Source organism: Coloeus monedula (genome assembly GCF_965178545.1).
Source record: "Coloeus monedula genome assembly, chromosome: 4".
Lineage (NCBI taxonomy): Eukaryota > Metazoa > Chordata > Aves > Passeriformes > Corvidae > Coloeus > Coloeus monedula.
In genome coordinates this window covers 31,334,318-31,478,496 of record NC_138784.1, presented here as the reverse complement: position 1 = coordinate 31,478,496, position 144,179 = coordinate 31,334,318, and the positions used below count along the sequence as shown (strand labels likewise).

General features: G+C 41.6%; 4 protein-coding genes across 6 annotated transcripts in view; 3 read left to right on the top strand and 1 right to left on the bottom strand.

Moving 5' to 3' along the window:
- Positions 1-7,966, bottom strand: part of UBE2N (ubiquitin conjugating enzyme E2 N) — a 20,336-nt gene extending 12,370 nt beyond the window's left edge. The window contains exon 1 of the mRNA XM_082279879.1: positions 7,890-7,966. Within this exon, the coding sequence (XP_082136005.1) occupies positions 7,890-7,919 (30 nt within the window). The 5' untranslated portion in view covers positions 7,920-7,966. The remainder of the gene's footprint in view (positions 1-7,889) is intronic.
- An 11,503-nt stretch (positions 7,967-19,469) lies between these two features.
- MRPL42 (mitochondrial ribosomal protein L42) lies at positions 19,470-26,464 on the top strand. 2 transcript variants are annotated; one of them, XM_082280421.1, is made up of 6 exons: positions 19,470-19,603; positions 20,688-20,849; positions 22,610-22,673; positions 23,548-23,632; positions 24,933-25,096; positions 26,349-26,464. In XM_082280421.1, the coding sequence occupies exons 2-6, from the start codon at positions 20,768-20,770 to the stop codon at positions 26,392-26,394; spliced, it is 441 nt and encodes a 146-aa protein (XP_082136547.1). In that variant the 5' UTR covers positions 19,470-19,603; positions 20,688-20,767; the 3' UTR covers positions 26,395-26,464. The 2 variants fall into 2 exon arrangements, with proteins under 2 accessions (XP_082136547.1, XP_082136548.1); XM_082280422.1 differs by having other exon boundaries at positions 19,506-19,603; positions 20,743-20,849.
- Positions 26,465-42,830: 16,366 nt separating this feature from the next.
- Positions 42,831-46,866, top strand: SOCS2 (suppressor of cytokine signaling 2). Its single transcript, XM_082280896.1, has 3 exons — positions 42,831-42,955; positions 44,456-44,738; positions 45,668-46,866. The coding sequence occupies exons 2-3, from the start codon at positions 44,594-44,596 to the stop codon at positions 46,114-46,116; spliced, it is 594 nt and encodes a 197-aa protein (XP_082137022.1). The 5' UTR covers positions 42,831-42,955; positions 44,456-44,593; the 3' UTR covers positions 46,117-46,866.
- A 10,718-nt stretch (positions 46,867-57,584) lies between these two features.
- Positions 57,585-134,873, top strand: CRADD (CARD and death domain containing adaptor protein). 2 transcript variants are annotated; one of them, XM_082280822.1, is made up of 3 exons: positions 57,585-57,784; positions 61,087-61,392; positions 134,259-134,873. In XM_082280822.1, the coding sequence occupies exons 2-3, from the start codon at positions 61,095-61,097 to the stop codon at positions 134,552-134,554; spliced, it is 594 nt and encodes a 197-aa protein (XP_082136948.1). In that variant the 5' UTR covers positions 57,585-57,784; positions 61,087-61,094; the 3' UTR covers positions 134,555-134,873. The 2 variants fall into 2 exon arrangements, 1 of the variants encoding a protein (XP_082136948.1); XR_014226376.1 differs by lacking the exons at positions 57,585-57,784; positions 61,087-61,392 and adding an exon at positions 117,856-117,972 and having other exon boundaries at positions 134,259-134,396.
- Positions 134,874-144,179: the final 9,306 nt, after the last annotated feature.

Genomic DNA, 144,179 nt, shown 5'->3' with positions numbered 1-144,179 from the left:
CCAACCTAGCCTTGAACATTTCCAGGGACAGGGCATCCACAACTTCACTGGGCAACTTGTTCGAGTGCCTCACCACCCTCACAGTAAAGAATTTCTTCCTTACATCTAATCTAAACCTGCCCTCTCCCACTTTGAAGCCATTCCCCCCTGTCCTATCCCTATATGCCCTTGTAAGAAGACCCTTTCCAGCTCTTTTGTAGGACTGCTTTAGGTACTGGGAGGCTGCTACAAGAATGAGCCAGATTAATCACTTCACAAACTTCTGGTAATCTAACTTCACTGGGTAGCAACTTCTTCACCTTGTGCAGCTCTGCAAAAAAAAAGTAGTACAACAACCAGCTTTGGCATTTCAATTCAGACGATACAGAGGATACATTTCTTTCATACTTTCATTCTGATCACAGGTAACCCTTGCCAGTTACCAGTGCCATTACCTTCCAACTTCATCCAATAGTCCAGATTAATTTGGGGGTATGAAATAGAAACTAAAGGTTTTAGCTGCACAGGGCAAAACTTAAGGCAGTATACTGGCACACTGACGAGTTATAATTACTTGCCAAATGACACTTCTTTCCTGCCTGAGTGTGATAAGGGGGAAGATTGCACTGATCTCCTCCACCAAGAAGTGATAAATTGCACACAAGAAGGTAAAAAACCATTCATGTTTTTACTTTGATTTTTGAGAGGGAGACAGTAGGAAAAAGTGAAACTTATCAGTCAAAACTGTCTTCTACATATAGGATAAAGCTGCCTCACAAAACTACAAAGGCTTAATTCAAAACTTAGTATAACATTACATCACATTTTGGCACAAATTCTTCCAGGGTCTATCAATTCATTATCTACAATTATGTAAAGAACTGGCTGTAACCAGCATTACTGAAAACAAATTGGTTACCTAAGCAGATGTCATATAGTCAGAGAGATTTCAGAATGTTTACATTAAAATTATATCATTGTAAAATAACTTCATTGAAGAAAATCTTCTGAAAATAACATTACCTTTTAGGACAAAGAAAAAAAGAATTAGCAGCAAAGCCCATCAAACTGTAAAGCAAGGGTCAAACATCATAAACAGAAGGCTACACTTTGGTTCACAAAAGCTGGCCTCCACATGAATTCTCTTCCTTGCCATATAATCCCCAAGTGTCAGCATTCCACATACTCCCACGTCCTGGACTCATTACTGGGCTAATGTCTCCCGTACACTACTGCTTCTACCACCCTGCAGGTTACCAGACCCCATCACCAACCCCAACTGTATCTAACACCACCTCCCAAAACAAAGGCAAGAAAATACGTTCCAAGTGTCAACATGTCAAAGGCACCAACTGTAAAAAATAAAGAATAAAACAGTGGTACCAGCAGATTTAGAAAACATTAACTAGTACTCAATATATGGACAGTTGTCCAGCAAATTGAAACTACAGCTCTGCTACACAAGCACTGTGAATGAACTCTGGATTGCTCACAATCCTCTCACACACTTCTGGCTCTTCCAGCTCCCATCACCACACAATTTTAACCACTGCAAAACCACCTGCAACAAGATGAAGACAAATGTACTCCAAGTTAACAGACCCTTCCAAGAAGAAAAAAAAAAACCAAAAAAAAAACCCCTCCAGAATCTACCCACTCTTAGAAGAAGACTTTGTAGCCAAACAGTAACACGAAGAGGGGCATTTTAAGGTCAGCAGCACTCTCCTCCAAGAATGACCTCATCCTCAAATTTTCCACAGCAGATCACAGATTTTGGAACTGTGAATCTGAGATCCTATGCAAATTCCTAGAGGATTATCTATGTACTAGCACAGATAGAGCTTTTCACGGTGCATCTCCAGCTATAGTAAAGTGAGGCCTAACTGAATTCACTAAGCTAAGAGTGTAAACCATTCCTGCAGTTACACTGACAGACACATTTGCATTGGAGGCTTGCATTAATATACAGTGTAGAGTGAACTATCAAAGTATGGTTAAAGCAAACAGTAATTCATGCTGAGCTTCTGTCCAAATGCCATTTGTACTGCACTTGCATGGCAAGGTTCTGGGTACTGGGGGGAGCCCAACAGAGGCGCTTCTGCGAGAAGCTACCAGAAGCTTCCCCCGTGCCCAACAGAGCCAGAGCCAGCCAGCTCCAAGATGGACCTGCCGCTGGCCAAGGCTGAGCCCATCAGCAATGGTGGTAGCACCTCTGAGGTAACATATTTAAGAAAGAAAAAAAACCCAACAACCTAGGCATGAGCAGCCAAAGAAATGAGATTATGTGAGAATAACTCTACAGACACCAAGGTCAGTGCAGAAGTAGAGGGAGGAGGTACTCCAGGTACCAGGGCAGAGACTCCCCTGCAACCCACATGATGCAGGCTGTCCCCCTGCAGCCCACAGATGACCCCATACTGAAGCAGGTGGATATGTCCAAAGGAGACTGTGACCCCATGGGAAGCCTACAGTGGAGCAAGTTCCTGACAGGTCCTGTGGAGAGAGAAGCCCACGCTGGAGCAGCGGTACTGGCAGGACGTGTGACCTATGTGGTGTGAACTTGTGACCCACACTGAAGCAGCATGTTCCTGAAGGATTGCACCCTGTGGTAAGGACCCAGACGTTGGAGAAGTTCATGGAGGAACCCCATGCTGGAGCAGGGGAAGAGTGCAGAGTCCTGTCCCTGGGGAGGAAGGAGCAGCAGTGAAAATGCGTGATGCACTGAACAGAACCCCCATTTCACTGCACCACTGAGGGGTAGGAGAGAGAAAAATCAGGAATTAAGTTGAGCCCAGGAAGAAGGGGATGGGGTCGGGGGAGGTGTTTTAAGATTTAGGTTTAATTTCTCATTACCCTACTCGGATTTGATAGGTAATAAATGATATTAATTTCCCCAAGTCAAGTCTGTTTTGCTCAGGACTATACTGGGCGGGTGATCCCTCCCTGTGATTCTCTTGACCCTGGAGCCTTTGATTGTATTTTGCCTGCCATGCCCAGCTGAGGAGGGGAGGGATAGAGCGACGTCCAGCCATGGTCAACCCACCATACCATCTATGGCAAAATTTGCAACTTCCACAGTTCCAAATTTGCAATCTCACTATTAATCCACCAGTCCCATGTAACTACAAAAATGTGGGTTTGTTTTTAACTATTCCACAAAACAAATGTTGCTAATACTCAGAAAGCCATCTAAACATAACAGATAAGTACAGTATAAAACAACTGCATGCAAAGCAATAATAATCCATTGGTTCACTACAGGTTTTTGCCTCAAAGTTGCTCAAGTATTATACAAGACGGTCCAAACAAGATTACTGCCTCTATCTGGTTTATTTGCTTGGGTTTTCCTCAGTTTTTATTCTACAGGGTCTACTGAAAGCTGCTTTAAGGAAAGGGTTGTGAAAAGTTACCAGTGTCCTCTTAAAGACCTGTTATTAACACTCCACATTTTCTTTTTAAAACTTAACCTAATTAGACCTAAGTGAAAAATTTTCTTATTCTTTGCGTCTAAGCATTCTTCTCAGCTTCCCTCCCACACCTGCACAAAACATCTGTCCTGCCTTCAGGCTTCCAATACCTGCCTATATACCCCTCCCACTATCCCAGCCAGTCCATGCTATATTGGTCACCTGGCCAGAAGACACAATGAGGGTTGCAAAACAGCATATGTATTATCTTTATACCTTTCTATATGGTGAGGAGCAGGCAAAGGTGGTTTTAAGAACAGTACAAAAACACTTCTGAAAATTCCCAAAATTTTCACCCCTTCTGTCAAATTGGAAGTTATCCACAAGATTCAAACTGCATACAAGGTGCAAAAAGACATGACATTCTCTGACAAATGCCAAGGAACAGCATTCTCCAGAAATAATGTTTTCTGTGCCTAACCACCATCCAAAGGAATACAAAACACCACAAAAAGATATTAGGTTTATCTCAAGTCTTTTTTATTTAATTTTTTCTCTATTCAGGAAATAAAAATGTCGTCAGAAATGTGAAAGAAATCAAAAAGTCGCAGTGACTTAAATTTTCATGCAGAGACAGAAGTCCATGCATCAAAAATCCACAGATTTCAAGAAAAAGTAAGAAACTTCAAGCTGGCTGCCAGTAATATTTTTAAAGAACTTCTAGAAAGTTCCAGTTGCAGGCTAAATACCTGATTTATACTTTAAAAAAATAAACCCAAACATATAAAGCTGATTATATTGACTTCTAATATAGAATGCTGTAAGTGCCTAGCATCACACACACCAAGAGAATCTCCATAAAACCTCCCAGAAATTTTACATGTTGAAGCAGCATTTTGTAGCTAGCAGTCCAAGTGTTCCCAGAGTCTCAAAAAATACAGCAAGCAGGAGTTCACTGCAGATAATGGAAATAGCTTCACATAGTAAATAGCAAGGAATGCGTATCTCAGACACCACACTATTGTGCAGGGGAGGAAATCAAGGCCTCTGTAATTTAACTCTGATAAATTCATTAGAAAAAAAAAATCTGAAGGAGCCTCAGATACTGCTTCAGACGGTTACTTCATGATAGGAGCAGCTGCAGTGAGTGTAACAGAAGCGCTACTAATAACTGGCTACAGTCAACTTATAGACCTGTGCATCAAATCATGAATGATGAGATCACTGCAGCAATGAAAACAGCAGAAGGAAAAAACATTTTAAAAGATGATATAGGGCAGTATTGTCCATCCCACTGAGATACACTGACTGCACTTGACACAGCAATGAGGTAGATTGAATGTCAGCCAAGAAAAAAAATCAGATACAATTCAATTTCTTTCTCGACTGGAGGTACGTGACTTTGCAACACAGGAAAGAATTGATGTAATAAGTACTCGAAAGTAAAAGTCACTGGGCTTATTTATTGTCTGTTGCAAAGGCTCACCTTCTAATATTGGAAATAGTCACTTTTTGGAAAAAAGTTTACAGCATCAAAACCACACATCTATGTAAATGTGCCAAAACCACATTTTAATTTAACTGATTTTTTTTGCCAAGATGATTCTCATAGGACCCCTGGTGTTGAACTACAGAGCAAAAAAATAATACCTCTTCTCTATTCACAAGATACAAGGTTTTCCAATTCTGATTATGCCTTTAAAGATTCAAAACTATATCAATGTTTTCTACTCACCATTTGGGATTGCTAACAGTCATAATTCTAAAGCAAGTCATCTTTCGGGCTTACAGACCATTCCCACATGCACTTTATTAAAGTCTGTTTCTAAGTAATCTGAGGACAGCAAATTGGGAATAATTCTGCATATTTGCAACAACTGCTTTGCAACACCCATATTGTCACCTTTTCACTGAATTTGAAGAAAGTACTGGAAATATATACAGAGCTCTTGCAGTGACAAGGAAAGCTCCTACTGTCCTCCTGGGCTGGATGACAGCCTGCGCATAGCAAAGACGCAGGCTGAGGAGTACAGGGCTGCAAGTCAACCTGAGAGCCCGGCCATCTGCCAGCAGTCGCTCAAGACAGGGAATGCCAACTGCATTTGGAGCAGCCAGGCTCAGGACTTCATTATAGTCCAAATGCACTCTCCTAGCCCCAAGCAGCCATCGATGGTCTCCCTCAGATGACAACACAAAGTGTGCATGTAGAGAAAAGGGAGAAGGTATTTTCCTAAAAGCAACCGAAGCAATTTATCATAAAATTTATTATTGTGCATAACGTGAAGATTTAGTTTTCTTTACTGGAGTTATTTTACCATTACTCAGCTCTCCTCTCTCTTCCATTTCCTTTCCTGATCTTTCAAATTCTCACTAGCAAGTGAGTTCACTCCCTTCCCCCCCCCCCCCCCCCCCCGCTAAGGCACCCAGAATAGTAAATTTAACACTAAAATCGACATTGGCATGATAGCAAAGATCAAAACAATCCTCACTCAAGACTCCTGAAGACTTAAGCAGGTGTATTTCTGGGTCTGCACCTCCTCTGCAGCTGTGGTATTTCAAAATATGACTTTGCACGTTTTTGAGGCTGCAGTAACTAGTCAGACTCAAGTCCTGGATCATACGCACATCTGGCAACCTAAGGTACACACTGCACAGGAGCTGAACAACTGATCATCTAACACAACCAAACCAAGACTTAAAAGCTCTAGACTAGCTGCAGACAACCTACAATGCACACATGGAAATACCTAACCCACCATACGTACCACCCTGTAACTGATAATCCCGAAAATGTCTAAGGGGGATCCTTCATAAAAAATCTGGAGTTTCTAGGACACTCTTTTGCCCTCCACCTTTCTTCTCCAGGAGATCACCACACATCTTTGAAGTGAGTTGTGTAAATTATGCCAGCGTTTTTTTCTACAAAAGCATGAGGAAAACAAAAGCACCAAGAAGAAAATTTATGCACCAGCATAAGTGGGTGCACTTCTCGGTTGTATTCTGGGGAATTGTCAAGAGCAATGAAAAATTTAACACAGACACCAGCCTCATGACTGAGTTCTTACTGCAACTCTGTGATAAATACCAGTTCCACTGTATTATGAATCACTGTTCCCTCTCACACCTGAAATACATTCAGCTTAGCATGCTGTGCACTCAGGCAGCTGGATAAGCATCAAAATCTGAAAGACTGGTCTTCTTTATTTTTATTGCTTACAATTCTGAGCACTAATCGTAGTCTAGTTCTGTTTCATGGAAGATAAACACTACTCCTACCTTATTTTACCTCATTATCTCTATCACCTACTTGATAACTTGACATGTTAGACAAAATAGTTGTATTTTTTCATCCATTATTTAACATTTTCTACATCCATTTATTTACAATGGTTGCCAACCGAGAAAGCTTCACAGTATTATAAATGAAGACCCATTCACTGCAACGAGCGATGAAGATGCTCTCATTTCCTACGAGGGCTAATGAACCCTACTGGAATCAATAACTTTTGTAAAAGGAATGATCACTCATTCGAGGGCTTCAATTCACACCATTACAAATCGAGCAGGAGACAGCAGCCCAGCAGGAACAACCGCATGAGCTACAGGACCGAGCTATGTTTTGATAGCTTGCAATACAGCTATCTATACCTCCAGTAAGTGACTCCAAATTATTCAAGTCTGAAGCTGGAACTGAATTCGGAGGATCTACTGAGAGTACCTCAAAATTAAGAGCCCTTGCAAAGCTTGGCAAATCAAAGCTGGAACACGACACTGAACCGCCAGCATGACACGTTAATACGGTACGGGCCGACAGCTCCGAGCAAATGTAGCAGCAAGCAGGCTGACCCAGCGTGTACCACCAGTGCGAATGTCCCGACGCATACACACAGCTGAAGCCCAGGTTTAACTGCCCGCTGTGGCTTGTCCCTCACCGCACAGGAGGAACCCGAGCACGGCGCCACCGCCGCCGTCCCCCGGCCCTAGCACGCCGAAAGCTGCGCCGGCTAGCCGGGGCCTGGCGGAAGCCCCCGGTGAGGAGCCGCATGGCCGGCAGAAGACGGTGCGGGGGTGTGCCCGGCGCCTTTCGAGCTCCAGGCCCCGGAGGGCGCGCAGATACCAGCGCTCGGCAGCACCGGGGGCCGAGGGGCGCCGCCGCCGCCCGGGCAATCCCCGCGATGGGCGCGGGCCCGCGCCCGCCAGGAAGGCCCGGCCGCCCCCGCCGCCCGCGCACGCCGACACAGCGCGCGGGGGCCCCCGCGGCGGCGGCGGCGGCGGGAAGCGGCGGGGGCGCGGCGGCAGCGAGGCGCCCCTCGCTCGGCAAGGCGGGAGGAGGCCGGGGAGGCGGCCCTGCCCCGGCGCGGCCCTGCTCCAGGGCACCGGAAGCAGCGCCCGGCGCGGCGCAGCGCTACCCTCCCTGCGGGACCCTGGCCCGGCGCGCCCGGCCCCCCCGGCGGGGCATGGCGGGGCGCAGCGGAGCGCGGCGCGGAGGGCGCGCGGCGGTACCTTGATGATCCTACGGGGCAGCCCGGCCATCTTGTCTCGTCGGTGCAGGCTCGGGGCGCGCCTCCGCTCGGGGCGCGCGCACGGCCGGAAAGACCCGCGCCGCGCTTCCTGTGGCGCCGCCCCGCGCGCGTGACGCCGGGAAATGTAGGACAAAGCGTCGGTGGGTAGGGTCAGCACCCAGCGCGGAGCGAGTGAAACTATCGTCAGCGGGGCCCGGCACCGTCAGCGCGAAACGTCTGCCCTTCGCTGACTTTTAGGTTCTGTGAGCGGCCCTAAACCTGTCACAAACGTATCTTAGAGCATCAGTATATGAAAGACAAGGAGCTACTGATAGGGCCACAAAAGTGATGGAGATCTGGCACATCTCTCTTATGAGGAAAGACCGAGCCTGTTTAATCTAGAGAAGACTGAGAAGGGATCTCATCAATACATAAAAATATCTCAAAGGCAGGGGTCAAGAGAATAGTGCCAGACTCTTTTAAGTGGTGCCCAGCAACAAGACAGAGTAATGGTCATGAACTAGAACACGGGAAGTTCCACCTCAACGTGAGGAAGAACTTGACGTTGACAGTGGCAGAGCACTGGAACAGACTGCCCAGGGGAGGTCGTGGAGTCTCCCGCTCTGGAGATATTCCAAACCCACCTAGATGGGTTCCTGTGTCACCTGCTCCTGGTGACCCTGCATTGGCTGGGAGCTTGGAAATATGATCTTCCAGCCCTAAAAATCCTGTGATCTCTGTCTTAGTAACACCTGGTTAGTGAACTTCCTTCCTTCTCAGCAGAAAGAGGAATATTGTAAACGTTGGAGTGTAACTACTGCACAAGCTTACTAGGACATTACTACAGCTGCACAGTAACTTTTAAGAATGTCTGTTGTTATTTATGAGAAATGTGAGAAATGAGACAACTCTAAGAAAAATTAAAATAATTTATTAAAAACAGAAAAATTGAAAAATTACAAAAATTAGAAAAATATAAAAATTTGGGATCCTAGTGGCTCAAGAGGTATGCCCCAGGAGCACTGGGATTAGAGATCTTCAGGCTTAGACAGCACTGGACCTCTGGTGGAGAAACTTGCAGTGCTGGGCTGACTTTTTGCTAATCCAAAAGTCAAGAATAATTATTATTAAAGGCTCCTTAATAGGAGCAAGGCTGTAATACCCAGCACCACCAACCACCACAGCCGATCTCTATTGATCTCTGCGCTGCTCTCAACCTTGTCTCGTTGTTTTAGAGTGCCTTTGCTCCGCCCCAGTCCGCCCACAGCCCGCCCACAGCCCGCCCACAGCCCGCCCATGGCACACCCCTTTGGTCCAAAGTGATTGGTGCTTCCCTTTTGACAGATCATTTCTGTCTACCAATAGCTCGTCGTTGTCAGGGGGTAGAATCAGCTGAAGTAAGGGTGGTAACATGCCCTCATTAAGATTCAGGTTGCCAAGGAGCTTGCCTGCAGAATAACGGCCATGGGGCTAAAAATAGCTGTTGGCTGTTAGAAATTGGGGTTTTGGAGTTGGTCCTGGGTCTAAGGTGCAAAGTAGAAACCCTTAAAAAATATTAAAATACATCCGATACATCTTAAAACATTTGTAAAAGTACACAATGAACATGGGAAAAATACCTCTTATAGTGTACAAGTGGCTTGAAGTTTGAAAAGGGACTTTTAACTGGGAAACTTTTAACTGGGGAATTTTAACTGGAACTAGTGCAAATAAACTGCTTTGAACCATTTAGAACACTAATAACAGAACTTGATTTCTGTACCTGGGCTGATGGGTTAATTTTAACATTCAATTAAAACATATTTAACTCAAAATTAACTAATTAAAGTACTTAACATGCAAACACCAAGCTAATTAGGGATTTCATGTATGACAGGAAATAAGAGCACAGAAAGATGAACATATTTCCCACAGGTTACTCAGCAGGCTAGCAGCACAGCCAGGAATAGAACCCTATGTACCTATGATTCCCTGTCAACTGTTTTCTTCTGGTTTTAAACAGGACATAATTTTTGTGTATTCTGGTAGAAAGTTCTCTGGCAGTGGCAAATCTAGGAGAAAGACTCCATGACTCCAACACTTGTTTAGACATCAAAGCAGCTTCACTCAAGACAAAAGGAATTGAAAAATGTTATAAACATATATTATAGTATTGGCTTCTCGCAAAGTATTAAAGTAGATATTATATAATGTTAGAAATGCTTTTTGCTGTGTGGATGTAGTTTTCTCTCGTTTTAGCAAGAATGTTAGCAAGTGTGAGCAAGTAAGATAACCTCCAAGGGAGAAGAGGATGAGGCCCAAAGAGCTGCTAATCAACACTTTGTCCAGAGAACAAAAGGGCCCAAAGGCTACTCCACCCGGGGAATGGGCAGCCAGGAGGGTCCGAGAGCTGCTATCACCGCTCTGCCCGGGGGACAAAGAGGCCCAAAGCTGCAATCAGCCCTGACTGTCTGGAGAATTAAGAGATCCACCCTACCATCGACTCTTACCTAGCGGGCCCAACCCCAAGAATCAAAAGAAATCAAAAGAAATCAAAAGAAATAAAACCACAAGGCAGAAGACTACGCATGCTCTAAGGAGCCACCCAAGGAGTGGCCATGCAGATCAATTCCTGGAAAAGTTTTAATATGAATAAAGAACAGACAGTAAAAATAGTATAAAAAGGACTCACCTCGAGCATCAGGTGTGCTCTTGGCAGAGCGCCAAGGCACCCGGCCGTTATCCCTTTGCTTTATTTTATGTGTCTCTTATTGTCTTTATAGTAAACTCTTTAAATTCTAACAGGAGAGTGAACCTCGTTTTTCACAAAAAAACATGTATTTTGTTATAGTGCATGCTGAATTATTTATCTTTTTTCGTTTCTGCATTCACACTTTTTTTCTTTTTTTCCTTTCTTTTACACTTTTTCTTTTTTACACTGAATACTGTCCATTAAAGGACTAGCATACGCAGAAGAAAACATGGGTGTAGGCTCTATGGGAGTAAGATGCCACTCAGTTTCTTGAAAGTCTGTGAGGAGCAGCAACAGAATGAAGCACAGTTGGCTCAAATAAATGCTCATCAGTGTTGCGTTTAGTGGTCCCTTTCAAGTGTCGTAGACCAGGAATCTTGCTTCAGTCTGAAGTTGCAGCAAGTCAATCTGGCTTGTTATGTTTTGGTATCTTTTGTTGCACAAGTGGTCTGTCACATCCTGGGAGTTTGCATTGCAGCTCTCCTTCTGTCTCCTTTTATGAAAAGGCTTTTGAAGTCCACTTGACCAGGAAATGGCAGTGAACAAAACCATTGATTTCTGTTGTCATATCTACAAAGATTTAGATTGTTCCCCTAAGTCATTTTAGCTTCTAGAAGGACTGCTGCAGAGATCCCTGAGTATCCATATCAGGTTGGAAAAGCCATCTAAACTGGCTACTCCAGAATATCGACTGTAGACTTTGCTTCTTTGCACTTCCTCTCTACCAAGGGATGGCTTCCAGGAAAAGCTGTAGTAAAAATTGTCCTTCTTTTATAGCATTCTCAAATTCCCAAAGACAGCAACTTAATCCTCTGAATCAGAGCTGGAACAAGGCATGTAAGTGCCAGGGGAGATTATTCTCCCCAAGCTAGCCACACCCCATAGAAATTCTTGCATCCTTCAGGTGCCTTCCCAACCTAATGACCTTCTAGCATCCACCCCTGTCCTTCAGGATTTTCCACACTGCTGCCATAACTACGTTCTGGACCATAACCGGCATTGCTCTGTGTGCATATCCTCCATCTGGCATGTGACTTGGAAGACATCCTTGGAGAAGCATGATGGGCAATCCAGCCTAGCATGCTTCTGCTTCCCTGGGTAGAACAGTACTTCAGCACTCCTGCTCTGCAGTGCAAGGTTGTTCTTAAAATGTGTTTATTCTTCTCTGCCAGATTATTTATTTTGAGCAGTATAATGATTCTTTATCCATACAGTTTTTCAAAGTCACATATACCATTAAACATAACACAATTCCCTTAAAAACACCTAAAACTTTTTAAAGTTTCTTGAAGGGCATGGGAGGGAGGACAGAGAAGAGAAAAGGAAAGAAGAAAAAGCAGATACAAAAAACTAGCTTCCCATAATGCTACAACTGTAGTTTGTCAAACCTTCCAGAGTATTTCATCAATCCTTTTTTTATTATTATTTGTCTTGCAAAATAAAGGTTTGATGGTAAAAAAAAAATCCTTCTTTCCTCCCAAGTATTGTAAGTAGTGAAGTCATGCATCCTCGTTTAGACAGCTGCCCTCTCTGACTCAGCCTGGTGTTGTTTTTGCTAGGCTGAAATATTTAGATGCTATGTCTTTGTTTAAATTAAATTGAAATCTTTCCTTAAGACTCACTGCCTCAAATTCTGTCCTCTTTTAGCACCAGGAGTTGCTAACTGTTTGCTCCCTTACTATTCTAAAATATACCCTGTGCCTCAGTCAGACTGTGAGGAAATCTGGGAATATTTTATGCATGTATTTTGTCAGATATATGCTGACAAACAGTTCCAGGATATCCGACAGGACTGTGGATGATTGGTAAAGGCTTTGTTAGATGCTGTTTTGAATACACAGCTTTGTGTCAGGGCAATGAGTGCACAAATAGACCTTAATTGCTGTGACAGCCTCAACACGGGCATCCACCCTTGCCCTTCAACGAGTCTGGGAGTTGAGTCCTTCCTGAGCTGCACCTCAGCTGTGCCTGCCTGACTGTCAGGAGCTCCTGAACCAGCCTCAGACCTAGCCTGTTACTGTGTCCTGCCTGATGACCCCTGCACAGGCCTCACTGCAGTGACCAACTGTGCTGCTCAGTTGTCTCTGGCACAGTGGGGCTGTGCCTCCTTCATGGAGTCACTGCTCTCCTCGCCTTGGGCTGCCCTCGGCTCTTGGCTCCCCTGTCGTAAGGGAGCTACCCCACTGCTCCCTGATCCTTGGCTTCAGAGTGCCTGAAGATGCAAATTGCCTTTAGAAAAGTGGTATTGTCACACTGCAGTGGCTGCTGGTTCATTACATAAAGCATTACATTTGTATTTGCATTTCAGAGGAAATTTAGGACGGTGTTCAGTCAGACTGGTGTCACCTGTAGTCCCCATTCAAACGGGCATTCGTTCCTACGGCCCAGCTGTACCAAGGCCTGCCTCCACAGTGAGTGTGTAGTTTCATGTCAAGGCCATGCCACTTTGTATTTGCTAAAGGTCTACTGCCCTCCTCCTCTGCCACACACTGCTGCTCCCTCAGCTCACACCATGGTCTCACCTCAAAGGAGCTGATCAAAAGCACAAATGGTTCCTGGGTGAGCAGTGAGCTGCTGTGAACCACAGGCAGCCACACAGCTGCACAGGTGAGGCATGAAGAAAGGGACCGGAACCCATGCCTGAGGGTGTGAGAAAAGGACTGTCTATAGTTTCCTGCATTAGGGATAGTGCGAAACCACATACATTACACCAAACAGCTGAGTCAATCTATTAAAAAAAGGGCTTATTTCTTCCCTTTCCCATCTCATTCCTTCTACTTTCCTTCCTTACACATGGCATTTTCCCTGCTGTTCATTCAGCTGAGCTGATGCAATAACACTAACTTGGCAGGAAAACAGCCATTCAGTCTGGTCCTCTGCTGGACTGGTGAATTGGTTTGGCTTACAGTGGGGTCTGGCAAGCCCCAGACAACAAAACGTAACACAAGTGGGAGTTAAATTGCACCTCGTAGTATCCATGAGTTATTAACACAGCTTTGGATGCCCCTCAGCCTTTTGGAGAAGCTGCAGGCAACACTGAGCTCCTGCTCCCTTTCCCTGCCCTATATTCCTGAGCCACTCTTGCCACTGGTATGTATCTATTGGGGTATAGGGGGTTGTTGTTGGGGTTTTTTTTGGCTGAGTTACCTTTCTGACCAGCTCACTGAGGCATCAGAGCTGGCACAAGAGAAGCAGCAGGGAACAGAGCAAGATGGTGCAGATGTAGGACTACCCCCTCCCGCAGCAGTGACCTGTTCTGTTGGCTGAGCTGATCTTGTCCCACTGCACCACTGCAAAGGCCAGGATGGAGAGCACAATCCTCCTCCCACAAACCTGTGATTATCACATCATTGCTGGGATTACGGCAGTTCCAAGAACAAAGTTAGGCAACCACCTAATTTACCAGCAAAGTGTTCTATAATGCTACTATAGGCAGGAAAGGTAAAGAAGTAATTACAATTAGGCAATTAATACTCCCAGAACAATTCAATACAGCTGCTGACCATCTTCCTGTGACAGCTTCTGCTGTCATTGAGTTACTCACTGAGTGAGTGCATCTAGGCCAGCTGAGCCTGTGTCTGACTAATCTTACTTCCTCCTTCTATCCCTCTTTGCAATCTTATAGAAGTCTTACTGCAATTACAACTCTATTTCAAACCCCAGATTCTTTATTTTTGCATAAAAGCATTTCTATATTTTTGTCAAGCAATGTAGAAAATCTGTTCTACAGCAAAAACCGGATGTATGTATGTACACATACAGAATGAATACTCACAATAACAGCCAGATTTTATATTAAAAATGTGCAGTAAATCTCAGAGTATTTTCACAAGAGTCATTATGATGCATATGTACAAAGGGGGAAACTAAGGCACAGAAGTGGAGTGGTTTTCATTTAGCAGTAATTAAAGTGTCACTGGACAATTTCAGAATTATCTGAACTGGCAGGACTGGGTGAAACTGTACTGAGAGAAGAAAAAACCCCCACCAGTTATATTTTTTACCAACTTAGAACATCAAAATGGGATGCTATGAGTAGGAGCCTTCACTGCAGCAAGTAACTTTTGATTTTTTTTCATTAAGTGGCTGCTTGAATAGAGGCATAATATGGTTTCCTTGAACTATGGTAATCAACAGGAACACAAATTATTTAGGCTGCATATAACTGCTGAGGCACTTTCGTTTTGTCATCTGTTGTTTACAGTTGCAGCTTCCTCCTTACCAGTAACAGGATGGACCAGTGATGAGATGGTGTGAGATATGCTAAAGAATGAAGAGGACCTACTGACATAAGTCTTGGTGTTTTCTTTGGGTGTTTACAGATTGACTTAAAACATAGAAATCTGTCTGTCTACAACATAACTTTAGAAAACTTGAGAATTAACACCATAACTAAAGTACCAGTGTCTCGTTAGAAATTTGATTTCTACATTTATAGGATAACCTCATAGAAATTAAGATACAGTATCTCAGGAGCGGAGGCCCATCCATCCCCACTGTTAAGACACAACCTTTACAACAAAACAAATCCACCCATTCACAAATTCAGGTCCACTTCTAGGTATGATTGTATAGTACCTTGCCAGTTTAAAAGGAAATAAATGAAGCCAAATGCTTATTCCTAGGAATATTTTGAAACGTTGGTTTCTATGAAAAAAAAAAGTGTATTATATTCAGTTTGCCAATGATCCAGCCTGAATGATTTTACTAAGTAACAATTTCCTAAATATGCCACTGCAGCAAAAGAGCTGGAACAGCCAGGTCCTATTTTCCGTTCCTCAGAAGGGTGGTGTATGTGTGCCTGTGCAACTGCTCATGCAAAACCCACGCCCGTGCAGATGATATCTCTGATTTAAAAATTTGCTCTTCTAAACCAGAGCCAACCAACACAGTCCTGCCCTGATCACTACATAGCGTCTGTGGCCTAACTATAGCTCAACCATCTGATCAGTCAGAGCATTTCCTGGAGACGTTTGTAATTTACTGTTGGAGTAAGAGCAGGTTGATGGTTTATCTTCAGTGAGAGACCAACCTAGAAACAAAACTTTCGAGGTTTCCAAAGACATGAAGTCCCAGAGGTCTGGAACTCAGCATTAGTGCCTCCATTGATCTCCACAGCTCAACCTTTCTGTTGAGCCAATGCAGACTGAGCGACTTTCCCCTTTGCTGTCTACAAGCTGCTGAGGCAAGCAAGGGCCTTGGCAGTTATTACTAACCCCATCTCCAGACATGCTGGAGAAGTGTGTAGTCACACTTCTGAGCCGTCCTCAAGCAATTCCCATCTCATTACCAGAAAGCTGTAATCTGTCAGAACATGCTGCTAAGAATAGACTTGCAGAACATTATGCGTCAGGGAGGGGGTAGACCTCATCTACCGTCTACTAAAAATCTTTTTATAGAAACCACCTAAAAATAGCCTGGAAGCCTAGCAGGGTACGTGGTTCCATTTTTAAAACATAAAAATAAAGTTCTGTGGTACCTTCAATTGCAACTTTTTAGAACTAGGAGTTAAGTTACAAGATTTGCCATTACGGTGAAGTTCTAAAAGCACGCATTTCTAGAATAACATTCTTACAGAAAAAAATACATCATTGAAAACAAGCAGATCAGACTGTAGCTTCAAAACAAAGCTTTTGTTGATCTTTACAATCTTGTTAATGAATTAGCTTCTTAGCTGTTAACAACTCAATGCCACCAGCCTATAAAATCCCACCATTGTTGGTCACATTCATCAGTAACATTAGAAACTCTACTTTTTCAAACTTGTGTCTGAGGAGAGCATGCAAATCTGCAAGTGTGTGTCTGTATGCAGTCCTCAGGAAGTACATATGGCACTGAAGAGTAAAAAATTATCTTTATTAAAGCAAATAAATTGATGTAGGAAACAATTATGTAGGAGCACCACAGAAGTCTTATATTGTAATCATGACTAATATATTCAAGCATGTCAAGATTTAGTATTTTTTATTGGGAGACAATTTCTAGGGGGCTAGGGAGGTTTTAATTTTTTTTTTTTTTAAGAGTTGCTGCTCCATATAGAGAAGATGAAAAAAAGTGTCTTGCACCGGAGAAAGAAACAGGTGAAATTTACAGTGGTCTCCAGCTGTGAAGGGAGTAAATTCAAGTTTTCCACTGGACAGCAAAGAATTTTTGTCTCCTGCATGGGTGAACAATACCCTTTCAAGAAAGCATCTAAGAATCAGAGGTGTCAACCACAGTCATCATCATCCCTGAGTTTAGGCAATCTTGTAAAGAAGTTATAACAATTAATTCATAAGCACCTTCAAGAAAAGTCAGAGAAGCTTTAATTTTACTTAGTACTTCCTAGGAAGGAAATCAAGGCCTAATGTGCTTGTCAGAGGTTCACACACAAAAACACACAGCAAACATTGCATTTACATACAGGTGTGTCACACTGCAGTTGACCAGGAGAAACTCAAGAATCCTGAGCAGTTCCACATTGTCACGAACTGCTCCTGGCAAGAGTGACTTTGAAATAACTCTGTTTATCCCCACTATGCCTGTGGACAAGATATTCCTGAAGCTCACTCTTTAAATGAAGATTCATTCCTTTCTTTTAATTTCCTGAGTGCATTTATTTCAGACAGTTTATTACCATTTTATTTTTTTCAGCATTGTCCTTGAGTTTAAAATCCTCAAAGTGTTTTATTTGTCCATCAGTAGAACCACCATCTTGCTTGTAGTGGATGATTGCTTGATTGTATGGGATGCTGCCCTCACCCTAGGATTTCCTTGTGGGAATCATGAGCTGGTACACAGCAGAAAATACAAAGAACTGTGTTGCTTCAGTTTGGTGCATGAGCCCAGATCAGATGCCTCTGTATCTGCACACATAAACTTGCTGGAATGACCAAGTGAGTTTATCTCTGCAAATCTGGAGGAGCCTCGTAGTGGAGCTGTGATTTCTCACCTTGGTTGCATCTCTCTAAGTAGTATGTAAAATATTTTGGTCCATCTCTGCCCCCTTTTTCTATGATGTAATTAATCTAATATTGCAAGAAGCCTCGAAATGGATGTCTTTTACCTCCCACCGTACAGAAAAATACTCAAAAAAAAATCTTTGTCGCTGCTACTGGGAGTGATCAGCTCTTGACTAGAAATTTCTGGCTATACTTCTGCTATGCTTCTGGAAATTACCAGCGTTTACAACTCTGCAACTACAGAACAAAGTTAAACATCACTGAAATTGTGAGGCTTTCACTGATGACAGCATGAAATTGCAGTACTACAAACTAATGACCAGAAAAGATGAAATAATTGAAAGATATCTGGAAGAGGTTGCAGCCTTTCAGGAGACACTATCTAAGAGTCTCCAAAAGTGTAATGCTGTGACAGGAATCGAGACACAGTCTGCTGATGTGACTTAGAGACTTCATGGATGTATAAAATCTTCAAGTGCTGGAGCCATTTCAGATACTACAGCAGCAGGTCAGACAATTGATTTTTGTTTTTTCTTCTTGTCTTTTATTAATGTTGTGTAAATATAACCTTGTCTTTCAAATGCTTTGTGACTCAGTCTCCAAAAGAAGTACAGCAAGTGGTCCCAGAGCAGCAGTGTGCCTGGGACATTCAGGTGAGTTTTCTGTATGCCTTGAATATTGGAAACATGCTATTTCATCTGCATAAAATCCAGGCCTTCCCTGTGGAAGAGTATTTACAGGTATTGTGAAGATCTGGAAGGTTGAAGAGAGGAAGCTGCTGCAGCCACTGTCTAATTTAACCTGGAAAGCAAGCAGGCTATGCTTGTAAGCTTGTGAAATAACCAATAATGTTAGAGATGTGCCTTTGAATTATGGGATTAGAGGAGGTTATTTTGCAGCTAATATAAGACTATGGTATATTGGCACGTTCCCAGGACCAGCAGGTGCACTGCTGCCTGTTGCTGGGGCATTGTGCCCTCTCCCTCAGCTGAACAGCTGTTGCTAATGCTGGGGCTGCCTCAGTGCCTCCACTGTGGGTTTGAGCTCCCAAAACCCTCCCAGCACAGGAACCACCAGAGCACCAAGAGTGAGTGGAAAGTGTTTGGCCAGGGATCTACAGGGGAAGTCCTATGAGGAGCGGCTGAGGGAGCTGGGGGTGTTTAGCCTGGAGGAGGCTCAGGGGGACCTCATCACTCTCTACAACTACCTGAAAAAAGGTAATAAGGTGGCGGTTGGACAACCAGCGACAGTGTTGTCCACAGTGGCTAATTATTGGCTGGTTGCATACCAGGTAATGAATCTGGGTTTTTTTTGGACAAGAGCACAAGAGGAAGTGGCTTCAAGCCAGGGGAGGTTCAGGTTGGACATCATGAGGAATTCCTCCAGTGGAACGATTGTTAAACATTGGAATGGGCTCTCCAGGTTGACGATGGGGTCACCGTTGCTGGAGGTGTTCGAGAAATGACCAGAAATGGCACTTACTGCCATGGTCTAGCTGTCAAGGTGTAGCTGGATCAAAGATTGGACTGGATGATCTCAGAGGTCTTTTCCAACCTAATTGATTCCATGAATCTGCGTTTCTGTGTCCGCTTGCTCCCCTGGCCCAGCCCGGCCTAGCTCTTCCTGCCACCATATTATTACGAAGCTGCTCACGGCTTGTCGCCGGTGCCGGCGCAGCGCTGAGGACGGAAGGCGGGGAGGGGAGGCGGTGTCGGTGCTGGGACAGCGCTGAGAACAGAAAGGGAGGGAGGCGGTGCCGGTACCGGGGCAGCGCTCAGGGCGGAGCGGGGGGAGGCAGGCGGAGGCGGTGCGGGTCCCCCCCCGCTGCCCGCACTACGTGTCCCGGCGTGCCGCGGGACGAGCCGCCGCGGGAGCCGGAACGGGCGCGCCGCGCCGCTTCCGCCGGCGGGGCCGGGCCGGGCCGGGGCCGGGGCGGGGCGGGCGGTGTCTGCCCAGGGGAGCGCGGAGCAAGGCCGGAGAGAGGCTCTGTGTGCTTTCGGAGGGGCTGAACCCTGTGCGGCACGCTCAGGATTTTTATAACGGGTATTCTTTTGCTTGCTTTGACGGATTAATGCCTTTTTTTTTTTTTTTTTTTTTTTGAATGCTAAATATCTTCTTTAATTCTAAGCCTCAGGTTTCGTGTTCCCGCGTGTTGCTGCACACGTGTTGTTGTTTCCTGTGTGCTGTCTCAGGGATGGGACTGGCCACATTTAAACTGGAGTGGTCCTCGCAGTGGGGCCGGGAACGGGCTGGTGCCTGACCCCTGTCCTTGGACCAGGCGGCCGAGATCCGCCGCGTTCTTCGCCTCCTTTTTGTTAATGAGCTTCCGAGGGCAAGTTATGAGCAGCTGTAGTTGTCAGTGTTCCCCTAACTTCAGCAGCATTGGCATAGATAAAGAGAATGCTGAATAACTGTGTCGAAATTGGAAAATGCACATTTCTGGTGATGTTCTGAAGCACAAAATATGAAGTACTTTTAAAGGGCTCTTGTTTCTTTATGTCTTTAAACTGTCTCCAGTTACCTTTTTTTAAGCTTCATTTTAAGTTTCTCTTTAAAGCAAATTTTTTTTTTCGGTAGACAATGAAAACATAAGATGTCTTTCTGCTTCTGTGAGATTTTGGGTAACATTTAAGGTATTCTAAATGGTGTTTCTCAGGTTTTAGGTGTATTGCTTTTGAGATGGATGGATGAAACCAATTAACTGCATGTAGAGAATGTTTTAACTATAGCAAGTGTAGTTTATAAGTACTTCTATTTTTTGGACTGGGTGGTGATATTTACATTGTGAACAAGAAAAGCATATTCCACTAATAATTTTATGGAGTGTGCAGAAGGAAGGATGCAAATTTCAGGTGGGTGAGTACCAGTAGAAAAGCCTGTGACAAGACACAGCCGTGGAAGCTTTTTTTTTAAAGTTGAACCTTCAAAGACTATCTCATGGTTAATAAAGTCTCGTACTACTTTTGACTGTTAAGGAGACAGGTACCATTATCTTAAGTGATAAGGACTTCTAAACAATTGACAATGAAGAATACGTTGCACAAATTTAATTTTTTGTTAAGATATTAAAGAAATTTAATTGTTAGTCTTTTGTATCCTGAATAGTTACGAAACTGGTTTCTTTCAGAGGGTGTTCTGCAGAGAAAAAGGATACATGCCTCTTTGAGTTCCATCTTTTCCAGGACTGGTTTTCTCTCTGCTGTCAGCATGGCAATGTCACTTAGAACTGCATGGTCCAGCCTCTTTTGGATGCGTTCAGTAGCAACCTGTAAGCAGGTCCCACTGCAGAGTAAGTAGTGATGAAATTGTAGAAATCCTGTATTAAAATTTGTTCCTTGAGAGCCTCTTTCCTGTACTATTTAAAGTAATGGAAGCATGGAAGTGATTTTTCTATTTGAACAGAATCAAGTCTGATAGACTATGCTCTATTCTAATAATAATCTAAAGGATATATTTTTTTTTTCTTCTTTTTTTTTCCTTATTAAACCTTCATGGTCCACATAGGATGCCCCCCTAATTTCTTAGTTAGCTTGTCAATACTACCCCTCTTCCTACTGGTTATCATTGAATTTATTTTTTCGGACTTAGAATCAGTGGTGAGAAAAGGCTACAGTAAAATCTTGTTACTTAACATAAACAGAGAACACGTAGAAACAGGCAGTACTATTTTTTAGATTTCTGTCCGTGTTTTAGATGTCGATAGAAAGACATAGGGAAGATAGTAAAGGTGGTAGAAAAGACAGTAATGGAGAAAATATAATGGACATACTACATTTTAGGGGTGAGTGGGCAAGGAAGGGAAAGAAGTTTTAGGAAGAAATACAAACTAGTTGCAGTTTACCAGAACTCAAGTAATAACTAAGAATAGTTTAATTAGAAGATCTGAAGAGTGGAAGTGCTAACAGTAATTCTGAATTTAAGAATTTGCATCTAAAATATTTCTGAAAGGAAAATAGCTACACCAAAGTTTCTTCTTTGTTTTTTTGCCCTTCGCGGTCTTGACACAATGATTGCTCTCTCGCTCTGCTATGAGCAGCCATGAAGAATCCTATTTGAATTAAAAAATGGTCTAAATAAAATAACGTCAGATAAAGTTGAAACCTTTTTATGACTTAACAGAAAGCTCAGAACATGTGAAGATTGTTTCATGTGATCATAATTCTGTTCTAAAAAGTGTAATTGTTGAAAAAGCTTCACTGGACACAGAAACTTCTATGTGGATTTGTGTCAGGTTCCGGCAATAAAGGAAAGGGGTTCCCAGTGGAAGTCAACTCCAGACATGTCCCAGGCCCACCTTAGGTGTGCATACCTGTTGTGGAAGGCAATGTCTACAGGATGATTCCTGTGTGAGGGGCTATTGAACACCTTACATTAGGTTTGTGTTTGGACTCTATGATCTTAAAAGTCTATTCCAACCTAAATAATTCTATGATTCTATAAAAAAATGGGAATCAAACTGTGGGGAAGGGACTTTGAGTGGTCTGTGGTCCAAGCTCCTGCTCAAAGCAGGGTCAGTTCTGCATTCACATCAGGTTGCTCAGGGCTTGCTGGGTCTTTGAAATTTCCAAGGACAGAGAACTCACAAACCTGCCTGGGTCTCAGTCCCCCTGGTTGGCTGTCCTCATGAGGAAAACATTTCTCTACATATCCTGTCAGAGCCCCTGATTTTGATTTTTATAATAAATTTTGCTATGAATGAAATTATGATCTTCCCTGTAAGTCATAAGGTATTGTTCTTTACATATATAAAGAATATTTCCTAATGGTGAACTCTATAGGTATTTAGTTCATATAGTGATTTTTCCTAGGAAAACAATACAACTAGGAAGGTTAGTATAGGTCATAGCTGCCTGCATACTGTGGTTTTTTTGATTGCACTAGAAATGAACTTCTATTTAGACAGTTTTGGGTTTTGTTACTCTAAAACTGAATATGATTATAATCCCTGATTAAGACTTGAAACAGAATTAAAATTGAAAATGTAGACATTCTTAAATTGGCCACAGCTCTGCTTGTTTTTACATCAGAGTTCTTGGGTTTTTATTGTAGATGGAGCTGTGTATCATGCTTGCCATAAATCTACATACTCAGTTCTCCCTGAAGACTACAACTGGTATGTAAACATGCTTTGATGTGTGGCCTTTTCACGTAATGTTTGTGCCAGGGCTACTCTCTGTGTCGTGAAGCTGTCATATAATGGTATCAAACACATCTATTGCCAATACTGGATATATGTAGTAATTTTAGCTAAACTACTGTCTCCAATAGTAATGATAAGTCATGCAGGACTCCTTCTAAGCATGTTGATGATCCCCAGTACCCTTGCAGTTTTGTTTGTGGAAGAGCAAAATTAGCTTAGAGTAGTCATTTCCATTGATGCTTGTTGTTAAGACAAAGTCCAGGTATTTTTGTGCTGCTGCATGGGAAACTTGTGTAGAAATGGGAAAAGATGATACAAATATAGTGAGAAACACTGCATCCGTGTCATCCATGGTTTTAGGAAGCTTAGTGTGTCATGGGAAGGAAGGTGAGAAAAGTTATGTTCTCACAAGGAAACTCTCAGTAGGACTTCCTGTTCAGGATTTTTTAACTAATAGGAAAGTTGGAAGCCCAAACAGAGCTTTGTTTCCTGTCTTTTCATTGTAGATGCCATAGATCTTATAAAGGCATGTTGTCCTAGAGATCATCATCCCTATCTGTTTAGAGTTTTATATGCAACAATTAAAGGGTTTCAGATTTTTTTTCCAGCACATGTTTCTATGTATTTTAATTATTTATTTTAGCCCTTTATTCCTCTCCAAAAAGAAAAGGGAAGATGACTGAGGAAACAAAAAAATTGGAAGTTTGGATCAAATATTTATGACCCTTATTTTGTAGAAAATTATTAAGGATTCATAAATGCAGGGTCAAATCTAGTTTTCTTTGGGACTTGGGCTGCTCAGCTGTTCAGTGTTTCTGAAAGTTACAAGATTTTTTTATTTTTATAGCAAGGTGGAACTTGCAGTGACATCCGATTTGAAGACAATTGTCTGCTACCACCCTTCACTTGAGATTCCATACGAGCATACAGAAGTATGTCCAAGTGTGCACATTTATATTTCTTACTCTTGTAAAGGCATTTAGTAGTTCACAGTATTGAGTCTTTAGGGCATCTTTTTTTAATTTGAAATACTTTTTTTAGTATGTGCTCAGCGCATTTGTGAAGTAAATGACTGGTGACTATAGCTACTGCCACAAGGAGGAGTGTACTCAGTTGAATTGAGGGAAGGTTGCAGAGACAGAAAAGCTCAGCTATCACAGCATACAGTAACTCAAGTAGAATTAAGCAAGGCACTAAAATACTTGTGCACGACAGAGAAAATAGTGTCTGTCTATGAGTATACTACTCAAGAAAGGATGGTTGGAATGTAGGTTATGGTTCACATGTCCTACTGGGCAAGAAAATACAAAGAAATACTGCTGCTACTGTTTTCAACTTGAACTTTAAATTCCATTCAGCACTGAGTTCATAAAAGCCACAAAGAACTTTAAATATTGATTTTTGTTTGTCAGTGGTACTTTCAATGTGTTCTTTACATTGATGAAAGTCTAGTGTTGCGGTTTAACATCTAGATAAATTTTTCTAGTGTACACTTTTTGTTTGATTTTCCAGTTTTCATGTGCTAGTAAAATACTGCAGCTAGCTAGCTGTGTTGAAGTACCCAGTGTGAAAATTCTCCATTGAAACATAAACCATTTTAGCACTTTCTGCCTGCAAATTATATAGCAGTATTTTTAAATCTGCTGGTTGCACATACCTCAAGAAAAACAGGTGTAAAAGACTAAAAGCTAAAGGACTAAAAAGGAAAAATATTTGTTATAGTGGTAGTAGTTATGTTTCCTATTGAAAACAAACAACTTGGTCTTACCTGTTGCATAAAAAATTAGGAGGTGACATTCTTCTCAGAGGTATGTGTCCTTTAAAAGATTTTCAGCAGTGATGATGGTTGCTATGAATAAAATTCTGGCTAGGAATAGTATGGATACTTATGTGTTAGTAGAACTGAAGCTGATGATGCAGCTAGTGAATTGTAAGATTGAGGTCTGCAATAATGACTACAAGAATGCTGGTTTTAGGGGTAGGCTCATCAGCTGTAGTACCTAGGGTAAATAGATGTGTCTAGACATCTCCACAGTTGTGCGGTTTCATTTGGGGTGGGCAGGTGGGGACAATAAACACCGTGTGCAATTGCAGGCATTTTTCTGTATTCCTTTGGTTTCAGCTGTTAGATAGCATTACAGCTTACTCTTATGTAGCTTGGCTTTTTGACTTTCTCAGTAAAAAAAAAAAAAAGGAGAAACAGGACAGACATATACATTAATGTTTTGCTAGCCCATTCCACGGCCAGATCCAGTGAATAATAAAGAAGAAAACCTTGATCAAGTTTTGAAATCCAGATTGGATGAAAAAGAGCTAAAGAACGATAGAGGTCCTACAATTGAAGAGCTCAGCAAAATGTTTTACACAACAAAACATCGCTGGTATCCTGTGGGACAGTAAGTATTTCCTTTTTGATTTCTTTGTTCCTTTTGGAAGTAAAGAGAAATATAGGAATCATTTAATGGTCAGATTCAACCAATGAAGAGTCATGTGAGACAAGATACCTCTAGCATTTGGGCTACTACATAAAATTTTAAATGCAGTATCGTGTAAATGGAAGACTGTATTTAATAAGGGGTTTTTTAACACTTCTCCTTTGGTAGATTTTGCCAGTTTTTTTGTAAAATACGTGACAGTGTAGAAATTCCTGATACCATCCATTTAGCTGCTGGTTCAGGTCATTTGCTAAAGTTCAGTAACAGAATCTAGTACATAAAATACCCTCAATGGACATAACCAAATACAGCTTGGAAACAGGCATTGCCTGTTCCTTAGGAACCTCAGTGGGAAGATTCTCAGACTTAGGAGTAGTAGAGGTTTTTCATTTGGAATGGTGAAAAGTGTACTTTGGTGTGCCTTGCATTCAGAAATTGGGGAGAAGGAGAGGTGCACGTATACATGACTGGGCTTAAAGAGGAACTTTGGACATTCAGATATACTAACGTAAGCAATGAGCATTCTGGTGTGTGTTACTCCCTTCCACTCCATGTTACTCCATCTTTTGGTAGCTGCTAATTTTACAGCTATGGAGACATAAAACAGGCAAAATTTTGTGGTGGTGTTGTCCACAGAAAACTTTTTAATTAATGTGCTTTGGGAGTAGATATAATGAATGGAATGGTATGACTTTTATGACGAAAGGGTAGCTGTCACTTTAATGAAGATCAGACAGGATCTGCCTTGTTTAGGGTGCATAATTAAGAGGAAAGTATGGATCATTTTTTGTTCTGAAGAATTTTTTTTGAGTTTTTCTGCAAAATACTACACTATTTAACATACAGTCTGGCACAACTCCTTTCAACATCTTTGTTCTATAGCAGTCATTTTAGCCAAAGGGAAGGCTGACCATGTAATAAAATTAACTTCACACAAAGGATTAAGAATAAACAGCAGCCTTTGTGCCTATTCAGCTGTAGAACTGATTGGATTATTGCGTGCTTGTAGCAGATGTAGCAATAGAAATGAGTAGCATTATGTAACTGCACAAACAACAGAGATGACATCTCTAATGAGTGGTGGTGGATTGTGCTTGTGTATCTTGTATTTCACTTCCTTGTGTAACCTCAGGTCACTCACTGGGGGCAGAAATACCAGGAAAATAAAGACTGTCCACAGCTTGCACTCACTGCAGCCTTTTTTTTCTTTTAGGTATCATAGAAGACGCAAGAATCCTAATCCTCCTAAAGACCGATAACGAAGATAATTTCTTATTCATCAGGACTTAGCTGTCAATTTTTATTGGAAATAAAAGTTACAGAAAGTGACATGTTTGGCTATAACAGAGCTTGCTTAACTTGATTTGACATTTATTTTCTACTTTAACTGGTTGACAGAAAAACAAAGAAATGGCACTGATGAAACAGGGAGTCAGTGAAGGCAGTTGTGCATTCCTGGTCAGCAAATGGACAAGTCTTAGAACAGGATGTAGCAGGGATGGAGTGCTCTGATTAAACTCAGAGGTCAGAGGCTCATCATTTGTCAAGTGAATCCATAGAAGTCTTGCATCAAAATGGGAAGTCCAGAAATTGATGTGTTAGGGTTTGGTGGTTTTGAGGGGGATAATATTTTTTTTTTCTTTAGGAATCTATTAACTGAAATGCAGCTGAGCTTGAATACTGAAGTATTAATGAAATAATATTTGTGAACAATATTATCTGAGGTATTTGTGAAAACAATTAGTTTTTCTTGTTCTGTTACACTTGTGAGATACCTGGTGCCATGTTTAATTCTACATCAGGCAAGTAATAGTATTTAAGGCTGTCATGTACTGAAAACTGGCCAACTTGGTTAATTTTTAGCATCCAAGGCACAGTAACTTGCCCTTCTAAACCATCCAGCATTCTCAAATATCTGAGAACTTCTGTGTGCATTCATGGTTCATGGGGGTTTTTTTTGTTTGTTTAATCCCACCCCAACTACCACTCAGTGAGGATGCTGTGTTCATACATAAATTGGAGTAGCTGTAGCACAGTAGAAGAAGTTGTTTACATCAGCAAGGTAATCCCTGCTCTTTGTAGTTTACTAAGGAGGAAGGGTTGACCCTTTATTATAAAAAATGCTTTAAATTAAAAAAAAATTGATCTGATTCTACATCATTGCTTTAGCATTTTGTAGTGCTTAAGTGTTCTTCTTCTTGTAATATTCTGTGTCATCTAGCATTTCTTTCCTTCAGGAAAGGGAAAAAGACCTTTGTTCCAGTCTACAGTTTTAGTCTTGCATCAGCCCTCTGACAGAAAGGGCTAGCTTGGAATGTTGTGCCACTGCAGAGATCCCAGTGACTTCATAAAGCCTTCTTAGCAGGTCCTTCTAAATAATCAGAAAATAGTTACCTCGTATACATCATACATTTTTACTGCATTTCCCTTCCAAAGCAATTTGGATAACCTAGGAAGGGGTTGGTTTCTTCTGTTAGTCAAGTGTCATTTTGCCAGCATGCATTTTCTACAGAATTTGCTACAAGTTGAGTACCACTCAACTTCTCAATTGAGAAGCTGAGAAACTGCTTGTTTTTAAAGATATTACTAAATAACCTTTTCCCCCTTAAATATCCTTTAATTGTGAAAAAAGCAATATTGGATGTGTGTAAAAATAAATACTGGATGTGTGCCTTTAAATACTTGTGGAAATGTTTATGTAAAACTAGCATTTTTAAATCCGAATGCTGGGTAGCTGATACTGGTTTATCACGGCAGAGCATGAAATCATTTTGCTGCTTTGCTCTGTTGTGCTTGTAAGATATCAGAGTCCATGCTCAAGCCAACATCAATCAGCCAAGTGATTTTGGCTCCCTATTAATGATGTGTTGCTCACATAACAAAAGGAATGTCTGTGGGGTCTCTGCAAAGGATGGCTGCTTAACTCTGCAGGTTCAATCACATGAATTTTCTGCCTAGAATATAACTTTTCAAATAGATTGTAGTAATTTGTAGTACAGCAAACTTTGGTATTTTCATCAGTTTGTGGTGCCTGGTACTGACTGGTGCATAAGTGAGCTTACCTCTCATGTAGTGTTTTGGTATGTTCCAATGCATAAAATTAGTTTCCTTTATTTTTGGAAAGCTGAGACCTAATTTGTCACCATTTGACTTCATGCCAGTGTAAGAACAGATATCCTTAGACTAATTTAAACTTACAATTATTTTCCCCCATTCTTTCCTCCATATTTTTGCTTACTGCTGCCTAATTCTGCTAAGAAATTTTGCTTTACAGAGAAACCTTCTGTTACAGCATTTATCTATTCTTGCCTGTCAAACACTGTTTATGATCAAACATCCACAATCACTGTAGAAATACTGGATTTCACAATGCTTCCCAAACACTTTTGGATGCTTTTCAGGCATTTTGAGAGTTAAAATCTATTATATGCTTGGCTGCTATCTTTAAAGTACTTCCTCTTCTGACCGGTTGCTGGAAACAGTCTAAAACACATGTTCACTGCATGTACCCTGTGCCCTTTCGTTATTAGTTTATAACATTGATGTTTTAAAATCTTTCTTTGCACTGGTGCTTTCATCTTTCTGTGTTTTCTTTTACAAAATCTTTTTCCTGGGTTACCCAAAGCACGACACATTTAAAATACTATTCTCACAATAATTTGAAGCTCTCTTCTTGGTTTTCTGGGTCTCAGACAACTGTCTTTCTTTCTCTTCATTTGAAAACTTGGATTTCAGAAGTCATCCACTTGATTATTGTTCCACTTCCATGCAAAAAAAAAAAAAAAAAAAAATCCATTTGAAAGTTAGTTTGGGATTTCTGTTTTCCGTTGTTCTTGTTCTTTGTAATTGCAAACTTAGGTTGGGTAAAATTTGCGATGTTAAGCCTGTTCTGGGACTTTGTATCAAATTTTGGGCACTTAGGCATTTGCTTTGTATCTAGTAGCTATTGAGGGTTCCAGACGGTCTTAGGCTCATTGCTGTGGATAGTATGCAGTTGGGTACATCTTACTGAGTCATTTGTTTTTCAAATGTCTCACTAAAAGTCTCTTCCAGCCTTGCTTGCCCCGCATGCCATTAGAAAACTCTGTTTCAGTCAAATATCAAAAATTCCGTCCTTAATTCACAGAATCACAGAATTGTTAGGTTTGGAAGGGACCTCTGGAGATCATATTATCCAACCCCGTGCCAAGGCAGGGTCACCTGTAGCAGGTGACAGGAACACAGCCAGGTGGGTTTGGAATGTCTCCAGAGGGGAAAACTCCACTTCCTCCCTGGGCAGCCTGTTCCAGTGGTCCCGAAGAGGAATTCAGACCATTCAAATCGCAGTTCAATTTATCTTGGTGCCTTAGTGAAAAGAATTCTTCTCCCTCCCCTAATTATCCCCAAATGAAGGCAAACCGGATGCTTTTAGTTCGGGTTTTTCCCCCGGTGCGCGCCGCGGGAGCTGCTGTGCAGGTTGTGCGCGGCACCACCGGGAGGCAGCACCGCACAGGGCCGCGCCGGGGCTCTGCGGGCGGGTTCGACCCCGACGGGCGGCGTGGGCTGCTCCCGCTGATGGCGCTCGGGGGCACCGCGGCAAAAGGGCTTGGATTTAAAGGGTCAAAGGGGTTTTTGCCCGTTAGCTTTAACTTTTGTAAGGTGTCTCAGAGACCAAAAAAACTCCACCCTCCCAATCAGGGGAAAAAAAATGAGTCGACAGTGGAGCAGTAATGAGACCCGTGTGAAGTGTCGTGACTTAGTTTCACTGCCCCGTGACTACAGAGGAGGCAGCAGTTACCCACCTGTCCATCCCTCCCCACCCCTCCAGCTATTCAGTTCTATAGGAAACTTCTCTCTTGTTGCTGTTGTAATAGGTCTGAACTTCATCTGTCATGTCCAAATTCTGCTGTACCAGAACAAATTGTTGTGGCAGGTCATTATAAGTCACAGTGCTGACTGCTTGTTAAAGCCAGCACTGCATTTCTCAAGTTACTCCAGTCTTTATGAATTTTAGCAGCTTCTCTGCTCATTCCATCCTCAAAGCCAATACAAAGTTATAAAATGGAGAGACCAAATAGATGCAGACTGCATTCCTCATCTGTAATAGAAGATGTATATTTTATTTTAATGCTACAATGTAACAAAATTGACCTAGAGCAAACCCACTAGTCACCAGTATAAAGGAACAAATTGTGTACCTACAATACATAAAAGTCAGGGTTATCTCCAAGATTCAGACAGATACTAATTAGACATCTGAACCCGAGTTAATCTTCACAGGCTCTCCTTATGGTCAGTTGACACAGAAAAAGTACGTGCACAAGGTAGTTGATCTTATTTTAACATTTTGTTGTCTAGAATATGTCACACAATTGTTCAATGGAGATGCATCTACTTTTCTGTGAAGGGAGGATGAAGATGATGAAGATGAGATTCAGATATCTATATCGGGGCCTTTTTTTTTTTTTTTTTTTTTTTGGAGCACACCTGTGTAAAATACTCCTCTTAAAATTCAGATAAAACCATTTTTAGTGTTTCTGCTAGCCTTCAATAGTATGCAGTCTGTATATAGGAACTCTTGGTTTTCTGTATAGAGTAATTCGCACACATTTAATTTGTAAATGTACGTTGTGTGTGGGATTTTAATCTCACCTCCTTGTCTTTAATCAACCCTCTAATGCTAAAAGATAATAAGCTCTTTGGAGAAAAAAGACAGTTATTTATGTATCTTTCTGGCACTTCTTTTAAAGGGAGCTTATGATTTCAACTGTTATCTTTAGGTACTTCTAGAAAAATGAACATGATAAATTATGATTTACTGGGAAATTTGCACAGAATTATCTGAAACTTTAAATACAATCGACACAGAATGTTAGTTACACTGAGTATAACGACAGCTGTTGGAACACTGCAGAGCAGACAGTGGGCCAGACGTGGAAGCTGCATGAACTAAACAGCGTGTTTGCTCAGACATCTCGTGGCTTCTGGAGAAGTAGAAGTTTATGGCCTGGCATGCCAGTTTATTAAGGGTCGTGATGCAGGTGAGATGTGATAATCAATGTATCACAAAGTTTTTCATCGTGTAGAGACAACACAGGATGTTGGAACAGCCAGTAGAACTAAGAAGCCTTGCCAACTGGTCTTTATGAAACATAAATACAGAAAACAGTTGCGCTTATATTCAGCTTTAGTGCTTGTCAAGATGAAAAACAGTTTCAGGTCAGAGGCAGTGTACCTTTTTAAATAAGACCACGTTTGACTGCTACCAAAGTTTACAATTCCTCAGCAAAAGGATCTCCCTATCAGCAAAATATGAGAGAACAACAACAACAAAAAAAAGGTATCTGGAAGAGCTGGTTTTTAGCATCTCTTCTGCTAAAACTAATAAAATGTTAATCATGAAAATAACAGAGAAAAATTAAATGAACAGTGAAAAACTACTGTACTAAGCCATTACCATGTAGAATAAAAATTAACCCAAGTAAAAGATTAAACTCTTGAAGCGTGACCTTCCTATACAAACATGGATTTCCTACTCACTAATGGTGACAAAACAGAGCTTAATAGTTTCATGCAAAGATCAGTGTTTCTTAAACACTCGTAGTCATTAGCACTAAGTTTTTTAAACGCTGCTGAAGTTTCTTGTCTTAAACACTGCTACTTTCTCATTCAAATGTGTTTTATTTGTTTAAACAAATAATACGCTAAGTACCATTTTTCTGGAGTCGGTGTCTGTAGGAATTACACTGCATCAGAGCTGGGCTGCAGGAGTGGTCCTCACCTTCACTTTAGTTAACACAAATTGATGATTTCTATTGAATAATAAATGCTAGGAAAAAAATTCCCTTGACCCTTAATTAGTTAACATTTGGTTGGTATAAGTAACATCAGGCTTCATATCCTTTTTAAAATTTATTTAAAATTTTTAATACTGACTGGCTTCAGTGTGGGTTCACTTGTAATTTTCCAAGAATAGATGTTTACAGAATTCCCTTTCCACCATGCCATTTTTCCTACAGTTAAAATCCTGGTATTAGTGATGGGGTAACAGAGTGGCAGTGAGTTCCACAAAATTTAGAACTAGATTAAGAAAAAAGGATTTCCTATCCAGAGTAGAAGCACAGTGCAAGTAAAATTCACGGGAAATTCACCGTAAGCAGAGGTAAGAAAAACGACAGAAATTCCCTTTCTAGAGCATATATTTGTATTAAATTACTGAAAGAAATACGCTGTGTGTTGGCTGGATGGGGTTACAATTCATTGACTTTATATGGCCATATTTGTTGGAGAAAGATTTGAAGTGAGCCTGTAAGAGGCCACTGGTAAGGCTGAAAGGTGCCACAATGGCCTGTGAGAGAAGAGCAGCAGTGGTTAGTACCTGCACAGTGCCTAGCCAGGCCTTCTCCAGTCCGTGGACAAAAGCTTGACTTGTTAGAACAGGGTAAGTGTTTTGTTTCAATATGACCAAGATTTTAACGCATGACTTTGTGGAAATGATGCAGGAAAAGACTTGTATTTCTTTAACGGTGATGCATTTATTCTGCAGTGAAAGTACCTGTGTAACTCTGGCAGCTGAAACCAGGACCCTGGGCTGTGTCACACCCGAGGTGGCCCCGGCAGCAGAGAGATGCTCAGGATCCCTCTGGGCACGTCCTTACTGCGGCAGTCTGGGAGCAAGCTCAGGCCCCCACTGCTGCTCCCACACCTCCTCCTTGCCTCCCCCTGTTCCACAAGCCCTCGTTAAAGCAGTGGCTTCCCACTGCTGCAGGGACAGCCTGCACCAAGCACTGCTCCCAAGATCACGTCTTGCTTGACTTCACACTACATGCTCCTCTAAATTGCCCAAGCTGACTGTGCCCCCAAACGTTACCCCATCCCAGAACATACAACACATACTTCACTTTGATGCTAGGAAAGCACCCTTCTCACAGGCTGCAGGACAGTTTCCCATCATTTCACAAACTCCAAACTGAAAGATAACATAGAAAAATCAGTATTGCATGTTCGGTTTAGAGGGGCACCAGAAAGAGTCCAGGGAGGACTGTGGGATGTGAATATGCAAGTCTGCTCTGGAGGGAACTAGCCCAGCTAGTGTGAATGTAAGCCATGTATATTCCTCTTACATTCCCAGTAGAAGTCCTTCTTGACATCAGGGACTTTTTTTAAAATTTAGAAATACAAGCTTGCCCTCTGAAATCAGGTAGTGTGAACCCACAGCATTTTTAGAGATTATGTGATCTTAGATTACCTTTGTCTGTTCAGAGTACCAAGTCTGAATGAGTCTGGCACAGGCTTATACAGATACAAAAAAGCAGCAACTCACACACGTAATTAGTCTTCTCTAAACAATCTGAGTCGCCAAGATTCTCCAGTCCAGTTCAGAGATGCCTCAGTTGAGACTCCTGTAAAAATAAAAGTATTTTTCTTCTGAATAAACAAATATTCAGAGAAGAAAGTGCAGTTCTGTAAAACCAAACAAAATCTGGATTTAGGAGCAAGCATCTTCTTACACAGTCAATGTTGGAGTAAATGAACCATACCAAAGGTCACTAAATGTCATTGTTCTGTAATTTTCAGTCTTCAGAGGATCAAAGGAATCTAAAGAAATGGTTCAAGTTGAGACACTTGGCAAAATAATGAGGTGAAAGGCTTCCGAAGTTTTCTGGAGGGAAACCCACAGTAATTGGATATAATTCTAAAAATCTTCCTTTAGGCATTATTAAATAAAAATGTCTATCCTTTTTAGGGTTCATGAAATGTCAACAAAAGAAAATAGTGGTATAAACACCAAAGAGCTGTTTTTCAGTTTTTCTCAGGGCGTAAGGGGTTTGTTTACTCAAAGATCTGTGACACTGGCAAATACGCTGTTCCCCTTACATAGCTTGGCAGGTGTTGTTTTGGTTTTTTTTTTTTAATTTTTGGCTGTACTTGTATGACAAATTCATTTTGCTAGAAACACACTACCAGTTCAGCACAGATTTTTTTAAAAATTAATCTCCTTACGTGCCATATTTTGTCCCCTTAGAGCAGCCCAAGGAACTGATCTTAAAATGCCCAAGGAGATTAAAAGATACACTTCAGTCAATTGCGGAAGTGTAACTCAGAAGCATAACTGATGAGTCATTTGGGGAATTTCACTGTTGTTGCTGCGCCTTTTTGATCAGCCAGTCCAAAGGGATTTCATTAACATCTCACTAGTACCTCTGACTGAGTAGAACTCTTGAATAGATTGTGAAAGCCTCTAGAAATAATCTGGTTTTAAGTACTAAGTATATAAATGCAAATTGAGTGGAAACAGCTGTTATTTACATTCTGTGGACGCAAGATTTCACTCCCTGATGGATAGGGGAAGAAAAAAGCCACTTAAAGATTGAAATGTCCTTAAAGAAACTGGAAAAATGGGGATCTAATAAAAATACATGCAATGAACCACATTGTTGGGTGGTATAAATTAGTAAAGCTTTCCAGGTTTGCCACCATAACATTATACAGCCCACCTGCTAGGAGGACTTGAAGAGCTCTATGTATTCCTTGGAGAAAGTGGGGGAACGGGTTGAAGGAATGAATATGCTGAAACAAAAGCATACGAACAAATTCATGTTTCAGCCTTTTATGCAATGGCTAACTGAGAACCTGGCATTTTCAAAAATAGTCTCACAGAACAAAGCCCCCATTCACAGTAAGATTTTGCTATGGATTTACCTTAGTTTGAGATTATGTTCTGGAAAAATTATAAAAGCTCCTGAAAAATGTAAGCAGCAGTGACCAGGCCTGAAAGTAGAGGACTGTGCTGGAGGGAAAAGAAAGCACAGTGTGAAAGTTGCATCCTTCCTGAACTCAAGCTTTTTACTAGCCTGGCAGAGGCTCTCCTGTGTGTCCTCCATTTACCTGGAGCAGGTCCCTGCTGTCACGTGTTCCACTGGAAAGCTCATGCTCCCTCCTGCCATGCCTGCTTCTGTCTGCAACTTCACCAGCAACCACCTAGAGTTGAAAAAGTAATAGACTGTCCTCAGGAAAGGTAAGGCATGTTTAAAAATGTACACAAAACATGGCTGCTAATTTGGACCAAACCCACTCAGTCAGATCAGCGATGGGAACCTGGGACAGGGAAGCAAAGGCAGGATTGTTTGGCTGGCTTTTCCTTATAGAAGGAAAAGGAGCTGACATACCCAGCAGAGCTAAAGCTCGAGCACCACAGAACCACTTGATTCTTAAGAGCCTAGGGAGTGATTTCCTCCAAGATTAGTTCTGTTTGACTTAGGATTGCTTTGTGCCTGCCAGCACACAAAACCTGTCATAACACAGGCGAAGGTAGGACAGAAATATCATTCTTGTTCCATTTTAGGTACACTCTTACCTGCTGTTCTGTCTTACGCAAAAGATACGTCTGATGGCTAAATGCATCCTTTTCTTCCTTACCAGAACAAAGGCTGATCTACAGCAGCAGGTTTTGCAGCTCCCTTCTGTCTAGCATCATGTGGCATGAAATGCTGGGGAAAACTTCTGCTGTGCCTCAGGCATCTTTCCAGATCGCATTTATTCACGGAGGGATAGTTTATCAGAGAAATGAGCTCTGAAGAGACTACTAAAATTAGTTTTAAGATTTTGAAATGCAGGGCAATGGCACTGAAAGTCAGAAAATATGTCTAGCCCAAACTCACACTTTATAAAAGGCTTTGCATATTTTGTAATGATTATGGATATTATTTCCCCTCCTCCATTCATTTATAAAGACAGAGGGATCATAACAAACTTAAGCAAATCTGAATTTGGTTACACAGAGCCATCTGTTAATTCTGGTATATGGCAGTAGAGGGCATCTAAGGACTTCAAGTCACATATGGTAAGGGATTAAAATCAGACAGCTGAAGGAGTTAGTACTCTCCCCCCAGCCCTTCACCCCACCCCAGGACAGAATTGCCACCTCATGAGCAAACAGCTCACGAGGCTGCTCCTGATCAATGGCAATTTTGAGCCACACTGAAACTGGTGTTCATCTTAAAACACCAGTCTGAAAGCTGAAGTTGTTTAGGAGGAGATGCAGGGGTTAATTTCTCTTCCCTGCTGCAGGCAGAGCTCTGTCAGAGCCACAGGATGGTTTTAGGTACAGTACAGGGGGAGATACTGCTTCAAACAGTCTGTCCAATTTTATCTACTACTCTTCGAGCTTTAATTTCCACATACCTGGAAAAACTGCTTACAGGAGGAGCAAGCAATTCTGGAAATGGACAGGCTGTGCCAAGAAAGGGCAAGCTGTGGACCAGTGCTCTTTTCCTTAACCAGAAAGAGTAGCCCTGTGTCTGTTTCCTCTCTTGAGCCTAAAAAATGCCAGCCTGTCTGGCCTGCATTTCAGTTTACCTCCTCCCATTATGCCAATCAGATACAGGATGATGCGCTGAGCTATCCTGACAAAAAGCAAGCACTAATCCTGGCAAACAGAGAGAAGGTAGTTGGCAGCTAGTGCTGTTTTCTTGTCATCTGTCCAGGTTTGTATGACATTCCATATCCAGCCTCTCTTTATACTGAAGCAGGGAAAGCAGCCATGCCTATCTTGAGCCAAAAGAAGCCAACACCTCAGAGGCAGGTTAAGTTCATTACCTGACACTAACACTTAATGCACTAATCAGAAAAATGTATTTGAGCCCAGCAGCATATTCGCATACAACAGGCAACATATTTTCAATTAGCTGTAAGAAGTTTAAAGTTATATAAATACATTAATAAACATTGATTATCCTGTTATTCAAACTCCAAATACAGCAATATATATACCCCAATACTCAAAATACAGCAACACATCAGGCCTTATGCTGAAGTCTATTGTAGCCTTAGCCTGACATTTAAAAGTGGCTCATGCCCAGAAAAAGGTTCAACAACTCATTTAATGATTCACAGTACTCCTAAAATGATATTCATCTGTCTGCTCTCCATGGCAGCACTTTCAATCATAAACACTTAATTGCAGGAATTCATCCTCAAGGCCAAGTAGGTCTGGGTGAATTAAACTATCCTTAATGTTAGAACTAGAACAGTGATTTAAAATTAATCTTTTTCTGATAGGAGGCCATTTAGTCAGATACTTATAACCCAGTTTCTACTTCACTTTATTTTTCACTCAAAAATCTCCCCTTTAGAGATAGCCACTGCATCACCTGTTTTAGTTTTCCATACTAGTTTCGAAACTGACTCTCTGCCAACAAAGGAACTTTAATTACTTATGGATTGGCAAAGCAAAGGAGAGCTGCCTTCATGCTGTCTGTCAGGAAAACTTTTTTCACAGACATTACTTGCTCTCTTTTACTTTGAGGCGCAGGACTCGCAACTGGCAGGAAAACATCTCAATCCTCCTCAAGCATAAAAGTTTTGTTTATTCTGGCAGCATCTAGGACGAGAATGCAAGATTTCACAGTGCGTTCAGCTGTGCTATCTCTAGGATTTTTCTAAAACAAAGACAAGAGTGTATGATTTTCTAAAAATCCAGAACTTCAGAGAGCATGATTCTGAACATGTGTGTGTGTAGGTGTACGTGCATATATACACCTATATGCTCTTTCTCAGCCAAAAAAACAAGGTAAATAAATATTACCAACACAGCATTTTATGCTATAATCTGAATATTAAAATCCATATCAAATATTATCCTAGTAGCTGTTTGAAAAGACTGTATCAGAAATGGTCCCTTCCAGCAGTCCTTTTTTCTACCATGTTCATGACAAGGAAGCATGATAGGGAAGAAAATGCTATCAAAGCATATATATTTACAACTTATTCTCCAGTAACTTTCAGCAATATTTAGCTAGTTTTAGTCAGAGTGAAACTGGATAATTCATAAAATAACATAGCATTAGACCAGAATTCTGCTGTTTATAAAGAATCCTAACATAGCATAAAATAAAAACTGCTGTGTAAATTATCTTTTTTTTTTTATGCTTAGTACCCTATGTCACCACATTCCACTTTTCCTTTACTTATCTGTCCAAAGTATTTTTATGTTATTTTGGTTTTACCTTTAATTGTAAATAGTAAATTGGAGAAACTAAGCAAGCACTACATTTAATTATTTTCACTGAAGATCCCGAGTGTGCCTAGGTAACCTTTTACTCAATGCAATTGAGGCCTTTACTTTTAAATAGTAGATAGTACAGGATGAGACGAGAGATGGACTTAAATGCCACCTTTTTATAGTCAGTTTCATGCTTGTCAGTGATTATCTGTCTACCTGTCCATGGAACCAAAGGGAATGATCCTTCAACTGTCTCTGAAAGAAAATAACCTGGATATTATTTCAAAGTACTGCTCTCTTGGTGCCATCTTTTGATGTTTGCTTTTAAATTACAAGAGCTGGTTTCCTTTTAGAGCACCCCTGATTCACAGAGGTTATTCACTGAATTCTTTTATTATTCTCCTTTACCACATGTATATTGTCGAGAAAGGCAAAGCATTCACATATGAATAGATAAAAATGGCAGGAAATAAGGTGGCAGCTGGTAAAGAGTAAAACTGTTTGGTGTAAATCTTAATCTAATTCATCAAAACATTCTGTTCCTCAGGCTCAGGAAAGAGCAGAGTGATCCCATACACTAAAATATTTGCCTTCTCTATGTTTTATTTATTATGTTGTAGGAACTCTTTGTGAAATAAGCAAACCTTTCTCCTAACTGCTAAGTGAGAAATCTTCTAAGAGTTCACACTGCAGACCTTGTTTGTCCTGTGCAGTTACAATTAACTCGTTTCAATTTGCTGGAGCTAAAGGCTCAATATTCTTATTTCTCTGCTCAAGAACCAGACTGTAATCCCAGGACAGGGAGAAACTGTACACTGTTATTTAGACTAGGTCAGGTAAACATTTGTCAAAATATGGTCAAGAAGTAGAGGCATGTGATAAGCAATAGCTGTCCTTTTAACTGAAGGGGATTTTAACTGACCAAATGGTATGTCATGGATAATGGATATTCTGTGCTGCATTTTTGGGAAGTTAAGGATGCAGAGAGCAAGGAAAGGGCCCTTGTATTCTTCCAGGTAGCTAGGTAAATCTCTCTTAATGAATCAGTAAATCTTTTCAGTGAATCAGAGCAAATTTAGCAAAATCAGCTGGGTCAAAAAGACATTACCCCTCCTCTGCTCACATCATATTATATAAATAAATCAACATACTTGCTCTCCAGTAAACTTGGCATACTTTTCAGGAACAAAGTAAAAATCATTTCTAGTAACAGGCACTTCACAGGACTGTAAAAACGTTGTTGCCTCCTTCCTCGGTCATGAAAGGGATTTTTGCCTAAAGGAAAAAAAAAAATAAATTCACTCATCCTTCCCTGTCTTAAGCATATACATTTGTAATCAAGTCAGAAACAATATATTCTGCCTGTGATTTTCAAGAACTCTTAATGTTCATACTTTCACTACTAATATAAAACTTGATTAAAATTATCTACTATATGGATGATATACAGTCAGAACCAAAGTGTTCATGAGTAATAGAAAGTATAGGGAAAAATAATTAGAGCTATCTTAGGTTTGTGCCTTTCATCCCCAGTCAGGTGATATGCCTCTAAAACTGGCTCAGAAGCATTCCTATTTGTGTATGTACAGGCAATGTTTATCCTATAATTGCTACCCCAGAACATACAGATTAAAAATAAATAAAGCATTTGGTTTGAATTGTACATAAAAATTTTAAATCCCCACTTGTATATAGTTTTTGTATTAGTGACTGTTTAGAAGAATTACTGTTTGTTACATGGCAGATTAAAAACCCCTTAATTTGTTTACATGATGGAAGGCTAAGTTTTCTGAGTCTGCTCCTTCTTTTCTCTTTCTCCATTTCACATCTTTCTCCTACTCCATTCTGATTCTTATAAAGTAAAACCCTTAAGGCAGACCAAACCTGTATTAAATATCCCAGTGCCAAAGAAGCTAAAAAGTAGCTTTAAGTATTTTCATGCATTACATATGGCCCATAGTCCCAAAAGTAATTTAATTTAGTCACCTTTTCATACCCTTACAGCTATTTTTTTTTCTCCCCTGTGAGTGTATGGAAGACTCATGCAGACAGAGGAGAAAAACAGCAACTAACATAGTTGAAAGAAACAGTGAAATACAACCATACTCCACCGAGGCTATAGCACTTTCAGATGTCTCAAGCCAGAGAATAAAGGTAACTGTGAACCAGAGTACTCTTATGAGGTGCCAATATTGTCATTTAAGGATTGATTTGCAGTTTTTAAGTTTGAATTTCATTACTCTTGTAAGTTTATCAGATATTCAATGCTATTTTTAAGAGACATTAAGTTCTCATGAAAACATAACAGAACTCTGTTTAGGAAAGATCCTGCTGATATACTGCCTATTTAATTTTTATGCTACCTTTTTCATAACAATATCTGAAGTGTAAGTAACAAACATTTATTACATTCTTCTGTTCTTGGTTCTCATTCACCACATAAATCATGGTCTTCCTCTCTTCTGCCTTTATAGCAGCCAGCTGTGGTTTTAGAAACAAATTATTATGACTTCAAGTGACGAATAAACAGCAGAAGCAAAGGAACTCTTGAGATACTATCCACATAAAAATCCCATTAATAAAATAACGTAGGAAAAGAGAACTACAGCGAAGCTATAAAAAAGCAACTTTGCATCTAGACAAGATGTATTCCTTTTCTTCAAGATGCATTAGTGAACTTTAAAGTAATAGCCCCAATTTGAACACCATGATATCAGAACATTTTTTGAGCAAAAGCTCTGTGTCTACATATACAGAATTATTGTAGTAATAAAAATAGATTTGTATTATTTTTTTATTGTTCTTCTGAACATAGTGAAGTCAGTGCCATTCTGAAAAAGTAACAGAGGTTTTTTACAAGATCTCACGTCATAGGTAGCTGAACTATCAACTAAATTTCAAGGGGCACAAACCTATTCTCTCCCTTCTTCACATCTGTCCAACGAAAAAACTTAGTGGGGATTCCACAATCATCACTGGAGTCTGGATCTGAGGCTATCTGAACTTCACAGACAAAAACAGGAACAAGAATGACCTTCAAGACCTAAATTGCTTTAAACCATTTCTGAGAATGCTTAAGAAAGCCTGTGTTTGTTCCTCAGACCTCATTTTAAATCTGTGCTGCTGCCAGTGATTAAAACCACCTTTTTTCATAAACTGAATAAATTAAATTCAAAAGCACCCAGGCATTACAAACAGATGAAATCATACTGACCAATATTTCACTTAACAAAGCAGATTTTTTTCTCAAATGAACCTACTTAATTACTGAATACAGAACTTAATTTTTAAGATATTAATTCTCTTATCCCCTGATGCTTAAGAATTATAAACAATAACTGTTTCAAAATCCTTCAGGAACAGTCCTTATTTTTATTTTTTTTCAAAGAAACGTTGCATTTCAGACGTTACTGGGGAGTGCGACCCAATGCAGAGTCTCAATGTGGGAGCTTTCTCTGTGTAAGGGAGCTGCTCCGCTCCCTCAGCCAGAGTCTCCAGCCTAATACATATTCATTTACCTCTCTGATAACAAAGGCTCCCTCCCCCCTCCCGCTCCGATTTTTAAATATATTATCTTGTATTAATTTATACGTTTGGGTTTCTTTCCTGAAATCTTTAAAAAGACACCTCTTAATCCTTCTCCCGTCAATTCTCCCTCCCAGATACCCCCGTGCAATTTGCAGGGAGCCCTGACCTGCAGCCGAGGGCTGGGGTGAGACTATTACGGCTACTTTTGCTTTGTTTCCCCTCTTTTCTTTTTCTTTTTTTTTTTTTTTTTTTTTTTTGTGTGTGTGTGTGTGTGTCTATTTCTAAAGTCGGCTCGGGGCCGCCGGGGCAGCGGCAGAAGGTGGCTGGTTACCGAGCAGCACCCACGGCGCAATCAACCATCTTTACGCCGAGAAACAGCTTCGTAGTTATTAAAAAAAAAATAATAATAATTTTTTTTAAAAAAAAAGAGGGGTGGGGGGGAAGGGGAGGAAATCGGCGCGCGCATCGGCGGGCAATGGCTGTTTGTAGCAACGAGGTATTTAGCGCCGGAGGGTGAAGGGGGGTGGAGACCAGGGTGGGGTGTCCCAGGAGCTTCAGCCGCCGCAAGTCCCTGGCAGAGAGCTCCTGGCACCGGCCCCTGACGCTCTCCCGGCCCTGCGGGCGGGCCCCGCCGCCGCGCTCAGGTGCCCGCGGCTGCTGGCGCCGGGCAGGCCGGGCACCCCTCACCCCGCCGCCCCCGGCACGGGGGCTGCGCTCCCGCGCTCGCCCGGTTCCCGCAGGGGTCCCGCCGTGCCCCGCGGGCGGCGCGTACGGCCCCGCCGGCCCGGTCCCTCTGCCGCCCCGGGCACTGACCTGCGCGTCGCCCGCGGCTCCGCGGCCGGAGGAGGAGGCGGGGGGGCCGCGGGGCAGCGTTCGGCGACCGCTGCCCCGGCGTGACAGGGGCGGCGGCTCGGTGCGTCGGCCCCGGCTGGCCGCGATCGCGGCGGAGGCGCCGGAGCGGGTCCTGTCACATGATGCGGTTCCTGGAAAGTTCCTGGAAAGCAGCCTTTGTATGTAACCATCCCGGGAGGGGGGAGCGGCGGGGGCAGGATGCCCTCGCCTCGCAATCAAAGGCGAGCAGACCGCCCGCGCCGGGGAGAGGGGGGGGGGGAGCGGAGGGTGTTGTTTCCCCAGGAGCACCATCTTCCTCCGGCAGCCTCTGTCCGCCCCAGCAGAGCCTCGACACTTCTCCACGGCGGCGGGTGCTGGGTCCCCCCGGCCCCCCGACGCCGCCGGGAGCCAGAACAACCTGACCGCCCTACCTCCAGGCGGCGACAGCGGCAGCCCCAGCCCCGTCCCGCCGACCCCGGGTGAGTCCCCTTGTCGTCGCCCCGCTTCGTTCGATGCCCTGCCGCCCTTCGGGAGCCGGCAGCCTGCCGCCCCGCTCCCGGTACGGCGCTGCCGACCGGCGGGATGGAAGCTCCCCCGCAGCTAGCGGCAGGCTGCTCCGGCGGTCCTCGCCTCGGCCCGGGGACGCCCGGCTGCAGCCAGCCGCCACCGCCTCGCAAGTCTTCCGTCCCCACCGAACTCCCGTGGGCGGCGGCGCTTCGCGGCTGGGCGCTCCCGGAGCCTCCCTTTCACAAGGGGTCGCGCCCGGACACCTCTGGCAGGGCTGCTCCCACCTGCGTTCGTCGGCCCCGCACCCGCAACCTCTCCGGTGACAGGCGCACCTGCGCCCAGTCCCCGACCCGGCGGCGGGAGCTTCTGTGCGGGGGAAGGAGGGGATGGGCTTTGCTGGGGTCTTCCCGGGTGTGTGCCTGCATATGGTGGGATAGAAACCCGTCAGAACACCCTATCAGTTGCCACTACAGTTTAATTTGGAAAAGTTTCTGAGCTCCGCCGAGGAACTTGTTACGGGAGGAACTACCTCAGCATAAGCCCTCACCTGGCGGCTGCTGCGCACTCGGAGGCAGAGACTGCCCCGTTCGCAAGCACCGGCGGGGTGAGCCCCGTCCCGCTGCTCGCCAAGCCGGCTAGGCTCCCCCTCGCTGGTATTGCCCGGCTTTGTGTCGCTCCTGATGTGACGGTGCTCCCAGGAGAGAAGAGGCTCTTTTTGTCCCTCCCGTTCGCTTCAGCCAAGAGGAAAGATTTTTTTGTTTCCCTAATATCAGCATTTAATGGACCGGGAAAAGCATATTTCCTGCCCCGCGCTAATTATATCGCGTCCTCCACCGCGCTGCCCCTTCCGTTCCCAAGCAGCTGGCGAGCCCTTGGAGCCGGCACTGCCGGCACACCCGCCCCGCAGCTCCTCGGGTACGCCGCTGCCCGAAAGGAGGTCTCCCAGCCCGGGAGCACGGCCCACGCCGGGCTCCCCTTCCTAGAGACACGACTTCGCGGATGACCTTACTGAAAGGCGTTACCTTATCGTTCGCAGGCACCGCAGCGTGCAATCCGGGCAGCGCCGGGGCTGGGACCTCTGCCCTGCTCTGTTGGTTACCCCTCCTATCTCATACCTTTACGTGCTCGGCTCTCTCCCACGACCTCCTCCCTCCCCAAAAGTCACAGAGCTGCCGGACGGGCTCGCCTGCCCCTGCCGAGGGAGCGGGTCAGCGGGTTCGCCTTTGCAAAAAAGAGAGACCACCTTCTCGGGCCGCCGCCTCCGCCGAGTCCTCAGCGGAGAGGAGCCGAAGACAGGCTGGGCGGCGGGGAGGAGGAGATGTCCCTCCCCCGCTCCGCCGGGAGGTGATCTCTCGCCTCGGGTCCCTCCTCTGGATGCTGGGAAGTTCCGAAGCGGGATCGCCAGAAACACGCTCTGCGTCGGGAGCGCCTCTCGCGGGGCTCGCCGCTAACCACGCTCTCTCCGCTCGCAGGCGGCGCCCGGGCTGGGGGCCGGGACGATGCGCCCGGCGCGGCGCTGAACCCCGCGGCGGCGAAGCGGAGCCCTCTCCTGCCGGCAGCCCCCGACCTGCGTGCGAGCGGGGCCGCGCCCGCCGCCGCCGCCGCCGCCCATGACCCTGCGCTCCGCCGAGTCCCTGGAGAGCGCGGAGAGCTCCGGGGAGCGCTGGGGGCACCCCGGGGCGGCGGCGCCCGTTGCCGAGGAGTCCCGTGAGGCGGAGCAGCTGGCCGCGGCTATGGAGGAGCTGCGGCGGGCAGGTAAGCCGGGGCCGCCGGGAAGGAGAAAGCGCCCGGGGCGGCGGCGCTGTTCGGGGGGAGGCAGAGGAGCGCGGCGAGGATCCCCACGGGGCTGAGAGGGGGAACCGGGCGGTGATGCGACGCTTAGCCATCGCCGCCCGGCGCTGCGGGGTCGCGTTCTCGCGGCGGAGAGGGGCGGCGACGACTCCGACCTTCCGCGGACTGCGGCGGCCGAAGCGAAAGCGCTGGCAGCGCCGCGTCCCGGCGGCAGCCCAGGATCTGCGGCCGGGCGAGGGCCGGGCGCTGCCGCCGGCCGGAGCGGCCGCGGCGCCGCATCCCCTCGGCCCCGCGTACCTGCGCTCCCCTCGCCGGCGTGGCGGCGGCTCGCCCGGCCCCGCAGGACGGGGGGCTTGGCTGCCGGCGGAGGGAAGGGCTTTTTGTCTTCATCGCAGCCGAGCTAGGACTGCAGCCACCTCGCCGAAGTTGTTTTCTTACCCCTCTGCTTTCGATCGCTAGACAAAACCCATTTCAACAGCAGCCTACTCAGAGTTACCCAAAGCGGGCGTTCTGCGGGCTGCCAGCCTGTGCCCTGCGGACGCAGCGCTGGCCCCGGCGGGAGAGCAGCGGGGAGCCGCGGGACGCGTCCCTGCTACTTCAGGGGCGGCCCGCCGGGCCGGCGGCTCCGGTGTCGTCCCCGCAGTAGGCTGCGGGAAAGTTTGTGCATGTCTATGCATAGATACGAAAATAAAAAGTGAGCTGGAAGGCTCTGTCAAAACGAGACGCATAGTAAAACGAATGATTTTAAATAGCAAATAAAAATTTACTGCGCCTGCAGGACTTTAGCTTTCAAACAACAAAAGAAATGGGTGACTAGAAGTGTAACAGCCAGAAAGCAGCTTTTTAAACAAACAGGAATAAGCAAATCCCTTCTTTCTCTCATCTTTTAACAGGCTGGTACTGGGGCAACATGACTGTTGCTGAAGCCAAAGAAAGATTACAGGATGCCCCCGAAGGGACCTTTTTGGTTAGGGATAGTTCACATTCAGAGTATCTACTAACTATATCAGTAAAAACATCAGCGGGACCGACCAACCTACGTATAGAATATCAAGATGGCAAGTTTAGACTGGACTCTATCACTTGTGTCAGATCTAGACTTAAACAGTTCAATAGTGTTGTCCATTTGATTGAGTACTATGTTCTTATGTGCAAGGACAGAACTGAAACACCTTCAAATGGAACAGTTCATCTTTACTTGAACAAACCCCTCTACACGTCTGCTCCATCTCTGCAACACCGCTGCAGGATAGCTATAAACAAGAGCACAAATCAGATTTGGGAGCTGCCATTACCAACAAGACTGAAAAAGTACTTGAAAGAATACCAATACCAGGTATAAATATATTTTCTAAATGCCTCTAACACAGAGTAACTTTTGAATGCAATTCTTAAAATCAGGCAAAGAACTGAGTAACCAGTTGTACAACTCGGCATGGAATTCACTATCAAAACAGTGGCAGTTATGGGGGGAAGGTTTTTTTTTCAGATGCTACAAAGGGAGACTTTATGTAAAATAATCCCAGTTTGCACCCTTGGGGGTTCAACAAGGTGACATGCTATTCTTGCAAGGAGAGAGAAGCCAGGAATCTGTCCAGATTGTGTTGCTTTGTCAATAAAATGCTGCACTATCAAACGCTTACTGAAGCAGTGGGACCGGCAGAGACTGCATAAGTGGTCAGAGATGTGTGAGAGTTCACAAATATCTCAGTTGTCTGATTCCAAGATTAATTTGGTGCTGGTGTTCATATAATCCTAAAAGCTTAACTAGATCACACTGTGATAATCTTGCTAAAGTTATGCAACTAATCAAATCCAGTCAGAAAAGTGATCATGTATTCAGTTTTTATTGAACTATTCTCCTGCTTTTCTGCAAGCAAAGGAGTACTGTAAGTAATCAGTCTACAATATTGTTTTTCAAAGTTCTCTGAAAGCTGACCTTAAGAAGAAATGCAACATCTTTCACAGGAACCCAGTATACTGCTGACAATACCAGATTGGTATCCCAGAATCCTTAACATGTTAACATCTTCACAGTGGTTATGTATCCATGCTATTGGTATTAAGCCTCTTTTGGTTGAGGCTTTCGAACTGTACGCTTCAGACTTGCAGTTCCAATGTCAAAACATGGATATCAGCAGTTACAGCTGTCTTCTACAGTGTAGAATGTTTTCTTTAGCCTGTTTCCCAAAATATGGGGAAATAAGATGTGGATTTTTTGTTTGTTTTTGAGGGGGTTGGTTTTCCTTTTTTTTTTTTTTTTTTGTTTTTTTTTTACTTCCCATTCACTATTGTAGATATCAGATGATTACTCAATAAAATAAATCAAATTGCACAACAATTTCCCAATCTTTGTATTTATGGATTCAGGAAACTGTGCTCTTATATAGCAACTTACATAATTTCCCAGCTAATACTCAGATAAATGCACATGTATCAGTGAGGATGAATACCCCTGCTTTGCCTTTGTGGTGCTGCTCAAAAGTATAGCTGGATTAAATTCAGATTAGCAGCTTAGAGGCTGCTTGCTGAATTCCTGTAGTTAGGTATTAGCATAGGACATAGCTTTTTCTGTTATGGTAGTCTTCCAATAGGAACATGGGACTAAGATCCTCAGTATCCATTCTTCAGTCTAAATGTAAACTATTTAATAGAAGAAATACACAGAATGAGAATAATAGGAGAGCAGTAAAGAGAGAAACAAAGACATAGACTCATCCTTAGTCAACAAATTAAGAGTTTTAATTTTTTCCCTAGCTTATTTGTTAATTAAAGCAAAGACCTGTGCTTGAACAAGGAGGGTTGTCAAGACTTGCTGTAATCTAGCTTTGCCCAGGCTGAAATAGAAACAACATAAAATAACCTTGTTTTCCTTGTGACTTAACAGCTCTGTTGTACTGTCAAGATGTTCTGTCCCTTCTCATAAACTCTGGGGCACTGACCAGCTTATTTGCTGCATCAAAATTCCCAGTGTTACACACTCAGTTTTGTCTGTAACGTGCTGGCAGAAAAGAGTAGCAGAGCCATTGAGAAAAAGAAGGCACCAAGAACCTGAGGCAGAGTGGACGGTTCCTTGGTATGACATATTCTTGACATGTTCTTGTTCTTTCTGTGGAAAAGGTGTGTTCCTCCTCCTCCATGGCTTAAATTTTCTGTCCCCATTTTCAATCCAAGCTTTAGTATGGAAATGAGGGGAGTTTTCTTCTGAAAAACAAATCAAAATATTTTGTTATGTAAAATTTTCCCCATGTCCTGCCAAAATATGTTTGGAAGTTTTTCACATTACCCACCCTTTGGTTCCCACACCTGAAGAGCTCTTGTATTTTACGTATGTGTCATAATCACACAGTCCTTGTTATCAGTCTTGCTAGGATCTACCACCCTCAGGCTGAGGAGGTATTCCTGTGAGCAGAACCTGTCAAAAAACTGTGTTCCTGTGAACCCTTTTCATTCCGATGATTCTTACATCTTCCGATGTAAGAATCTTTTCTTACAGTTCCTGTCTAGCTCTACCTTGTGGTGAGAGAACTGCTATACAGAATAACCTCCATCACAGTCACAAACACTCTAATCTGCTGCTGTGTTAACATTCTACTACTGTGCTTTTTCAGCCAGGGTGACATGCTTGGGGTCTCAATGGTAAACACATTGTACTAAGGACCTTTAAAAAAAATCCCTGGGGATTTAAAATCATGAAGACCAGTGCTGGAGCAAGTAGACTGAGCAGATAAAGAGCTTTGAGGTGCAATGAGACTGCTATGTTGCAAATATAAGAAATTATTTATGGCTTGCTGCTGGCAGACTGTGCAAGCAGTCACAGGCCAAGTGTAGCCCACAGCAGAGCCAAGCTCTGAGGAACAACAGGGGGCAGATGCAGGGAAGCTCGCTGTTTTTTTAATAACAGTTCTCCAAAGCACAAGGGCAAATGGCAGGCTGAGGACAAGGCGTGCTGGTAAAGTGAAAGGAGGTGACTCTTGTAACTAATCAAGATTAGTTACTGAGATGTGGAATCAAGTCACCAAACATTGAGCATAGTTCCTGTGAGGAAAAGTAGGGTCTGTAACTATGGAGTGCTCAAAGCTGTGAACAATATTTTAAACAGACTGGAGGGGGAACTAGTCATCTTTGTATGAAAGCACAGTTCTTGTCCTCATTAGGATGCCAGTCCTCGGGTTGATGCATTGCACTAGTAAAACTAAACCACAGTATAGCTTGCTGAAAGCTTGGCTTCTTTCTAATACAGCACAGAGGAATGACTTGTTCTGGTACAAAAAATCTGATGATAGAACATGATTAGATTTCAGTGGTACAAAGATCTGGCATATAGGCTTTGTGACTTCTCAGACATGATCATGTTGTTCAAACACTTAAATTCTAGTGCCTTTTTTCTTTTCTTTATGGATATTGTAGCTCGTTTGCAGCACTAGCTTTTAAATTGCTGGCCCTTCAAATTATAAAAATTACTTCTAACTGATATATATCATATTGAATTGCTAGTACAGACTGTTCGGAAAGCCAGTTTCACAGGTTCAATGCCCATGAGTCAACCAAAAATCATGGTAAGGACTTTAATCCTAAGCCTTTTTTTCACTCCATGTGTTGGTTTGGTTCTTCTTTTTTGAGTCTTGGGGTTTCAGATTTTCCAGTTTATACCTGGAATGTCAGTTGCTGAAAACCTCTTCACTTTAATTAAAGGATAACTGAGAATCCTACAATCATAAAAGGCGATGCTTAAAAAAACCAACCAAAACAAACATAATTGCAAGATGAATGATGAAAATGGAATTGGTGATGGTATTTAGTTGAGCACTAGACCAGAACTGTGAACTAGGGCAGCATTTTAGTTGTATGGGTATCTTCCTGCCAGTAGTATTATCACCAGAGACAGAAAATAGCTTGAGTACAAGATGAATGAGTAGAGCGGGAATGTGACCAAGCAGCTGCGCCCAGTGCATTAGAAGTAATTTTATTTTAATCTGATCTTGTCAGTATTGTCTTAATTATATTTTATGTAACCACATTCGATAAACAATATATAATTATTAGCAAGAAGGAAAAATTGTTCACTAGAATATGGGGGGCAGAGGGGTTTTTTTATATATTAAAACAATGAGGAATTTAGTCCTTCACTAGAAGTGGTGGAGATTTATAACCTGAGACACTTACTAAGTCTCATCACCTTGAGAAAACAGAATTTACATCTGACAGGGAGAACAGGGTTCTGTAGATGCATGAATTTCTGTACTTTAGCCAACTCTCATGTTTTAGAAAAATGTTCCTGCAGGTAAGTTACCTTGTTAAAGATTGTTTAAAAAACTTTATTTACTTACATGCTCTATTCAAGAGCTTTTTCCTGTATTCCTGATAACAATCCTATTGATTTTTCCTTTGGCTATAACCTTAGGCTCTAGTGGAAAGTAAGTCAAGTGGTATCAGGGCTTTGCTCTCCTTAAGCCAAAACATATAATGGATATGGGAAGAGATATCTTTAGACATGGATATCATGTCTAAGAGTCATTTAAAATAAAGTAAAATAAAAATTCTGCTAACTTTGTAGTCATTAAAATAAATCTTATTTATCATGTTTACTGCTAGAGGAAACAATGGCTTGAGGGATTCTAAAAATTTTATTGGTAATTCTTGATAATAATAAAAAACTTTGTTGAAAGGAGAATTTTTATTTTAAAAATGAAGAAATTAATGAAACTTTTACTATCTAAACAAAAAAATTTCCAAACAGAATAACTAGAAATTAGTTGAAAGGTCTGAGCTGGTTAGCTCTGTATACACAAAGGAAGTGGGGATGACAAGCTGCTTCGGTATCTCAGCCTAGCTCCTGAAAACCACTTCTCTGTTAGCATTAGATTTAGCAGGTCTCAGTATTTTGCTCAGCCATTAGCATGATTGAAAATGCCTGGAAACAGCATTCCACTGACACATAACTTCAGTCACCACGGTCTGAGCTCACTTTACAACACATCAATTTGCCACGGTATTGCTAAAATTGGGTTGTTTCTACAATAGGCTGAGTATCAGTCAAAGGAACTGGGAGGCAGTGGGTGCTGCCCGGGGCCATGAAGGGTATCAGGTGCTGACCATCACTGTTCCTTATCCCCTGTCTCAGACAGAGGGTACACTACAAGCTAGGTGAAACACAGCTGCCAGGAACAAGATGAGAAATTATTTGCTTTCTGATGAGGGAATTACTTGTCTGGCTTTCATGTCTGAGAAGGGAAAGGACATGGAAAAGCCAGCAGCTCCTGTGAGAGGTGGCACTTCTCATAAGGAGTATCAAATAACTAACCACCAGGATGAGTACAGTGCTGAAAGGTGTATTAGTAGAGATTAAAGGTCTATGGGAATAACTAGTATTGGTACAGTTTGAATCCACATATAGACAAAGTCTGGCTAGATAACTCAATTTTGAGAAAAAGAAAATTAGCTTATAGCAAATTCAGTTTCTTCTGGTGCCAGGGTTACCAAGCAGGAGAGGGATTAACTGTGTTATTAATCAGGTTATCTACAGAGCTTTAAAGTAGCCAGTGCCTCTGAGAAAGTGGCAAAAATTATGCAAAAATATACCACCATAATTATGCTTAATCTGTTAATTTGTTTAATCTGCTTGATAAATTGTGTATTTTATTCTATTTAGACTCCTTTTAAAAAGGGATTGCACCTGTGTTTCATTTTGTTTTCTTCCAATTGGAAGAATTGGAGCCATTATTTTTCCAGGAACTGAAATACCAAAATAATACCACTCCTTTCTATGGTATTAAGGAGGAATATAACGCTGGAGCAAAAGCAATTTATATCAGCAAAAGGAACGAGCTGGCATTTAGTAGGAAAAACTTCAAACAGACAATATCCAGGAAAAGTTTAGTAGTGAGTGCTGCAAAGAACAAAATGCACTAAAAAACCCCAAACAAACAAATTCAATGCTTCTGTCTTGATTTTTCTTTCACTGGAGGGCAGGGTTTATCTAAGTAATCCTTTTGATTCCAGTCAAATTGTTCTGTAATTGATGTTTCATAGATGAGGTTTGCAATTTGGTGCTCTGTTGGTTAACAAATAATAAGTGCAGAGGTATGTTAGACATTGGGAAAGATTCAAAGCCCGGTGCAAATTCTTCTTTTGAAGTTATTTGGTTGATAACAGGGTTGATAACAGGAGTTTTATGAAAAATAGTTGTAAATCTGGTAGCTGAAAGCCGCAAAAATCCCCTTTCAAAATGCTTTGTTACAATTTAACTGTATCTCTTTAGGTTGCAGCCCTGAAATAGAATCTGTTCAGCTGAGTCGCTGTACCCCCACACTGCCTCAGGGAGAATGTCCAGATTAGAGAGATTGCTCTGGACACCTATATTAGATACATTTGCTTTTTTCTTACCCAGGGTGCTGTTTGACACATCTGGAGGGCAGAAAAAGTTGTGGATCAACTCTTACCGTTCAAGGGATTTTGAGTCGGTTCATTTTCTGTAGGAAGAGCACTATTAAAGACTGAGCTGCAATTTATCTATCTATAAAGTGGGTGGTGGACTCAACATTCCGTGATTTCCCAGCATGGGGTGAATAGTGGCTTATACTTCAATTAACACTGATAGAAACTTAAGCTGCAATGAGGGCAATATCTTTGACTGGCTGCACTGTTAAAAAGAGAGAAGGAAGGAAGTTAGGAAAGTGAGATCCTTGCCTAACTAGACTGCAGTGGATGTGGCACAGCTCCTTCCTGAACTGAAGTGTTTCAGACACGGTTGTCTGTGTGGGAAACTGCTTGTGAGAAGATAACTGTTTTCTGGAAAGTCACGTTTCTTTTAACTTCCCTGACAGAGGATGCAGTGCCTACTGCAGGATGCTTCATTAGCCTGCATGCAGGCAGGTTTCATTTCGAAAGGGAACAAAATAGATCAAGTGAATTTTTAATCTAAGGGTATTTTTTGTTTGAAAACAGGACATATGGGAAAAATATAAGCAGTGGCAAATCTCTTGCCAGGCTACCTGTAAAAACTTTCCATGAATCATCACTAGCTCCTGAAGTTTAACCTTAAAGTAAGAACCTTTCAAAATATAGGTATTGTATATGAGTTTATCCGTTCAAATCTTGGGAAAGCAGCAGAAGATTACAAAAAGCAATAGCTATTCTCCCCCTAAATAAAACCAACCTTCCAATCTTTTATCTAAAATGTTAGAAAACCATTTCATATGCTGTAATTTGCAAGTAAGTTTGTTTTGTGAAAAGGTTTCAGACTTGAATCTTAAATTTAGATTATTAATTTGCCAATGTTTGATTTTCAGGTTAATTAGTGAATTTTCTTTGTTTGTTCTCACATTAATAAAAGGGTGCTTTACATTTAAAAACAATTTCCTAAGTCTGGAATAAATAGTAAGAGGCTTGCAGTATTTCATCTGTCTCCTCAAGGAATCTTTAAATTAAACTTAACAACAAAGAACTATATTAACTCATATATTTAAGGGACTAAAAATTTTGAGGAATACTGAGTCATGTTCTGCAAATATTAATTGCAAGTTTTTTATTACAATTCACTGGATTTTTTTTACGAAATGTATACGAAAGTTTTGCATTTGATGCCTGCTTCCTTTTTATAACTATTCCCCATTCAACTTTTTGCTAGGGATTATTTGTATCATAGTAAACAGCACTAAGAATTCATTGTACTGCTAATAAACACTTATTTTTATTATTGCAACAAATTTAAATGTGTACATACTACAGAGTCACTTTAAACCCCATGTTTTAAGATGCTTTAAAACTTTCTGTGCTATATTTTACATTCATGCTGGACATGCTTTTTAATAAAATACTACTTTTAAGGAAGTTCATGATGTGTCACCTACATTTGACACTAACTCCTCTCTTTGGTCCACATTTAATTTAAAGTCTTTTATTATTTAAACAAATGGAAGTTAAGAAGTACCAGAATAATTACGCAGCAGCCCAAAGACTGATCCTGTTCAGTGATGTGTTTCAGTCCTGCCCATCATCTTTTTTTAGGAGTGTTCAGGAATCATTTTTCTAGTAGCAAATGCCACCTGAAGAGTCACACCCCTTCCCAACTGACCGCCTAGTGCCCTCAAATCCTGCTGGCACACAGCACAGCATGCCTAAGCTTTGGTCTACAGTCTGGGCAAACTTTCTATACCAAACCCTTCCCTTTCTTGGCATCAGCCTGGTTTTCAGTGACTGGCACAGGAGACTTGGATGTTGGCATTACGGAGGCCCACGGCTGCAAAGGGGAGTGCAATGGGGACCAGTGTGAGGAGGAAGAGAAGAGGGAGGAAGGGAAGGGACAACACCAGACAGCAATGGTTTGCAAGACCCTCATCTGGTCTTCAGGCCACCTAGTTTGGCTCACCCTGACTTACATTTTAACACTGTTTTTGAGATGCATCACTTAGAGTAATGTTTTATGTACTCTTCTTTCTAAAATTGACAGGCAAGCATATAATATATGTTTCTCTTTCCCCTTCTTAATTTCTGAGGTTTTGTGAGAGATTTAACCAATTAGATGTGTTTTTAATAAACTAATCTAGAGGCTCACTATTTTTTCTTTTGTCCCTAAAGCTGGAATGCTGTCCTACAGACAATTGAAAACAGCATAATCCTAACAGATTAAATCTGCTTGCGCCAGTTTTAAGAACACATTTGGCCTCTTATTATCAGCACAAAACAAACTAGTCTGTTGAAAACAAAATACATACATGCTTGGACACAGCTTGACTCTAATTAGCATAAAGGATTCTCTCAAAAGCATTTTTAAAAAATCTCATTATACTGGTACAGTTTCCAAAAAGATTTGTGACTTTTAAGTGTGTTTTTAGAAAGTGTATAATGAATGTAAAAATCTGGGATTATGACTTGGAATAACCAACATGTAAAGTGAATAGCGTTGTCACAAGAGATACTGCTTAGCTTGGTACCCACAGATTTGGACTCGTGACCCTGAATTCAGCAGTCCTTGAAAGTGTGGCCAGATGAGCACTGATGGCTCCTCGATCTGCAGAACCAGACAGAACAAGCTTTTAAGACTAGAAGTCTGAGGATACTGATGTGCAGGACTGACCATGGTCCACTGATCTGCAAAGTCTAGGAAATACTTTTTTAATCTACATGGTTAGCTTTGAGATCTGAGCAGTCAGTTACTGGGGCATTGAGTTGACACCAAACTGGCTCAAATATATAAAAAATGTATGTATGTATTTGTCCTTAAAATTGGAATAGTTTCACCTACATGCTGGACATACAGGTAGTGCAAACCACCTCTCTGAAGTTTTGTTGAACTTGGACCAGAACTGAACTGGAAGAACTTTAGCAAGGGCTGAACCCAAATGGAACCAAAATAAAGAATTTAAGGGTTTCTCTCCTTGGACTTAAAGTATTAACTCTGTCCATCCTTATCCTGTAACTGTACTATGTAATCAAAACCAGGGCTGCATTGCTAAAGATGAACCCAAAACACCACTAGTTATTTACTAGTGGAAGGAAAAGGAAACATCAGATTTTCCCTTAATCAGACTTGGACCTCTGGTGCTGTCCTCTTCCTTCCTAGGCTTATGTTTCCTTTCACTGCTTTCCTTCTTTCTATCTCAGTTCAGACTGCAAGCAAATGCGTGACTAAATGCTGGCTGTATAACTGCTATAATTTCCTTGAGTGGAATCTGGAGGTGCTCTATGCATATCCATATGTTTTGCTAACTTTCTAAGACATTCTTGGATAGTATAAAATAAAAAACCCTAATTGCCTCATCTGGCAAAAAGATATAGTAAATGCAAGTGATGTAACTCCTTGTCCTAATTGTCTATTTTAAAATGCAGCCACATTGTCTGCAATTAGAAACAGCTGTCAGGATTGCAATGATGTGATTCTCTGAAGTCTCCAAGTCTGGTCACTCCAATCCCAGATATAATGCAGTTTCTTAGATCATGACTGGAGGGGGAAAAAAAAAAAAAAGCAACGCTGACATTCAGAAGTACAAGGAGCCGGGAAAGGAAGCTTTCAGTAGCTGTGTAGTGCTGTGCCGAGGAACGATCGCACAGACGGTTTGTGGTGTCTCTGCTCCCTGGTGCTGCTCTGTGCTGTTTACAAATGTATTTTCTCACAACTAATACTACAAACTTCATGACAAGAAAATTTAAAACCACCTCAGTTGTACTTTGGCTACAACAGCAGCATACTTCTTGTCTTCGAATTAGCGACGATGACTTACTTGTGTGGTTTCCAGTGTTGTCAAATATGTCAATGCACTGCTCTGAAACAACCCAGAGGAGTATTTAGATTTTTTATGTCTGTGTTCCTAGAAGACTAACATGTGAGCCTGAGACAAAAAATGTTTACCTTGGTTTATCAGATGTATTGTAGTAAGATATTATTTATCAATTATCCACAAGCAATTTAACCCTGCATCAAATTTATTACCTGGAAATAATTAGAGATAAAAGTGTTATCAAACACTGCTTTAAAATTGCCAAATAAGTAGCATCTCTGCAGAAGCTGGCCACATGATACATGTATCTATTTTTTTAAACATTTCTTGGAACCAGCACACACACTTTGCCTTTAAGACTGATTTACATTCTGTGTCCACATAAATTCTCAACTGTCAGCCACAGGAAAATCAAATGAAAAGGAGTTAAGATTCCTGAGTGTGACTGCATATCCTTATGTAGAATCTTATAGATAAATACGTTAAGCATAGGCAGTATGTGATCTCTACCAATAATACTTTTGGTTACATTTTTCCATGGCAAGTATTTCCTGGGTACAGCACCTAGGAAAGGCATGGAAAGGTTTCCATAGCAAGATTCCAAATACCCTCAAATATTTAAAATACCCTTAAATCTGTATAATTAGTCTAAACAGAGTGTACAAATGGGATTCACAAGGTGACAACGTTTCTAGCAGCAGCCGCAGCAACCACCTTTCCTGCTTTTCCAGAGGGTAGGTATTAGCATGCTGTGCAGACCAGAGCCAGCTTGCTGTGGTTGCCTGCAGCTTCAAGGTAGTACGTTCCAGCACTGGAAGATCTTTTTTTTTTCTTTCCTTTCACCGCTATTGCGGTCCCGACATGAAAGAAAAAGGGCTGACACCACTCAATCCCGTGTGACACCTGACACCCATGCAAAGATGGAAAAAAGTTATTCCATGATGTGTGATTGAAAGTGACACCGCCTCATTTCTACACTTCTATGAATCACAGTCCTCTCTTTTCTACCGTACTTTGGTTCCAGATATCCATATAAAATGATGCGCATAATACAGTCTTCAGTAACAGAGGAATAAAACAACAAGAATGTGCATAGCACTGTGGTAGACACAGGCCGGCTCTTACTTTAATAAATGGTTTTAATCTATTAAAGTTTCTTAATTTTTAGGCTGTTCAGATGAAAGTAATGAAGATAAATATGTATAGTATAGATATAATACTGCTCTGTGTTTGATATGACAATACCAGCAGCAGCACGAAGTTCAGCTTAGCGCACACTCACAAATAGGAACCAGTATCCCTAGAGAGTAATGAGATCAGCTCTTCCTAGTGTCATTAAAGCTGCAATTTCGTAATTTCTAATTTACTTTTAGATACAACCCCTCCTCTCACTAAACACCCCCACCACCCAGACTGAGAGCGCAGCAGGTCCTCCGAACTCCTGGAAAGGCGCCTCCTTGGCCGAGACACGTCCCGTCCCCGCCCCGGCTGCGGCACCGAGCAGCAGCGGCGGCACCCCCGGGCCGCCCGCACCGCCGGGCCCCTTGCCGGGCGGGCCGCGGCCGCTGCCGGCGCGGCTGCTGGGGCCCGACTGCCCGCAGCTGACATGGCGGCCGCGGGCCCCTCCCGCGCTGGCGGGCCCGCAGCGGCCGCCCCTCCTCGGCCGGCCCGCAGCAGGGCGGCGGCGGCGGCGGCTTCCGGCGGAGCCCTCTTGCCTTCAACAAAGATGGTGCTCCCCGCGCAGGCTCCGCGGGCGCCGCGGCGCCCTGGGTAGCTTCCCGTTCCCCTCGTGTAAGTACGGGGCGGGGGCGGCGGGCGCTCCTCGCACACTGCTCGCTCCCTCGGCCGGGCGCTGCCGACGGCCCCGCTCGGCGTGGCTCGTCCCGTCCCGTCCCATCCCGCCCCAGGCGCCGCCGAGGGGGAAGCGGGAGAGCGGTGCCGAGGAGCCGTTCGGCGGCGCCCCCAGCGCTGCGGAGCCGGGGCAGGGGCCGGGCTTCCGCGGGGGGGCTGGGCCGGGGCGGCGGGGCCGCCTCTGCTGCCGCAGCCCTGCCCGGAGGGAGGCCGGGAGGGGAGGAAGGTCGGGGGTTGGAGCTGCCTGCGGGGGCTCGGGCCGGGGTGCGGGCAGCTGGCTCCTGGCTGTTACAGGAGCAGCAGCTGCCAGGCCTCGGCAGGGAAGACGTTAAAAGCAAAACTTGCCTTTTTTTTTGGCGGGGAAGGGTGGTGGTAGGATTTTTAACCCGTAGGCTTGCTGTGAATAGCCAGAATCACTCATGGCTTAGGCAGGTGAGTGCAGTTGGTGTTCCGGAAAAGGGTGAAATGTTTCTAACAAAAAAAATGAGTGAATGTGCCTTTTTTAGCGTCAGAAGGGGTCTTATCAAAAGTTTTATTCCCGTTCATGGACAGTTCCCCTGTCAGATCCAGAAAAATGCGAACCTGCTTGTGTTGGTGTGGTGATGAGTCAAAGACTGTGCTCATTCAGCAGGATGTGGGCTGTTTCTTAAAATTTGGCTTTATAATAGAAATGATCCATTTTCAGAAGTATCTGGGGGATGTTTGAGCCCTGTCATCTTTTGGGTAAATGGACATCTCATATTTTTCATTTTCTGCAAAATTACTAAACGAAATCCAATTCAGAGCTTACTTTGGATCCCTAGATATAGACTGTGATTAAAATGAATTTAAGTTTGTTCTATGTTACACTAAACTCTGCCCCAACACTGTTACACACCAAAATCCCAATATATTTCCATATCTAGATGCTCAGTTTCTAACTCAGATATTTCCTTCTCACAGTAAACACACACAAAGAAATACTTTATCTTTTAAAAGACCTTAGAAATCAGTATGCCCCATCCTGGAAGTTTACCAGGTCAGTGCCAGGACTTTAAACCCCCAGTCGTGTGCATTCTGCAATCAGCAAGCCATAGGCCTTTTTCAGCAGAAATTTCCCCTTCAGATTCCTAGCTTGATAGGCATTTTCCATCGCCCAGAGGTGCAAACTGAGATGGTTTGTAAGAGCTTTATTTTTGAAAAGTGTTGGCTGCTTTGGTTGTGAAGAAGAGGAACTCATCAAGTGCTGTACAGTGACTGGAGAACTCAATGTTCCTCATCCAGCATGTGAGGAGGCTCCTGAACGGGGACTCTCGGGGCCCATTCAGAATGTGAAACACAAAAACTTTGTAGTATCTGAAACAGTTTTCTGCCTGGGTTGAGATGACACCCTCAGAGGTGCTGCTGGGTGCCTATATTGAACTCTGCAAGTGCTTCATGAGCTCAGGGGTGTTCTCCTAGAAGGAAGAAGTGGTAGGATTTCCTGCCTGAATTTTGCTTTAGTTCAGAGATTGCTTCGTGCAGTGTAAAGGTACTATGCGTTGGAGACCAGAATCTTCAGCTTCACCTCTCCAAAATTAGCATCCTAACATCAAGTGGGAAAATCCAGTTCTCTTTCTTGCCTGCTCTTTTTCCATCTCTTTGCTTGCGCTACTGTCTCAGTCCATGATGGAGCTTGACGTTTGAACTATGCGTAGCAAACTAACATTTCTTAGGGCCGTGGGCTGGCATAGCAGTTGTTTGATTCCCACGTGATCCCTAGACAGAAGGTAAGCACCTTGAAATTCACTTCAGTAGATGAGAAGTGCGCTGGATAACCCAGGAAAGATGGAGTCCTCCAGGAACGTGCTTTCCAGCCGCGCTTTTGGCACTTGATGGAAAGGTTTTTGGAAAGTAGCTTTGTCAGAGGATGTCAGAGGGTTTTCCAGTCTCTCTCTCATGGCACTGTGCTCTGCATTCTGTCCCAGGTGCCATTTACATGCCGATATGTTCTGTTGGTCACCTGCCCTAGATTTTAACAACCAGCCCAATGAAACAATCTTTGATGGGGCCCTGGGAGTCAGGCACCTGTGATGATAAAAAGACACCATCAGCTTTCATGCGAAAGCTTTGAAAATTCCTCAAGCTGAATGAAGTAGAGTTTCTGCAAGGTCTAGCAGTTCAAACAGCAGTGTCTAGTTTAATTGTGAGAAACCCTCTTGGTAATCACACTTAACACCTGCTGCTGTTTTTGACTTCATTACTTAGTAATGAGAAAATATTTAACTGTGTTGTTCTGTCATTTTCCTTTTCCAGTGCCATTAATGGGCCCAGGGATATATTTGTCATTAAGGACTAGACTAGACTAGACACTTTGATTGGTTCATAGCTCTGGCATGGACTGCTGACTTGATCTTGGGTGAGCTGCTTGGTCTCTCTGGACCTTGATTAGTCTTTTGCAGAGTGGCTATAAAATGTGTCTTTTTCAGCTTTTGTCTAGTCAGAGTGTTAGTCAAGTGAGTTGGAAGCTGGCAGAGGGCATCTGACCACTTCCTGTGAACACATTAGAAGAGAGGGAGAAGAGCTACTTAAGTTAAGGAACAGTTTTGGCAGAACAAATGCCTATAAATAGAAGGTGTATAAATTTGAGATGGAAACTCAAAGTAAGTTTCTTCTCATCAGATCAGTAGAGTTCCAGAGCAGTCTTCCAGGATGATTCAAGGGTGAGAACGACCTGGTCGTAAGGTATGTTTCTACTGCTCCTAAACTTCAAATGCATCGCATAGGTCAAAGCTACCTGCTGATTCTGTCCCTGCTGCTGCCTGGCTGTGATGCATCTACCAGTCCTGCTGCTGCTTTTGTAATTGTATCAGTGGTCAGGTGTGACGTCTCTTTAATTTTGGGGGGTTAGTGTCTCTTAAGGATTGGCAAGTGCTCTAGCTGCCTTTAGTATGGACCTTAACCAGTTAATAAGCAGGATTACTTGGCACGGGTTTCACTGCAGCAAAGGACTGGTCTTTGCAATGCCAAATGTTCTATTCCTGTCTAGTATTTCCCAGAAATTGCATCATTTCACCTTGTGAGACAGTGAAATCTGAGTGGCAAGAAGATGATGGGGATCATTAGTAGTTTTGCCAGGTTGATGATCCTGAGTTTGGAGTTTTTTTCTAAAGGTTGGCAGGTGTCAAACATCACTTTTGGATGTTCAAATATCACTTCTGGATGTTAAAGGTTGAAGTATTTTAATCTTCACACATTTCCTTACTCCTTTTCACACACTCTAGGTTGCCAGATGGATGCCAGAGACAAGCAGCTTTTACGCTCCCTGCGCCTGGAGCTCTGCACAGAGGTGCTGGTAGATGGACTTGTTATTCAGTATCTCTACCAAGAAGGGATTCTCACAGACAGTCATGTTCAAGAAATAAAAGCCCAAACCACTAGTCAGAGGAAAACCATGATGCTCCTTGATATTCTCCCCACCAGAGGACCCAGAGCTTTTGACGCATTCTTGGATTCCTTACAGGAGTTCCCATGGGTTAAAGACAAGCTGATACTGAAGCGTAAGGAAATGACGATACAAGATCCTTCAGGTAAGGCTGGGATTGCTGTTGCTGGTATTTTGAAGCTTGTTCTCAAGCCATAATTTTAAACAGAAATTTCAAGTTATGCGTTGTGTAAACTCATGATACCAAGAAAAGGGAGCAGCCTGAATTTCCTGGAAGCCACTCAAACACCAGGAAATATTTCAAAGTTTGGGACAAGAGCAAGGCTGAGTTTCAGGAGACAAGGAGACAGTAGGAGGGGCTACCTTGGGAGAGGCTGGGGTATAGGAGGACCCATAAACCATTGCCTCAAAGGGAACGGACTATAAAAAGTAGTTTTGACTGGCTGCAGAACAGTGTCTTTGCCATCCATATCCAGTTATTGTTTAGTTCATGTGTGTTTGTTCCTGAATCATTTATATTTACAGAGTTTTTATTTGTTTACTTTTATTATGATTTTAACGTAATTTTGACTTAATATGCTAATTTAGATTAATTTAGTTTATTATATGCACTGGAGTGCAAATATCTAGGATCATTACTTGCAAAATTACTAGCCCCTGCTTATTTTCAAAACAAACGTGGGAACTAACTGATTATTTAGTATAATCTCTGGCTTTTTGGTATTTAAATGTACTTCTAAAACTAGTTTTCTAGACTGGATGTTTGTTCAGAAGTGATTTCTTTACCAATCCATGCATGCAATAGCTGAGCTGTTTGGAAGTCAAGACAACTGCTTAAAATGCACATTTCTTGTCCCAGAGTGTGGCAGCGTGCACTGGCTGGTAACCTCATGTTACCAGCGAGGTAGTGAAATAGTCCTCACTTGGGAACATCTTTTCCAAGCAGTCCGATTAATCTTTCTCCAAGCCCTCGCCCGCTGGTGTACCCCCATTTGAGTTTGGTCATCCATATTTTGATGCACATGACATGTCATTTTTCCAGTGTCAGTGTGCTTTGCATGAGACTGAAAGCCTGTGAAGAAGGGTGGCTAAGACCCATTGACCATCATGTGCACCTGCGTCTCAGTTAGCTGCATGTTCAAGAACATTTTGTCAAGATCTGCTGGACAAATCTGAGATTATCTTACCTTAGTAATGGCATATCCAGACAGCTGGTCTTTCTATTGGTCTCTGTGTATGTTGCTGTGTGCGTGTTTGGAAATGAGTAAATAATTTTCAAAATTTGGGAATAAATGTCCTATGCTGCCTGCAAGTTCTCAGCATAATGCGAACCAGGGCACTGAGTGTGCTGGAAAAGGCCTTGCTCACTTGAAACAAATACTGTCATGCTGATGCTCTTTATTTGCCTTACAAATCAGCCTCTTTGTTTGATAATTGCTGCTTAAGCTGGTGAATAACCTTACAGTTCCAGAAACGCACAGCCATTAAATACAGTCGGGATCATGTAGTTTGTTACTGAAAAAATTGTTACCAGTTTTTGTTTTGATTGTTTTGTGGGTTGCTTGTTCCCGCTTTTGATCACTTGTGACTAATGTGCTGGATTTCTGCATATCAGGTTCTCTGGTTTTGAGTGGGCTGACTGCACTTGATAGTCCTATTGCCAAATTTTGTGTGTAAATTAGAAAAGGCTTCCAGATTAGATCAAAGGTTAATGTTATTTTTATGGTGGCAATACAGAATATAAGAACAGGATAAGAGGCAGAAAGCCAAGTTTGTTTTAATATTTAGGCGTGTTCTTTAGAAACCAAAGAAAGAGAGCACCATCTGTGCCCTCATAAATGCTGAGTGTGGCCTGGAATGAATTGGAAACTATGGTGGCATCATCAGCACTGATTACATGCAAGAAAATGTGGTTAGGGATAAAAAGCTTCGCTTTGCATTCTAACAACAGACTTCGAAGCTTTTGTCTTGGCAGAATACATGAACATATGCTTAGCCTTAAGCATGGAAAAAGCCATGTCCTCTAATAAAACTATAAGCATATTTAAAATTAAATGTGTTCCCTAGTGCCATGCTAGATAACTTCTGCCTTATTGGAAACTATTATTATAACTGATTATTTGTCAATGGTAATCTGTTTTAAAGAAGCCAGTTGTGGTAAAAAAAGCTTGCCACATACACACCATCCTTCTTTTAGACCTTAAAACTTTTAAAATGGAAGTATGTCCCCAGATTTTTAAAACTTTTTTTTCTTTGAATCGTATATACTATGGAAATGGAACACTTTCTGTTCACTTGCTTATGCTCAATTAAAATTCTGTTAACTCAAGGAAAATATCCTCAGTTTTACAGACCCTTTTCCAGAACTAAGGAGTGGTAGCAAGTTGATCCTTGAAGAAAGGTTTTATTTTAGTCTTTTGCTTCTCAGTGATTACATGTAGGATTTTCCAAGTCAGTAACTAAATAGACTATTAGATTATGTCTATCTGAACCTGGAAACTGACATGTACACAGTGATTTTTTTGTGTAGGCCTTTGAATTATTTTGCATTTTGTTCAAAGAGTTCAGGCTTTCTATGCTTCCTTCAGCTGAGAAGTATAGTTTGTTAAAAAAGAAATCACAACTATAATTATTTAGAAACTTCAGGTTTTTTTCTTTTCCTAGTAAAAAACAAGCCCAAACCAACAAATCAAACAAACAGCAATTTCAGAAGGTCAGAAATAAAAATATTTTTGTTGATGTTGTATAAATATGATCTGGTGGACCAAGCGGCTACAAAATGGAAGCCAAAGTCTGAGATCTAGGCAAGACACTTCCACTGACTCATTGTGAGTCTTTGAGCAAATTCTTTCATGGCAATGGATTTATTGATTCCCAAGTTGTGTAACTCAGTGTAACGTTCATGGAACAGCATGGAGTGGAACTGTAAATTGGCCCGGGATTCAACCCAGACTATGCTGTTTGGCTGCTTGCAAATAAATGAACTTCAAAATCTCTGATGTCCTGAGTGTTATTGCTGAATGTCAGTTGACTTAAAAATAATAGTTCTGTATACTGTTATCTGATGTAGTTCTGATGAACACAGAAGACCTTAATCCTGCAGAGCATGAGGAATAGTTTTTCCTTGAGAATCAGGAGGGTGATATGCAGGCAGGTAGGGCCACTTGCATCTGCGTAACTGAAGCAAAGAGACCCAAGATTTCTTCCCCTTGCTTGTTTACTTTATGCTAGGACAGCCTTTTGCCTAGGGTCCCCTTTCTCCTCTCTTCTATGGATCTGTCAGATGGCCACAGCTTTGAGGAAACCTTTTCATAAGCTAGGGAAAGTGTAGTTGTAAAACCCCAAAATCTCAAGAAGGAAGTCTAAAGTCATGTGCTTTTGGAGGTATTTATGGCTTTAATTGATTTAAAGGTAATAGGGTATCTATCTTGCTTGTATAACAACCTGTGATAAACCAGTTCACCCTGTGCAGAGTGGCATTGCAAGACTTAATCATTATAAACATCAAACACAGCATGAGTTTCTGGTTTTGAAGATCAAAACTTCTGCCGTAGTAAGAGTTAATAAAAGTAATGTGTGTCTGTTTCACTGGGAAAAGACTATTCTGGTTTTTCTGCCCTAGTTTGGATAACTTTATGCCTTTGTCAGGAACATAAATCTTCAGTATAGTCTTATAATTCCTACAAAAAACTACAGCTGTTGGCAACAGAATTCCCTTCTTTCTAGGAACAGCACACAGCAACAGTTACCCAGTATTTTTTGCACTGAATAAAAAAAATACAAGTTTTGATGGTGTTTGTTTATCAGATTGTTTTTCTAATCTCACTCCCCTTGGGAATTTCTCAGCCTAAGTATTATATTTCTCTCTATAATACATGTGCTGTGAAGTAATTTACTTCTAAAAGTGTTAGTACTGCACCTCTTTGTAGTATAGATGATTTCTTCATTCCCCAGGAAATTGCAGCATACTGAGAACAAAAAAGTGAGATATGGTGTTTGCCAAAGGAATCCTGGAGCAGCTGTTGCTATCTGGCAAATGGTAGTGAATTTAGGGCAACAGAATTGCCATGGGAAAGCTGTACTCTCACAACTAGGCAGGGAATAGTTTCTAATGCATAATTTTGTTGTGGTACCTAGCCAACGTTAGTGCCCTGCTAGACTTGGGTGAGGTTTTTTCATTTACACAGATTTTTGTGTGGTTGAGGTTTTTCCCTGGATGTGTGGGGAGTGTGTGTTGTTGTATAGCTATATAAAGCTTCATGTTGTGTAACACTTTGGATGAAGCATGCAAATACAAAACAAAGCAAAACATGTACTTATGCCGAGAAAGCCAGATATCCTTCCATCCCCTCCCAGCTTTCCCAAAGTCCTTTTTCCACAGCTGGGTTGTGGATTTCTAAGAATTTGGATTCAAATGCGAAAGCATTAGTATGTGGGGAATTTTAGTGTCTCTTCTTACCTTTTGTTGGCTGCTTCCTGCCCTCTTCCTATCCTGCTTTTTCTCCCATTTAATGCAGTGAGGAAACAGCCTGATCTCTTGCCTTTTCCATTTGGCTATCAGATAGGAAAGCAGGTGAGGAATCCCTTTTCTCTCTCTAAAATGGTGGACAGAAGATGGTAGGGTTTTTTCTTTCTTCTCTTTCCCTTCCCTCTCTTGTATAGTCCAGTGGCAGAAGGGGGAGTTTCCTCCCATGTATGTCTGAAGGAAGGGATGGGCTTAGCAGCGTTGGCCTCGCTGGGTTGACCTGGAGATGAAGAAATGCACTTGTGCCACATCCTAATGCCCGGAGGCTACAGGAAATGTTCTCTGGTTATCTGGAGCAGTTCAAAGGCATCCTCATAGGAGAATTTCCCAATCTCTTTTCCACATTCCCATCTCCCCTGAAAATCGGGTGTTACATTTATGGCTTTGGCTGTGTTCCTGGCTTCAGCGAGACCTGTGAAGTCTGGCATTAAAGGTATGTGCACACACTCAATATTAACAGTATGCATCACAACATGGACAAGTAATTGACTTCTCTGGTTCTGTGTATGTATTTTTAGTTTAATGTGTGTATAGATTTTCTCTCTTTTTTAATTTTTTTTCAATTTAAGGAGTATCTGCTTGCTTTCTCTTTTTGCCACATGACTAAGTACCTGGCTTTGTGCTGCTTACATCTTAGCTTTTCACTTTGAGAAGCCTGAATCTTAGGCATCAGTGTTAGGAAATGCAGTGTTTCCAGCCTCAAACAGTTTCTTTCGGGTAAGTTAATGGAAAGATAAACCCATACTTGGTGTTGTCCTCAGGAACACAAGTATGTGAGGCTAGTAATAATAATATAGATTTAATAAAACGTATAGACCTGGAAACAGGAAAGGAGGAGTGAGTTCTGGCAAGAGAAGTGTTTAGACCAGCTGTGCCCAGTCAACTACTCTTAACTAGTGGCACTAAGAGGAAGCAATGGGTAACTGGTATTGAAGACTCCCTGGTGTACGAAGTAGAGACATCCATGTGCTGACCAGACCTGATGCCTTACAAAGTTTGCTGCTTCCCCAAGGACTGGATCACAGGGGTTGCCAAGACCTGGCCAATCATCAGACTTTGCTACTCTCCCATATGGTTGTAATAATACTTCAGCAGATTAAGGATGACTATGGGGCTCGGTGATCCCATATGAAGGGATTGAGCCCAAGCAGTGTTCTCCACAAATCCATGGAGCTGGATGGGATGTATCTGAGAGAGCTGAGGGAGCCAGACTATGTATTTGAGAGGCTGTTTTCTGTCATGTTTGGTAGGCTGTGGTAAGCCAAATGCACAAAATGCAGTAAAGTAACTGGGAACAGCCAGCTTGGGTATACCACAGGTAAATCAAGCTTAACCAACTTGATTCTTGCCTTCTATGATAAAACAGCTGCCTCTGTGAATGACAGCAGCAGATTTCATTTAATTGACTTCAGCAAGCCTTTCAGCACAGTCTCATAGCGTTCTTGTGGCTAGTTGGGAAGGTATGGAGTGAATGGGTGACCTTCACAGTGGTTGAAAGAAAGGTTGGACCACCAGTCTAAGAGGATCGTGGCTGCAGCTTCGATGTCCATCTGACTGGTGGCTAATTAGGAATTATGTTCCTCAGGGCTGACAACGGGGCCAATTCTTTGTCAGAGATCTGGGTGATGGGAGGGACTGTATCTAGAGGAAGTTTGTAGGTAAATTAACTTTGTTTGCTCACTTGTCAGTTAGTGTTCCATGACTTTCTGAATGGTGCCTGAAGCTGGAACACAGGATGACTCCAAACCCTGCGGATAATTTGACACAGGAGAGTGGGACTGTGTCTCAGAAGGATGCCAGCAAGCTGGATCAATGGACCAGCAAGAACCTCATGACATTCAGGAGAAGGAAGTGTAAAGTCCTGCACCTGGGATACAAAATCCCCACAAAATCACACAAGATGGGCACTGACTGGCCAGTTGCAAATCTGGAGAAAAGAAGGTGGTTGTCTTGATAGACAACAAGTATGATGATGAAGACTAACCACACACAAGACTCCTTCAGTAAGAGCAAAGCAAGTGGGCTGAGGGAAGTGATTATTTCCCTATACTTGGTACTAGGAGGCTGTGTTTAAAATACTCTATGCCACCAGTACAAGGGAAAGATTGACAAACTAGAGTCCTGTGAAGCACCACTAAAGTGGTTAGTTTAATGTATACTACAGGGAAAGGCTGAAACAACTGAGTTTGTTCTTGGAGGATAGAAGGCCAAGTAAACTCAGAAAAGGTGGAGTCAGACACTCCCTATGGGTGTGTTGCAAAAGGAAAAGAAGTGGTAGCCACAAGTTGTCATGATGGAAAGTGTGATTGAATATAATTTTTAAAAATCACATGGCAGTTTAAGCACTGGCCACGAGAGTTTGCAGACTAAGTAGGGTTGTCCAAAGAGGATTTGGAATCTCCATCCTCAGAGACACTTAACACTCAATAGTATAAGGGCTTGAGCAACCTGATCAGACTTTTAAACTGGCCTTACTTTGAGCAGGAGGTTGGACTAGATGACCACCAAAAGTCCCTCCCAACCTAATTTTTCCTGTGATTCTCTAAGTTTGGCATCAAACTCTCTGAACTCAGTATGTGGGATTTTATTCCAAATACAACTGATGCTGACACAGGATACTTTGGATGTGTATTTGTGATGATTTGAAGTTCCGATTAGGAATGTGTTTTTTAAGTGAATGGAAGTGTTTGCATTAGATTCCTTTCAGGTGAATCTAAACTGGAAAATGGTGTCTGGGTCTTCACAGAGTCCATAGGACCAGACTAGAACCAGTCAGAAGTTAAACCTTCCAGCTCTGTGTAGTCTAAAGACCAGATACTCAGCATGGTCTGAATCAATCTATAACTCCTCTCCTATTGCTCTTTACTGCTTGCTAATACAGATGTAGCCTTCTCTGGCCAGAGAATGAGGTGGTTTTGTCCATTAATGGACCCTGCCATCTTGGAATCCTTTCTTCCCAGAAAGAATGTATTCATACATCCATATATATGTAAATGAGCATCATATCAGGGATGCTGCTGCATGCAAATAAATGCTTTTTTCCCCCTCTGATTATTTAAGTATCTCTATTTCCCAGAGCTTATAGTACTGTTTCTCATCTTGGACTATGTCCATTCCAAATGGCTTACAGAGTTCAAGACCTGTAGTCTTCCGTTAGACAAAATGCCTTTATTCTGTCAATTTTTCTTCTCAACTTGCATCACAATATGATAAAATTATTCTTGTGTTTTATATTTCCAAAAACATGCATAGATGCAATCCTCTATGATCCTTGAGATCTTTTGTTAGTTGTTGCTTACTTCCCATGATGCCTTTTCATAGTCTTAAAATCAAGGGTCAAACATGGGTAGAAGGAAAAAAGGGATTTTACTTTTGTATTTATTTTAAGGATCTTTAGGTGCACTACATCCAGGTTGAATGCACCCAAATGCACACTGCAATGCACCCCCCCCCCCCCCCAAAAGATCTGGTATATCATTATAGGTTTTACTAATTAGTATATTTATCAAAGATTCTCCAATGAGAGGCTCGAATGAGCCCTCCTCTCCAATGAACTTTCTCTTGGATGGTTCTATCTTAGTTTACAAAATGTGTTCTGGAGAGGACCTTGGTGTCTGGGGCATATTGATCTTTAACTACGAAGCTTTTAAAATGTTTAGTCTCTTAGCTTGACAAATAAGTCTAAGAATGTAGGCTAAAAACACTAAGAATACAGAAGTTGTAAAAGGTATAAAAGGGGTATAAAAGAAAAGGCAAAAAATCATCATGGCGTCACCCACAGTTGGTCTTGTTTGGGACCATTGAAAAAGCTTTGTACATACAATGATAATTTTTTTTCTGGAGCAGACTGGAAACTTTCTTGTAAGGACTTGATCCTGCAGCTTGATAAAGCCACTTGTAAGCTTTAAAAAAGAAGATGCAGGTGTTAATTTTGCATTATATCACCAGTATAGGCATTCTGTCCATAATTAATGGCTCTTGTGGCCCATGGATACATGCTAATATGTGTTCCAGAGTAACTGAGAAAACTTCCTGCTTAAGATTCTGTAGACTTATTCTCATGAATTTTTTTCTTCATTAAGATTCTTCTTCAGAGCTGACCAGCTCTTCTTTTAGCACCTTCCTAATTGCCTTGTAGCATCATCTGAAAATGTTTATTTTTTGTGTTTTCATTTCATGGGGAAAATCTCATCTTTCGTAAATTAAGTCTATGCATGCTATTTAACTCATGGTTAAACCAACCAAGCAGACAACACATTCACCTTAACTTATCTGGGTTGTGGAGGCTGCATAGCCTCCCAAAGTCAGTAAAAATGCTAAGTAGTGTCTCTCAGTAAAAGTCTGACTCCAGTGAAGTCAGAGGCCAGACTCCTGTTGACCAGAGTAGGACAAAGGCCTTGCCACTGATGACTAAAATGTTCTCTCTGGTGAAAGAATGGGTGCTATGCTGTCTTCCCTGCACTGACATGGCAGCATGACTTGTCCTTCAAAGAAAAATAACTTCCACATCTGGAACGCTATGACTGGTTTAGACTCCACACTCCTTTTGCCTGTCAACTGAGAATATCAGCAGTGGTGCGACTTAATTCTCACCAGGAAATGTCGCTTGGATGGCAAAGGTCAGGAGGTTCCTCTAGGATACAGTTAATTACTCATGGTTAATGTATCTTGAAGGCCTCCCTGCACTGCCAGATGCAACTAAGTTTTCATTCCTGATCTGTTCACAATCATATATTTGTTTATGTAAAGAAGAACTAGAGCACCCAAGTATCACTCGTTACCTCCAAGTGATATGGTTCATCTTGCTACGAGATTTATTGTTTTGTATACAAGACTTTCAAATCCAATTTTTATCTGCTTGGCAACTGTCTGTGTAAACAGAAAACCAATCTTGTTGCTTCTTTTTCCCATTAGACTGTTGTTCCAGTATACTGTCAGATTTTCTCTTTTTCTTCTTGCTCTTACTTTTCCTGTGAATAAATTTGTTGATGCTAATTAATGTCCCTTGTACCCCTCAGATACACACTAACATACGCTCCAGAGTAACTGAGAAAACTCGGAACTGAGTAATTCATCCTTGCAAATGAAAAAACCTCATATATTGATGTATTGGCAAAGAATTGCACATGTGTTTTGATGATCTCCACTGCTGCAAACTGAAGTGAAGCTTCGGCATTTCTTCCAATTTACATCTAGAGAGGGAGCCAATTTGATTTATGCTACAGGGTTTGTGTGTGCAGGAAATAAGCATTAATGCATTGGATCAAGGTAAATAAATCAATATTAGTGCACTGCTTCTTCTGTCAGCCTTCTTAATCTTACTGTTTCATCACCTTGTCTGAGATTTAAAAAAGTATTCATAGTTAACCCAAGCTCACTCAACCCTTCTCCTGTCAAGGTCAAGGGTAAGTTCCACTTGGCTTTAAAGAGGGCGATTTTAGTCCTGTGCAGATGCTTTGAAAAGTCTTAGCTTTTGTTTGTAGTTAACAATATGTTGAGTTTTTTAACAAACAGCCTGTTTCAGTTTTTGGATCTTTCTAATAATATATGTGGTAGGATTGAGTAAAAGGACGTACAGGGCTGACTAAGCCCCTTTCCAGCCCTGGGGATCTCTGTCTGGCTCTGGTGGCAGGTAGTCTCTCTCCATGGGCAGGTGGTGCTGCCTTTAACAGGGGCGTAGGAATCCTGAGCAAAGTAACCGTTGAGAAAGAAAAGCTGGAATGAAAAGAAAAGCCAGTACTTTCTAGTACTTCTATGTGAAGAAAGTATTTATTTAAATGTGATTTTATTCACTGTAGGCAATGGCTTTGTTTGCTCAGCTTTTTAAACTGGCATGTTCTTTATTCATACTCCTCTTCCATTTAATTAAAAAGTCATTTATTTTTCTGTGATCCAGTTCTGCTACATCCCACATAAGATTAGTTTAATCTTCATATTCTTGAACAGTGATTGCTGCAGTTAGGGTTGCAAAACACTCTTCTCATCCCCTTGGTTCATGTACTCATGGTGGATCTGATGAGTATATCTGCAAAGTGCTTGTTTTAAAAGCAAATTCAGGTTAATTCTGGCTAGAAATGCTAGCCAGCTGTTTGCAGTAGAAATGAACTCAGGATTCTCGGGGCATTCCTTGCAGGCACCTGGATCCTAAATGGGGGGCCTTAAATCTTTCCCCACTAAGCTGCTGGTAGTGCCTTCAGCCAGGTGCCCAGGCAATGCAGCTCTTGCCGTCGGAGCTCCCCGGACACTTCAAAGGCTGCTCTGGATAGGTCCCAGGCTGCCTCTGAGCCATGCCAAGCAGTGCAACACCTCGCTCATCACTGCTATTGGGACACACGGCCAGGCCTTTCTCCAGCAATTTCAGCCACGGTGCCGAATCCCGTGGGCGTTTGCAGCATACACCTGTCAGACAGGGCTGCGTCCCTGCCAGCTGCTGGCAGTGAGGTGCAGCTCTTCACATGAAATAGTGTAATGTTCATACGACCCCATAGTGTAACAGGTAGGATACCTTCTTTGGCTTAGTGTCTTAGACACTTCCCTAATAAGCTCATCTATGATTTATATAAGCAGTGCTCCCTCACCTGTGTTTCTAAATACTTGGTGGAGGCCTAGCTCCAAGAGAGAGCTCATACATTGAAGTTTGAGTAGAACAAAGTCCTTTCCAGTAGTTGAAAGAACGTCTTCTAAGTCCTAGAAAGAGACAGGGCTTGAGTTCCTCTCCTTGTTTCACCTGGGCTAATTGAGGCAGCTTCTTAGTTGATGTGCTGGCCTTTGTGAATCCCCTTCTTAATGCCCATAAGTTTCCCCAGTGACTCTGCGTGGGTTTCAGGAAAATAATTTGGACCTGTTCTGGGATAAGGGGATTGACAATAAACCTGTGTCTCCCCTTGCACCCGAATGGAATAGAATTGACCCTGTAACTCAGAGTCTTGTTTTCATTTATCATTGTTTATGTTTCATTTATCCTAGTTCTCATAAATAGCAGTATTAAATGGATCTTTAAGTTATTCAACTAAGTGCAACACTCTTTTCCTATGCAGAGGATAGATACATACAGTTCACTTGTCTCTTTAAAGTTGTTCCTTATGTTAGGGGTTGTTCAGCTTCCCGTATGACCAAGGGGTGAAATACAGAAGAAGAAAGGAGTAATACCTGTTTATCACCAATGGCTATTGTTTATTAAAAGGCTGTTACCATGCTTCTGTTTAGATAAGATAAAGTTGTCCAGCTCCTGGCATGGCACTGCATTGATCGGATACCTTGCACAAGACAAAGTCCTGAGAGGAGCTCCTCAGTCTCCAGAAGGCAATAGTCATCTTGCATGCTGTCCATATTCCAATTAGTGGAAGCATGTGCATTGCTAAAATTTAATTGGAATAGCTAGTTTTAGAGGTCTGAGTTAATATATTTTTATTGTCAAACTCAACCTGCAAACATTTGTTTGTGTGGCTGTATACTTGTTAACATGCTCATTGGCCTCAGTTGGATTACTTGCTCCAAGTTTACTTTAATTATCCACAGGATTGGGCTATAACGTATATATAAACAGAGTCTGTAGGAGTGAAACCAACTGTGTTTCCACTGAAGGAAGCCCAGGGAGTCCAGGGGGATACTGCATGGTTGTATGTGTCTTGTTTGGGTTCTGTTAGCATTTTTCTTTTGTTTTGCAATTTTCCACCTACAGTAGTGTAAAGAATAAACATCAAATGTTTAGAGAAAAAGCGTGGTGCCTTTCTATTCAGACTAATATAATGAATAGTTGGAGTGTAAACTTGCTTCGGTCCCGTGCCGGCTAGCACGATGTCCTGGGCACCGAGCAATCTTCTGCCTGCCCCGAGCGGGGACGGATGGAGTCCAATCGCGGCACGCAGAGGAACGGGCGAATCCCCAGCTCGGGTTCGCCTTGCGCCCCGATGGCCAGTGTGCGCGAAGGAGGTGGGATAAAGCGGAGGGACTCTCCTTCGTGGGAAAGGGGTTTATTCCAGGGTAAGAATCCATGGAGAGAGACAAGCCACATGCCTGGCGGGACGGTTTTGTACCCCAACAAGCAAGTGTGGAAAACACACAGTAACCAATGATACTTTAACCAGGGGGTGTTATGGTGGGGGAGAAGGGATTACAGTCAATGGGAGAAGGGGTAGCCGGGGAGGAGTAAGAGAGACTAATTAGCTGCCAAAGAACCTAGAGAAGAACCTAGATCACTCTGGAAGAGCAGGCAGATGTGAGAAATATGGGGAAGGGAAGGTTGAGGCTAAAAGGTAAGGTACGGTACGGATCACAGCTTTTGGGGTGCTCCCTGTAATTTCAGCAGTCTTGGGCTGTGGAAGGATGAAACCAGTGGACTCTCTGGTCCCCTGGTCCGGCTGAACCTGGCTTTGGCCATGGCTCACTGCAACATAAACTCTGCTGTTCACTTGAGTGTCATGTTCCAGCCTGCTGCACGACAAGGTGTTTTCCTGGTAATGCTGATCAGAGGCATTCCTAGTGTGATTAAACGTCCACTGCAGTGTTCATTTTGCCATTGGTATGTGCACCCTTTTACAAAATTCTTGGCATACCAGACTCTGGTTTAGAGGATTTCTCCCTGTTTGTTGTTTGGTTTTTTGTTGTTGTTGTTGTTGTTTTTTTTTTTTTTTTTTTTTTTTTTTTAACACGAAGCCAGATATGAAGGGAACTGTGATTTACTACCTTGAACTTATGATTTAACAGCTTTCGCTTTCACTGCTCAGTAGCTCGTGCACTTGGTAAAATTCCTCCTGTATCAGAGTATTTTTGTTGTCTGATTAAAAAGGCATTGTGCTGGGGTTTCCTCCTCTTGTTCTGTATGCACAAATATATTGCTTCTTCCCATTCAAAAGTTATTTGACAAGTGCTGAAATCACTTAGGGACTTTAAGAAAAACAATCTTGATTATTATAGCAAAAGTAATCTCATGACATTCTCTGCAAGTCTTCTGTAATTACCTGTAAATGGTAATTTGGAAAGGCAGAACTAGCTTTTTGCTTTTGTGTATAAGCCTTCTACATTGGTCTTAGATTATGTGTATCTATTAGTGTCTAGCCCTCCTAACAGTGTCCCCCAAGACAAAGTACTACATCTTGGTTTTTCAACTTTAGCATTCTTTTGTTAAATGTGATCAGATATTGGGTAACTTTTGTCTGTAAAGTTTCACAACTCTAAGTTAAAGAATTATATAGAATTTCCATGTCTTGATACCACTTTCATGCCAACTGATTCCTTCTGGTAGGGTTATGAATTACTTGTGCAATCATAATTCCTAGTGCTTCTTGTACTAAATAATATGCTGTCTACTTAAAATTGCAAACCCTCCCATTTATGTACAGACAAACACTATTTTTTGTGTGTTGTCCTTAACTTGTAGGGTCATTCTGGAAGATTTGTCATCATGTCAGCAACACTGTCTGGGATATATGTATCCAGACAAGCCTAGAGCTCTTCAGACTTCCTCACTGTCTTGCATTACTGCCTGTGGGTTAATTATGAACTCTTTCCACACATGGCTGGAAAATACCTGAATTGGGGAATCTAATAACTTTAATTAATTAATTAATCCTGGAGCATCAAAGCAGGCATAGAGTCCCAAAGCATGCCTATTCTTGGTGGGGAGAGGGAAGTGGTAAGAGATTCTGTACTTCCAGGCATTAATTACCCTTCTGATTTGGCACCAGCTAACATTTGTACACCTCTAGGGTGTACACTGATAAACAAAATCCTGTTCTTCTCTTCTGTGCTGTAAATGTAGCTTTTCGCTTTTATTATTGCTCAGTCCTGTTGACTCTACAAACTGTTGCCACAACCCTTTTTCTTCCCTTTCTTTTCCATTTTTCTTCCCATTGAGTTACTCAGACTCCTAATTTAATCTTGTGCATCAAGAAAAGCATTTATATTATCATGTTAAAAATAAAGAGCTACTCTCTGAATAGGTTAGGTCCTGTGCTTTATTGAGTAAACTAATGTGGGAGCAGGGTGTAAAATCCTATACCCCTTACATGAACACCCAATTCTTAAGAGCCCCCTTTCTCCTTATCTTGTTCCAGTCATGCCCTTGCCACAACTTTTGAGCTTTTTCCCCATTATGGATAAAATTTTCCTTCTCAGTTTACTATTTTCATGTTCATAACCGTTTTACATATCAGTCAACATTATAATGTATAGTTAATTTAATTCTGGCATGCAAAGGACATTGGTCATACATATCAGAGAAAAGCTCAATATAAGTTCTGTGAACAAAATGAGTGTTGTTGTATTGCATCTTTAAAGATCTAAAAGCAAAGTTATTAATTGGATCTTTCTCTAGGATTGCATGTTCTGCCTTAATAAGGATGTTAGGAGAGAGTACATTATTACTTCATGTGCTTTCTTATCAGCTTCTGAGTCCAGTGGTATCACAAGGTTAAAAAAAAAAGTCATTGGCACATAGAGTATATAAAGTATGAGAACTGTCTGCTTTGCCTCACCATGGGGAACTGCTGCGAGTTATTTACATGCTTATTAGGAAATGACATTGAAATGTGATACTGTGTTTCAGTTTTTGGATATAACTTCTTCCTTGTGTGAAAAATTGTCAACACCAAAATGACCCTGAAGTAACCTTCTACAAAAGCATTCATCTTTCTTTTGCAGAGATAACACTCATGCTTGTGGAGATGATCTTTTATCTTTTCCAGGATGTTATATATCAGATACAAATTCTAATGTACAGTTACAGTTACTGCTTTTTCCTTAAATCTTTGCAGCTGTGTAGCAGATACCCACTGATTCCTGACCACAGCTGATGGGCTTACTCCCCATACTATGCATTATAGATTTCCTCATCTCGGTTTTAAAAAGAAGGCTTTCTCAAGATCGAATCCTAATCCTATCCTGTCCTGTCTTGTCCTGTGCTGTCCTATCCTTGTATAAGCTGCATTACAAACTTACCAGTGTTTTTTGCCTTGTCTTGGAGCTGTAGGGATGTATAAGGCTTTGATGATTTTTTTCCCACCTGTGGGATCTATTATGTTATTAGTATTGTTCCTTCCCCTTTAGCAGACTTGCAGTTGCTCAGAAAACTTCCTTAACCTTTCAGGCCTTAGCTGTAAAAAGACAGATGCCTAAGGTTTTGTTCACATTTCTGGGATGGGAGACAGTGAAAGGACAGCCATGATGGGTGTCTTGCTTAATATACCCATGGTGTCAAGGAGCCTTTTGTTAACCTTTGCCAGGCTCTGTTAAGCTGAATATCCACAGCATTCCATGAGAAGGAAGCTTGACTGTGGGAATCCTAACAGAGTGACAGGACCTCTTTCCACTCCATTTTAATGTTCTGTCTCCACAGAGAGAAAAATGGCATCAGAGATGCTTGGTTTGAAACTCCCCTTTGGCCCTCTGTTTTTACATATTTTGAACACCTTGACCCTCAAGCCTCTCTTTTACCTTGGTAGTCATATGCAGTAATTTTCTTGGTTTTCCCACATCTAGTCCTCTGGTGCCTGTCCCAGGTAGGAAATCCAGTCAGGACTAGGAAAGAATAAACTGAGAGTGAGCATTTAATCCCAGTGTTTTCAGTGACTGCCTTTTTAGGCATAGGTTTTACTACTCAGTTCAATTTTTTCATTTGACTGGAGGTAGCTAATAAAAATTCTGTCTTTTAACACCACAGCCATAACTATTTTCATGCAAAGTGATAATACAACACATATGTGAACAAAGTACATATGCCATGTCTGGAACACCAAAATTAATTACCTCAGATATAGAGGCAGAGGACAATCACTCAAAACAGGTATGATTTAGGATTAAGATACGGGAAATGTGCTATTACAAGTTTTCCCCAACCATTTCAGATTTATAAAATAAATACTGGCATCTGCACCTAAATGCCAGAGAGCATGTAGCAATTTGATAGAACTGCAACCAATTCTACACTTGTTTTTGCTTACAGATTATGAGGAAGTGATGAGAGGTGTTCTCAGCTTTGAGTGGGTCACCCTACTTTGGTAGATTGAGTTTAGAATGTATATACATACCTAAGTAGTTTATTTCCTATAGAAAAGGAATATATTTTAGTGACTGAAATTAGGTTGTTCAAGAGAATTGATGCTTCTGGCAGACACGATCCTCTTACCTTGTGGTGTACTGAGGCTGGCTGGTGAACCTTAGACCATGGGAAGAAAACCAGCTGAATCTGTTGCTGTGCCTGGTGTTTTCTAATGGGGAAACCTGCATTAAGTGAATGATATTTAGTACTGAAGAAGGGTAAATGGCTTGTCTTTAGAATTGTTTTACATCACTTACTTTTTTCCCTCTGTACAAGTTGGGTGTGTTTTGCCTTAGGCAGCACCCCAGTGAGCATAGTCTTCTCAGAAAAGTGTCTTTCACTTGAATGAGCAGTACATAGCAGCTGGAGCTTTGCCTCAGCACAGAACGTGTGTGTCTGCTACATTTATACTGTAAAATGCACCAGAATTTAATTTCAGGGTAGTTTTTCCTCATGACTAAATCCAGAGGAAAAGCTGAAGTTTGCTTCTTGTCTGCAGCTGTTTTGTACAGTTTCAATTAATCTTCAAAGCTCAATAATTTGTTGAAATTGTTGAAACTCAATAGTTTCATTACAAAGTCTTGAAATGGAACTTTAAAGGATCATTCTTACTTGAAGATAAAGCCAGTCATAACTCTTCTGCAAGCTGAAGATTTAAGTTTTGGGTTGTTTTTATTGTTGGTTTTTTTACTGAACACAAATGAACCATTTCAAAGGAAGATTAAGGAAAAAGTGCTCTTGATGTACAAAGTCCTGTCCATTCTGTGTTTTCTCATCATGTTTCTTAGTAGTTTTTATTTTCTCTTTGACCATGAGAAATATGAACCAGAGGTAGAAGATACCTGTTTGTCAAAGTTTTTTTGGTAAATGAACACATTTCTCTGAATTAGGCAAGGCTGTCTTTTTGTCACTCCTTTGTTTTTCCACAATATGTTTTCTGCTTTTGTTCTTACTGTGGTGGAAAAGTTAAATTGTAATTTGTAAAGGAAAATAGTGAAGGACCTTTGGATGGTGACATGAAAAATCTTTTAATTTGCTAATAATTTATTTAAATTGTTGTAAAGAACCTTGCCTATGGAGTAGAAGTCACTGCAGCACCTGCTGGCTTTTATTATATGCATCTTAAGATGAAGGTGCTAGTTTTCAGGTCTACTCTGTGGCCTGCCCTAAGGAATATGCAGGGGAAATCTGAACTTCAGACCAGTTAATGTTAGGTACCATCTCAGAGTAGAAATATTCCATATTCCCACCAGGCACTGGGACTAGAGGAACATACCTCTCAGGCATCTTAAAGGCTAGCAATGATATATTTTTTTTATTAAGTACATAAATAAAAAACTTGAAAGCTTTGATCCTGTGTAAGCACTTTACTGTTACGCTTTGAAGCTTTTACAGTAGTAAGTGTTTAAAACTCATAAATGGAAATACAGCTGACTGCTACAACACTGAAGATCCTTAGGACCCAGGGGCCCTGAAGCATGATGTTTCAGAGGATGCGCTTTCCAAAGATTTGAATTTTTCTTGCAAAGCACCTCTTGCTGCTGGAGAAGAGTTTTAACACCAGGGTGAACCCAGGTATTCATAACTTACCATGGAATCTTTGTTAACTACAGCACAGGTGTTTTAGGCTTTCAGAAGATTGTGATCAACACCTTGTATTGCATTTGGAAGAGAAGAGGAAACTAGTGTGAAATGCACATTGTCCTTCAGCTGAGCTCATGGTTTCACTAGCTGTGTAAACCTCCACTTTATTTAGTCAACTTGCTTTGGTTTGTCTGTAAGATACTGCACATAATCTAAAGTTTTTGTCTTTTCCCCTTCCCCTGGGACTGAGATAAGATTTGCAGCTGGTAATGTCTGGTGTGTTGTTATGGTCTGTCTTGAACTGGCTACTAAAAATGACAGTGCATAATTGACTTTTCAGCAATAGTTGCTCTTTTAAAGGGTTTCATTTTCAACAAGCATCATTTCTGCTTGATGCTATTTTTTCAGAATTTCTGATCCAACTGATTTATGAGGCTTGAGCTTCCCAAACTAATCTGTAGTTTACGCGGGTCTTAGTATTTGTCCAGGATACACTGACTATCCATAAAAATTGTTTGAAAAAGGAATTTCCTCTTTTAAGTCAACAGCAAAAAATTATGTAAAAAAAGTTATTTGGTTGCTCTGTTCCCACGGGTGGCTGAGATGGTTTGCAGTCACACATGCCATCTTATTGTTCTCCTCCTAAAAAATGTTACCAAAGAAAATGGGGTTTAAATGATTGTTTACATGACAGTTGTGCCTGCAGAAGAGAGATTTAAATGGGGAATTCTGGTTTCAATCTGGACCGTGACTAAACTTTGTCTGGATGCCAAACCAGGATCCCAAAAATCTGCTCTCTCCTGAGGCCATGCGTAGGACCAGGTGCCTTTCTCCCTGGCATGTCCTGAAGGGGTATCTGGAGCGTGCCAACCACAGCTGCAGGCATGGCACAGGGGGTGATGCATGGTTTTAGTTTCTAACTCTTGAGGGTTAACATTTTCAAGTCTTCTCTGCCTTTCCTCTTCATGGAGAATGTAGGGCTTTTTTCTTCATGACAACCAAGGGCAGCATGTTTGGCAAAAGGATGCCAGGAGCTGGGCATTTAGACAGAGCAACCAAAAGTGTTGCTCCTGTGGAGAAAGAGCTGTTGGTGCTGGGTCAGCAGAGAAGGTGAGGGTGGGATACGGACACCACATTGTGGAGCCTGTTAGCTCCCTCTTCAGACTGCAGTCTTGCTGCCCCAGTTGGCTTGTTCCACTCACCCCTTCCTTGACACGCAGATCTCCATTTGTTTGTGGTAACTGAGCAGGATTTGTATTCTTTAAAGGACACTTCGGTAGCTCTGTGCATTCCTACTTCTTGACTCTCTCACCCAGGCTTAACAGTGCCTTTTTACATCCTGTCTTGCAGGTCACAAGCCATCCCCTGACATGCTGTTGTTGTGTCTGGACCCCCCCGTGTGATCTCATCTACATTTTGGTTTATGTTTTGGCCTGATCCAGTGTGCTTACCCAAATGCTGTACATTTCAGACTTCCAAAGATTGAATCTCTCACAGTCTGAGGGCAGTAAGCACCCTTCTCCTTTAAGACTGATGAATTTAGTCCCTGGCCTTATAATCCCTGTATATGGTCTTGCCAAAGACTGCCTCCTCAAGCATCAAAAAACTACCCTAAGAGCCTTCTGCTTACATTTTCAGTAAATGGCATTTTCAAGCCTCTCTCAGATGTGCCATCCGTCCAAATATCGAGCTAGTTAGTTTAAAGTGTCTTGAGAAATATGAAAGAATCTGTGGATTACTGAGTTATGAATAAAACTTCACTCATGAAAAATTCCTTCCCTGCCTTCTTAGGCTTAACAGTTGCATATTAATTGTGGATCTTAAGAAACCTTGTTTTGGTATTTAAAACAAAAAAGAAAACAGAAAGAAAAATTGCTTTGTGTGTTGGTGCCCCCTCGGTATTAGTTTGAAGCTGTGTTGGTGCAGGACATAACCCAGCAGAGCATTGACTGAGTGGGAGGTTGTTTTCTTTAATCATTTACGTTTGCTGCCTTTTCACTCTCACTATATATTCCCTTTTTAATGGATTTTAAAGATCATTCTGAGTAGCATGCCAAGGTGTTGAAACAACTCCCTTGGCCTGTTCCACCAGTGACTGCTGTGTATTTCTAACCTATATTTATAGCTTTGATTTTCTGTATCCTGCCGATGTCTGACTGAGGCATGCATCTGAGCCTTGCTGTCTCCATTCATTTCTGTCATCCTTTCAAGTACTGTGCACCTCCTTTTCACTTCTAACCTTACTGAATCATCATGGAAAGCTGTATTCTGTGTCTATGTGAATGTATATATATATATATACACACACATATATCTGTGTGTCGGTATATATATACATGCACATGTATATAGAGAGTATATATACTGTAAGTAATGAAGTGGCTACTGTTGGCCACAGTGTGCCTGCATTTTTCTTGAACTGGTGTTCTCATAATGCCCAGGGCTTTTAAATTACCCACTTTTCTTTGGGGATTATCAGTAGTCCCATTTCAGGTGGGTGCTCTGATTGAGCCTTGAATGCATATTATTTGGCTGTCGTTAGCCTGGTCACAAGGCTCCTGTCCTGAAATAATTTTCCCTTTACACCAAACTGTCAGTTTTATCTGTGTGCTTGTTTGGTTTTTTTGTGTTGCAATCCACTGAATGGTGCCTGAACCAGGAAAGCAGAATGATTTGGGAATTTTATTCCCAGTTCTAATGCTGATTTGAAGTGTCGCCTTGGGCAAGTGACTGCTGGTCTGCTTTCTCTTACGTTCACTGGAGGCAGTGATATTCATTTATGCATCTCCTGGAGCTGCATAGCTGTGGTATGAATGCACAGGGTGGATGGACCCACAGGACCTGTGGTAGCTAGCTAGAGTAGGTATCGTGGAGTACTTTTAATCACTTTCCATATATTTTTATTGTCCCCCTCCCAGACCAGATGGATTTGAAATTTATAGTTCTGAGAAACTGGATTCCTTTGCTCATACTGTATGGCTCTTTTTTTTTTTTTTCTTGTATTTAATGCAGTATCTAATTTAATAAAGGATTCAATCAGCTGGTATGTGCACATAGGAAAGTGACAGAAGGCAGAGGTTTCTGGGGGGGGGGGGGGGGCAGGCATGTGAGCCAGCTTTAGGAGAGAGAAAGAATGAGGCAGCTGTAAAATAAAAGATATTTAAGCAGTTAACATACAATACCATCATAGACAAAATGAATAGTTTGCTCTCTTTCTTCATCATGCTACAATGTGATGATGTTTCAGACCTCATTACTTCTTTACTTCAATGGAGGTTTAATGCTTTATGACAGGTGACAGGTTTGATGACATCTGGTTTCCTCAGATTAAAAAAAAAAAAAAAAGAAAATCCACCTGCCTCTCATTTGGGGCCTGCAAAGGGTTAAGGACTTTGAATGCAGACATATATGTATTGATATTATGTACTTTGTAATAGAAAACAGAACTTTCCAGGTCAAATATCAATAACATTCTATAAGCCTTTCTAGGAAAATATAATTAAAACCATTCAAAGCTGTTTCCCATAACTGAATTTACTGTGTTTTATTGATTTCAGTCCCACATCTACAATGGGATATTATTATTGACTTTTAGAGCTCTGCTTATTTTAAAAATAAAGAAAACACAAAATCAGGTGTTTGTATTCCTTTTATTAGAAATCTTGCCGTCCTTTTCTCTCTGAAGCAGGGATCATATTGAATTGTTTGAACAAGAAAATGGTGGGGTAGGCCTTCAGCTGGTTTAAATTGTCACAGTCCCACTGAAAGCAGCTAAACAACTGGGCCATCAACTGAGAATCTGTCCACATTCTGCATTTAAGCCATTTATTCCTTTGCACCCAAGGCTATCAGTTACAGCACTATCTCTAGCTTTATTGTCAAGCTTTATTGACTTGTTTTCATATTCTATACAGTGGGTAGGATTTAGAGTAGGAAGCCACTAAATTGCTTAAATATTTCAGACAGAATGAATTTGCTTTTCTAATTCTGTCACTCCCTTTCCTCAAAGCAAATATTTTGTCATTTCATCCACATTTAAATTGGGAGTATATTTCTCCAAGCATATTATTTTTAAAATAAATATATTTTGTATATTTGGTAAGTTCTTAAAACCTACTTGTTAGCACAGCCTCCTTATAAAAAGAAAAGCATAATAGTCTAAAAATTTGAATGTTTATGTAAAATAGCTGATACTATACAATATTCACTAATCATATTTATTTTGAAGACTTTTACCAAATATTTACCATGTCTGTGTTTTTTCACAAAAATCTGTTAGTGGAATAATTTTTTAGTTATAAATATTAAAAATATGGAACTGTTTCTGCAAATATTACAGAAGCGTAAGAAAAATACTTTCTGAGAATAGTTTTATTGCTGTTGGTTGTGGGTAGCTTGGCACTTACATTTATCACACAATATCTGATCAATATTTAAGATTTTTTTAAGAAGTCAGATGTATACAGATGTCTAAAATAGATGTGTATGTACACCTACCCACATATATATCTATATAAAGAAGAATTGGATGGAGAACCTTACAAAGGGTTTAAAATATTTTGTCTCCATAGAGTTCAATATGCTTGTGTAATATTGGTCTGATTTTCCTGAAGTCCAAAGTTCCCTGAAGTTTATAGGGATTGCATTCTAGAAGAGAGGGAAGAATTCAGACAGTTTCCTTTCTATTTGAATTGTGACTCAAACAGGGTACCTAGATTTAACATTAACTTCCTTTAAAAACATTCAGACATGGATATTTATTGGTTGTGACAACCTAGAATATTTTTAGTCCATTAATGGCTTTTTTTAAATGCAGCTGGGACTTAATTAGCTTAGTAGCTCCTTAGTTGTTATATTAAGGAGCACCCCTAATTTCCCAAGGCAGACAGTGGCAGCACTTAGAAGTATTTGATGGTCAGTGGTAAATGTATTCTGAAGGAGATGAGGTAAAAGAAAATAAGTTTGAAAGTATTAAGAGCTGAACAGGCATACTGTGTATTGAACAAAAGAAATTAAATTTTTTTTCTCCTTCAGCAAGTACTTACTTTATTATAACTTAATACATACATGTGCAATTGGGAGACAGAAAGACTTCTGTATGAACCATAATTATTCCTTGTGCTGTCAAAATTACTATAATTCTGTGCCTGAGTTTTAAAATTACATTCAAAAGATAATATGAGCTATTGTCCTTGTTGCTGTTTGATCTGAATATTCAACTAGGAATTCATTTTGGTGAATAGTACCTTAATTTGTTTTTCAGGTCATTTTAAGTCACCTGCAAATTGCAGGCAAGTCTGAGCCATAATTTTTGTATTTATGTAATTTATGTATTTTTTGAAAAAAATCTCAGTATTTTAGTTGGAAATGCAGAAAATTTTACACTTGAAGTATTTGTTTAATATTGTAATAACTGTATGTTTGGTTGTCTATATTTTCTGCTCATGATATTAGAAACTACATTAGTATGTAAGAAGAACCAGAATAAATAATTTAAAAATCTGTAGGGCTCTTGAGGCATTATCATTAGTTAGTCCATGTCATTTATATTTTCTTCGTGTCTAGCTCAAAAATGGCTCTGCAGTTTGATTTTAGATTGATGTATGTCCTTTTTGAAAAAGGGTGGTGGTGGTAAAGTATTTGTCAAGAGGAACGTATAGAATTTTGGTGGACTGTCCTGTTGTTCTCTTACCTTTAAACAAAACTGCTTATAAACAATCCAGAACAAGAACACAGACTAGGCAGTGGCTATAGATTTTCAGGCACACAACTCCCTCTTTTTCAAATCTCATAGTGCTGTGCTGTGCCATCTCGAGAAGGAATATTGCTTGCGGGCATTATGGTATCTTTTAATGTTCTTCATTAAAAGTTCGCTGTTTTAGCATACAGATGGCATCAGGAAGACGAAACCAAACAGTTGAATATTATTAAGATACTACAGGGAAAACAATCTGATCCTGACCTGCATCACTTGTTTTCACTGCAACTTCCCTTTGTCCCCCATTTTTCACACAGTTCATGAATACTTAGAAAAAGACATAATTAAATTTTTACACACATCTATAAATTTGGCAGAGTCAATTACTTGCCTAGGCCTGCCACTTTTATATTTTTAACTCTGATCATATTTGCCATGTGAGAAGCATCACTGCAATATGCAGAGAAATTTTGTAATTGCAGTAACATATGCAAAAGAACATTTTTTCCAGCTTAAATTGATTATTCTCTTTATCTTTAGAATTACTGTGAAATGCTATGATTTTATTATCAGTCCTCTTGAGGTAGTTAGAATATTGTGTAATACTTTTATGAGTTCAGAGACCAGACTTTACTGTATAAGAGTGGTTAACGCATATGGATACACCCCCAAAGTTTCCAGTAACAATTACATTCCAAGAAAGGTGCTAAATATATTGCTACCAAGAATCTCCTGGTTTTTTCCTCCCTCAATCTTTGATGTCATTAGGGAGTGCCAAGAATTTTCACTTCACCTACTTAAAACTTTTAAACGTGAAATAAAAATTCACTTTAGATTTTTATCCTACCCAGGAAGCCTGATCCTGTGGCTATCACCTGGCAAAAATTCCCACTGTATTAAATGCAAGTCTTGCTTGTGTCAGGACTGCGTGTCAGCCATTTGTGGTGAAATTATTCCGAGTCCACTCGAGGCTGCTGATGTTGTTATTCTAGCTGAAAACTTCACTACAAAGGCACAAGCCCTTGAAAATAAAGTTTGCAAGATCACTTGTTTACATTTTATAATTCAGAGATGTAAACTGGTTGGTAGTGTTAGGATTACTGTTTGTTTTAATTTAGAGATGTGTTAGCCTTCTAAGGTTGGGGATTTTTTTGGGAAACAAGTTCTTAATGTCATTTTTTTTATATGCCCACAGCAAAAGCTGTAAATGGATTTAAAATCAGAATGCTGATTTAGATCAGCATTATACTTACTACACAGTTTCTACCTACATTACTTTACAAAGTGAGAGCAGATGATAATTGGGGTAGTTTGCAGGCAATAACAACCTGCATTTTCTCACAGGAGCCTTACTAACAGTGTGACATAAGGAAGGTAAAAGCAAATTGAATTAGAAAAACAGCAAACATTGTGTTTTATAACCCAAAATAAAATTCTTCAGCAGCAACTAGTCCTGTAATGTAATCCAATCTGTTTTAATACTGAGATTTTTCCAAGAAAGCAGGAAACAGTAAAGGGTAAGGCTTTCAAGCCTCTGCTGTTTCGTTTACAGATCCCTTGTGTTAATTTAATGCTTCTAGGGAACTGGGGCTCTTTCTTTTTTCTCAGAATCCCTTCTCTAGGAAATACTGAGTGGTGTGGTGCTGAGAAACAGTCATGGTTTACAACAGATAAGCCAAAGGACCTGGCTTCAAATTCCACACTTCTCTGAGAAAACAAAACACTCCAATGCGTGCTTCTCTCTAAAACGGATGATTTCTTGCTAACAGGCTACAGAGAATTTACCTTAGAAGGACCTTAGCAGACAGCTTCTGGGCCTTGACTTTTTTCCCCTTCTCCTATCCCTCCAGTGCATACAGCAGCATCTAGCAGTTCTGTGCAGTCAGGCTTTTTAAGCATAAAAGATAAATATTTACAGCTATTGCTTTTGGAGCATTACCCTGAAAGTTTTACTGGCACAAAATTCACAGTCCTGCTGGTGTGACTCCGCCAACTGCAACCCCAGCAGATGCAACATTGGCCCCTTCCCACACCCTGCCAGTGCATTTTCCCCATGCTTGAAACACCCCCTCTCTTTCCCCAAACAAGAGATACCCACCTGGATAACTGGATTTTGCAGCTAAAACTGATTTTGTCTGGAAAAAACAGAATGAGTTGCTTGCAAAAACCCAGCCTGGCTGATGTCAGCCGTGTGCGTTAGCAGCCCAGCTGCTGCAGCTTTCGGAGATGCCTGGGCAATGCGTGTTTTGGCCTGTCGCCGTTTCTTTTCCTTATTTTGCTGGTTCAAAAGAAGGGCTCACAGAGTGATTTCTGAAAGCCCTGGCTTCTGGGGTTTTGTTGTCAGTGAGGTTTTGGGGTGTAAGTTAGGGGGTTTGGGTGAGGCTGTGGGGTGCCCCATGGAGGGTGTCAGTAAGCAGCCCCCATTGCCAGGCCCACACATGCTTGGGGAAGAGCAGCTGCCACGAGCAAGCAGGAGGAGACATCTGAAAAGGGACCATCACTGGGGACACGTCTGTTGGACCACTCGTGGTCCTCAGAGGGGCAGGAAGAACAAGATGTGGGGAGAAGGAATAAGGGAGGAACAGCAGGAAGGAGCAGCTGGCTGACCCCAGCTGCCTGTGCTGCCGGTCCTCCAGCAGACTGAGGGTGACAAGTGAGGGAAACAAGGGAAACTGAGGCTAGGAAGGGGGAGAAGTTAATCTCCTCCTCCCCCCCACCCCCCACCAATATCTAATTTTGTGTTAATTGGCAGTAAAGTGAATGATGGAAAATTCCTAGAGTTGAGACTGTTTTGCTTGCAAGAGGAAGAGAAAAGCAAAGATTAACAGCATGCTTTATAACTGGCAGACTCTTCTGTCTTTGCCCGTAGTTTGCCTGGCGTGGGATAAGATTCTCAGGAAATTTGTTCTCGTGGTACAGAGCACCCTGATAGACTTACACTTTTTCTATGGTCATTGATTTTTTCATTACTATGTAAAAGCAGGGAGAATATTCAAGGCTGGGCTGTACCCTCTCCCAGGCCCTGGGTAGGCTAAAAGGATCTCAGATTCATGTGGTAGGAGCAGACATTTGGCCCAAGGGAAGAACATTGCCTTTTATCACAGGTTCTTGATCCCAGTCCCACTGCTGGTGCCATACAGCTTAGGAAAGAAAGCTTAGAAAGCGACTGTAGGTGTGCCATCAAGAATCCCGCTGCAGGCCAGGGCAGGTGCAGCTCCCCTAAAGTCATGTTCATAGTTTAGGCTTATGGCTGTGAAATTAACTGGTAGTTCATGGGATTAGCACCAGAGTGGGATGCTGTAGCACTCCAGAAATTTGACAAGCTCAAGAAAATATTTTGAGAACCTTCTTCAGGTTACTCCCATGTAAGCAGAGGGAGAGAAGTCTCAATGCTGCGGTAGATAAAACACTGCCCTGATTTTCTTCCTAAACCTTTCCTGGGTTTTGATGTAGAAGGGAGAGCTCTGCATCCATTTCATCAGCAGGTTCAATTTACACTTGCAATGCTCATTTTGTGAGCTAATATTGAGGAACACCGGAAGAGAAAAAAAAAGCCAAGGAAATTCCGATCTTAGAGGGTATAACATGCTGAATATTGTACTGATCCAACTTGTAGAATTTTTAGTGCTTAAATTTTCCTATGTCAAAAGAACTTGAATCCTGCAAAGAATTCTTGATAATGTAAAAATGTCACCCCTCCCAGTTATGGAAACAAACTTTGAAAAACAAATTTGCTAGTCAAAAATTTGTGAAATAAACTTCCTCTTCTACCTCTGCTATTTCCAGATTTTTATTTTGTTTTGTCTTTTTGTTGTGTAAACCCCTCGGGGTTGGCAGTGTTTTACAAAGTATCACTGATTTCTACTAACCATGTGTTGACTCTTTGAAAAGCATATTGTGTGTTTATTTTTTTGTGTGTGTGAACAGACTTTGAGAAAACACAGACATAAAAATCATAGAATCATAGAATAACCATTGGGTTGGAAGGGACCTTAAAGATCATCTCATTCCAGCCCCTCTGCCATGGGAGCTCGTGGGACACCTCTCACTAGACCAGGTTGTTCAGAGTTCCATACAATCTGGCCTTGAACATTTCCAGAGATGGGGCATCCACAACTTCCCTGGGCAACTGGTTCCAGCACCTCACAACTCTCTGAGTAAAGGATTTCTTCCTAACAAATAAATGTTAGGAAGAGTGTTAACATGTAAACATTTTCTTAAATCTAAATCTGCCCTGTTTCAGTGTAATGCCATTCCCTCTTGTTCTATCACTATGCCCTTGTCAAAAGTCCCTGTCCAGCTCTCTTGTAGCCCCCTTTATGTACTGGAAGGTGCTATAAGGTCCTCCTCAAACCTTCTCTCCTGCAGACTGAACTCTCTCAGCCTGTCTTCAAATGATTCCAGCCTTGTGATCATCTTCATGGCCATTCTATGGACTCATTCCAGCAGGTCCAAGGATGGTCATATGAAGGCAGACCAAGGTCTGTCTCTGTTGGCAACTCATTTCCAATTAGGATCATAGCCCAATGTCTGAGAGAAAGCTGCAAGAGCAGTAGGTATCTGCCATGCTTTTCCTGGAGGCTGGAACTTGGAAGCTTCATGAGCTGTAGTTTGTATCTTGGTGTTGTACGGCCCGTCACGATTTTTTCTCTCCCTTAATTTGAGAACATGCTTGTTGGAATCTGGTGCCTGGAGACAGTGATAGTTTTAACTTCTAACCTGCTTTCCCAGTGATTTGTATTTGATGCACTTCTGTTCCCCAAACATGGTTGACTTAAAGGAAAGAGATCAGTATACTCTCACCAAGGATGCGGCCCATGGTAGCCATGTAATAAAAACATCAGCCTTCAAATACAAAGGCAAATTCCAGTTGTACAAAGAGCTGCATGCAGGAAGACCCTTTCTCTTTAGGTCTTCCCCTCCTCTTCATTCACTGGGGTTCTTCCTAGGCTCAGGAAACCTAAGTGAGCCTTTTTTGCTTTTAGGATTGCATCTATAAGGTCAGGAATACTTCTTACAAAGAATAATGGCACGTGACTACCTGAGGGTGTCAGTTTGGTGTTATTTACATAAAGCCTTGCACAATGACCTGAAGTATTTCCTCTGGCCTGTGTGCAATGCATGACAAACCAGCTTCATATGCAAAAAGGCAGAGTCTATCTGTCTGTCTCCCTTGTATAAAATAGTCCCCAGCAGTGTTACCATGAGTGGCTGCTTTTTGGCTGGCACAACTTTCAGCATTATTTGTTTCTTTTCTGCATGGGATTAATCTGCAGTGTTCGTGTAGTCATTCAGCAGTAACCCAAAATAATGTGTGCTGTGAGGTGAACATTGGGTAACATGGGCAGTCTTCCACATCTATCGAAAGAGCTGCTTCATCTCTTTACTGGATTTTTTGGCAGAAGGAAGATAATTAAACTCTGCTCTCTGCATACCAGATAGATAGAATTTGTCCTGCATCATGTTAAGTAGGGCTTAATTCATAGTTGCTGAGGTTTTTTAAATGCAGATAAAAGTTTGTAGGTGTTCAATTCATAGGAGGTAGAATGGGTTTTCATGTTGCCTTATAGGTTGTAAAAACAATATGCAACAGAATTATGATAGGCATCCCATTGCAAAATATGGACTAAAGTTAACCTTTATGCAAATGTGGTAATCCTTGTTGCTCACAAAAACTTCTCCAGACATGCAGCAAGGTTTTCTGCTTACACTGAAATCCTTAAGGTTAATCCTATTTACTTTTGTTACATTGTTGGGAGGTATTGAAGTTGTTTTAAAAAAGCATTCAGAGAGACATCTTAAAATACAGAGTATATTCTACGAAAAGATATAAAAGATGAAGTTAAAAGGTACATTTTACTTTTACTTAAATTTTAAAAGTGTGACTGAGTTTGACCTTTGAAGACTGGCAGTTGTTAATATGAGAGTTTTGTGACTAACCATGTGAAGAGTGGTTATAGTTGCATTGTCTTTCATTCATTTATAATGTATTTACAAACCCGAGCTTTGATCTTTCAGGTTGATATAGAAAGGTTGACTTCTGTCATGGTTGAATTCCAAGTCGTTGTGCGATTTTACTTGCAAAAGCACAGCTCAGTCTGTTGCCAGAAGCCAGCACAGTGGGAATAAGCCAGCAGAGCCAAAGCCATCCTGCATGATCGATTTGCTGGTCGCAGTAATATGAGAAATGTAATATGAGAACCAGCCCTGGTGTTCTCAACAGTCACCATCTCCAGGTGTGGAGACCTCGATATATATTGGGCAAGGGAAAAGAAGATCATTATTTTACTTTTACAGCTAGCAAATTAAGCAGCAGAATGAATGGCTTCCCTAAAGTTTATGTCAGGTTCAGGAACTGAACTGCTAAGTCCCAGTCCACTGTCCTAACCACAGATGGTTTTTCCTATCATCAATTTTACCAAAATACATAACTCCAGAATACATGAACTTTATGCTGTTGCAATAATGCCTCATTTTTATAGTTATCACTATTCCTAATGAATTTGCTGCAACTTATTTTAATGGGCTTTCAGTGTGCTGGCTAGGATTCCAGGATACTTACTGTTTGTACTTTGTAAAAACACCATGCTGTCTTTCAACAGAAAGGTTTTTATTTTAACAATCTTTTTAAGTACATTTCATGAAATAACAAAGACAGGCATTAAAACACAGCTTTGAATAGCTTCTGCCAAGTTTCGGTGAACATTTTTTTAATTTAAATTAGGAATGGAAAAGATTTCCTGATCCTAGCATTTGTTCTCCTACTATTCCAGGCAACCTCCTCCTGCTATGCCATTTACAAAGTGATCAAAATCCCATTAAGTTCTTTGTCTTCACTGCTGTCATTAAAATTATGTTCCAAAACCTCTGTGCAGTCAGGCTAGAAGCTTTCTTCTAATTTCAGCCTGAATTTCATTGTGGCCTGTTTATATCCACTTGTTCTTAAGTTAGCACTGTCATTTTGCTTAAATAGCTCTGTTACTGCCTCTGCAAAATATTTATGGAAACAAACCTTGTAGCTCTCTTAGAAGTCTACCTCTTCTGAGGTTAACCAAGGGTCCTTTCCTTGTCTAGGTGAGGTTTACCTGTTCTTTGACCTCCCTGGTAAGCTTACTCTGCACCAGTTTGAGACCAGTTTCCTTTAATATGGGTAATGAAAACCTTTGCTCAGTGCTCGAGGTGAGCTCTTGACTTGCACAGCAAGAGCACTGTGACTTTTGTCTAGCAGAAACACATCTGACACACTTCAGCAGTCTTTGTAGTTTATGATTATATCAGGGTGATATAATGATATATAAAATATATATGATTTTATCTGTGTGATTTTATGAGTTTCTATTTGATATTTTCAGCTTATGAGTTTCCAGTTTATAGCATAAATTTGGCTTTCAGTCCTTCTGTTCGTGGTTTTGCTTTTCCAGTTGCAGTTCTGTAGCAATGCCTCAAGACCTCAGATAGTTCTTCCTATCTGATACCTCCTCAGGCCAGGTAAATATTTAATAAACTATTTTCTTCTAGTTTATCAAACTTGCCCCTTTGAAGTCCTGAATTTTTATTGCAAGCATTTTTATTATCTCTCTGTTTAGTAAACAAAACCAAATAATGGTCTCACAACTCATTATTTTCTTAATCCAATTGTTACACAGAAAACTTTGCTACTCCCAAAATCAACCCTGAGAATACCCACAATCCTCCTTGTTGAACTGTTTTTAATAAAGAACATAGGATCTCACATCCAGAAATAACTGGGCCCCTGCTGCTACTTGATCCATTTGTTTTGCTATTTCTAACTCATAATTTAAAATCTTATTTTCTACTATGAATTGTGTCTTTTGAGTGTCAGGTAAAAATTTCTTTGGGGGAAAAGAGGAAGAGATCTCCTTCAAAGGAACTGAGAACCTGCTGCACAGTGTCTCTCTTCTAAAAGGATTTTGTATTATTGATGTTCTTCCTTCTCACCCCATTGCCATTATTCATGTTTAGTTCTTGTCCACCATTTTTACTTCTGTTTTCACCTTTCCCTAACATAGTCGTGCTCCAATCCTGATTGCATTTTCTGTTATTTCTGCAATATATTGCTTCCCATTTAGCATCAGCAATTGAAATTCCATTTTTTCTTCTCTGGTCTATGACCTAAGTATTAGTACACAATCATTTCACTTGTTTCTCACTAACCACATCCATTTCCCATACCGGATTAGGCATAATCCTGTGTTTCCTCTCAATTACTGCACTCTATAGTATTGAATCTGTTTTCGTTCTCATTTTTTTTACTCACTAACATTCCTTTGCCCACTGCCATATCTTTTAAGTGCAGTATTGTTCCGAATAATTTTTAAACCTAACTCCATATTCCATATGCATTTGATACGCCATTCTTATTTGTAGATCCAGTTAGATGACAGGTTTTCAGCTGTTAAAGACAGCCTCCCATCATGTGTATCTCCTTCCTTAAGTACAAATCTGACTCCTTTGGCTTTCATCCTTCCTACTGTCAGTGGAGCATCCTGCTTGCTCATGTTCTCTTTTTTTCCCCTTTACCATTTTCCTTATGTTCCCTTTCCCTCCGCTGCTCATTCTTTGCCTACATGATCACCTTTATTTAGGAGATTTTTCACACAATCATGGAATCATTTAGGTTGGAAAAGACCCTTAAGATCAACAAGTCCAACCGTTAACCCAGTACCACCGTGTTCACCACTAAACCATGTCCCTAAGCACCACATCTACATGTTTTTTGAGCACTTCCTGGGATGATTTGCTCCATGACCTTCTCTGGCATTAAGATCAGACTGACAGGCCTGTAGTTTCTCAGATCCTTCCTCTGACCCTTCTTGGAGGTGAGGGTCACATTTGCTAACTTCCAGTTAAACATCCCCGGTCATCCAGGTCTGCTGATAGATGATGGAATGTGATTCAGTGAGCACTTCCCCCAGCTCCCACAGTACCCTTGGGTAGACCCTATCCAGCCCTCTAGAACTGTGTGTGTATAAGTGGCATAGCAGACCACTGACCATTTTTTTCTGGGTTATGGAGGCTTCGTTCTGCTCCCTGTCCATGTCTTCCTGGTCAAGAGGCTGCATTGCTGGAGAACAACTGACCTTACTGTTAAGGACTGAGGCAAAGAAGGCATTAAGTACCTCAGCCTTTTCCTCATCCTTTGTTTTTGTGTTTTCCCCTGTGTCCAGTAAAGGATGGAGATTCTCCTTAGCCCTCCTTTTGTTGCTAATGTATTTATAGAACTTTTTTTTTTATTGTCTTTCACAACAGTGTCCAGATTAAGTTCTAGGTGGGCTTTGGCACTTCTAATTTTCTCCCTGCATAACCTCACAGCATCCTTGTAATCCTCCTTAGTTGCTTACCCCTTCTTCCAAAGGTCATAAACTCTCCTTTTTCTTTCTGAGTTCCAGCCATAACTCTATTCAGCCAGACCAGTCTTCTTCCCTGCAAGCCAATTGCTGAATTGCTTAACAGAAAGATTTAACTCTGGGGAGTTGCACACAGCATAGTAAAAGTTGATAAATTTAATATTGCTTGTTATTGTATTAAAGGAACATCTGACTACAGTGCATACCAAAAACCCCCAGCATAGCAGCACTGCAGGAGAGCATTTTAATACTTAACTGCATGTATTAACAAGCTTCAATTTCTAAGAATATTTTCCTGAAACATGAAGCTACTTCTATAAATTGACTTTTATTGTCTGAAGCTTTCAAAAAGTCTACGTAATAGATGAGGGCAGCATATTTCTTTAATATGACTAGTTCTAATACAATAAATTCTCATTGGGCAGTTGAGCCTGAAGGTGAAGGAAATGTTCAGAATAATTTCTTAACATTCATGCAAATATTTTACAGTAATTGGGAAATTATTATAGCCTGTTTGTTGATGGAGTCACAGAGCTTTAAATTTCTATTCTTTCTCAAGACTGAGGACTTTTTTTACTATAGAACAGGAAAGTTTAAAGCTTTTGAATAATTAGTTGATGATCCTCTGTCCCCAGCAAAACTCATGTTAAAAACATATTAAACTATAGAATATTGATGAACTATTTCAGTCTCATAGTTGAATACAAGACCAAAATTTCTGTTACAATTGCAGGTGTTTCCTGTAGCTGACTATGAAATTAAATAAATTTTTATTAAGTTACAGTTGCTATTTGTTGACCTTTTGCTGTTCCTAGGTTTTTTTTCTAAGTTACTCTTACTGTTTTCCAGGAATTCTGGAACTAAGAAATGTTCTACTTAGAATTTGAAAACATAAAACCATCAATTCATTGAGTTTATTTTTAAGCATGGAAAGCAGTGAAATAGAGATTTCTAATTTCTTACTCTATGTGTTATCTTGTAAACTGTTTAATATGGTTTAATTGGACTTCATGGAGCAAAAATCCCACAAACAGTAATTGCAGATGTGTTCTTGCTACATTAAAGAAACAAACACTTCCCTCTGAGAGTGATTTTACTAACAAAACAAAAAAAGGAAGGGATAAGTAGATAATAAAAATAGATTTTTTAAAGATACAGAAATTATGTAAGAGCTTGTTGCCATTCACTGTTCTTCAGTCAAACTTATTTGGTTTTTATTCTCACTGGCTTCTATGAAAGTAGGGAGTTCCTTCTTTCTTATAATTTTCATAATTACTTTCCGCATTAAACAAGCTAACCTTTCTCTCATTTTATACTTTAATTTTTCCAGACGTTTCCTTAGAAGTATTCTATTTTTAGTCCTTTTCTGCATTTTTTGCATTCTCTCCACCCTCATTCTTTTTTCCTCAGGGCCTAAGTCCAGTGGTGCTGAGTATTCAGAGGAAACCATGGCAGTATTTTCCTCAAGCTTGCATTTCCCTATCCTTTTCTTAATGAGGAAGTCAGTCCCTCTGTCAGTCACTGGAGTCTGCAAGTGGATATTTATTATTATTGCCTACTATTTTACAAGTTATTTTAAATGACAAAAAAAAAAAAAAAAAAGAAGAGGAAGGAAACACTAGACTAGTAAATGTGAAACACAAGAAAATACCACACCAGCAGAATTCAAGCTTGTTTTTAGGAACTGAATTTTACTTGCACTGTTATCTCAGAATGTGTCTCTCAGCCGCCAAACCTATCTTGTTGAGTCTTAATACCCAGTGTAGCTCTCCTCTTTTCAGGATCACAGTAATCACTCATAAGAAAAAGCTGAAATAAGTGGCCTATGAAATTAAATGCAGTTTAAGGTAAATAGTCTGGTTCCCACATGATGTAAAATGATACAGCTCCTCTAATCCTTCTTGGGATTACAATAATTTCTGCCATCCAAGAGAAGGGAATAATGTCTTTGGTGGAAGACTCTGAGTTCAGCTTAATTGAGTGGACAATCAAGAGCACAAGTGTGCTCCCGGTAGTCAGCCTCTGCACAGCAACAAGTACGTCATTTATTATAGTCCAGGTTTGTTTCATGAGTAAAAATTACTGATGTTTGCAAAGAGGGTCTTTTCCAACAGTCTCTAAGGGGGAGAGCAGGTCCAAACCAGACAACAGCTGGTAGTGAAATCAGCTTTTCCATAGCTCTGCAGAAGGCTGATAGTTTTCCTTCACATCCGACCTGGCTCTTGGCAGCTTCTCCAGCATGCACGGGCTGCTGCTTTGAGCCTGTATCTTGCCTCCCTAAAACGGCCTTCAGAAAGCTAAAACTTGCTGCTTCCCAAAGCAATGCCTTCCTACTCCTTTTCCTGGCATGTATGCTGGGACACATTTCACACATCTCCCGTTCGAGGGCCAATATCGTAGGATATACTAAGCTGTGTGCTTTTAGCCAAGCAAATTATAAGTAAGCTGTACATAATGCCTGCATTTCTGCAGAATACCTTCAGAACCAGACACAGGATCTACAACCCATTTGAAGATTTAATGCTTGTTCTTTTAGACTGATAGGCCAGAAAACTGATCTTTCTGTTGCCTTGCTTTTCTTCTTTCCTCACTTGGATTTTCCTGGGTAAAAGCTGTTCCTTTTCTCCAGTGGTATTTCTTCAGTGGATTTGAATGATACAGACAATCTTCTTTCCAATAGCTGGTGTTTACTTTATGTCAACCACAGTAAATAAAATTATAGTCTCAATGCTGAGAAAACTACATTGCTGGTGATATGCATGCCTTTGCTTGTCATGGTGGCACTTGTAGTGGTGTGTTGAGACTGACTTGAGTCCACCCTGTAGTAGTTATAGGTGACAGGAGTAACATCCATTTTCTCAGTTCATTGTAACAGGTAACTTGAGTGAAGCCCTGTATTTGCAAAGCATTTTTTCTTCCAAAGCTGCAATTTTGTCCCTGCTGAGAAACAGCTGAGTTGGACTTTTACTGCCAATATAATGGAGATACCACTTGTGATTTTGCTTTTCTCTTTAGGTTCCCTTTGAGTACTAAACTTCTAATATTTGAGATTAATTATTTAAACCTTAGGTGTTTTCTCACATCCATAATTCTGTTGGGCAGAAGTCTCTGGCTGGCTGAAATGTGTAAGAATAGCAAGAAAAAAAAACCCACCAAAACCCAAGATGCCTCTAGAAAAATTCTCTGCTTGTGCTGCTGAAGTCAGGCAGGTGTGGTAAATGCCTGTGTGGTCTTGGAAAGCAATTCTTCATTTGAATGATTTATTGGTAGATAATTGAAATTATGAAAGAAGAGTATATGCCCTAGTCATGAAATGTGCTTTAAATGTTGTGCAATCTGCACAACATCTTTCTTGAAAGGAGAGGTATGCTGAATCCTTGAAGCTGTACCACTCCAAAAGTGCCTCATGCAGGACTCGGTGCTGGCTGCTGTTGCCACAGTACTGCTGGACTTGCACATGCATCAGGAAAAGGCAGCAAATTGCCACCCTTATGATGTCCCTGTGCAGACACTGCTTTTGCTGGCACATACGAGACTCTCATGCTTGTCATCCTCTTCTCCCTCTGAAGCCTTCTTCTTCTTGGAACACACCACAACCTTTTCTCCTATTCAGCTATGCTGACCACAGAGGTGGGCAAGATAAACCATCAAAAATCTCATGATCCAGAGATGCCTGGTGATTTTTCATGCTACCTGTCCTCTGAATGGCCACCAGCACCCCAGAATGTGCCAACAAGTTCATCTGCCAGTCACTTCTTTCCCCCCAGTCATGACATTCTTTGTGATTTCCCTTGTAGAAATGTCAAGCTGCTCATGCTTCCACTCTCTGGTTTCCAAACCTTCAATACCTTCTATTAGACCTGTGTGTGGCTAAGGCCCCTGTCCTCACCTATCATCCTTTCTGGCCACTCCCAAAAGCATACTTTTCACTTTCCAGAATACATGTGTGCTGTCACAGTCTGGTGGATCTTTTTGCTGTTCCTTTTCATTGCTTTCTGGAATGAGATAACTGTTATGCTCATCAGTATTTTGTATACCCTTAGGGCTGTTCCCAGACTTCAGGAGGAAACTAGCACCTGGATTATCTTAAGTGCTTGAAGCAATCTGCAAAAAAAAATTCTGTTTCTTGTCCCCTGAATGAGGAATAGCCACTCTTCTCAAAAGAAGCTTCCCAGAGCTTCCTTGTGCACAGTAAAAAATGAGCTCTCCTATTTTTACTTAGCTGGAAGACAGACCTGGATGGTTGAGGAAAAATGTGGTCACAGTCCTACATAATCCTTTCCAGCTCTTTTGAAGGAAGATCTTTGTCTACTTTTCTCTCTCTCCTGCTGTTACTGTGCCTACCACTCAGTGTCTCACCTGGACTCAACTTTGCTCTGCAGCTTTTCCCTCTGAATCTTCTTCCTCTCACATACCAGCTGCCTACCCTCTCATCCAAGCAGCTTTTCACACCATATAATGTTTTGCTGTTCTCCTTTCCCAGCGATGCAGCACAGTGGCTTGCCAAGCCAGGACACACCTCTGTCTGTTGGGGAATGTGGAATATACTGGGGTGGTGTTGGGGAAGGTTGTGCCTGGTGTGCTTCAGAGAGCAGAGCAAAGGGAGCACCTGGGAAGAAGTGGCTAGGACAGGGCTGGGGGAGTCGGGGAGTCTTCAGCTGTGTGGGGAAGATGAAGGAGGGGGGCAAACACAGCAAGGAGCAGTGTGGGAACAGTGGCCAGTCAGTATCAGTCTTGAGCCGTGGGGGCTGCCAGCCTACCCTCCTCTAACTGTGGTCAGATCTGGGAGCCTGCTCCTGCTATCCTTGCCCAGTCACTGCTAGCTGTGCTCCCCATAGTTTTCCTTGCAAGGGCAACCTCTTCCTCATGGAGCAGCCTGCAGTTCCCCATCTCTCCCTTCCTTTTTTCTCCTGGAGTCAGCAGTTCTCCATCTGGCTGGGGAAGGCAGGAGAATACATAAGGAATGTATCGCAGCATTGCGTAGAGGAAAAGATGTTGAAGAACTGCTGCTGTAGCTCTCATTAGTAAGAGTGGTGTGACAGTGAGCTGCCTGTGACTTGGTGGCATGTGTGTCTGGGACTTCTGCCAGAACATCCATTTGGAGTGAGCTCTGCGTGGTGGACTGATACAAATAGCAGAGGAGCTCACAGAAACTGAGGACTGCCAGCTGTATTTGCTGCTTTGCTTTTTATTTTTATTGTACAACATGTTAGGATTTTAAAGTGGCTTGAAGTACATTTTTTCTGTAGTAAATCAGAGCTTCCTAAATCCAGTATTAGTAAAAAAATCCTTGAAACTTAGATGCAGTTTATGAGGTTAGAAAGACTAGAGCAGGCAGCTTGAATGCTCAGAGCATCTCCCCATTCCTGAGATTCATTTGCTCATTTCAATAGAATCTGTGTCTCAAGGCCAAAATACTGAGTCTCTCCTTTTATCTGAACTGCAGTTTGCTTTTACCAAAACATAAGGGGAACTGGAGGCCTCTTGGGGCCCTTTGTTGCCTATGGAAGACAAGGAAGGCTGATCAGTCCTCTCTTTAGAAAATTTACTGGTATTTGGTAAAGAACCTGAGTTACATTTTAAAATTTTTGGTTCAATGTTAAAATAATCTTGGGCTGCCTTATTTTTTTGTGTGTGTGAAGGAGAGAAAACAAGCAAGGGAGAAACAATTTCTTTCCATATTTCTTTTATTCAATATAATAATAGAAAAGAGTTCTCCAAGTGTTCAAGATAATAATAAAAAATAACTCTGAGTGTCATTAGGTTGTATTTGTTCACCAGCCTTGTAAGAAGTGATATTTTCTGTGCAACATAAAACCACACAGTTCTCCGGTACTTCTCTCAGAGTTATGAGGAAAGCAACTTGCACACCCAAAACAACCCAACAAACCCAAAACATCCAGCTCTTCAAACCAAACTGCAGCCAGAGTGGGAATCCCTTGCAACACTACTTATTCTAAAATTTTCTGTCCCCAAATTATAATTTTATTTTCCCTCCAAAATACCTAAATTAAAATGAGGACAAGTTGCCAAGCTAATTTATTAGTGAGCAATGGTGAAACCAGTTAGACCTCTCCTGTCCTTCTTCCTGCAGTCCTCTTGACCTTAAAGCACAATGGAAGTTAGAGTATCTTACATTTGTGGTACCCTGGTGCCTTGTTTCTCCTAAGATATTCCTATAATGAGTAAAATGACTTGTACTTCCATTATGGTGTGTTGTGCGTGTCATACATGTCCAACCTGTTCCATCTGTCATATGACTGTGGTGCACATCAGTGGATATCGCAGGATGGTGTCCATTGTAAAGCACATATCTGTATATTTGAGACTGATCTCAGTTTCCTGGCAGCAAAGCTTTTTGGCTCTGTCGGGACATGTCTAGGAAGCTTAGTGTTCTAATGTCTGTGTTTAGGAGTTTGAAATGAAAATAATTTCCTAAGAGCTTTATGAGTAGATCAAACTGATTGTGAATTGGTATCTGTGGCGTAGACACTCTGTAAGTAAATAAAATGTGACTTTAAGGGTTAGTGGGTATATCTTTATTAGTAGGGACGACCAGTGAAAAGGCAGCCAGGGATATGGCTGGATTTATGTTAGTCTGACTTGTTTGGCTGATTTTATTGCTCTAAACTTTGTCCATCTGCTGAACAGAATTCAAGGGGCTTCCTTGTATGATACTCCGAGCCTTGTTCAATGGAGTTCTTAACCACAAGCCTAATTTCAAGCTTAAGGATAGTTCCACTTATCACAGGTGTTGACAAAGCCATTTCCAAGAGTCCCTTTACTGTCTTCTGTAAATATAGCCTGTTGTATTTTCTCCTAGCATAAGAAGTCCATCCTGTATTATTTTCCTCTTCCTGCTTTTTCACCCTGAAAACACAAGTCTTTCAGACTGGAAGGATTTCATTTCTCTTAACAGAGTGGGTGAGTTATGGAAAAAGAAATGTTTATCAAAATGGCCAAGATAAAAAAATTCTACAGATCATGAAAGTTTCAAAACACAGTTTGCCGTGAGAGGCAAGTGACTGCTCAAAGAGGCAAAATTATACCTCTAATGAAAAGAATTTCTGTTTTCACATGCATAGTCACAACATCACAGAATGATTGAGGCTGGCACTGACCTTTGGACATAATCTAATCCAATGCCTCCTGCCGAGATCAGAGTCAGACAGAACGTGTTGCTCAGTATTGTGAACCATCAGATTCTGAGCGTCTCCAAGGGCGGAGACTCCACAACCTCTCTGAGCAGCCTGGTCCGGTGTTCAATCACTCTCTCAGTGAGAAGTTTTCTTGTGTTTAAATTGAGTTTCCTGTATTTGAATTTCTGCCCATAGCTTGTCGTCCTGTGACTGGACACCATTGAGAAGAGCCTGGCTCCCTCTTTTTTGTTTCCCCCCATCTGGAATGGGTAGAATGAATCGGATGCCGTTGAGCTTCCCAAGGCGGAACGCTCCCAGCTCTCTCAGCCTCTCTTCATTTGTCAGGTGCTCCAAGCCCTCTCAATCTTCCTGGCCCACCATGTCTATGTCTCTTTTTCTGGGGACCTCAGCACTGGACGCAGCCCTCCAGCAGTGTCTCACCAGGGCTGAGGAGAGGGGAGGGATCACCTCCCTTGACCTGCTGGTGACCTGCTGCCTAATGCAATGCTGGGCGCTGTTGGCCTGCCTTGCTGCAGGGGTGCATTGTTGGCTCATAGCTTGTTCATCAAAATGCCCAGGTCCTTCCTTAGGGAGCTGCTTCCCAGTTTGTAGTGGTGTTTGGGATTATTCCTAACCAGGATGTGGCATTTCCCTTTGTTAAGCTGCATGAGGTTTCTGTTGGCCAACTTCTTCAGCCTGTCCAGATCCTTTTGGATGGCAGCAAGATGGTCTAGTGCATCAGAAACTGCTCCCACTTTTGTATCATTTATGGATGTGCTGAGGGTATCCACTGTCCCAGCATCCAGGTCATTGATGAAGAGCCTAAATTGTCTTGGCCCTGGTATGTTCTACTCCGGTACTCCACTTGTGTCTTGCTAGACTTTGTGCTGCTAACCACAATCCTTAGAGCTCAACAGGTCATTTTGCTGTCAGTCTACTTCCTTGTTTGCTCTATCTGCACCAAACCACATTCTGGTCTGCTAGGTTGTTGTGGGAGACAGTGTCAGAGGCATTACTGAAGTTGAGACAAACAACATCCACTGCTCGCCACCCAGCAGTCATCTCATTTTAGAAGGCTGTCAGGTTGAGTTACCAGGTTGTTGGGAAACCACTGAGGATAAAAGAACAGCTAATACACTGTTGCATTACTGTCTCAGCCAGTGAATTGGCTAGTTAGTTGCTCAAATCTCAATAGACTGTGAAACTCAGATGCAATTTTAAGCCTGAATCTGACTACTTCTAGGATGAAAAATTGTATTTTAAGTTAATTTAATGAATTATTAGTAGAACTTTCCAAGCTGTTTTTATAGTTGCAAAAAAAAAAAAAAAAAAAAGAAGAAGAACATGAAATCAGTGTAAAAATGATTCTTGAACTTTGAATGAAGCAGGTTAGCAATAATAACTTACAAAATCTTTAGGCATTAAAGGGGAGAAGGCCTTCTTTCCTGATAACACTGGAATATTATGGCTCTGCAAATGTGATTAATTTTTTTCTTACTGTAAGTTAAATCAGAGCAAAATCTGTAGTTTATGATTTTGTATAGTTTTGCTATTCCAGTTGGGGTATTTTTGTTTCCTTTTGTTATAATTAAATTCTTTATCTTCCATGCTAGTCATGCTAGTTAATAATTTGTAAGTGTTCAATACTATGCTAGATTTAGAGGGAGTAACTTTGGCTCACTGCCTGCATAAGTAGTGCTCTTTTTTTTCCCCCTTTTCTTAAAAGTTTTAAGGTGTTGCAAATCTGTGGCCACTGCTGAATCATGCTGTGTAACCAGGCCAAGCAGGGATGTCTTGCCTATTTCTGTCTTTCTAAGGCTATTTCTAACATTTGGCTCTAATTAAGAGAATGTAGAAATGAGGGACAACAAGCTATTTTTTGCATGACCTCCAATTACTTAAGGAGTAAGGAATGTAAGGAACATTTGAGTTCTCTTCTTAGAATGAAACTAGAAGTCATTTGTAACGTGTAAGTGTTTTCATGGGGAGAAAATACGTGATGCTAAAATAAGGGATTACTAAAAGGTCACTTTTACAGTAACAGAAGGCATAACAGGAGTCTGTGGCTAGAATCTGAGGCCAGAAAATTTCAAATTAGATGTAGGGTTCATATTTTTAATAAGAGAGGTCACTCACCTTTAGGGGAAACTGCTGGTTGACAAATTAAATATTTCTATTTAGTAAAGACTGAAAGATTTCCTGGTAGATGCACTGTAGCCAGACATAAATCTGTCCTGTATTCCAACACAGCTGAACCTAGACCAAGGGCAAGAATCTGACATAAAAGGGCATCTGATAATGCAAAATGTTAGAGAGAGCAGGGAGGTTCAGCATCCAACTCTAGATCACATGTGGCCCCTCATCCAGCCTGCCACCCTCTGTTGCTGTAGCACTCACCCATTGTGAGATGGGGTGAAAAGCAGCCTCTGCCTGGGAAGATGGGCTAATAGATACTTCGGATAAGGCACACAGTTGTCCAGCCTGTAGACCACTTTCTATCTGCTCCTGAGGTTTGGCCAGAGAGACCCTTTGGTGCTGGTAACCTGTCTCCAGGTCCCTCTGTGAGGACAGTGGAGAGTATGCAGAAGCACAGCTGTACTGCTGCTAAAACATGCCAACACTGGTGCTCGAAGTTCAGCTAGTGTCACACTTGTATAATGTCTGTTTGTAGACTGGGATTAGGTATGCAGAAAATGTTGAACAGGGCAGACCTGCATACAATGATTTAGAAAGACAAAGTGATCCACCCGCAGTGAAATTTTGAAGACTGGAAAATATGGGAAGAAACTCAGCAACTGCCCCAGCAAGGTTGCTGTCACTGGCATAGTGTAGCCATTCAGGAATGGAGCTGAGGAACCCCATACTTCCCCTTAAAAGACAGAAAATGGTCCAGTGATAAGAACAAGGCAGAAAATGTAGAAGAGCATCTCATCAATGCAATTTTAAGGCTGGGGTTGACAGGAGAAATAGGGAGTTAGAAGGTACTGTTTAACCTGCCCTCCCACATTATGGCTCATGTATTCTGCACAGTAATTTTTCTATGAATGTCATCACTTCTGTTGAACTCAGTCATACTTTTCTGGAAAAACAGATGCAAGAAAAGGATGGGCAAGAAACAAAAGTAGCTCCACATGTCCATTTTTAAAGTGCATAAAACATTTGGCTAGTTAATAGAGGCAGGGCAGTCTGGATAGGGTACTTTCTGATCCCCAGATGAAAGGCACAACAAGTATGTACTGTTTATTTCTTGTGATCCTGGGTGTGGGTAAGGGTTGAAGGTGAGTCAGCTGTGAATTAATGTGTGGAACAATTAAGAAACCCAAATAATTTAGTGAAATTATCTTATGACAGCAGAAAATACACTTACATTCCTGTAGCTAGGTCATAGTTCTGTCACTGCTTATGATCCTCCCACTGAAATCACTGGGCCAGTGACAGTGTTTGATATCATATTGAAAGGTGTCCATAATACCATGAATCAGAAATAACAGATTTGTGAACTAAGTCTGAGACTTCAAAAAGCATGTATGTGCATCAGAGCTCAGCTCCCACTGAACTCCAGTACTAGGAATCTCAGGCAGATTGCTTGCTGTTATCTGACCCACCTATAGAAACTCCAGCTATGAGAGAAGTTGTTTATTCAAATACGTGTCATAAAAATAAAAATGGCATTAATAATGCATTTCAGAAATCAGTCACTTATAATTCCTAGAAACATTTGTTCACCACACAGGAACAGCTCTGATTCTTCTGCATAGAGCTGGGAAGATGATAGGAATTAATACATTGCTGGGACATTGGTGTTTGTTGTGAGATTTAGTTTTTGACTGACACATAGCTGTAAGTTGTGTGTTTTTATTGTGCAGTGTTGCTTCTCTGAAAGAGGCTGGTAAGAGGTACTGATGGATATATAGAGGTCCTCAGTATGTCCAAAGACTGCATTTGGATCACTATTTTGTAGTCACTAGAGACTGTTTATCCTGTGAATATGTCTAATCTGTTTTGAACCCAGTTTTACTTAGCCTCTAGAACTTCCCATATCTATGATTTTGGCAAATTGTAGAGTGAGGAAGAAACCTAATTTTTTTCTTACTGTGTTTTCTTTATAAGCAGCCTGTCAAGGTATGTATGGCAAGCACCTGTGCTCAAGGGTGGTTTGCATCTGACTTTCTGTTCCTTTGTAGTGAGCGTTGCTGACATGGTGATATGTTCTAAATCTAAAAAACGAAAATATTACCTAAAGGGAAGTATGAGGACAAATAATCATTTAAAGAAGATTATATATTATCTGCACAGATGGTTGCTCTTAATGTTCACAAACTCAGTTTCAAATAAGATGATACTTTTTTTAATGACCTTTTGAAACTTACTATAGCCCACAAAGCATTTTGAAATATTGCTGTTGTAAACCCACATAGTTTTGTATAGGCAATGCAGTCTCCCATTCCATGGTGCTATGAAGTTGGACTGGACTGTTTTAGTGGTTAATGGGTCATGTTCAGCCTGGAGGCCTGTGACAAGCACAGGGTGTTTGTTGGGACATGCCCTGTTTAACATCAGCGACCTGGAGGAGGAGACCAAATGCACATTCATCATGTTTACACATGACATCAAACTGGGGGAACCAGTCAGTATGCTAGTGCACAAGGTTGCCATTTGGAGGGACCTGGGTAGACTGGGCCAACTGGAAATCCATTAGGGCCTGTCGTGGTTTAGCAATGGCACTTCCCAATTTAGTGCCCCCTGCCAACCAAGACTCTTCCAAACCAGATGCTGCTTGCTCTCTCCCCTGCCTCCCACTTCCCCTCTCCCTTCCCAATCCCAGGACAGAGTTGAGATGGGGAGGAACAAAAAGGTGAAAATTACAGACTGAGGTAAGAACAATTTACTGGAAAACAGCAATGAGATAAGGTAAGAAACTGTAACAGCAACAATATTAAGAACAAAAGGTGTAAGAGAAAGAAACTGTTTGCAGGGAAAAACCATGCAAAATACCAACTTGCTCTTCCCCACCATACCACATTTTCCCCTGTCCTGAAATGAGAAAGAATCCCTTAGTCCTGCCCACTGCAAGTGACATGAGATGGTATTGAGTAACAGTAGAGTCTGGCCACACCGCCTTCCCTGTAAAGAAGTTAACCCTGTCATGGCTGAAACTAAGACAGGGCCAAATATGAAGTCCTGTACCTGGAAAAGAAGCAAAGCAGGTGACTGACTGTGGGGAGCAACTGTGCCGAAAGGGAATGTAGATATGTTACAAATAGCAGGCAAATATGAGCCAACAGTGTTCTGGCAGCAAAGATGGCTGACAGCACCCTGGGCTCTTTTAAGATAAGTGGAGTTAGTAGATCAAGAGAAGGGATTATCTTCCTGACTCATTAAGGGCACATTTAGATACTGTAGCTTGTTTTGGTCTCTTGAGCACAGGAAAGACATCAAAAAAACTGGAATGAGTTCAGCAAGGAACTGTCATGATGGTGCACCTGCCATGTGAGGAGAGGCTGAGGGACCAGAGCTGGCTCATCCTGGAGAAAAGATGGCTTTGGAGGGACCTGACAGCTTCCCCTCACTGCTTTTGTCAGAGTAATTGAGGAGATGGAACCAGGCTGTTCACGCTGATGCAGAGTCACAGGGTAAGAGTTAACAGAAATATGTTGAAATGTGGACTTCAGGAGAAATGTTTTCTCCACCAGGATGGTTAAGCAGTGGTTTCCCAGAGTGGCCACGCAGACTTTGTTCCTGGAGGTTTTTAAGATTGACCTGATCTGATCTCACAGCCAATTCTACTCTGAGCAGAAGGTTGGACTGGAGATTTTATGAGGTCCCTTTTAGCCTAAATTATTCAGAAATCATAGGATCCAGCAGTTATGCCAAGATTTCACCCAGGGTGCATTTGTATATGCCAGGCAGTGGCAAGCTTGATGTGTATTACAGGCAGGTTCAGTTCATAATGTGTGCTCCTTTGGAAGGTGGAGGCAAAATTGTTTTTCCTTTAATTATGTGTTACTGTCCCATCCTGCAGTGTGTGTGTGTTAACTTGAGATAAGTTTTGTTAATGGTATTGTTTGTCCATGTCTTTCCTGTTCTGTGTATCTGCTTCCTGTGAGTCCTTCCAATGAGGATATGAAAAATAAAGCAAATGTGGTCCTACTATAGCTTCCCTTTTCTTTCTGTGGTAGTGAGATGAACCTAATTATGTATCCAGCCATTTATTTTTATTAGACTTCAAATTTGTCCTTTCTAGATTTGTTTGTGAATAACGATTATCTTCCTTGCTCCTTTCATCTCCTTATTTTTGGATAAATAAATGAAAGTACTAATCAACTTCTACTACAAATCAATTTCTGTCTATGATTCCTCCACATGGTTTGAAATGTAATATGATTAAATTCCTACTGTCTTGTAGTGTAGGAATTTGAAGTTCTGCCCAAGAGAAAGAAAAGAGACTGGAAATAACCTAGAATATGTTACCTTTTGGGGTTTGTGCTCTGTCCTAAAAAAAATGCAATAACGTCATCTCTGATGCAACCAGTGATGACAAATTATCTAGAAGCTATGATAAACATGATGATTAAAAAGTGTTTTTGTTAAGGATTCTGGCCATTAGTGCTGCATGGCCTGAAATAAAATCCAGTTAAGGATTATCTAGATATACTTTGATGTGCTGTAAGATACCTTGATATTCATGAATGTGCTGCTGTTTGCTAGATGTTATCTCTGTTCCTTAGAGCTCTGACTTCAGTGCACCTGCTCCTTATTTTAACAGCAGATTTACAGAAAAGGTTTCATGTTGGTTCATGTTCTCTCAGTTGACAGATGAGTTAAACTCCCACAGGAAGTTTTCCTTCTGAGCTCACTGGCACCCCAGTTGAGGATTGGGTCATTGATGTTTCCAGAATAATTTGGGAAGCTTAGTAGAGGATGTAGCTTCTGACGTGGCATTTTGAAAACATCACATCATATGAATGCTTTGGAACTCTGAACCATAAATATGGTACTGTATTCTCGCTTTTATAAAAAATGCACAGTAGAGACCTTGATGGACATTGTCTCTGTCATGCTTGACATGAAAATCAAGTAGATGCCTATTTGTTGTTTCTCTGGAAACACAGGAGCTTTCAAACTCCCAAGCTTCTGCTGTCAGTATGGAGTATCTGGGTTAGCTCTTCACTTTCAGGAATTAAATATAAGTTTGTGAACTTGCAGAGTAGAAGGGTAATTCGTGAGAAACTGATAGATGATAAACATCAGTGGGATTCCCTGTGATGCATCTCATTGGCCAAAGGTACCAACAGTAGCAACATTTTAATTCCAGGAGAATGAGTTCAGGGACACGGATCATTGTCTTGTTGCTTGTGGTCCTCTCTTTTCTCAACCTGTTTCCCCAGTCTCCAAAAAGATTTCTTAAAGCTGAAGAGAAAGTCATGACTGCTTTCAGAGATGCAAATTGGTTGGGATAGAGTTAGCAATACCCTCTATCCACTGAAACTTCAGCAGCTGATGCTTGCTTCACAGTCTAATCATATGTCAACCAGCAAAAGCCGTTCCACATTCTTTACAGGAAGCGTTGTTTATCCACATGATCTTTATGACTGGCCCAGAACTATTACTTAGCAAGAACTACACAAAGTTATAACTGGATGGATGATCCCAATGTTCTGACAACACATAGCCCAGTGTGGGACAGAATGCTGTCACGGACAGGGAGGTCTCTGCCCTTCATCCAACCTTCTCTGTCCAAGGACATAGAGGAGATTTGTCATTCACTATTCAAGTTGTGGTCTGGGACTGCAGATCCTGGAGCAGGACTCTTCATCCTTCCCTTTGGTTCCATCAGTGTCCACCTCCGTTGTGCAGCCTCTCTACCTCTGCTCATGCTGCAGTGGTTGCTCATGGCCTTGCTACAGAGTTATCCATCAACAAGGAACATGCCTTGCCCACAAAATCTTGAAACTCCTGGGTGTTTTTTGTTTCCGTTTTTCTTCAGAATGCTGAAATGCATGCATAGCTATGAACTGTTTTCTATTCAGTGTCACTCTTTTCTGAGTTGTTACCTACACTGATCCTGAGGTTACTTACACTGCCCTGTTCTCTTTGAATGTGTGTCTTGTCCTGCATAGTTGTAACTACTAGTGTTAATAACTGAATAGGAGTGCAGCTGATTTTTCAGCTCCTGGGCAGTCAATCAAGCTAAGAGGAAAGAAAAGACACCACCAAAAAAAACCAAAAACAAAAAACCCCCAAACCTATGCTTTGTAAATGGAATTAATTCTATCTGAAAGTCACTAAAATGTAAAAGATGCAAAATTTGAATGTGGTTTTGATTAGCCACTTTTCAAAACAAATTTCATTTTAAAACCTCAGAATGGTAAACATGTTTGTTAAAAGACAGCAAGTACAGATATATCTTTAAAATGAAATAGTAAAACCCAAGCTATTTCTGATTATTCAGAGAAAGTAGTGGAATATATAAATCCCTGCTGTGTTCTGAAAGAGACATGAAAATGTTTGGATTGCTAAGAAAATTATTAAAAATAAAGAAAATGCTGAAAGCAAAATTGTCTTCACTATTTGACACATCATAACTGTGTACTCTTGAATTACACAGTAATATGTATGCATTTTCAGCAATGGCACTGCATCATTGCAGTGAAATGAATATTGGAATAGGTGAGGGGCCTTCACTTAGGTTTCATTTAAGACTTCCAACAAAGACAGGCAGTTCTTAACTGATACTTAGTTTCCCTGCAGGAAGTATATTTACCTTTGTGGTGTGGGCACAGTACTGTACAATGGCTTTTCAGGGGCTTGGGATTTTTTCCTTGTTTTATTCTACAGCTAGTCTTCACATCGAGCTGAGGAAGGGTAGCGTGTAACTTAATATAATGATGGTTATTGCAGAGGTAATTGTTGCATGGGTGCTATTAAAGGAACACTTTGCAGCTGATGAGCACTTCACTTCCTGTTTCAAAGCTAAAAAACCCTCAACACACATACACAAAGAAAGAGAAACTACATCATTGAGATATTTTTTTCAGAAAGCATTAGAGCATTCTCCAGTATGAGGAATATTTATTAGCTGTCCTTGTATGTGATTTGCCAGCATAACCAACAAAGAAAAATAAGACAAAGCCACCAAATGCTGTGATTGCAGATCCTACGTTACTGGCATAGTAACCACTTTTTGAAGTTTGGGAATAAATTAGTAGATATTTTTAGACATTGTTTCATAATGGAGACACATACCATAATTAACATTTTCCTTTTTGTCATTACTGTTCATAATCCTACTTGTGTCCTGGCTGGCCTGTATGTCCCTTTGTGGGAGTATGCTCTGCTCTTGGATTAATAATTAGAGTTTGGCTGTATTCTGCTCTTCAGTTTGGACTAAGGTGTGTTGTATTCATATGTGCATTGCTTGACTTGTAGGGCAGCTGTCTTAGAGGGGACATGTGAACTGGGGAGAACAGCTTCTAGATTCAACAAAGCCTTCTAGATTTCCAACAAACCTGCAAGGCTGATTTGGTTAACATGCAAACTGTAGTAGGTGATCTCAAAGGACATAAGCATTCAAAAGCAGAGCAGAAGATGGCAGAACTGCTGTGATATTCATATATGCTTTAATGGTTTTAATGTCGCCTGCTTGCAGAGCCAGGTCATGAATTCCCTATTTTGTAAATCTCTACTGAGATTGGGAAGCTTAGTAGAGCTAAGATTCAGCCCTTTCAGCTCATGGGGCTGATTAAAAGTCCACAATATTTTCTGTAAGAAAAGATGTCTAAATTCAAAGCAATGGACAATATAAAATTATTGCGATTTTAGAATTTCAGTGGGAGTTTGGTTATCAGAACACACAAGACTGCAGTATTTCTCTTTACTTACACCTATATACTTTTCTGTGTAAGAATTGCCAGCTTTCAGTTGCCAAGTTATAATCCAGATTAGACTGAATTTTAGTAACAGGTAAAATGATTCTTAAACACAGCTTGTGTGTACATCCTTTCAAGACACACCAAGGACTTGTGTAAATGTTTTCTGTAAAGGTAAAGTATTCAGGTCAAGTATGTAGTATGCTCCTGGTATCTTAAATTTAGGAATTTTCCTACAGTTCAGCACTGCCTCTCTCAGTGAGTCAGGTTTGGAAATGTGACTGATAGCCAACTGGCTTTTCTTTTAAGAAGACTCAGAATGCTTGAACAAACAAGTTGTGAAGGCTTCCAAAGGGAAATTGCCCAGACTGGAGCTCGTCTGAGGAGAGTTTGTCATCAAGGGGAATTCTCTGCCATCTAAGAAATCTTTCACCAGCAGTAGACATCCCTTACATGGAAAACACTGCCAAGCACTTATGGAAATATTTGAACTGGAAATGACTAACTAATTGATTGACTGTGCCTTTTCTGCCACAGCCTTTTTTTTTCTTCTTCATCTTCTTTTTGTTTGTTGTTTGGTTTTTTGTTTGTTTTCTTTTTATTTTTAAATCAGGCAGTTAAGAAACCAAAGACATTTCTGGCCAGGACAGTTTCCTCAACTGACTCAATTTTCCCATTTCCTCCCTTGCTTCCACGGGCCCCGCTGGGACAGAAAGTTCTGCTGCAGCCTGCTCAAGACTAATCTCCTTTAGCAGCTCACACTGAGAGTTTCACTAGTCATTTGCAGACCCTCGATCAACCACTGTCCGTGAACAGTGAGGCAGGAGGCTAGAAAGCCCTGCATGCTTTTGGTGTCTGAGAGCAGCCAGAGGAACTGCTTCACTGGGAGGGACAGGGAGGTTAGTGCAGTCTTCTGGGAACTGAGAGCTGTGGTTTCAAACCTCCTTGTAAATGAATTGTTAGTGTAGGGATGTTGTGTGAAGGGTGTCAGTGGCAGCACTAGTTCTCATATCTCATTGCAAGGGCTGTGACATTGCTTGCTTTTGAAATGAAGTATTTATGCAGCTCTGCAAAAGAATTCTAGGCTGCAAACCATGAGTGGAGACATACCTCCATGTGGCCCTGCATTAGGCTCTCATGTTATTGAGGGGTGCATGGCTGAGCATTTTTCATTGCTTTGTTTCATGCTCAGTCTGCCAGCTGCTGTGCATCATGCTCTCAGAAGTCTCACCCTGTGCACAGCAAAGAGGGAGCCTCAGCCTTCAGAAAAGCACCTGAAGGTCCCATGAAAATCCGTTCTTTGAAATCTCCCAAGCTGTACTTAACACTTTTTGTTTGTTCAGACCTCTGCAGAACCTTTGGCTGTTTGAAGCACTCTTCTTTTTTTCTTTTTTTCTCTTTTAGCACACAACACAATACTTTCATCAGCATCTTTTCCATGGACTGTTGTTTGCATTTGCCTGTTTCTCTCCAGAAATGCAGAGCTTGCTTACTTCTGAAGCCTGAAGTCCTCAGCTTGCAGTGTTGGAGCAGGTCTCCCCCTCTGGGTCAATTCCAAAATACAGAACTTTTTTTTCTTTGCTACCTTGTCAGGCTACAGCATTTCCTACAGGATGACACATCAGAGTAGATAGGTGCCAACTCCCCTGACTTCTCAGGGGGTTTCCCTTCAGCTTCCTGAGCCTCAGGAGAGATTAGCTTTTCAAAGCTCTCCTCAGCATCCTCTGAGGCTGTGTCAGAATTTTCCTCTACAGCTTGTATTTCTTGTTTCAGTGCTTCAAGCTGCTGGTCATTTCTTCCTCTAGTAAGATCACTTCTTCCTCAGTCATGCTTGACAAGAAGTTTGGAATTGTCTTCTCTTTGATTAAGATATTTAGCTTACATGGGCCTCAAGTGCTCTGTCTGTCGGGCAATTTAATGCTTAATCCTCTGGTTCCCCCTTAAATGGCACATATCTCTGTCTCAAAGAGCAGCTGGACAAGAGAGAAAAAATTGCCTTACAGGCATTTTGTGATCTGTCCAATTTGAGAGGTATTGAGGGAATTGCAGGGGTTGCCTGTGAGAATCTACTAGGACAACATACGACTGCTTTCCATTGCCATAGTGCTCAACACCATCCTTCTCTCTTCCCTCAGCATCCTCAACCTTGAGATCCAGGGAAATGCTATAAAGGATAAATGAACCTACGTGAAAATCAGGATGCAGTGTCTGAGCATCATCAGACACTGAACAGGTTACTTTCCTTCATTTGGAAGGCACATCTTCAGTAAAGTGAGTATTAATATGCATGAAACAGACTGGCAAGATGAACTTTATTGCTATAAAATATTACCAAGGCACCTGCCCCATACAGTTTTTCTGATGTTGGTGGCAGGTGGTCTCATGTGAGAGCTTTGTTGAGCTTCTCTGTCTGCAAGGAGGCATCTTGAAAGGGCTGCAATAGAGGGCTGAGGACAGTTTGTAGCACTTTAAACTGTCAGTTTCAAACTGTAATATTTTAATGTAAGCTTGCTTAAAAGCAGTAGTACCAGTCAAGAAGGATTTTTCAAGTTAAACCTGTATTTTTCTGTTGGACTTCCCATGTGTAGGTTGCAGTATTTATTGATGCTCAGTGATGGTACCAGAGCCCAAATTTGGTTTTTATCACAGAATTTGCATTTCATGGTCACAAAAGCTGGAACTTGGAGGGAGACTTTTTACAAGGACATGTTGTGACAGAACAAGGAGGAATGACTTCAAACTGAAAGAGAATAGGTTTCGATTAAATACTAGGGAGAAATTCTTTACTGTGAGAGTGATGAGGCACTGGAACAGCTTGCCCAGAGATGTTGTGGGTACCTCATTCCTGGATGTGTTCAAGGCTACATTGGATGGGGCTTTGTGCAACCTGGTGTACTGAAAGGTGTCCCTGTCCATGGCAGGGAGGTTAGAACTGTATAGTCTTTAAGGTCCTTTCCAACCCAAACCATTCTATGATTCTAACTAGACTGGCCACTTTCACTTTCCTTTTTAGGGGTTATTTTTAAAGTGTTTCACATTCTGGCTCCCCTCCATTTGACCTGTGGTGTAATGTTTGGACTAGAGATGCTTCTGGGGAAACATTAAATCCAAACAAACTCCCTTCCACCCTGTTTTTCATGAAATCTTTCTTGGATGGTCACTAAAGTTCTATTTTTTTTTTCCATTACATTCTCTATTGAACACAGACACGCACTAGAGATCTCATGGTTAGTAACTTTCCCAAACTAAAGCAATTTTAAATGCTTTTTTGATTGTTGTATTTTGGAAGGCAGTTAGAAACACTGTGGTGCTTACTTGTTTTGTTGGTTTAATTTTTCTTTATTTTGGGAATTTGATGGAGGGTTGGGGGTTTTTTTCGGTTTTGCTTTGTTTTTCCTGAGGATAAGATGGAAGAAGTAAAGAATTGGAAACGCTGGAAATCCTTGGCAGAATAAATTTTTCCCCTTGGTAGTATGTCTGGAAATGAGGAGAGATGAGTTGTTAAAGGGTTGGTCTGTTATAGTCTGATTTATGGAAACTTCCAGCAGTGACAATGCCTTCAATCGTACCTAAGGACATATGAGTTCCTCCTTTCACAGCAGGCTGATGTGTTAGGTGTTCCTGAAGCCATGCAGACCATGCAGATGCCACACAGGCAAGCTCTGGGACCATTTTGAAGAGAGATCTTTACTTTTGTAGGGAGTGCAGCAGAAGCAGAATGAAATATTCAGATCTCACTATCAGGAATTTAATGAATTGGTCCTCGATTACTGATTCTTCACTAGATATGTTCCAGTAAAGAAAGAAATGAAGGTCAGAAACAGAAGAGAAGAGGGGACAAAATGATCAGAATTGATGTGAAGGTTTGCTGTGGCTGTGATCTGCCTGAACCTTTGCTGAAGCCTGGCTCCCCAAGAAGTTGCAGTATTTCTCTTTCTTGCTTTATCCATGCTTTATTAATTTATTTCATGTCTCATAAAATCATCAACTTGAGATGCAATAAAATCTCTGCTTGCTTTACCTGTGTCTAACATATCTATCATCTTCCTCCACACACTCCACACCTGGGATAACATGACAAGGGGTCTCCTTCTCATGTCTTCACAGGCGCCTTTGTGTCAGGGTCTTTAAATCAAATAGTTTGCTTTGTATGCTATTGTTGGATAAAATATGTATTTCATATGTTGCTTTGGTACTGCAAGTATCTTATGAGACATTCTTCCTGCTGGACTGTTTTTTCAACAATATCTGATTTGAGTTGATGAATCTGAGAACTATAATCTGTATTTTTATTATGAGCTTCTTGGCACTGATGTGTAATAAATTTACTTCGTTACCCCATCCAAGAGAAATACTGCTAAGTTGAGGGTCATGAATGTTTCATATCAATATCCTGTCTTTAATAAATCCTAGTAACTTCTACAGAAAATCTGTCTGCTTTCTTTTTGGAATATTCAGGAAGAAAAATATGGAAAAATTAAATATGTTAGTCTGGGACTTACTTGCTTTTCACTGCCTCTGTCTGCTTTGTCTTCCTAGTAGATATCTCCAGGATGTTCTAACCCATCCAGGCTGCAGCTGAGCCTGGAGACAGAATGGGGTTGGTCCATCCATACTTACTGTGACTCACTTTCCAAAATGTTTTAGCTTCTAGCATTTTACAACTTCTGCCCTCTGAATCCTAAATTCTTTATATATAAGAGCTTCATACCCAGTCAAATATTTTCTCTCAATTGCAGGGGCAAGCAAAAGGCAGTATGAGACTGGTAGGCTTGTGGAGTAGTGGTATAACCAGAGAAAACCTACGTGATGGGAGCCATGTGCTGTGCCTGGCATGTGGCACATGACTGGGGCCTGCAGGCACTGCTGGTGGGAGTAGTAAAAGCACTTTCTCAGCCTAACATTGCCTGGTCCTTCGACTCTGCTAGTGTTCCTGTCTTTCCAACAGGCTGACATCTACGCTGGCAGCTGATTTACTTTGTCTGTTGGGGATGGACAAACGACCTTCAGGGTGAGCTGATGACTTTGCAGTGTGTTCACCTAAAGTGAAAGAAAGTAGATAAAATAAGAATATATTAAGACTGTATAATTTTATTTGTCAGTTTCAGGACATGATCCATGGGGCCCCTGCTGGTACAAAAACCTGGTACAGGGGAAGATTACATCTTGCTGTACATCATCAGGTGTAACACCACCTGTTATCTACACCTAAAACTCAAGCTGTGTTCTCATAACAAATGAAAGCTATGGCACAATACTTTCCAAAATGAGCTGTGATACCAAGATTTTGGTTTACTTTGGAAGAGGCTACCAGGATGTAATTTTATAGGTGGGTTTTCTGGACTGTTATAACTTGTCAAAACACACTTCAATCAGTCAGATTACTGGAATTCCCTGGGGGAAAGCAGCCTTCAGAGGAATTAAAAACACAGCGTACCAGCACAAACAGTTTTCTTGTCTGTTGCATAATAGGGTGACTTGCTTGGTTATTCCATGGTTGGTCCTTTCCGTGCTGGAAGAAGTATTTGGAAACAAAAGTCCAGACAACATTTAATGGTCTTATCTTTTTTTGAAATCACGTTTTGAAGTGAGGGAAGAAACCAAACCAAGGTGAGCTTAGGGAATTTCCTAATCATCTCATATCCTGAGAAAAAAGGTTTGCTGTTTATGGGGAAGATAGGAGGCATAATTTTGCAGTTACAGCATATGACAAAGACTCCAGAAATCCTGAGGTTTTAGTTCCACCACAGATCTGTCTACCGTTCCCTCCTCTCCCTGCCCTCTCCTTTTTTAAAATTGGTCTAGGAGGACCTTGGAGCCTTGTGAGGAAGGAATCACGTTGTCTGATGTTGCAGAATATCAGGACCCATTGGTTCTACAACACACCTAAATTTCCTCCCACGAACAACAGCAGGGTCGATCTAGAATCAGATCATTTTGTGGGTGGGGGTGCAGGACACTTAATGTGCTGTATAAATAAAGAAATTATGTGTTAGTATTGCTTCAGACAAAAAATGTCTACAGTGTACATAAACTACCCTTTGCTTTGGGAAATGGGACTGGCACCAGATATTGAAACCTTTGGCCTGAAGCTCATGACTTTGTCGCTCATTGTTAGGTTTGCTTTTCAGCTCACAGAGCAATACTTTCCTGCTCTAAATACAGCTTATCACACCAAAAATCAGTGGTGCTATTGCAGTTGCTGTGACAGCCCCTGCTCTGAGCGAGATATTCCATGAGGAAAGCAGCAATTCCACACAGCACAGCTCAAGGGCTCACTGAAGCTAAGGAGGACTGCTGGCTTGGCTGATGCATGCTTCGTGATGCTTAATTTGGGCTGACACCATAACATCTGACCCAGTGGTGCTTTATTGCTGGTGTAGGGTTGCTGTGTTCCAGCTACAGTTGCTGGATCAACATTTGCTGCTGGTCTGCTGAGAAGTGCGTGTGTGTACACATAGTTGGGTGTTTCTTCCACTATTTCCACCAGCAAGGAAACTCAGAGGTATGGAGGAAAGAGGATGATGGTTGTTTATCCCCAGAACTTAGCATGTTTCCAATGTTTCCTGTATTTGTGTTGGTTTGTCTGGAACTTACTTGTGCCAGTGAGGTCACGGGACTTTCACTAGTTTCGTGTTTTGTAGATAGTTGTTGAGTTTCAGGAGGCCAACGCCCTGCTGCTGGGTCAGGGTGGCATGGAGTTAAATCTTGCTGTGCTAGTGAGCCTGCTGCTCCTATCCTGTCAGAAGGAGGGATACCCAGAGGAAGCTGTGCTGCCCTGTGGTCACAGCACACACTTGGGGACTCTGCTGGAAGGGTCCCAGTCAGTTAACAACCTAGCCTTATAGGACATTCCTGGACAAAAATAAATGAAAAAAACCCCAGCTGACGAAGGAATAAACTAAATCAGTATGTGTTTCTGTCACTGTCTTTTCTGGAACAGTCCTGCCTTATGTACTTGCTATTGCAAATGAGGTTTGGGTTTGTTTCTGTGTCACAAGCTTTTTTTTTTTCATGTGAGACATGGTACAGCTAGAGCGATGGGTCATCTTCTACACCTGGTAGTGCAGGCTCTGCACCTAGTGAGTTTCTACCTGGGAATTCAAATTTTCATAGTAATCTCAAACCCCAGCAAAACAACAACCATTCAACACCACTACCATCAGTTAGTGTGGGAAAATGGTTGTAGTAGGTAATTAAAAATTGTATAATGTTAATTATATAGTCTGGCTAGGTATATGCTCCTGTAATACCAAAAATAATACTTTGAAGGAGGGAATTAGGGAGATGGCTATTTTTGCATTGGTAAAGAGAGCAGCAGTCTATTTTTGAAAACAGCTGGGGGCTGATTTGGCAGCAAAATCTTTACCCAGCAGCCATCATGCTTTGCCATCTGCTCAGACAAAGCACATGTTAAACAAGGTTGACTCCTGAGTTGACACCAAGACAGTGTGTGGTGCATACACACACTCTGTTCTCATCAGTGACTGAAGAGTCCCAGACCTGCTCAGACCCCTGCCCATCAATGCCATTGGAAAATCAGTGGCCTCAGTGCCTTTTTCTTCTCCTTTACTAGCTGCACCCATCTGTGATGCTCCCTCCATGCATGGGAAGGCCACTGTAGCTTTTGGCTGCTTGGGTCCTCTCCTCGCTCACCAGTGCTTTCCTCCCTCCTTCTCTAACGTGTGGAGGCAGTGGGAATTAACACTGGGAAGTGCAGAGCCAACTGGCAGAAGGAAAGCATGACAAGCTGTGCATCCATGCTGGGCTATGGGGTTTGATTTATACAACAGAAACCCTGAAAAGAGGTTTGAAAAGATACAGCTGAAGAGAAAAATTCAAACTGACCTCTTTCCACACTTACAGCTGGGATCTGTGCTCAGTGAAACAGAGGTACTAGATCTCTGCTACCTTCCACACCAAATGACAGTATTAACTGGACCCTTATTTAGGAAATTTTAAATTCAAAATATGGCTTCTGAACCTCACTGAGAAAAAACAAACAAACAATAGAAACCAGAAAAAAAATCACTCTTGGTGGAAAATTTTTGTGGGTTTTTTCCAACAGAAGCTGAGGAAATCATTATTCTCCCTGTCACTCTCCTTCCTGCTCAAAAAGTGGGGGAAGGAGAGAAAAAGTTGGAGAAGGAAGAGAAAAAGAAAAACAAAAAAGGCATTTTTTGAGAGTAGGAGGGCATTTTTGTCATGGAAAAACTTGCAACATACCTTTGACAGACAAGTCCACCTATCCAGTGGGAGTGCTGCATGCCTGCCCAGCATGGGTTGGGCAACCGACCAGCTGCCTTTCTGTGGTGGATGGACATGGTGGTAGCACCTTGTCCCAGCTCCAGAGTTCTCCAGCAATTGCAAGATGAGGCAGGGAAGAGAAGAGAGATCGAGAAGGTGGCAGAAAGTGGGAATAGACTAAGTCAGTGCTAAGAGACCAAAAGGAATCTACATTGTGAACTGTCCTGGAAAAACTATCACTGTGTAAATGCAGACATCAGAATTTGAATCAAAGGTATGTTTTTCCATATTAAACCAAATGCCTTAAAATTCCATGTGAAGCAACCAGGAGAATAGAGGTGAGGTGCAGATATGTGCCTATTTGTTTCCATAACATTTCAGCACAAATAGCAACTGCCTCCTTTGGTTGTCTGCTCCCTTTTTATATCAGTACCTTAGTGGATTTCCATATTCCAGTATGCTCAGTTCCTTACTCAAGATTATTTGGGACAATCTATTATTTACCTCTCTTCGACCTGGTCAATTAGCTTGTCTGATTAAATCTGCAGAGGTGATGCAGGGCTCCATCAGCATCTGAAGATGGGCATGTTTCCGAGCTGTGGTCATGAGTAGGAAATCCAGAGCAGATGAGATGCTGGGCTGTTGGCTCCTCTGGTGCTCTTCTTTTTTCACCTGTGTAGGCCCAGCTCTTTGGAGTTATTTGAACATAATGATGGCAAACTCTGTGTACATAACCTAATATATAAAAAGCCTTTTTCACAACCCATGCCTGAGATTGCAAACTCCCCTCCCTAAATGTTTGTATTTAGCACAACATCTCCCCTCCCAGTCACACAGGGAGTGTCCAGACAGTATACTGTGGAAGCTATAAAATCAAGTAGTTCAGATACAAGAAAGGCTAGGAGGCTGTTGGTTCAGAGTTCCTGGAAAGCCTGGGATGGTGTATAAAAATGAGGTCATATCTAAAACATCTTCAAATATGTTACTAAAGCAAATGTTGCACAATTGAATTAAGGTTTCGGAGGAATAAAAAAATAGAGATGGATTTGTTTTTCTGCTGAACAGGACAAATATGTTGTATTTAATGATTCCCATAGAAAAATGTGGACTTCAAAATTAAAGCCACAGCTGTGTTGTCAGTCTAAGAAAGTATATTGGATGGGACATACAGAGCTGTAGACCAACCTGTATTTTCCTGGGCTTTCTGGATTGCTCTAATGTGCACATTCATGCAGTAATTATCTTTTTACTCGGGGTCAGAGACTGGTGAGCATTAGAGCTGTGCTGCAGATTGCTTCAGCTGCCTCCTGCTGTCCCTGCATATAGCCCTGATCTTATTTGATAGATATTCTCAAGCTGTGTTTCTTAATGAAACTGTCTTTAAAATAGCATTCTGTGGGTTTATAGAGCTACAATTTTTTTTTCCAGTTATGTATCTGAGACAATTTTCTATGTTGTTTGAAGTTCCTTCATCAAGCTTTTGTTCAGCTGTTCCAAACAGACTTTTGTTCCCTGTAAAAGCTGTGCTCCTGCCTTACTTACAGACACAGGCATCTTTGGTTGACTGAGTTTCTCTACTTTCATGTGGAAATACTTGCATGACACAAAGACCCGTATTAAAAATGGCTTCTACTTTCCCTGCTTGGTTTACAGAAGGGGTCTGTTGAGTCTCTTTGTCAAATGCTTTAGACCTGGATTATTTAAAAAGGAGATGTGGCTTCTTGAAGTGATCCAAGGATTCTTGTCCCAAGTCTCATAATCTGCCTGCACAGAGCTTCCTGAAAACAGTAAGGCTCTTTACAGTTTTCAGCTTGGCTATTCCCATTTACTTGGCAATTTTGGAAGTCAAAACCTTTATACTTCTATAAATGCCAAGATGTCTCAAGCAAGGATTTTTCATGGGGTGCCTGAAGTTCTCAAATGTTTCAAATACAGTATAAATATCATTAAGTAATGCCTAGTAAATAGCAGGTCTTGAAAAGCCTGAGATGTTGCAGTACCTTCATGCTCTTGTCAACCTCTTTTGAGTAGATAAGAAACCCCCATTTTCAATCAACAGAACTGAATAAAGTTACTTAAATAGGTCAGTCTTGTGACTTTAGCATACAACTCCTAGGCTCCATAACAGACTTAGAAAGCTTGAATCTCCCAAGATCAGAGAACACCAAAGAATTGCAGCCAAATTTTCATCTGTCTTCTGCACTTGGTGCTTGTAAACTTGCACGTGAACCCTCTGTCATTAGGATATTTCCACCCACTAAAGTGCAGGTGGAAGGCCCGGTTAGGTAGATGGGCACTGTGTGGTTTGTACTCAGCATGGCTGGGTTTTCATACACCAGTGTGGTGTGGTGCATTTCTGCAAGGGAAATCTGAGGACACTTCTGCAGAATGTGTTAACCTCGCATCACCAGGTCATTCACCTCTTCTCTGAGGGGCACACACACGAAATTAGGTAATGTGTTGAATGTGAAGGTCAAAATACTTCACCCTATCTAACCCCAAAATCAGTTAGAAAGTTCATTTCAAGGTGTGTTTGATTTCTTTAATAAAGTCAAACAATGCATAATGGCTATATCTGAGGAAGGCAGGAAGGAAGGCAGGAAGGAAGGAAAAGATGTTGATGTTTACAGTTCCGGTGCTAAAATATTCAGCATTATGAAAAAAGCCTCTTGATTTCTTTGTTTCTGAGTTTGTAGAACTGAAAAGATGTTTGCTTAAGCAAAGGAAAAATCCTTTTTTTAAGATTGGTTTTCCTTTGTTACCTCTAGGAAGTTGCTGTGATGTCAGGAACAGTTGTCAAGGAAATAACAGCCCTTCTCTCTTGTTTGTAGCAGGATTTCAGGTTTGGTTCCTTCAGGGACACAAACAGCACTTGTACTTCTGCATCTCTGGGACAGAGGAAATTTGTCCAGTTTTTGTTTTGCTTTTTGGTTTTGTTTCAGTCTTACTTAGATTAGACATACCTGTGTAAAAATCCCAAACCAAGTAAAACAAATCTTTTATGGTCTGTCAATCTTCCAGCCTTTTCACTCTGGTGTTAAAACATTTTTATTTCTGATTCATTAGGTACAAAAGCCAAAATTACTGAAATTTCAATTCTGGATCAGTCTGGCAGCTAGTAGACTACAAAACTATGAGGGAAAACATTCTCTATGCATGAGACACGAAAATTAATTGTTTAAGCAAAATATTTTTTCAGATGTTTAGGTTTTGTATATGAATCGTCCCACTAATACTAGCATAAACCTTCTACAAGTAGCCGAAGTAATACAAATGTTTGCTAATAGCTTGTTTGATTTTGAACTTACTTCAGTTGCTTTGGCAAAATGCTGCCCCTGAGTGAGTAGAAGATTAATTGGGTCCTCAGCCTTCAAGTGCGTGGTTGCAGCTGTGAGTCATCTCCTTACTTTCCGTTCTGTCCTGGGATCTCTAATGACCGCAGCGGATCAGCGTGTCGTGTCACAGGGCAGCCACGAGCCACGCCGCTGAGCACATGGCGCGGGCTGGTGTGTCACTGCTGACTCGGGGGAAAGAAGTGCTCATTCAACCCGTGCTGCTCTGAAGTGCTCTCTGAGTGAGGACCTCGGTTTCAGAAATTACTTCACCCACACTGCCATTTTCACCCTTTTCCTACCAGGGTCAGGTGACAGATCCCTAACCTGAATTTGTGGAAATGAAATAGAAAAAAGGGAATGAATTTGACTTGCATATATCTGAGACTTTCATATATTTTAATTAAGATTTTGAAAAATTATGTGTGTGTATGTATACACACAAACACACACAAAAACATTCTCACATTTGCTTTACAGATAATTAAAACTCTTGCAGCTGTGACCTTCTAGAATTACTGCCCTACGGGATAGCTAACATTGCTGTTGGACAGTATGGATCTGTGAAACCAGCCATGAGGTTCCAGATTGGTTTCTTGCGTATCTTCAAGTGACTTGGCACTTGAGAGGGTTGGTTGTGATGCTAAGCCTCCCACTCATTTGAAAATGGGGAGAAGCAGGTGATGCCACCTGAAGCCCTCCTTCCTGGCACCTATGGAAAGCTCTGTCTTCTGACTCAGGCTGCTGAATTGCATTTGGCAAGGCAGACATAGCAACTGATGGTAGCTGAGCAGTGTATTTTAGTACCACTACCTGTTTTTTCTTGTGGATTTTGAAATGTCAGAAAGTCTACTAAAGTTCATAAGCATTTAAAGCACTGATGCAAAAAATGGAAGAAAAAAAGAAACCAGGAGGTGTCTTAGTCCACGTTGCTTACGGCATTTTGTGAAGTCTTTTACACCTATACAAAATATCTGTAAAGAGACACTAAACTAACCTGTTGCATTTTGTTTACTCCTTTTGCATGGATGTAAGTGATTAAATAAAATGCCAAGCAGTGGAGAATTCAGCAGAATGATAGTACTGTTTTAGCTTGCTGTGCGTGGCTTGTTCTATTAATACATGTTTGTGGTCAGGAAGGAACGCGGTCTCACTACGCTATAATATGTGCAGTATTAATTTTGGTTTGACACCTGCCAGGCAAAGATCCTCACCAGCCAAAGGCATTCTTCACAACTGAGCTCCATCTGTTGTGCAGATCTTTGATTCTGATATTTCTAATGATTTGAGCCAAAGCAAAAAGAAGAGCCAACCTGAAGAAAAAAAAAAATCTTGAAGAGGAATGAATAGTTCTATCAAGGCTAAATAGATGGCTTATTGTCATATTTGGTTTAAGTCCTGCAAGGGAAACACATATGATTAGTTTTGTTTTAAAAGAAAACAATCCTTCATACTGGCAGTGTCGTTGTTGTTGTTGCATGAAAGGAATATTGATAGCTAAAGTTCAAGCACATGATTTTATTGCCGAAATGCTGCAGCCTTTAGAAAGATTTCTTGATAGGAAAGTGGCTATTTTAAAAAGTTTACTCACTTATTGTACTCAGCAGATTAAAAGCCTGAGGAGTCTGCTTTGACTCTTGCATGCAAAGGAGCAGCAGGCTTAACACTTGCCTCAGCTCTTTGAAAGACAGCTCAGGCTTTTTGAAATAAGCATTTGAGTAATGTCTGTCAAAAGAAGTTAGCTTCTAATCCCCTGACAAAAGTTGCATGATGAGTTTGTCACCTCGCTGACAAAACAATCATTAATTGCTCCAGTTATCTTTGTTTTTCACTTAGAGTGGGTGAATTACTGTGTCAGAGCTGCCCAACCCACATGGGTAAACATTTGCCTCCTATGATACCACAAGAGGTCTGTGACAAATATGAATGTGTTTTATGTTCATCACAACTTCATACAACCACCCACTGATCATTTATTATTGTTTGTGACAGCGTGGAAAAGAAACATGACAAAAAGAAATTATGGCTCTGTGGGCTTCAGATCTATAATTAATGCTTTAAAGTGCTGTATTATCAAACACCATTCAGTTCACTAGGAACTGCACAGCATTCAAAAGTATATAGAAATGCAGTGACATACTTCAGAATTTGTTTTTTTCATCATTATTTATAGAGTTGACTGTTGGTATGATGGCTGGCCTGTAAAACAAAGACTCTCATCTCTACTTTCAGGCTAGCAGGTGTCTTTGTGCTATCTAGTAATTCCTAAAAGCTTGAATGTTCCACAGAACCTAACAATTGAGCAGATATTTCTTTTTTTCCTTAGTGTATTGCTGCATGCTGAACCTGTTCATGCATTTATACCAAAGGTACACTGCAAGGATGGCATCATTAGCTTTGGCTTCAGTGCTCATGCATATTGCTCACTTATGTATAGCAATATAGAAATTAATAGGAAATATCAAGCAAATTTTACTTCAACTTCAGTGTCTAGAACAACATAAAATGCTGCTGAAAATAAAAAAAGATATAAAACCACAGTATAATTAAGTCCAATCATGCCTGTAATGTAGGGTCATCCTGCCTGAAAAGAGAGTAGACATTCTAGTATGTTGTTTTGTGTTTACTTTGCATAGGTGTTCTTTTCCTTGCATGCATCTGCAGCCACCATTTATTTATGAAATTAATTATTTGATCTCATGGTATGCAGCAGTAGAGAAATACTGTGTGGGATTGTGATTAATTTTTTTCACATGGGAGACAAAATAACATCCACACTATTAACTGCTGAAACTTCCTCCCTGTTCTTTCCAGTAAAATGTGAACAAAGATGTGAAAACCCAATCTCTTTCAGTTCCTTAAACCCAGGGATTGCTCTCTATGGCTTGAACAGGGTGGAAATTGAAGAGAGAATTAATTCATTTACAGACTTCTCTATCAATCTGTTTAACATAGATTAGTACTGAAGACTATCAGTATAGCAGAGATCTGTAGAGGTACAAATCCTGTAAGAGAGATTAAAAAATGTTCAAAAAAACTGCGTAGCTACTGAAACAGAATAGTGGGAATACAACTGAAAACTTTTGTTATGAAATCTGAATGATTATGTTTCCAGTTTCAGCAGTCTGCTTCCACATCTGCAGCTACTAGGCAGTCATTAGCAAGTGATAAAGAATATATGAATTTGCTGCTGGTATTGAGCCAAAATAGAAACGTTTGTGTTCTTGAACTGCCTGTAGATTTACAAAATTTTACGCTTTTTTTCTTACCCTAATACCCAAAATGTACTTAATGTCACAAAGTGTGATGTTTTAGAGCTCACAGAGGAGAAGAGCTGCCAACAAATGAAGATATATGTACTTTTTAATTGCACCACTAATGCAGAGTCCCAGCAAGCTTTTGACAGGAAGAAGCTGAATTTGGTACCTTGGGTGGATTGTGCTTTACTTCAGGGAGATTGTTTAAAGTTGCCATAGATTTGATTATCAAAGGATCATGGTCACAATTTATTCTGCATATTGGCTGTCATATGTATGGTAGATTCCAATTTGTTAAAAATAAGACAGAGAACTTCATACCTTTTAGTGCAAGTCATAAAAAACCAGCACAATGTGGAAGAATGCAGCCAGTCTTAAAAATGTATCTCATATTTTCTTTTGTTTTGATTAGTGCCTTTCATAATTTAAGATACTTGGAATGTAAATTGCCATAATAGAAGTATGCTTACAAGTAAGTGTTTTATGAACACTAATTGACAGAAGTTGGTTTCATTCATGCAAATTCTGTATAGCATTTGCATTCATCAGATCAGAAGTTAGCAAGTTACAGAAACTGTGAAGCATAACTACTCAAACAAGCATAGAATTCTCTGTTAGATTTGTTTTACTGTAACATGGTCAGCTGAAAAAAATATACTGCTTTCTAAAGCTTGATTTTGGGTGTTTTTCTTTCAGTGTGCTTACTGTACAGATTCCATTCTGTAGTTTGGGTATTTGACTGACCAAGATTTGAATTGATTGCTTTAGGGAAGATGATATATATTCTTAAGAAGGTATTGGACCTATTGTTCCTACAATGGTGCAGGTTTTCCATCACTGGGATTTCCCCAAGCTGAGTCAACCCTGTGGGAGGAAGAATCTGGATTTCCCAAGCAGAGAACAGAGATCAGCTCTTGTTTCATAGTCATCATCAAGTGGTGTCTTCCAGTAGCCTAAAATGGGATGAAGGATGTGGGCATCTCTTTGGTAGTTGGTAGTCAGGAGCCTTCAAAGGAGGCAACCAGCATGAACAAGTGGAACAGCTATCACCGCCTCCCACCTCGCAGCTACCCATGTAACTCACCACTCACCTTTGGAAGGAGGGACAGGGAAACAGCTATGCACATGCTAAAAGCAGGAAAAGACTATACAACTTCTCCAAGTTATTTTACTCTTCTGTAAGTGAATTTAAGCTGGGTGTATTAACTTTAACTATGGAAAGTTATCTCTAATGAGGTCAGGTATCTGTCTGCAAATAGTACAGTTCAATTTTTCTTGCTCCTTGGTCAAGCACTCTTTAAAACCTAATGAAACCAGGAGGTAGACCTGGTGGGTTTGAGTAGACTTTGGATGGGCTGAGTGATCCATGCTGTTTGCAGATGCATAGAAGATATGTATGTGCTGATACCTAGAAGAGAAATATTTTTCCATGTTCTCTGGAGCATGATTATTTGGAACTGTTGCAAAATACTAATGCTCCCTTCTCAGCCTTTGAATCAGTCTGGTGTTTAATTAGCAACAATGACAACAAGATTAAAAAATAGCATCCAAATTATATAGTAGAGGTTGGTTTCTGGATAGTCTGTTTTACTCTTCTTCAGTGATTTGCAAATTGAACTTGTTTCCTGTGTTTAAGCAGATCCCAAACTGGATCCTAAAGTTTGCTGCAGTGAAATAACCTTATAATGCTTCATGATAATTTTTAACTTGCACAGGAGGGACTAAGTGCTGCACACTCCATGAAGACCTGCCAAGTGTTGTATATTCAGTGTGATAATTTCCTGTCTGGCACTCCAGTCATTCATGGCTGCAAGTTGGCTTATGAATTTGAATGTGATGTAGGAAGAGGACAGGCATTTGCCTGCAGTTTCACCTGTTAGGACAGTGTTGGGAGAGAACAGCTGAACAAAAAAGCAGCAGAGCAGCTGTACAAATGGAGATCTACTGTAACCTCCCATCTTCTTTTCTAAAAAATCAGGCCAAGCCATCCCCTGCAGTTACCCAACAACTTCTGTTTATTCTATCCTTGTCACCAGGATCTCCACCATAATCTTTCGTTTAACTTCAGTGATCTGTAGCACTTACTGTGATCCCTCAAAATGCTTCTTCTCTGCTGTGCCTTTCATCCAGCACCTCTGGCAGCTCAGGGGGGTTGCAGCTCCTAGAAATCTCCAGTGTCTTCGTTAGTGGGAGCATTACGGACTGTCCTTCAGTTCAGGTTCTGCAACCCCACCTCGCTGCTCATGAAAGCCTGTCCAAACCTCATCTGCCAAGTGTTATTTTTCTTCATGACACACTCTCACCATTGTGCTCACGCCAAGGGGATTTTACTCTAAAGCAAATATACCTGTTTATGTGCAAGTTGTTTACTATTGTGACATTCAGTCAGTAAATATTTTCTGGAACATAGCACAGCTGCCAAAACACACAGCACACAGCCCTGCCAACCATGCCCATTCTGTACCCAGTGCTGGGTCTGTGGCTCAGACTAGCTGAATGAGTGCACTGCTCTCTGAGGGGGCTGGAGCAAAGCAGAACCTCACACTAGATGCATTATTATGTATGTTTTCCTTTAGCTGAACTACCCCACATGCCACTGATGGCATGTTAGCCACAATGGTTCTGAGGAGCTTCAGGGTCCCTTTTAGTTTAATTTCCCCTTGTAACCAGGGCCATGCACTCCTCTCCTGTGGGGTGTTGTGTGTATGCACGTACCCTTAGTAGATTCTGAACCTCTTGTCCAACTTCAAGAAGCCTGCCAATTTGCTATTGAAAAAAGGAACAGTTTAATGAGTGTCTTGGGAACAGGTAAGCAGCAGGAGAAGACCTGAAGTCAGCTGTAGGATTCACATCCTGGGAGGAAGTGAGGCTTCTTTGGTTTGCTGCTTGTAGAACCTCTTAATCTAACTTTAGCACTTCTCAGGGAAGAACTGTTCTCCAGATGCCAGAAAAGATGATTAAAGAGGACTCTGAAATGTTTCTTTTGAACTCTTTAGAAATCATTATGAGGATCTGATAAGAGGGTTAAGCGAACAACAGTTATTGACTTGAGTCCAGATTGCTGAAGGACTCCATACACCTAGCAGGAGGAGATGCTGAGGCCAGGTGCATGCCCAAGCAGTTACTTGTCTTTACAGTCCCATTCTAGGAATGCAAAGTCCGAAGACCAGACTCACCTACATGTTTCTGATGTGATTATATAAAAATCAGAGTGTATTCCTAGCATTGTTTATGCCAAGGGCTCTCGCATGCTTGATTTTAGCATACTGCTTGATTCCCAGGAGAGTTTTCTCTCAAGCAGGTGCTGTTCTGGAGGCTAGGAAGCATTCTTGATCCTTCCCAGGGAAATCTTTATAATTTTTGCTGTAATTATTTACCAGGAGGAATATGTCTGTGCAGCTCAGCATTACAGTGTGCAGCTCAGAGATACCTGGATTCCCATTTCCTCTACCAGGGCTTCTTCTGTCTTATCCAACAAGTATGTACATGGTCCTTTAAAGGGATAAAATACAGAGGCAGTGCTGGAAGCAGAGACCAGTCTGCAGAGACACCTTTCCCAACAGACAGATTTAGATTATTAGATGGGCTTAAAGATGGGCTATTACATATCCCTGACTCCTCAACTGTCTCCTGAACTGCCTGTGGCACTGTTCTTGTTGGACTAGGCAGCAACTGATTGAGACTCTTTCAGCACTTTGTGTTCAGGTGCAATTTCCATCGAAGTCCCTTTTACGGAGCAGGGAGCAAAAGCTAGAAAGTTGGGTGTGTGTTAAAATATATTGACTTCACAGGGAAGAAGTCTCTCTGAAACTCCAACAAATGCTTTTGGTCATGCACAAAGAAGTCACACTTACATGGAGAAGGGTCCTTTAGACAAAATTTTAAGGCGCTTCGGGCTCCAGCAGTTTTGAGGAATCAGCTGAGTACTTTGCAGGTCACCCAGATATGCTTCAGCCTTTTTTACTGCTGTCTCCTGTGTGGACTTTATTTTACATCCAGCCATTTGTGCCAAGTGGGACACAGCTGAGGTGAATTTATTTTCCATCCCCCTGATTTTTCCAATACCTTCTTGTGGTCTCCTACTTAAAGCTAGAGAGGTTCTGATGAAAAAGAAATGCAAAAGCAATGACTGTCTGTCTTTGCCCCATGTGTTTTTTGTGTTTCTGTTATCTGGGTGACTCTGTTTTGTCTGGTCTGTATCTGTGATACTGTCTATTTATATCCAGCTCTGTTTCCTGTCCACACTCACCAGCACCACTGTAACTCCTGGTTTGTGCAGCGGTCTGGAAGTACAGATGTACACACAGGCCAGAAGCTGTCAACATCTCCTGGTTTTTAGCTGGAACAACTAGGACAAAGGCTTAGTGTGGATGAGCTTCCTTCACCAGTGAGAGCTGGAGATGGAGAGAAGCATGTTCCCTTGTGCTACAGCTTTGAATAGAAGGAGCCATGGGTCTTTCTTGGGGTCAGTTTCAGCTTCACAACCAGAGTGGAGAGTGTCCTTCCCATCTCCAGCCCTATGGAAGGGGATTTTCATGGTCCCAAGAACCATGCCAGCCAGCTGGCTGGTGGTCCCAGGAGAGAAGCTCTGCACCAGGCTGGCTGTCTCCTCAGCACAAAGCTGTTGGCTCTTCATTCCTCAGGGCCGTAGTGGCTTTAGCATGAGCAGTGACACTCCAGCCTCTAAATCTCTGCAGCGTGTGGCCCTGGCACCTTGCAGCCTAGACCATGTCCACAGCTAAACACAGTGTTTCACTTGGTGTTCTCACTGGAGGTGACAGCAGCACAAATTGCCTTCTCCAGAGAAGCCCTCAACACCCTCTGGTGGTGCCCCAAGCCCCACTTCTTCCCATTTTTACCAGTGCAGTCCTCATTTTGCTAAGTGGAAATGTATGCTTAACAAAAGCTTGTACAGTGGTACTCATCGGACCCACCTAGAGCAAGAAAAACTTCACCTTTTTTTTTCAAAAATGAGGTCTCAGTATCCTAAAAGTACCTTTCAAATGCAACTGCAGGATCTGCATAACTGAAACTTTTTCTCTAATCTCATTACCTCCCTCAGGCAGTTCCTGACAAGTGGAGATTATAAATGAGAGTTTGTAGTAAACATAGCTGGAAAAAAGGTATCTTTAATGTTTTTGCAATGTATTCAAAGCAGTCTGGGCATGAGCACAGAGAACTCATTTCTATTTCACCTGAAATGCCATTATGTTTATTAAATTAGAGTGGCATTAATCCTAGAACATACCCAAATCTTTTTGTGATTTTGCATTTGTCATAACTGAAAGCTCTCACTAAATGTTTCTCTACACCTCTAAATAACATTGCCTGTCATGTAATATTTATCTCAGATTTTGCTCAGTGACTGTATCAGAGCTGAAAATGAGCTATCACAGAAAATAAAATGGGACTGAAATAACAGTCCTTTGTATTAAATTTAACATTTGGCTTCTGTCCCAGAGTTTTCCACATCCATATTAGAATCAGATGGTAGCGTAAGATGAAAAGATCTCCTGGATGGGTTTTATTCTGATCCTTATTAAAGGACTGATAACAGGCTGAAGGCAAGGTACTTGTTGTAGTAAAAAAGCCTGCCTAATATGAAAGGCTGGATGGACAAGCTGACATGTATTATTGTTAGGCCTTCCTGTTTGATCACATTTCAGTACCATAAAATCATTCTGCTAGTGGACATGGCATAGAAAAACTCCAGCATGAGAGCAAAAAGCCCAGGCTGGCAGGTATCACTGCTGTGGGCACACGCTTAGTAGCTGACCATAAGCCAAGGAAAGGGTTTATATTGAAAAGTATTGTTGGTGACAGCACAGTGTAGCTATATTTATTTTATTCTCAGTATTTGCATTCATGAAAGACACTGCCTTGTCCTGACTTACCTGTGAAACTGGTATCACGTGTGATGTGACTGCATAGGGCAGCCCCACTGGTATTACTCAGCCTTCTTCAGAAGTTGTGCATCCTCTGCCCTATCCACAAACCAGCACTTGTCCCAGATTCCTTTGGCAGTCTGGAGACAGAAAGATCAAAGGGACCTAAATAGTTTTCAGAAAGCAATTTTCTCTTTACTCAAAGCAGCTTTGTATAGTTTTTATGTATTATTTGGCTGAAATTGTACAAACGTTTTCAGGCTCTGGGTGTTCTATGCAAAAACAATTACTTTTGATAAAATGAAGGAATGGTGCTTTCTGGTGTTTCTGTTCTGCTGTAGTGGAGACTGTGAGCATGATATTGGAGCTATAAATTAGATTTTGCAAAGCAGCATTTTTGTAGGGAGTCTGCTGCTTCAGACCAACAGACTATCATCAGCATTTTTCAAGGGGATATTTTGCCTGTGTTTTGTCGCAGTACTTTCAGCAACAGAAGTAGAGCAGCAATTGCAGACTGCATTGGCTCTTCATCTCAGCTTTTGATCACAAAGGCTATCGAAGAACAAATATGCTTTGTAGGTATTTTATGCTGCTTTTCTAATTGCACCTTTTTAAAGGCTGGTGGTTTGAACTTCCAGGCAGAGAATCGTTTCACTGGCACTGGCTGTTTACAGCATTAACATCAACATCTGAGCTTATGTCCAGTGCTCCTTCTACAATCAGTGGAGAGAAATGTGCGTGTTTAGAGGAGTAATTAAGCTGATTATTTTAGACATCTTTTTTTTCCAGTGAGAGAGTTTGTATTTTAGAAGAGCCTATTTCTCTTCTTAGCAATAATTAATCCTAGCATATTTAGTTCAGGGGGTGTTATCTGTAGTTAGGTGAGCTGGATCCCATGCAGCATCTTTTTGAATACCACTGCATTCTCACAGGCTACTAGCACTGTTTGTATGAATACTTTGAGGGGTTTTTTTAAATTATCAGATTATCCTAGGGAACACATAAAGAGATCATTTGTGTGCGTAAGAAATACTTGGTTCAGTCCCTACAAGATTTTTACTGCTGATAATTACGGCTACCTTAATGCTTCCTGTGAAAGCTGTTTTCGTAGTTGTATTGATCCTGTCCTCCTCAGGTACCAGTTCAATGTTAAACATCTTTTTGGATGAAGAGTGCATTCTGTTGGGTACTTGGACAATGCTAGTGGACTTAACGTCAGGCAAAAATGTCAGAGAAAAAATGGGACCTCCTTGCACTCTCCTGAAAACATCTTCAGGAGCTCAGATGAATGGAGCTGTGGCACATACATGCCTGTTTTCAGGAGTGTTACAAGAACTGGGCTGAGGGATAAGGAAGTATAATTTGTCTTGGTGAACAGTGTTGATGCCCTGTTCATTTGGGTTCACCTGAACCATGCTTATGGATTAATTCAAACAGAGGAAAAGCCCTCAAGGCTGGTCTCCTCAAAATGAGTTTGCTGTATATGACAGGGCACAAAGGGTAAGCAGCATTTTAGGAGACAGAATTTCCCGGGAACAACCCTCAGAAAAAAAAATAGACTAGTACCTAGTAACTAAAGAATCAAAATTATTTCTGAAGTGTATGAATGGAGTCACAGAATAGGAGTAATAAAGTATTATTGGTCCCGTATTTGTCATTTGTCACTATATCATACCGGTGCAAGCACACTGATTTTCAGAGGATGATGGCTGCTGGAAACGGGTTCCCTGAAAACCTTTCTTGTTCGTTACCCTGAAATCTGTAATTACTTTTGGAAGTCTTTGCTTTGGTATACAGTCCTGATGTCTGAATTACTGACCTCCAAAACCACAAGGCTCCCTAGTATGGTCCACTGAGCATTAGTTTTCCTCTGGTTAATCTTCTGGTTGATTATGTAATTAATTTTTCTAGGGAAATACATATTCTGTTTCTTTGTTTCATTAATTTTTTCATCTCAGCTTTGCTTATGTTTATTCCCTGCTTTGTCAAGGTCTCACATTAATATTTGCAGCATTGCCTAGTGACACACACATGCTTTTTCTTTCTCTTTTTTGTTTTTCTCTTTTACAGATTTAGCTGAAATCGCACCATGCATTTTGAAGATGTCACCAACAGATCAGCAGTTGAACAAGCTGGCGAGGAGGCTGGGACCTGAATGGGAGCATGTGGTCCTGTGCTTGGGTTTGTCCCATACTGACATCTATCGATGTAAAGTCAATCACCCTCACAACCTGCAGTCTCAGATCGTAGCTGCATTTGTCCTGTGGAAACAGCGTTTGGGGAAAAAAGCAACGATCCAAAGTCTGCACGCCAGTCTGATGGCAGAGGAAGTGGATCCTTCTGTGATACAGTACATGTTTGAGTGAAGCCATGCTATTTATTCAGAGCTTCCATGTACTTCGGTAAATTAAGTAAAGAGTACGGAAATGTATGTTGAAGATTGGACGCCTCAAACTGGAAAAAAATGGGATTGGGAACTGTGATTTTATTAAGCTTAAACATTCCAGTTTTCTGTGACATCTTGTGACTTGTAATTCTTTTCATGCCAGATTAATTTTTAGCAGGCATTAAAAAATGGATCACTCTTTCCTGTTCTCTTTTGTGCTATTCCAGTGGGGATATAGGGTGACAAAGTTCTTGCAAGCAGGCGGGCCTGCAGTGAGTTCAGCAAGGTTTTAGATTTCATTAAAGGAGGAAGACTTGGTTTAACTAACTTTCTGGACTATGTAGGAACCTTTTTACTGCTGTTTCATGCTAGTTCCCTGATATCCCAGCTAGAAATGAGACTAATCACCGTTATTAATTTAAAAATTTTACAACAGTTATTGCAGGTGGCTAATTTCACATTTATACAAGTTTCAGCACATACAGTTTCTTGCTAGGATAGCTGGCTGCCACCTTGGTCTGCCTTTGAAAAAGACCCTAAGTGGAAGTAGCAGGAACATATGTGCCATTATTATTTAATGGGTGTAGGTTTCTGCAGACAGGCCCTGTGTGCATATGCCATGTCACAGGTGGGGATTCTCCGGGAAGACACACAGTAGAAAAGTGACCAGAAGTAGGCAAAACCAAGCAAACTGAGCAAGAAGTGGCCTAAAAAAAGGAGACAACCCCTAAGTTGTCAGTGTTTGTCCCTGCTAATTAACTGAGAGACAGTCTGCTGCCTGCTGGGTCTTTGAACTGTGCTCTGTATCCGGGCAATCTTGTTTCATGGTGTGGTCAAGCATCCATAGGCACTGCACGCCCAACAGGGTAGTGAATTTTGCACGTCCTTTCTGGTCAATATTAACTTCCCACTGCTCTCCCTCCAGCTTCCCTCCAGCCACCCACCAGGCTCATTTGCTTTCTACCAGCTTTTCTGCACCTAGTGGGGGCAGCTTTGACACTGCTGTCCTCAGCTCTTTGCCAGTGTAATTGTACCACCAATGAAGATAAGATTTTATGCAGAAGAACAGTAAAGCTTGTGCTCTTCTCCTCCTTTCCTTCTGTCATGGAGGTTGTATTCCTGCTGGAAAAAAATACTCAGGTTTTTGCTGACCAGGCAAGTGGGGCTCAGCCTGCATGGTGCCCAAAAGCAATGGAAGTGACCAGCTGCTCTCTGAGGCCTAATGATAAAAGGCAGAATACATTTTAATTCTCCCTGAGCAGTTTGCTGTACAGTAAATGAAGAACAGAGTTTCAATGCTGAGTTTCTAGGTCTATTTATGAACAAGTTACTTTAGACTGTTTCATCTACGGAGTCATTGCCAAAGAACTTCCCATCCCACAAAATTTGCTCTGTTTAATTTAACAGTTTAACAGCCTTGTCTGAAGTCTTTATTGGGATAAGAATGAACTTTACTGCTTTTTATTTTTAAAAATTTGTTATTTTTATACCCAAATTTTGAAAGACATGGGAAATCAGAAAAGACAAAGAGATTTTAAAGAAGTCCGATATGCCTTGGTTTACAGAAGCATGGAAACAGAAAACATATGCTGGCAGGATCTGGCTACTGCAGGTTCTGAAGCAATATGGTAATACTTTGTTTTTAATCTTCTATGTACAGTTCTGACCTTCAGTAAATTGTGATACTGTTATAACTCATTCAGATCTTAACTAATCATATTCAGATCTTAACTATTCATATCCTACTTCCAGAGTTTAACTCTATCAACAAATTCCAGATGAACAAGGTAAATCAATTAAGGGTTTGGGATTTATTTATTTTTTCTGTTTCACGATGCTTTAATGCCAACGTTCTTTTTTAGGTGGAAACCATCCCAGAGCAGGTGTACAGACATTTGTGAAATTCATATGAGCACAGCCCAGCACAGGGAGGGGGATGAGGACTCTGAAGCAATTCTGACAGTGAGATTGGCAGGAGCACGGTTTGCGTACTACAGAAGAAGGCAAAGCAGTTTCCCTGGCAGCAGTTTGGAGGGAAAAAAGCTAGAGATGGTTGACAGGAGAAACTACTGCAAATGTGATTTAGAGGAAGAAGTTGACTCCCAGCGTCATAAATACAAGTACCTTATCTTGTTCTGAACCAACACGGACCAAGTCTAAACACAGATTGGTCTTCAAGGCGGTTCATTGCCAGTTAACTGAGAATGAGCGCAGTGCTCCAGGGAGGAAACCAGGCTGGGTGGTAAAACAATGTAATGGGCACACTCACAGGACCCTGGTACCTTCTTCTCTGGGTGAACTTTGCATTTCATGTTCTTCATTTCATGAAATCATAGAATTGCTTGGGTTGAAAAGGACCTCCAAGATCATCTAGATCCAACACCCCTGCCATGGGCACCTTTCAGTACATCAGTTTGCTCAAAGCCCCATCCAACCTGGCCTTGCATACTTCCAGAATGGAATGAGCCATCCAAACATGTCTGGGCAATCTGTTCCAGTGCCTCATCACCTTCACAGTTTCTCCCTAATATTTAATCTAAACCTACGCTCCTTCAGTTTGAAGCCACTCCTCCTTGTCCTATCACTACATGCCCTTGTAGAAAGTCCCTCTCCTGCTTTCTTTTAGGCCCCTTTTAGGTACTGGAAGGTGCTATAAGGTCTCCCCATAGCCTTCTCTTCTCCAGGCTGAACAGCCCCAACTGTCATAGCCTTTCCTCATAGGAGAGATGCTCCAGCCCTCTGGTCCTGTTGATGGACCTTCTCTGGACTCACTCCAGCACTCCTGTGTCCTTCCTGTGTCCGGATTCCAGAACTGCTAGCAGCACTCCAGGTGGGGTCCTATGGGAGTGGAGAAGAGATAGAGAATAACCTCCCTGGACTCGCTGGCCATGCTTCTTTTGATGCAGCCCATGATATGGTTGGCCAGTGTCAGGTTATCCATAACTAATACACTTAGAGTCTTTTTAATGGTTAAGAAAACAACTTTCAGTAGTTATGAAGTTTCATGCCAAGTAAGACTTCCTTTCAAGCCAGGTATGCTTCTGAGTATCACTGGAAACCTGATGGGTGAGTATCATATCAGGTAATTTCTCTACCTTCTTTAGGCGGGCTAAATTCTACAACCCTTGTACCTGGTACTGAAATTACAGGAGCCACAGCTAGACAAGGATTATAAAACCTGGCCTCTTGTGTTGTAGATCAAAGCATACAATTCATAATTTATAGTTGCTTTCACATTTCCAAGGCCTCAATGAATCCTGTAATACTTGAGTTGCAAATATTGAAGGGAGAGGTTTACTTCTTTTATGAGATTGTTTCCATTGCTGTTATTTTTAAATTCATGGAAATGTTCCTATTAGACTCTTCATTTTTATTAAACTTGTTTTTGCACTACACAAATGCAGGGATACATTTAACTGACAGTAGTATTCCTTTAACCCAGTGGATTTTTCCATCCACTTAAAAATATTTTTCTTCGGTATGTAATGCTGTATTTTGCACAAGGATGCAATTAAGACAATTTAATCCTTCAGATGTATAGCAAGGCCTCTTATTCTCTCTTAGAACACTCAAAAGATCTTAAAATGCTTATTCTTTTCTGCTAATTTAGGAGCAAATGTTATTTATTTAAATCTCGTAGACAAGCCTGTGACTTGAGTGTTGTTCAGGACTGAGGCAACTCAGTGAGTTTCCCCATCTCTCCCTTTGCTTGAAACTCCCTTGTGCCAAAGTTTGGGTGGTAACAGGGGACTTTCACAGAGGCTCCTGTCCTCTCTGCCCAGTGTTCTCCCAGGACTGGTGCAGGGTGACTTCCAGGGGAGCCCCAGTTCCACCGCTTGCGGTGGGGTGCACGGCCACTTCTGGCTTTGGGCTGCTGCATGAGTTTGGCAAAAGTGAGCCAGCAGAAACTTCTCTCTGATGTGTTTAGGTTTCTTAACCAATGTAGAAAAATCCTCACTAGTGAAACTATTATTATTGGTATCTGCTTATTTGTGGCAGAGTTTAGGAGCTCCAAGATAGGAAAGCATAAAGGTGGCCACTGCTGGACCTTCCACTGAAACAGATGGTGTAACTTCCAGTCCTTGGAAGAAGTCATCAATGATTTTCTTCCTCGGTCTCCAGAGGAGACCCTGGCATCCCATTTAACTCTCCTAAGTGGTAAATAAGCTCTATAAAAGCTGTTTTGTTCTCTGCAAATACAGGTGGACCCTTAGCATGGCAATTGGCAATAGGCAAGGCCTAAGAGCACTACTCACCTTCATAAGCTGTATGAATGATCACAAAGGAAGGATCTTTTCAGGGTAAAATCATGTCAGACTGTCAGCATTTAAGAGTGGCTGAAGTGTAAAATGAAAATGCAGTCATCTGTGAGCCATTCCTCCCAGATATAGTGGGGGAAATTTCCATCTGAAGTTGTATTTTATGACAGACATTGATCTATGGAAAAAAACATTTTGCAAAAGTCTGGAAAAATAAACAATGTCAAATTATATTCAAAGAAAATAAAAGGCATGCTCATCTTATGCTAAATGTGGTCACGCTGCTGATTTTGTTTCTTATTGGAAATGAAAACATTCTCTGAGAACTAATCTGTTTATAAGCTTCCGTATTCTCCACAGACATAGACCAATGTCAAGATGTAGTAGAAGTAGAGCTAAAAGGACAGTGCATAAAACCTTTGTCTACAGTAAATAAAACCTTTGTTTACAGTGAATATTCAAAAGCTTTGTCCAAATTTCACTAAATGAAAAATGTTTTAACTTTCAAGGTGTCTTACTGTCACCTAAGATCTAAAGATCTAAAAATAAATCCAGCAATTTGGCTTTTTCTCCCCCCTGAATGCAGTGCCTTTTTTTAATTGATTACCTGAGAAAAATGAACATTTGCCAGAAAAAAAAATAAGCAGATTAAAAAATTAGTGTGTGTTTTAGCAGAACTCTGAACCTAGCATTTTGGTTGTGAAAAAAGATTAATTGCAATTTCCCTTTGAAACCGGTGGGTAGAGCTGATGATGGTGCAGGAATATTCCTGTGTCTTCTGCAGGAGGAGGCTGCATTAAAACATCTGTATGTGTTACAGGTACCATTTTGGACACTGATGTCTGGTCCAAGCCCCAACAGCAAAGAGACAAAAAGTCTCTTATTAACTTCAGTGTGCTCTGGATTAGGCCTTCTTTAATTGGAACCTGCTGAAGCATGGTATTTTTACTTCCTCCTTTTGAAAAGACATTCTGGATTTGGGGTGATTAAAAGGAAAGGGATTTTTGTGGATGTAGTAAGCATTCTAGGCTATGGGGTCCTCTTTTCACTGCCACGAGTGCTACTTTGCACTATTCACTTGAAAGTAAGCTCATGAAAAAGGAAAAAATCCCAGAAGAGTGGAGCCATTCAGCAAAGGATATTGGTAAGTCTCCAAAACCAGGATAATTTTAAATTTTGGAATGAGAATAATCCCATAAAACCTGGGATTTTGTGGCTCAGGAGATCATTAATACATTCATAGTTTTCCACCTTGAGTTTGAGGTTGCAAAGCCACTGTTGACCCAAAAGAAGCACAATGTAATAGAGGTTAGTGGGTTTTCTTTCTTCTTTCTTTACAACTTTCTCATCTGACTCACACAGATCCAGCCCTTGCTATCAGACTTAGGAAAGGGCAGGCGGGATCAAATGAGCCAAGTACTTCAACTGGCCTCAGGCCATGAGAGGGACAAACCCATTAGACCCTGGGGCAGAGTAGGTACTGTGCTTTGCTATGGCTGCTGAGATTTGTGCAGAGAGGCCACTGGGTTCTCAGGATGACAGCCAGACTTTCACCATAACAGCAAGCTCATTCACATGGAGAGGATGCACAGAGACCTCCTTAATAGCTCCTTGCAGCAGATACTCACTGGCTGGCGAGTTATTTCTCTCTCTTGTGAGGGCTGGCCTGAGCTATGTGTGCCTGGGCATAACATTTAACTGCCCAAGGTCCTGTTTCTGCATGACAGAGTCACTTCCATGAACAGGCTCAGGGCAGGTTAAGACAACACCTTAGCTGGGAGCACTGCTCAAGCGCAGCTCCCATCAGCAGTGTTCCTGGCTGAAGATGTATTTCCAGAGGCAGGCTTAATTTTTGGTTAACAATATCTCCCTTTTTCTTCAATTCAGAATTGGTCCAGCACTTCTTCTCTGGTTTGGGTTCTGTGCTGGTAGAGGGAATTTTTCCCTGCAGTTGGGATACTTGCACTTGGTCATTTGGCAGCTTTAAGTAAGCCTGCCCCATGTCATGCAGCTCAGGTGTGGGCCTCAAGTATTAGCCCTTCTGAATTAGAAAATGTGCATTCTACTGCCTGTGACTTCTGCATGTCACTGTTCACTAATGATTTCAATCATTTTATTGTTATTTATTATACTTGCCTGTCTTTGCACCACTAATTTTGGATTAGCTTGGAGAGAATAATTCAGTTCTCCTTGCAAGCTAGATTGGGGTGTTTTGGGGGTTTTTGCATGCACACTGAACACCATTCTCTAGGAAGCAGGCACACAGAGACTCTTACACTCCTTCAACGTTTATTTTGATTTTTTAGTGATACTTTATCAGGAGAAAGTGAACTCCAGGAAGGGGCTGGGAGTGTTTCCAGTTGGTGAAGACCAGTCAGGATGGGCCAACAACCACATTTGCCTCCATGGCACCTTAACAGGAATAGTGCTGGGGACTCATGGCACAGTCACTGCCCTTGAAAGCCCAACAGGCGCACAGCAGTCCTGTAACCAAAAAGGATATAAAGACATACTAGCAGGAAAATATAGCATTTAATTTAATTATCTAGAGCAGGCACACTTCGGTGAAACTGCCTTTTATGATGTACTTTTATGGACATATTTGATAGGCTTTATTTAAATAAGAAAGCAATTGAGTAACTAGAGCATGTGGAGACTTCTGATAAGGATCCATCTTTCAGGTTACTAAACAAACTGCATAGCAAGTGCTCAATTATTCTTCGAAATGTTTAAGCAACACCTTTTGTTCAGATTCCCATCTAGAATTACCTCCCAGCAAGTTGCCTCCCAGTAATTTCCAAGAAGCAGCATGCGAGCAGCACACACCCTGTTCTGGATAATAAAGACTTCTGAGAAAAATCTCAGGATTAATAAACAAGCCACGAAGAGACCTGGGAAACCAAACCTTCTGAAGGAATTTTACTTGCCTCTCGCTGGGCTCTCTGTGGCATTGGGTCTGATGTCTGCATGTGAAATGGGCCCCAATAATTACATATTCCTGCTCTCCATTGCTGGTCCTGACTTTGTGACATTTGAGAAACTACTTCAGACTGCATCTTGTAGAATGATGCAGACTTTTGGTGAGCAAAGTTCGATGAAGGCGTAGTGAGCCGGAGACTGTGCACACTCAGGGTCACTGTCGAAGCAAGCAGCCATTGCACAGCAAGCAGGGGGAACCCCAAAAACCTCTGCAGAGCAGAGAGACCTCTGGAGAGCATGGGTGTGCTTCTCAGTCATGGTACAAAGCATGTCAGCTTGGGCCTTGAAGAGGCAACAAGAGGTTTACCTCCTTGTGATACACTTAGGTTTTCTCATCCACCACCAAATATGTGGGTCCTGCAGAACTCTGAAAAAAAGAAATCTACTGAACCCCTGAAACTAGTTGTCTAAAGCAAGAGCGAGATAATCTCAGCAGGCAAGAGTAGTAAGAAAGATCTGGAGAAAATCACGCTGGACATGAAGTCCTGAGTCTGGCTGACCAGTTGGCTGTGAATTTGAGGTCTGTGATTTCTCAGTTTCAGCTGCAGACTGGGCTCCCTGTGACAGGTTGTTGGTTTCCCTGCTTCCATGTCAGCTTGGGCCTCTGGTGAGTCAGCTGTTGCGCATCTGGTAAAGCCAGGGAATAGCAAGCAGGTCAGAGAGGGACGTGTGTGCGTAAGCATGTAGAGGACAGGAATAAAGGGGTCAAGAGAGGAGGGAATATGCTTCAGAGCTCCCAGAGGGCTCTTTCCCAGTGCTGCCCCAGGTCCCTGCCTGCTGGTGCCCTGTCCTTAGACACCAGCATATGTAGATACAAAAATGCTGCTAGCAAGGATTTTCTTGCTATTTTCTAAGCCCATTAGAGACTTTTCTCTCAAACAGAAGAGGTAGCAGAGTTCTGTAAACAACCAAACACCTGCAGCCTTGAAAAGTCTTGTTTATAGTACAGTAGAAAAATATTTTGACAATGGATATTTTAGGATTTTAGCCAATCATCCCAAGGGGTGGCTGACCCTTTGTCCAATTAGATTATGAAGAAAAAAGTCTATAAAAGAGTTTGTAAAATAATTAAATAAATCAATCTTGCTGCACAATTCCTACCTTCTGGATCTTCTCTCCTCCTCCCTATGGCTGCAGGACACAGTAATATACCCTAGGGTTGCGGTAATAAGCATATGCCACAGACAGTAGGATTTTTCTTTCTCTTTTTTCTCTTCCTAGGCAGGCACTACCAACACATCAGATTTCATCATGAAATCCAGCTGACAGGATGGCTCTGGGTTTAACATGCTTTCCTAGAAGGGACATTGCTCACAGGGCACCCAGCTGCGATTTCCAAAAGCTAATCCCACATGGTGTGCATCCCAGCAAGGTGACAAGCCATGAGTGACTGAAGCAGAGCCATTACCCGAGAGAAGCACCAGCAGGCACCTGGCCAAACACAGCAGACATCAAATGCTTCTGACCACAGCTGTCACTCACTCAGGAGTGGCCAAGGGGTGCACGGCCAACACTGCCCCCCCTCCACAGGGCTCGGGAGTGCTCTGCCAGTGTCAGGACATGCTCCATGTAGGGCTGGATGAGGAGTCTTGGCTATCCCATCCAAGTCCTCCTGATGGCTTTCAGGCCATTGGTTGGGGACAGGTTTAAATGCCCAAGCTATTTGGTCCAGTTCTGGTGGACCAAAGGGTGTCAAGGCTCCATTGGCTTGAGAAACCTGCTTCCTGGTCTGAGGCTGTGAGGGGTTTGCCCAGCTCTGGGACAGGCCTGTGTGTCAAAGCACAGCCTTGCTTCAAGACATCAGCAACCAAAATAGCTGGCTCCTTGGGAACCAAATTAACTCAACAGACACATCAGTTGCTTCAAAACCTCTCTCAACTGTCCCATCTTCAAAATGCAGGTTGTTCTCTGAAGTTTTACAAAATCATAGAATCGTGGAATTGTTTAAGTTGAAGAGAACTCTAAAGGCCACCTAGTCCAGCCCATTGCAATGAACAGGGAAACAACTTGACCAGCTTGGTCAGAGACCTGTCCAACCTGGCCTTGAATGGATTGGGGCATCTTCCACCTCCCTGGGCAACCTGTTCCAAACCTGGAAGAGAGCAAGGGGGGAGTGCTGGGCCCAGTACAGAGGCCTGTGTTCCTGCTCATTCCTCTTGGTGCCTCTTTGCTATATGCCCAAGCTGGCCCTGATGCATGCCCATGGCCTCTATCACTGTGCCTCCCCCACCATGGACAGCGTGGGCTTGTGTAGACCCTCAGGGTGAGCCACAGTGGCTCATACTTCTGACGAGCCCAGCAGAAATCCAGCAACAGTTGCGTTTAAGCCATCTATGCAGTGGTGAATGCCACTTCCCCTGGCAGACA

Coding starts and splice junctions, on each gene's coding strand:
- CRADD (XM_082280822.1), top strand. CDS start 61,095: ATGGATGCCAGAGACAAGCAGCTTTTACGCTCCCTGCGCCTGGAGCTC. Junction 61,393..134,258: donor GACGATACAAGATCCTTCAG/GTAAGGCTGGGA, acceptor TCTCTTTTACAG/ATTTAGCTGAAATCGCACCA.
- MRPL42 (XM_082280421.1), top strand. CDS start 20,768: ATGGCAATGTCACTTAGAACTGCATGGTCCAGCCTCTTTTGGATGCGT. Junction 23,633..24,932: donor TTCCATACGAGCATACAGAA/GTATGTCCAAGT, acceptor ATGTTTTGCTAG/CCCATTCCACGGCCAGATCC. Junction 25,097..26,348: donor CGCTGGTATCCTGTGGGACA/GTAAGTATTTCC, acceptor TTTTTCTTTTAG/GTATCATAGAAGACGCAAGA.
- SOCS2 (XM_082280896.1), top strand. CDS start 44,594: ATGACCCTGCGCTCCGCCGAGTCCCTGGAGAGCGCGGAGAGCTCCGGG. Junction 44,739..45,667: donor GGAGGAGCTGCGGCGGGCAG/GTAAGCCGGGGC, acceptor ATCTTTTAACAG/GCTGGTACTGGGGCAACATG.